Source organism: Apodemus sylvaticus, chromosome 10 (genome assembly GCF_947179515.1).
Source record: "Apodemus sylvaticus chromosome 10, mApoSyl1.1, whole genome shotgun sequence".
NCBI classification, from domain to species: Eukaryota; Metazoa; Chordata; class Mammalia; order Rodentia; family Muridae; genus Apodemus; species Apodemus sylvaticus.
In genome coordinates, this window is record NC_067481.1 from 108,332,828 (window position 1) to 108,439,940 (window position 107,113).

A 107,113-nucleotide genomic window follows, 5' to 3' on the forward strand; every position below is an offset into this window, starting at 1 on the left:
GAAAATAAAGCTCTAGCCTTGGGAAGGAACCAAAACAATGAAGGAAGGAGACATCTGTGGGTCCTGAAGCAGGACTCCATGCAGAGGAAGATAGTGGGAGTCCCTCCATCCCTCTGGAACATCAAACACCCAGCTCAATTTTATTAATAAATAACTTATGAATTATTTATAAGTATAATTATTTTCATATAATTATGATATATAAATTTGTTGGTTGTAAATATGTTAGTTATAAATATTAAATATTTATTAATAAGTAATAAAGCTCATGACCTAATTTCTTTTTTTTTTGGTGTGTCCCCCCCCCCCCAGACAGGGTTTCTCTGTGTAGCCCTGGTTGTCCTGGAGCTCACTCTGTGGACCAGGCTGGTCTTGAACTCAGAAATCCGCCTGCCTCTGCCTCCCATCCCAGAGTACTGGGATTACAGGCGTGCGTCACCACCGCCCGGCTCATGACCTAATTTCTATCTACTTATCCATAGTCTATCTATCATAACATTATGAAATAGAGATAACAATGTCATTAATTTAAAAACCTAAAAATGAAGGTGTGAGAGGTGAGATTATATTTACCCAAAGCCTAAATCTTTTTGTTTGTTTGTTTGTTTGCAGGGGAGGGTTTGGGGTTTTGTTTGTTTTTAAGATATAGTCCAGACTGCCCTAAAACTCCCTGCGTCGTCAAATCTACTTTTGCCTCCTTCCCAAGGCTGAAACAGGCATGTGCCATGTGTGGTGCTGGGAACGGAACCCAGGGCACTGTTCACACTGGCTGAGCACTCTAGTAACTGGGAACAGAACCCAGGGCACTGTTCACACCGGCTAAGCACTCTAGTAACTGGCCCATAGCTCCAAGAGCTAAATCTAAGAAGAAAACTCTGCATTTCCACTCCATCCCAACAACAATTCACAAAAGGAAAATGCAGGCCCACTACTAACCTGGCAAACAAATTTGACATCTGGCGAGGACCTACTGAAAGGCTTGGGGAAGATGTAGAAGTTAAAGGACTTCGTTACGTGCCTGGGAGGGAAAAGAAAAAAGGCTTAGGGATGACGTCAGGACACAACTTAGGCATTCCCACGACCCATTAATTTAACCTACTTGGAATCTGTGTGGTCATACTTAAAAAGCACAAAGGCCAAACTGAAACAGCAAAAAGTCCATGGAATGCTGGAAAAGGGAAATAAAACATCAGACACAGAAGAACCAGGTTCCTCATGTGAACACACTGTTCTTAATCCGGTGGTTTTCTGGACCACTAAGCGTAACTACAGCAGAACACTCTGACGGGAAACACTGGGCAGGCTATATACCACAGTCCTACTCATGTGCGCACAGTTCTTAATTTCATTTCCAATTAAGACCAGCTTTCATCACCAGAGCATATCATTAGGCATATTTCCAAATTATTAAATTTACTGAAGGGACTAGTCAACTCCAGATGGTAAACTGGCTCTGGCAGGCCTTGCCTTTCTCTAGTCCCTCTGCCTCACTAAAAACCATTAGTTTATTCCTAAAGCTAGCCACCAAGGCCTATTCCCTTATTTGGCCACTTCATCCTCCTGAGGTTGATTACCAAGGTCCAACTGTCAGTTTGGAAGTCCAGCAACCAAAAGCCCCTTTGGCTCACCTAATTAACATGCTCAATTAAAATTAACCACCTCACCCTAACACACGGTTTCCTCTTTTACCTTTAAAAACCCTCATTCACCTATGGTCTAAGTCTGTCTCCTTTCTATCTAGAGGCAGCCCTTTATCCCTCCATGACAAATAATCCTACCCCATCTCCCTGCCCCCTTCCCTCTCCCTTGTCCTCTGGCTCCTATGTTTATATCTTATTCCTTACCTTCTGTTCCTCTGGGGCAAACACATCTCCCTTGTGTGGAGAAATTGGTCTGGGGGTCCTGAGCAGATACTGAGTCTTTCAACTACATCACACTTATTTCCTACATATTGAATTAATATTTAAAAAAAAAAAAAGGCCCTTCCCCAGAATGTCTTTCAGAGACCAATAATTTTTTTTAACATCACTAAAATGTTAATTTCTGACTGGATTTGAAAAGATGCACCTCACTTAGAAAACACGCAAATGTAAATTTAATGATTCTACTTTTCTGTAATTCAATAGCAGATCTATGTGAGAAAGAAAAAGACTTTTGAGAATATCCAATTAACTGGGCAGTGATGACACACACCTTTAATCCCAGCACTTGGGAGGTAGAGGCAGTTGGATTTCTGAATTCAAGGCCAGCCTGGTCTACAGAGTGAGTTCCAGGACAGCCAGGGCTATACACACACGAAAAAAGAGAATATCCACTTGCCTTTTTAAGCTTCTGATATCTCTCTTCTGGAGTGTCAAAACCACTTGTTAATGCTGTTACTGAGGGTCCATCGCTAATTCCTAGATCATAAAAATAGAGATTGGGCCGGTTAAAAAATGCTAGTGCAAAACTGTCAAATGCTAGTCTGTCAGTCTCCATTCAGTGCCTATTCGTATTCCCATTAGTTAAAATAAATTCAAAGTGTCTATATCACACTTTTAAAAAATTAACATTAATTTGTGCTGTGGGTGTAGTTCACTGGTAGAAGTGTTTGCTTGCCTTGCACAAGAGAGGGCCTAGGTTGGATTCCTACACTCACAGAGGAATAACACAGGATAGAGAGATGTCTCAGTCAGCAAACCGCTTGCTGTGTAACATGAGAACCTGAGCTGGAATCCCCAGAACCTATGCAAATAGCTCGGTGCAACACTGCGGAGACAGGTGGACCCTGGAGCACACTGGCCAACCAGCCGATCTACTTGAAGCAGCGAATTCCAGGTTCAGTGAGACACTGTCTCAAAAAAATAGAGTGTGATTGAGGAAAAACATTCAGTGTTAAACTCTAGCATCTATTTTTGCACATGTGTGTACATATACTTAGACACCACACACACAAGCACATATACAGTACATTTGTATCTCCTGAGCTAACCAATGAAGATTTGAACTACAGCAGTAAGTAATATCCTTATTTGCCATCTAAGTACAGCCCTGGCTAGTGCCAAAACACTATAAGCTTCCACTTACATGATGTGTCTAGAGTGGTCACAATCAAAGACAAATGATGGCTGACAGTGGCTAAAGGGGGTAATAGAATAATTCCATGAGTAGTATCTGTTTAAGATTTTTTTTAAAATTCCCAGAAATGGAAGGTACCGGCTACACAGCAACATGAGTGTTAATTGTTGCTACCAAATTCCAAAAACACTTAAGAACAACAGAAATAGGGCTGGGGAAATGTCTCAAAGGGTGAAGTGTTTGCCATGCCACCAAGAGGACCGACCTGAGTTTGGACCTTCACCGTATGAAAACTGAGCACCACAGCTGTAATCCTGGCACCTGTAACCCCAGCATAGATCTTATGAGAGAGACAGATCTGGGGGCCTGCTGGCCAGCCATCTAAGTTAAATAGCCAGCTCTAGATTCAACAAGAGAAATGTGTTGGAAACTTATTTTAAACATAAGCAAGAGGAAGATACCCCAAAACAACCTCTAGGCTCCACTCACACATGACAACATAGACAAACCACCCATATACATATTTGTGTGTGTGTGTAGTGAGTGCATTTCTAAATGATGAACTTGGATAGGTCTATTTTGTCACAGGAAAAAAAAACGTAATCTAAACCCCTGCTTTTTAACCATATACACCTAAATTAGCTTAAACAGTACCAGAACCATAATCTCTACTCAAAAATTTCACACCCTGACCAACCACAAACCCACATCTCCCCCAGGCTTTTGCCATGACCAGTGAAGGAGGCAAGGAGCCTTAGCTATGCAAGGTGTAAGCCCGGAGCTTTCAAGGGAGTGATACCTGAAAACTCCCCATCGATGGCGAAGAAGTCAGCCTCCTCTATGGCCTGGTACACTTTGTGAAGATTAGTCTTAAAATCTGCAGAGAAACCAAGAGAGGCTCAGAACAGGTGGCCTGCCTTCGTGCCCACCAACTAAAGGGAGATGGGGGAAAGGTCCGGAGGAGCTCCCAGGGCAGCGAATAATACAGTCAAGTGTGCAAGGACCATAAGGGACACCTCCTCCAGGGGTGACTAGATAGAGAAGTCAAGCCTCGAAATATGCACGCCTGGAAAGGGATAGGCCTGAGTAGGTGAGCAGAGAAGAGAAAGGCATGGATGCCAAGGGTGCACGCTTTGTAGAGCGCCAAGTCCCACCAGCAGCACCAGTTTTCAGAGGATGTAATACCCCACGGGACTGACTTGTCCCGGGCCCCGCCAAGCACACGAGGTCTCGGCCTAGCATGCTGGGTAAGTTTGGGGACAGGGATGGGGGGTTGTGCAGCGGACACGCACTGCTCCGGGTAATCTCCATCCTGCGGCGCAGACGGAACCTCGGCCCCGCCCAGGCCGACGCCGGTCCACGCGCAGAGTTCCGCAGCAAAAGCAGCGCGGGGATGTCGGAGGCCGCCACGAAACAGACACTGGACACTTCCGGAAACAGCGCGCGCCGCTGCGCCTGCGTCAGAGCTGTGTCACGTCAGGGGCGGAGCCGGGGCCCCTCCGGGTTGCCTAGGAAGTTGAAAAAGGGTGTTGCCACCAAAGTCTCTAGGACTGGCTCATGTGTTGGAGAAGTTCATGTCCTGAACCTGGTTGATCAAGAGATTTATGGACTAGTCTCCCCTGGGTCTATAATTCTGGGTCTGAGAAGGATGAGGCAGGGGAATTGCAAAATCGAAGCCAGCTTAGGGAACATAAGGAGAGTCTTGTCTAAAATTGTTTAAATTAATTTGTTTGTGTGGGTTTTCGAGACAGGGCTTCTCTGTGTAGCCCTGGCTGTCCTGGAACTCACTCTGTAGACCAGGCTGGCCTCGAACTCAGAAATCCACTTGCCTCTGCCTCCCAAGTGCTGGGATTAAAGGCATGCGCCACCACTGCCCGGCTAAAATTAATTTTATATATCCAAATATATAATATTTGCTTAATTTGTGGGGTAGTGTTGGAGAAGTATATTGCGCATGTGTGTGGTGGTCGGTGATCACTAGCAGTGCACAAAGGAGGACCTCCAGTGTCTGTTCTAGTTCTCCACCTTCTTTGAGACAAGGCCTCTCACTGAACTTGTGTCAGCTGGAGTGGCTGGACAGAGAGCTCCTACGCCAGTCTCTGACTACCTATACTGGGTTGACAAGATCACAGGGTTGTGTCTAGCTTTTTTCATGGGTGCTGGGGATTTGAACAGGAGTCTAGTTGATTCCCCAGCAAGTGCTCTCACCCAGGGAACCATCTCTATGCCCGCTATTTACTGAGTTCTGGTTCTATGGCACTTTGATAGAATGGAGATGTCGTGATGAGAAAGCATGGTGATTGTCCCATTGCAGCGTAAAACTTGGATAAGAAGAAAAAAAAGCCAGGCAGAAATCAGACGTGCTATTTGAACACATGATAGCTGGTAAAAAAAAAAAAAAAAAAAAGAGCAAAATGCTGCAGCAGGGAGTGATGGGGCATGCAGGGTTTCTTAGGTAATCAGAAAAGGCAAAGCCATATTTGAGAGCCTACTTTGTGACCTAACACTCTACAAAAGTAGCAAATATTCTTAAACTCTGAGCCATTTCTCCAGTCCCACATTCTGCTCATCTCAAGAGTTTCAGGATGGGGCTGGAGAGATGACTCAGCAGTTAAGAGCACTGACTGCCCTTCCAAAGGTCCTGAGTTCAAATCCCAGCAACTACATGGTAGCTCACAACCATCTGTAATGAAATCTGACACGTTCTTCTGGTGCATCTGAAGACAGCTACAGTGTACTTAGATATAATAATAAATAAATCTTTGGAGCTGTGGAGATGGCTCAGCGGTTAAGGGCACCGGCTGCTCTTCCAGAGGTCATGAGTTCAAATCCCAGCAACCACATGGTGGCTCACAGCCATCTGTAATGGGGATCTGATGGCTCTCTTCCGGTGTGTCTGAAGACAGCTACAGTGTACCCACATACATGAGATAAATAAATAAACCTTTAAAAAAATAAATAAATAAATAAATCTTTGAAAAGAAAGTTTCGGGCTGAAGATTTGGCTCAGTGGTTAAGAGCACTGACTGCTCTTCCAGAGGTCCTGAGTTCAAATCCCAGCAACCACATGGTGGCTCACAACCATCCATAATGAGATCTGACCCCCTCTTCTGGAGTGTCTGAAGACAGTTATGGTGTACTTACATATAATAAATAAACAAATCTTTAAAAAAAAGAAAGAAAGAAAGTTCCAGGGTTTTGTTGACCAGCCCCTGCTGGCCTATGGGAGAGATAAAGTGTTCCCAGGGGCTAAAGAGTTGGCTGATACCAACTGCAATTTTTTTCAATATTTATCCTCTGAAGAGTAATGAAACCCCTTGTGATGGCTGCTATTGGATGTCAACTTGACTGTATCTGTAATGAACTATAATTCAGAAATGGAGGGCACAACTGTGAGAGATTTTCTGTTTGAGTTGAAGTGAGTGAATCCACTTCTAGTCCAGACCTTTGAGGTAGGAAGACATACATTTTTGATCCAGATCTTGAGGCAAGAAGACACACACCTTTATTGTAGATCTTGAGGCAGGAAGATACGATTCTAATTTGGGCCAACCTTCTGCTGGCAGCCTGTATGAGGACATGGAGGAAGGAAGCTCTTACTCTTGCCTTCTCGCCCTTGGCTTGGTAGCAAGTCCATTCCTTTACTGGCATTGAGGCCCTACTTCCAAAAGACCAACTGAGACATCCAGCCTTGTGAAACTGAGCAACTACTAAAATCTTAGACGTTCTGGTCCCAGCTAGTTATTGTTAGAATAGATCCTCTCATATTTGAATATATACAGTTTACTTCTTTATTTTGACAGAGTGCATTAGTGAGAGTTATCTAGAATCATAGAACTTAGGAAATTATTCTGTCTCTATCTCTGTGTATGTATGTGTCTGTCTCTCTCTCTGCTCTGAACATCTGGAATGATGACACCTTTACCTGCCCTGCAGCTTGAAAGTCTCCTCCTGGGCCAGGCGGTGGTGGCACACGCCTGTAATCCCAGCACTCTGGGAGGCAGAGGCAGGCGGATTTCTGAGTTCAAGAACAGCCTGGTCTACAGAGTGAGTTCCAGGACAGCCAGGGCTATATACAGAGAAACCCTGTCTCAAAAACAAACAAACAAAAAGTCTCCTCCAGGATGCTGACCCTCAGAGACTTCTGTTAGAGACTAGACCAGACAGATCTTCAGCTAAGATATCTTATCACATAGGCAAGCAGCCCTAGGAAGACAGGCTTAGGCCGCAGTCAGGAAGTCAGAGTGGGAGTCTTGTATGATGAACCTCAGCATAACAAAGTATAACATTCATTATACTAAACACTATGCATACATACCTTCTTGCTTGAGACACAGAGGTAGGTTGATCTACAGATTGAGTTCCAGGACAGTCAGGGCTACACAGAGAAGCCCTGTGTACAAACAAACAAGGGGAGTATGGTGGGACAAACATGCAATCCAACCATCTGGGGAGTTCATTTGAATTCAGAACTAACCTTGTCTACAAAGGCTGTGTCTTTAAACATATATATATACATATACATATATATATACACATATACATATACATATATAAAAACATATACATATATATATATAAACATATAGAGTTCTCTCTGCTGCATGTACATCTGCCTGCCTGAAGAGGGCGCGAGATCCCCCCATAGATGGTTGTGAGCCATCATGTGGTTGCTCAAGCCAGCGTTCTTAACTGCTGAGCTATCTCACCAGCTCAAGGTTGGGTCTTTTTGTTTGTTTGCTTGTTTTTTGATTTTTCAAGGCAGGGTTTCTCTGTGCCCTGGCTGTCCTGGAACTCACTCTGTAGACCAGGCTGTCCTCAGAAATCTACCTGCTTCTGCCTCCCAAGTGCTGGGTTTAAAGGCGTGTACCACCACTACCTGGCAGGCTACGTCTTAATAAAGAAATAAAAACTGAAATGGTAAATTCTGTTATGTATATCCTATCACAATGAAGATAAAAGGTTTATACCTTTACTAGAATACTCTCTAGAAATTAAATTCTGCTAGCACAGATCATTTTTACTCCTTACCCATTTAAAAGGAACACTCTTATTTATTCATTTAGAGATGATTGATCCCAAACTCCCTCCATACCTAAGAGATAGTCTTGAACTCTTTTTTTTTCCTTTTTTCAAGACAGAGCTTCTCTGTACAACAGAGCTCTTTCAATCTTGGACTCACTTTGTAGGCCAGGCTGACTTCAAATTGACGGAGATCCTGCCTCTGCCTCCCAAATACTGGGGTTAAAGTGCTACCATGTCTGTCAGCCTTCAACTTCTAATCCTCTTGCCTACCCCCTGCCTCATTCTGGGATTACAGTTGTGCTACCAAACCCAGTTGATTTATATGCTACTAGGATCAAACTCAGCACACCTAGTATGTTAGTTCATTCCCAGCCCATCTCTAACAACGTAGAGATGTTAAATTTTTGAGAAGATCAAATCTGTGATAGTCCAATTAAAGCAAGCTGTATTTGGGGGGTACACCTAGGCCAACTGGCTATCTCATCCTAAATCAGGTTTTGAGAGTAGCCTTTGCTGGCTTATGGAAGAGATAAAGTATTTACAGAGTTGGCTGTTAACGTATTTTTATAAAGATACACTTAAAGGGAAGGAACGTACGTACACCACGTAAATGGGGCTGCAAACAGTTTACATCAGATCTGAGAAACAGGAACTTTTTTCCCTCGTATTTTTAAGTTTCACTATGTAGCTCTGTCTGTCTTGGAATTCACTCTGTAGACGATACTGGCCTCGAAATCACAGAGATCCGCCTGCCTAGCCTGGTCTCACAATGCCATAGATTGAAAACACAGCACCATTGAGCTCTCAACAGATCCAGATCAAGGTGGGTAGCTGCGGAGTAAATATGATAGCGCCATTTTATCCCAAATCCCAACCCTATAAATAAAACTTGCATTGCTTCTGTGGCTTTCTTTATAAATATGAAGTTAAGATTTATTAAGGTGCATACGAGCACTGTGAGAGACTTTGATATCCGAATAAAGCTAGCTAAACAGAGGAAGGCAATCCAGCTGGAACCTCCATACCCCGAGGGGTGACTTCTGTGCTTGGATCGGGCGAAAAAGAGGAAGGGGCGGGTCGCGTTGGTGCGCATGCGCCCGCCGGTCCCTAGAGCAGCCGCTCTAGGCAGCGGGGAGGTCGCTTGGGGTTGAGAGCATAAAGCGGTCTCTCCTCTATGGTTGCGGGAGCCGATCGTGGTCAGCCCGTAGGCCTAGGTTATTTCCGGAAGCGAAGCCTGCCGCTTGTCCTCTACTTCCGCGGGGTCCTGGCGGGTGGCCGTGACCGAGTGGGTCCCAGGACTAGTGGCGAGGTGAGCTTCGGCACGGTGTGGGGTGGTAACGGGCCTGCTGGGCGCTTGGCTTGAGAGTGCTTCGCGGGAGACGGAACTGAACTCGCTCCCGGAGCTGCGCTGGCAGGGTGGGCCCAGCTCGCGGGCCTCCTCACCCCGGCCTGGGGGCGTCCCGGCCGGGCGGCGCGGCGGACAGCAGCTTGGCAGTTCCCCTTCCCTTCCAAGGCAAAGGCCCACGCCACCGCGGGTCTCTCATCCTCGCCCGTGTCGAGGTCTGGGTCAGAGCCACTCGCCCCTGCGGTGGTGACAGAGAAGGGGTCTTGCTTCCATTCACTTGCGGGCTGTGGGTGCCCGCCCGCCATGTCGGCTAGAGCCGAGGCACCTTCCTGTCCCAAGGCAGAGGGTTCACAATGGGAAATGCGGATAACGGAACGTCAGGCTCCAAAGTGACACTGGGTCTGACCTACAGCTTAGCTCTTCTCATTCCCATACGACTCAAAAGTCGTGTGCTAAGGAGAGGTGTGTGTGTGTGTGTGTGTGTGTGTGTGTGTGTGTGTGTGTGTTTGTTTGTTTTAAGAGAGAGACGATGTGTCTAACTGGGGACTTCTACCTGGGCAAGAGGAGAACCCCTAACTTTGGTTGAGAAGAGAAAGTGGGAGCCTTTATCACATCTTCAACTTTGCCGTTGGGACCTCTCCACGGAAGCCCATTGGCCCGTCCTTGGAGTGGCCCCAACGTCACACCAGGAGAGGCCAATACGAAGGAGTTTTCCTCTCATCTTTAGATATGGACTGCACGTGCCGATGAAGTTTTGTTTATTTTTGTTACTGCTATTTTATAAACAGCCTGGATGTATCCCGACCCAAGTGCAGGGTATATCGTCCGTAAACCTGATGGGAAAACCTTACTCCAACCGGGCTTGTTCAGACACACACACACACACCCTTTTTCCCCCTTTCTGGCATTATAAATGCTAACCACACTGTAGCCAGCATTCAGTAAAATGACTGTTGGTAATGCTATTAATGTCAGTCAGCAAACTTTTTACCTATCTGTGGACACCGTTTGACATCTAATGCAACAATCCTTTAGCGATGATATTAGTGTGGACTGATGAATGGGGAATTACGAAGCTCAAGGAAAACAAAGGATCACCAGATTGGGAGCCCAGGTTAGCCTCACTCTGAAGACTTAACTTTGGTTTGGAGTTTTGTTTTTGGTTTTTTATTTGTTTATTTTGGGAGTTGAGACAGGATTTCTCTATGTAGTCTTGGCTGTCCAATAATTCAGACCAGGCAGGCTGAGAATGCATCTGCCTGTGAAAATTAAATGCCACCATGCCTTGCCTGTTGTATATGTTGAGAAAGGGTTTATGTAGTCCAGACTAGCTGAGAATAACTGTTGGACTTCTGATTTCCCTGGCTTTCTGAATTAACAGGAAATGGAGAAGTGAGAAAATGAAACCCTTGAACTGGGTCTAGAGTTTACCTTTTCTGACTCCCACCCATGATTCAGAAATCTGGACTTGTGCAAAAGAGAGATTTCCCTGAGTGATGTGTGACACCATGCTGATGATAGAACTAGTCAGCAAACACTCTACTACCACCTCGTCCAAATTAGGCAACACAGATAAACTTTACACAGTTAACTTGGGTTGGGAGTGGCTTAATCATCAAAGACAATTTGGATCTTATTAGTGGATACTTTTGACTCCAAAATCTTAACAGCTAGCCAGGCAATAGTGGTGCACGCCTGTAATCTCAGCACTCTGGGAGGCAGAGGCAGGCGGATTTTTGAGTTCCAGGTCAGCCTGGTCTACAGAGTGAGTTCCAGGACAGCCAGGGCTATACAGAGAAACCCTGTCTTAAAAACCAAATCCAAAACAAACAAACAAAAAAGACATCTTAACAGCTGGGAGTGCAGTGATACACATAAGAGAGTTATTGACAACCATGCTGATTAAGCCAATTAAAAATTTTAAGTCCTTTTTATTGATGGCAAGACCAAAGGTGGGCTTGTGCCTCTGAAAATATCTCCTGCTGCTTCGGCTCAGAGATAGAGTTTTTAAAGGCAAAAAACCTCAAAGACCTTAATTTACATCAAAGTTAGATGAGGATCAAAGTAAACTTTCATTCCTGGCAAGTCATAATCTTACATGTAACCTCAAATGGGTTACCAAGGCAGACAGTGGGTTGGGGAAAAGGGAAAGACAAAAATACATTCAACACAGGATGTCATTTCAGGACAAGTATATGGGAAAACACTCAAGGAGCAGAAATGTATAGGTGGTCTATGAACAGAGTCTAATCTTAGTAATAGAACTATTCTGAGTTGTGATGTATGGTTATTATCCCCATTGTACAGGTAATTCAAAGAAAGGTAAATGACTTAACTGAGATCAAGCATCTAATGGTTTGTTGAGCTAAGATTTAATGTGATCATTCTGGCTCAAGAGTTTGTGCAATAAGTGAAAATCTTCTCTTGACAGCCAGACATGTTGGTGTCTGGGCATTTAACAGGCCAAAGCCCGATGGCACAGACCCTTAGTTACTTGGTAGACCAAGGCAGGAAGATCAATCACAAGTTCAAAGCCTTCGTCTTATGGATTGAGGCAGAAGGTACTGCCTCTGTAGTAGAGTGTGTTTAGAGTTAACAAAGGCCTGGCTTCAGTTCCCTGCACTGGAAAAGCTAGTTTACTGCTTCGTCATGCATATTCTTCATTGAATAAAGTTTTTATTTTGTTTTATTTTCTTTTTTTTTTTTTTTTTTTTTTTTTTTTTTTTTGTAGTAGGGAAGTATTGTTTTGAGATGGTTTCATGCTGGTAGATGGTGACCTTGAAATCTAGTCCTTCACCTCTCAGCTTCTGGGATTATAGGCTTGTGTCATCCGATCCAGTTTAGTGGGGAAAGTTTTGAGCAATTTGATGGGAATTTTGCTCTAGGGAGATGATTCAAACATTGAAAAAGAGAGGACCTGGAGAGATCGCTTGGTGGTTAAGGACACTGGCTGCTCTTTAAGAGGACCCAGATTCAATTTCTTGGAAACAAGCAACTATTTATGCCCGGCAGTGGTGGCACATGCCTTTAATCCCAGCACTTAGGAGGCAGAGGCAGGCAGATTTCTGAGTTCAAGGCCAGCCTGGTCTACAGAGTTCCAGGACAGCCAGGGCTACACAGAGAAACCCTGTCTCAGGAAAAAAAAAAAAAAAAAAGTAAGGTCAGCAAGTGCATTTTGCTTTTCTAAGAGATAGATAGAACTTAAGAGGGCTGCTGTATTGGGGGAGATCATTCTGCTTTTGGCAGGGTTGAAGGTGAATGGCTTTGCATAAAGGAAAGTCTTGATTCTATGATAGTTTTACTTCCTTCTAGTGCAGTGATCCTTGGCCTGTGAGTTTCAAAAAATTTGGGGGTTGAATGATGCTTTTGCAGGGGATTGCCTGAGACCATCAGAAAACACAGGTATTTTCATAAACACCAAAATTACAATCATTAAGTAGCACTGGATATAATTTTATGGGTGGGAGTCAGCACATATGAGGAACTGTATTAAAGGGTTGGTTGTAGCATTGGAAGGGTGGAAAACCATTGTTCTAATAGCGTAACGGGCAAAAAGAATACAAAACTAGGTCACATCTATGACTCAAGATAGGGTAAGAAGTCAGTAATTTTGCTCATTTGTTTGTTTGATTGTTTTTGTTTTTTGAGACAGAATATGTAGCTTTGGCTGTCCTGAAACTTGCTATGTAGACCAGGCTGGCCTTGAACTCAGGAGATCCTCCTGCATCTTCTGAATGCTGGAATTAAAAGGTATGCACCACTACTCACAGCTGAATCTCATTGATATAAATAGCATAGCATTACTCTGGAGGATTGTGGGTGGGGAACAGGCCTCTTTCTGATAGGGATCTTAGTTAAATTGAGGAGACAAGGCCAACCTGGGGAGGGCTGGCTTTACAGAATGACTTGTCTTGAGAATTGGTATGGATAGATATTGATCCTCTTGGCCCCATTTTTTTAAAGTTTTATAAATCTGTAATAGGCGTGCACTAACCTTTCAGAGGTTCTAAGGTGCCCATCAATTGTTCCTACAGAAAATAATACAAGACAGTTTATACTTGACTTTTACTCACCAGCACATGTCAACCAGACCTCTGACTGCTCCTGTGGCAGCCCACGTACCAGCATCCTGGAACCTGGAGCCATCAATTTACACTGAAGCCCAAGTCTCCTAGAGCCCAGCCTATCTAGTGTGGAAGTGGATTTTGAGGCTAGTATCTCAGTGGCCATCAAGGACTACTAAGATTGTCTTGGTAAACTTGTGGCTAGCCCAACCTTCCATGCTTCATATCCCAGTCATCCTTGGTCACCGTCCAGGATCAGTGTACAGAAGAGACAAGATGTGGTCTAACAGATCATACGATGAAGTACCTCAGAGTGTCTCCAGTGATGAATCTGTCCTAAGGAAAACAAGAGATGATCTTTCTGCAAGCCGACAGCATGAGTGCGGGGATGAGAAAGATGACTTTAGAAGAAAATGTTCTTCTTCTTCCCATTATTCAAAACAACATTCTCCCCATAAAGGGGCTTCTTGTTTTTCCAGAAAATCAGGTGTGGATCGAAAGAACTCCCCACATAGCAAATCTGGATCCAATGGAAGACACTCTCCAAAACAAAGCAAACTGCATTCTTCCCATGGGTCAGAGCTTCAAAAGTCCAAGCATACTCATTCCTCCTACAAACGTCACAGTGAAGAAAAGCCAGAAGGAGGTAAAAAGAGGCCTGGCCAGTCTTTGAAAACATCAAGAGATACGCACCCAAAAAGTTCTTCAGCAGTTCCTTCATCAGAAATTTTAAACAAACTGAAAAGGTTTGATGAAAAGGGACTTCCTAAAGCTGCAAGCAGGCAAGCTGTAGAAAAGCCAAAGATGGCAGATGAAAGTGACTTACCTAAAATTTCTGAGTTTGAAGTTGGAGTCGCAGAACTTATGGATCAGTCACAAGAACCTGAGTCAAACAAAAAAGATCATACAGACTTCATTGATGACCAAGTAACCAATCGCCGTAAAGCAATAGTGTCAAAAACCAAGGAAATTGAACAAGCCTACTACCAAGACTGTGAGACCTTTGGAATGGTGGTGAAAATGCTGGTTGAAAAAGACCCTTCATTAGAAAGGTCCATTCAGTTTGCACTTAGGCAGAATTTACATGAAATAAGTGAGCGCTGTGTGAAAGAGCTCAGGCAGTTCATTGCAGAGTATGACGCTGCTGCTTCCTAAGAACTGGTACTCTAGCAGAAAGTGTTTCTTGATTGTCATTCCAGAATTGTATAAATACTTCATATATGGAATTTTTGTGATGAAATAACTTCAGTGTCTAGTAAACATTTGAAATGGTCAGCTTAAATGATCTTCAGAAATGTTTGTACTTATGGAACGTCATGACTCATACACTCAGCAGTGCTCACTTTGTGTCAGCCTGCTGGGGAGGGAGGGGAGGGGAGGGGAGACTCACTTATGTTCTGTAGTCTTCCAAGTAGGTGAATGTATGGCTCAGCATAGAGACTGAACTTCAAAGTAAATGGTAGCATGTAAAAATGTTAGGATTTGAGTTGTGATTTTTCTTGACTTTTGGCTTTTTTCCTTAGGCTCTGTTGCTTTTATTAAAATTATCCTACATTAACGTATGTTTTCTTAATAAACTGGTACTTTGGTACCTTAAGTGAGTGAAACTTGGGGATGAGCTGAATCTTCAAAGGACACATGAGTTTGTAATGAGTTGAAATTGATGTATCTGTGAGGTACTGGGGATCACACTCAGAATTTTGTTATTCTAGGCATCTGATCCACCACTGAGCTATAATCCCAGCATCAAAGTGAATATTTTAAACCAACTGTTATTGGGGCATGTGTTACTTGGTAACCCCTGTAAGCTTTTTGGTTGGGGGTATTGTGGTTTGGGGGGGGGGAGGGATTTGTTTTGTTTTTCTTGATAGCTTCCTGAGTTGTTGAATAACTATTGCATCTAGTGCAGAAGAGGCCCTAGAATGTCTGCCACAGGGTTAGCAGATAACAGGCTCAGCCTGATGCCCTTTTCAGCCTGCCCTTGTCTTGCCCAACACAGCTTAAGGCAATCTGTTCAGACAAGAATTCAGGGTCTAATGGAGCATTTTACCTTTATCCTAGTGACCTGGCCTTCTCCAGAGTCTTTTTGGAATTGGAAAAATACAGAGTTTTAGACAGACTGGAAATATTTTCTGTCTTATTAATGGAAGAGCCAGGTTTACTGTCTACAGGAATTCCACTAACATTCTATTCTGTTCGCTGACAGTTGGTTCTTGCTGCCATTCCTGACCTTTGCCTCACTTAGTGTGGGCATGTTGATTTTTGTATGGTAGTCACAAGAGATGGGTAAATACTTTTTGTATTCTGCCAGCATTTATAGTGTTATCCCAGACTAGGCCTGGCCTCCCAGTTTGATTGTGAGCTAACAGTTGGAGTTCATGTTCCAGATAGTGTTATCAAATCCTAGCTTATTTTTCTCATCTGTACCTTGGAAGCATGGTAGTGTATACTAGGTGATAAAGGAGTAAATTAGCCCTTCCGGCTCACACTTACTAAATAGTTTGTTAGGATAGTGTCTTTATGATGACGTTCTTTACATTTCTATTTTATGGGTATTAAGATTTTTATTTTATATATATAAGTATTTTGCCTGCATGGGTATCTGTGTACCACATGCATGCAGTGCCCGCAGAAGCCAGAGGATGACACCAGATTCCCTGAACTGGAGTTACAGATGGTTGTGCCCTGCCATGCTGGGATAGGCCTCTGGAAAAGCAGCCATTACTCTAACCACTGAGTCATCTCTTCAGCCCCAAAGTGGTTTTTTTTGCCTCACACTGAATATCTTTGCAAAGAGATGATTGGAAAAAAAGGTTTTAGGCTGAATCTGAAATAGACCTTAAAAACATTCCTCAAATTTTAGGGATAATTTCAATCCTAATAACTGAGTTTGGGTTGGTTTTCTTTGAATGTATATGGAAGCAGAGGTCAGGCGGGGCACATCCCCCTTCACTGAGTTCCGTCCATCTTCACTGGGCTTAACTCATTGATTAGGCTGTGGAACCTACTTGTTTCCACCTCTCAGCTTTGTAATTATAATAAGCTACACATACCTTTTTATTTGTGTTTTAATGTCCATTGATGTTCTGTCCCTATGAGGATATCAGATCCCCCAGAACTGGAGTTATAGACGGTTGTGAGCTGTGGCATGGGTGCTGGGTATTGAACCTGGGTCCTTTGGAAGAACATCCGATAATTCTTAACCACTAAACCATCTCTTTAGCCCACCTCATTTATTTCTTTATCTTTTAAAATATGAAGTCCAACTTAGGTCTTCAGGATAGCAAACACTTAGCAACTGAATGCTTTCCTTGACCCAAGTTTATTTTGTTGCTATTATACTGTTATTGGAGCTATTTGGGGGTGGGGTGTGATAGGATCTTACTATGTAATTCTGCCTATGTAGTTCTTACTATGTAGTTCTGGCCTAGAACCCTTTGGTTTTTTCGAGACAGGATTTCCTGGCTGTCCTGGAACTCACTCTGTAGACCAGGCTTAAAGGTGTGTGCCACCACCGCCCGACTGGCCTAGAGCTCTTTTTTTTTTTTTTTAAGATTTTATTTATCATTATATCTGTACACTGTAGCTATGTTCAGACACACCAGAAGAGGGTGTCAGATCTCATTACGGATGGTGTGAGCCACCATGTGGTTGCTGGGATTTGAACTCAGGATCTTTGGAAGAGCTTTCAGTGCTCTTAACCGCTGAGCCATCTCTCCAGCCCTGGCCTAGAACTCTTAATGTTGACCAGGTTAGCCTCAAACTCATTTGCCTCTGCCTTCTTGGTGAACTAAATACATCAATTGTAAGGCCTGGCAAAGACATTCTTAAACCTAGATTAAATGGTTTCTTACCTGATATGCTCAATAAAAATTATTGCATTAAGTTGGTCAAGGTGGCAAGGTCTGTAATCCACCACTTAGGAGGGTGAGATGAGATTGCCATCACTAAATGGTTAGCCTGGGCTATAGAGAGAGATCTTGTCTCAAAATAAAGAGCTTGCTCTCTCTATAACATAGAGGAAACTACTTTAATCTTCAACATGTCATTGCTATGATGTTCTCCCTCACTGTTCATGGTCCAGAAGCAAAGGAATCAAATGACCATAGATTGAACCTGCGCCACCTCCTCTGTCAGTTGCCCCATACCCTGAAGGCACAGCCAGGGACCGAAGTAAGCCTGTATGGCCACAGAACTGGCAGCCAGATGACAAATGGAGGTGCCTCTGAGACAACAAACAGTGGACAGAGCCTCCGATGCTTGAGAGAAGAGCTTACTAGTCATTGGCAAACACTGAAGTACTGAGAAAAGTTGCAGTGTGCGTTTTGGGAGGGTAGGGGCAGGCCTCAGTGATGTCAGTCTATAAGCAGGGCTGGCCATGAAGAGCCGCAGCCCTCCCCGGACTAGCGGGACAGATGCAAAGTACCCTGCTTCAGTTTTCAGGAGCCTGCCAAACAGTTCAGTTGGTAAAGTTGTGTGCCAAAACAGGGTTTCTCTGTGTAGCTCTGGCTCTCATGGAACGTGCTCTGTAGACCAGGCTGGCCCCCGACTCGCAGAGATCCACCTACCTATGCCTCTTAAGTGCTGGGATTAAAGGTATTTTTTTACTACCACCCAGTTGATAATAATTGCTTTAAAGTACGTCCAGTTTTCAAAAAATGAAAAGGGTTTTATTGGGTGAAGCTAGGGGGAGAGATGAGCTCCTGCTCTGGAGATAAAGTGAAAGCTCTGCTAATGAATGAGCACAAATAAAGTAAGGGGAGTTGGATGGGTGGTTGGAGAGAGAGTGTTAATCCCATCAGGCAAGAAGAGGGCCACTTCTACAATTTTGAGCCCAATCAGAAGCAAGCTTTGATTTAATCCTGGCTAGGATTATAAACTCTGACCAAATCCATTCCAGTGTTCTGAGAAAATGGTGAGTCATTTTGCAGAGGCTTATAAAGGCAAATCCATAAGGCTGCACATTTCCACCAGGCCCATTCAAGGGCAAGTACACATACTTCCTGCCTGTGCACCTCCCACCTACCTGTGACCAAGCAAATCCAATACATTTAGGTCAGACAAACTCGGTTTAGGGGAGTAAAAACACATGGATTGTTGTCTTACATAAGCAATAGCTAAGCCAGATGGTGGTGGCGCACGCCTTTAATCCCAGCACTTGGGAGGCAGAGGCAGGTGGGTTTCTGAGTTCGAGGCCAACCTGGTCTACAGAATGAGTTCCAGGACAGCCAGGGCTACATATAACATTATCTCAAAAAAAGAGAAAAAAAAAAACAGACAATAGCCTCCAGCATTTCAAGAAGTATCTGTCCTTGGCCAAGTGGGTTTACAAAGGTTAGAAGCTTTTTTGTTCTATGGAACTCTTAGAGTAATTAAAACATAACTTTAAGCCGGGCGGTGGTGGCCACGCCTGTAATCCCAGCACTCTGGGAGGCAGAGGCAGGCAGATTTCTGAGTTCAAGGCCAGCCTGGTCTACAGAGTGAGTTCCAGGATAGCCAGGGCTACACAGCGAAACCCTGTCTCGAAAAAACCAAATCCAAAAAAACAAAAACCAAACAAAAAAAAACATAACTTTAGCTCGCACAGTATTTGCGACTAAGTAATTGACTCAGTGGTAGTGACTTTGCTATATGAGCAACTGACAAGTCCAACAGATAATAGTGCTACGGGTGGTAAGTAGCCCTTCAAATAAGTATGTCGGTGAGGATCAGACCAAACAACTTACAAGAGGAATAGACACATTTATCTCAGGTTCTTTGATAGCAAAGCATCATTGGTGACACTGTGCATCCTAGCATCCCTTTTTCTTTCACAGCTTTTCAGGTAACTATACTTCACCAGTTAACTATGGCTGGAAGAGTGGGGGATCATATTGAGATAGATAGGGTGCTGCATACCTCTAATAGCAGTACCAGAACTGGTAAATTCAATACTAGCTTGGGTTACAGTGTGAGACCTGTCACAAGATTTGTGTGTGTGTGTGTGTGTGTGTGTGTGTGTGTGTGTGTGTACACATATATATGGTTTACAGATATCTTGGAAGGGCCCAAGTTATCGGCTATACTTTTAAACCCTTTTGTGGTCCCTGTCCCTCAGATTATCCTGAGTGTTTCACACACGAGCAGGTTTTTGTAGCCTCCCACTCTAAAGCCAAATGGAAATTGTATCTAGAAAAAAATGTGTGAAAGACCTAAACTACCACTTTCTCAGCCTGATAGCAAACCAAGATGGAAAAATCTTACCAGAACTTCAAAAGTTGACTATTCCAAAGCTGGTTAGCCTAAAAACAACTTTGTACACAGTTTTAACTCTCAGGGCGTCCCATTAAGGGCAGAAGCTGAGAACTCCTAGGGACTGACAGCATTAAAGTGGAGGAGAGAGGGCTCAGCAGGTAAGAGCACTGACTGCTCTTCCAGAGGTCCTGAGTTCAATTCCCAGCAACCACATGGTGGCTCACAGCCATCTGCAATGGGATATACAGCCCTCTTCTGGTGTGTCAGAAGGCCGCGAGAGTATACTGACACGTATAAAATAAATATTTTTTTAAACCTGAAAGGAAGGTGTGAGAGGCTGAGAAGAAGGCCAGCCTGCTGCAGACCGGATGGTGCGTCAGCAGGTTGGTGAACACTCACAAAAGCGAAGGAGCAACAGGAAATGGTTGCTACTTGGCCATAATGCTTTTGTTAAAGTTCTTCTGGCCCATTCTAACCAGCTCCCAAAGTAGGAGAGTTTAATTCCTGAAGAGAAGTAGTATCCTCGTGGATACTGATCTTTAATCTTGTTTCAGTGGTGATCCTTCCTGAGAACCTAACAGAAACCACAGGCCGCCATGCAAGTGCCCATTCGATGCATATAAGTAGGGCAGACCCGGCTGGCCTCTTTAGGCTCCTAGACCCTGCTGTTCATTTGGAAGCTTTTTGGAATGGCCCAGTTCCTGTCTAGACTTGTGGAGCTTCGCTCCTCTCTTTACTCCTGGGGACCAGCCAGCTGTAACTTTCACACACTCAGATATATATATTTTCCCATTAGTTTTGAACTAGGTAATTAACGTGTAGTATCCTATGAGCAGGAGCACACTGGAAGTGTGAGAGGAAAGATTTCCCTAAGCCCAGCCTTGCCCATTTCCTCTCAAGTCTTCAGGGCCTCTGATGTGAAAGAAAGACAAGTGAGAAGATAGCCAACCTGATGGGCTTCATTGAGAAGCGGCTCTCGGCAGTGCCTGGCCCGCAGCTGGCCACACCTGACCTATCGCCATGTGCCACCACACCTGACCCATGAAGCTGCTTATTTGCTAGAAGGAGGGGTTTGTTGTTGCTTTGTTTTGTTTTTTAGAATTATTATTTTCTGTATGTGAGTACGCTGTAGCTGTCTTTTTTCTTAAAAGATTTATTTATTGTTATATATAAGTACACTGTAGCCGTCTTAAGACACACCAGAAGAAGGCGTCAGATCTCATTACGGATGGTTGTGAGCCACTATGTGGTTGCTGGGAATTGAACTCAGGACCTTCAAAAGGACCAGCATACAGTGGTCCTAACCGTCTCTCCAGCCCTAGAAGGAGTTTTTCAAGACAGTTACTGAGCCCAGCTTTATGTAATATGACTCATCAAATATATCTTTAATATCTTATGGGTTTGTTTTTCTCTCAGTTCAAGTTAGGCAAACCAGTTGTTTTGAGTTTTTGTTTTTGTTTTGTTAAGGCGAGGTTTCTCTGTGTGACCTTGGCTGTCCTAATACTTGCTCTGGTCTTGGACTCACAGAAATCCACGCGGCTCTGTCTCCTGAATGCTTAAAGGATTAAAAGCACCACCACCACCTTCTGATGGCCAGCCAGTTTTTAATTTGTGTTACATTTATTGTGTAAAGGAAAGGAGAGCCTGTGGCACACCTTGAGCCACTCGCTGCCATCTTCCTGGTACAGCTAACTAGTAGGCTGTTTTTTTAGAAATAAACTTTAATATATAATTAATATACATTAATTTCTCTGCAAATGGCTCTGAAGTCTATGCTTTTAGCCTCATTCTCATTGCCAGTTACAATTTCATGTCTCCAACTGCTCACTACGTATAGATCCTTTTGGGAGTCTTGTCAACACTTCAGAGGCAGCTTTTCTAAACTATATATGTATATTTTAAAACTAAACTGTGGGGATATATACATATATATATATGTATATGTATATATACATACATATACACACCCACACACAGACAGGGTTTCTCTGCGTAGCCAAAATTGAAGCAAGCTTTATTAAATACTGGCCAGGATGATGGACACTAGCCATGATTCCCGGGGAATGGCTGTGAACTACACATTAGTCCCAGTGTTTTTAAAGGCAATCCACAAAGCTACTTACTTTTCGCATTTGCCCAATGAAGGCAAACATGCATCCTGATGTACTTGTGCCTCTGCCTCCTGACTATGTGTGATCCAGCACCCTGTGCAGTTGGGGCGGCCACGCTTGTGTGCAAGAGTAAACACACTTGGCTTGTTGTCTTACCTAAAGGACAGTCCTCAGCATTCTAGGACGTTGTCTATCCTGGGCAAGTGGAGCTTACATGTTAAAGGTGTTTTACTTTATAGCTCTCTTAAGTAATTTAAACTTAAAAACATAACTTTAGCCCTATAGCTGGTCTCATGCTAGAGGTAGTTCGCTTGCCTCAGTATCCTTGATGCTGGAACTACAGGTGTAAGCTACCATAGTTAGCTTTTATTGTTTTGACATGATCTTCATATGCTCTTGGGCTAGTTTAAAATTTAAATCCTATGACCCTCCTCAACTCTTGAATAGTGTATACTGTCTGTTAACATGGTATCTTCAAACATCATGCCTAAGCTCTTGTCTTTGTGGCCAGTATGGGTAGCAAGAGCAAGACTGAGAAACTTACCATACCACCAAAAATATGTGCCCTTTGCCCCCTACCTTTTGTGGGTATGGGTGCTGTTTTTTATTTTATCGTTTTGAGATATAGCTCAGCTGATAGAGTTCTGTCTAGCATGTATGAAGCCCTGGGTTCACAGCTTCACAGAAACAATCTATGGTAGCACACACCTCTGCTCTTGGCTTCTAGAAGCTTGAAGCAGGAGGATCTAGAGTCTGAGGTCAGCGTGGACTATATATGACCCCCACCCGACCCCGCCCACCAGAACATGGTGCTTAGGCCTGGCAGGGTTGGGAGAGTTGGCGGCAGGAGCACGTGAGCGAGGTCCAGCACCGCCACAGAGAGTTTGCAGGTCAACCTTTTTTAACATTTCCCCGGATTAACAACCCACCCCTTAAAAAAAGAAAAAGCGAGAGAGAAGACTTGAATAGCATAACAGTAATCTTACACAACAACTGTTCATCCTGTTCTGTTGCTCTTCCCCATCTCCCACAGACTATAATGCATTTCAGCAGTATCCTGAGTCTAAACCTGTCTAAGTGTGTGGATCCCAGAATTTGCTGAGATGGAGGAGCCTCAGAAAACTGCCCTGAGCATGAGAGAGCGGGAGGAGGATCATCCTGTCAGAGGCAGCGGCCCTCAGATTTCCGTGAGTGAGTTCTCCTGCCACTGCTGCTACGACACCCTGGTTAACCCCACCACCTTGAACTGTGGCCACAGCTTCTGCCGGCACTGCCTGGCATTATGGTGGATGTCTTCAAAGAAGACAGAGTGTCCAGAATGCAGAGAAAAATGGGAAGGTTTTCCCAAAGTCAACATTCTCCTCAGGTAACACTGGGTCCTATTGATGGCAGGGATGTGCTGTGTGGCTTCTCTGTGGGAACTGCTGTCTATAAAGAAGCAGACTTGAGGCAGATCTTTCTAGGAGCTTGGAACCAAAAAACTAGATTCCTTTCTTACAAATGGTTGTCATCTGTCCTTCTGTTTTATTTATTTTTTAGGCAAGGTCTCACTACACTATGTCTGGCTGGCATGGACCTGCTGTGTAGATTAGGCTGGCCTTAAATTCTGCCTGCCTCCTGAGTTCCACTCCCATTACCTTTCCTATTGTCCCTGAACCCACCTTGTTTTTTAGTATTTTAAGACTGAGTATCACTCAACTCAGGTTGGCTTCAAGCTCACTGCCTCTTGCCACAGCCCCTCCTGAATGCTGGGATTACAGGCACAGGCCAGCACGCCTAGCTGATTGCTATGGTCCATGGGAAGAAACAAATACATTCTGGTTATAACCATTGCTTGTAATCCTCTATCCTAGAACACTTCTTTCTGATTTATACTTATGAATAAAATGATAAAACTATACAACTAGAAGTAACTGATGCTAGTTTTCATAATCTGTAAGTAAAACCCGGGCTGTCATCACCTGGCAGAGTTCCCTTCACGAGCAGCCACAAGCCCTTCCAGGTGGGCGGTTCTTCCGTACCTACATGCAGCAGGGCCTTTCCAGCTTTTGTTTGACTTGGTTTTGGTTTCTTTTTGTTTGTATGTATGATTTGTACCTGCATGTATGTATGTGTGTCTTATTTGTGCCTGCTGCCTGAGAAAGTTAGAAGAAGGTATTGGGTGCCCTGGAACTCAGTTCTGGTTGTGAGCCATCTTGTGGGTTCTAGGAATCCCACTCGGGTCCTCTGCAAGAGCAGCAGCACTCTTTAACACAGAATCTCTTCAGCGCCTCCTAGTTTTTGGTTGGTAGTGGTGGTGGTGGTGGTGGTGCTGTGTGTGTGTGTGTGTGTGTGTGTGTGTGTGTAGGGATTGGTTTGTTCCTTTGATTGTTCTTTTGTAGTATTAAATAATTATAAATTTGTACCATCCCGCCAGGCCTCTGCACCAAGTCCCAGCCGGTCTCAGGGCAGCTCTCACTGTCGCTGTTGAGCCAATCTCTTCTAGCTTGCTTTCACAGCATCATCCCAGCTCTGTTTCCTTTCCGCCTTAGACTCTGTAAACGGTGGGAGTCCCGTGCTCCCGCTCTGCACCCAAATACCTGGTAAAGCATGACTCTTAAACTTAGTTGACCAAATATTTTTATGTATATAAAACTCCCAGTTACACAATGCCAATTTGCAATGATAAAGTCTTATCCCAATATTTCTAATCTCTCCAAAACACCAGAAATACATCTGAAGCCATCTGGATATCTGTGTCTTTCCCTCTCTGCTCAAGGGGTCCACTGAGCCTCCCTGATCTCCTCTCTCTCCCCTTAGCTCCTCCTCCTCCTCTCCCCTCCAATCACTGGCCTCTCACTGCCTCAGTGTGAATGGATAGGAAATATCTTGCAACATTCTTTGAAACAATGTCTCACTATATATCGGCCTGCCTCTGATGGGATTAAAGTCTTATGCTACCACACCCAGTGCCTTTGAGGCTCATATTTTTCATTGTTTCCTTAACAATGTGCATAAAACCTAGCTCAGATCACTAGAATACCCAAAAGGTCCATGAACCCATTAACCCATCATTGCTCATAATTATATGTTCTACTTTACCAAAAGACCCTTATGAGGCCAGCAAGATGGCTCTGTAGTTTAATACCGTGCCAGACCTGGCAACTGAAGTCTAATCTGCTCCTTCCACAGTTTGCAAAGTTGTCCTCCAACTTCCAGCATGTTCCATGGAAAAACAAAAGGACGATTTCCTCAAAGTCAACACATTCATAAACACTTACACACAAAAAAGTAATGTACTAGAAATATTTTTAGAGCTAGTCCCAGACTCCCCCATGCTTAGCTTGGTTCTCAGAGCTCGTAGACCAGACCAGCCTGATCTACAGAGTGACTTTCAGGACAGCCAGGGCTACACAGAGAAACCCTGTGGGGGGTGGGGGTGGGGACAAAAATAAAGAAAAAAAGAAATGAAAAAGGACGCTTCTTTTCATAGCAACAAGCCACTACAGGGGTTCAAAACTGGTGGACTTGTGCAGAGGGTAAGTTGTCCTGGGACTGTTGGCATCTGGCCTCAGTTGATTATAACATAAAACTGTACCTAAGGCTCAAGGTAAATCATGGAAAGATCATTAAGAGCCAGAGATGAAAGACCAGGATGCTTGATAATGAGGTATTTTTGAAACACAAGGAAGCTACAACCATGAAACCTGAATAATGTTTGTGTAAATAAGACCTGAATAAACACGCCACCTGTTGACAGTTGGCATGGCAACTTTCAAGCATTACCCTAAACCAAGAGCTGCAGGCCGGCAGCTGAGGGGGCGGGGGTCAGTGCTCCCCAGGGGCAGGTTCATCCAGCTCCAAGTGCTCGGCCCAGGACACGTATATTTGAGCAAAACTACATGGGCTCAGTGGATTTTATATATAAAACTCTAATAAAGAAGAAGTCATCAACCTTCCAGGGAAGAATTGGAGGGGAGGGAAAAGTGGAAATGATATAAATTACCATTATAAAAGAAGGAAATAACACTTCTTTCAAAAATTAACTGTATAGAATACTCTTCCAACTGGACTTTATATTTTTCTATTTCTGTAAATGAATTTTTACAATAATAATGTAAGCCATGTACATATATACATCCATATACTTTTCGTTTTCATTGTGTTTTTTAAACAGGCTCTCATTCTTTAGCCCAGGCTAACTTCCAACCACCATATTCACCCTGTTTGGCTTCCTGAATGCTGGGGTACTGGCATTGACAGCCACATCTAGTTTATTGTTTATATTATTTTATTAAGAGTCAAAATTAGTAATCAAGCTATCTCTTCTCTCCCACCTTAGAATCTTTCCTTTTTCTCTAGAGTAATTTCAGTTAGGACTTAGTTGTGATTTCATTCAGATTTTTAAAACTTTTGAAGAAGTCTGGAGAGAGAACTCAGGAACTAAGCATAGACTACTCCTACAGAGGATCTGGGTTCAATTCCCAGCACTTACATGACAGCTCACAAATGCCTGTGAGTCTAGCTCCAGAGATATGCTCATACATACACTCAGGCACATGCCCACTCTGGAAATAAGTCACGCATGCCTGTAGTTAGCACACACCCACACATAAAGCAAGTGAATCTGTAGCATAAAGAATGCCTTTTGAAGAAGGTTCTGCTGATGCAGGAAGAGTAGTCAGGAGCTCAGAGCTCAGTCATCCTCAGCTATCTGAGGGACTCAGGGTTAGCCTGGGCTACATGAGACCCTCTTTCAAAAAATAAAAAGGAAATACTTTTCAATATATGTGCTCATAGAAAAGTGCTAATATTTTCTCACATCAGTGGTATATTATCAGTGTGCATTGGAAATCACTGTTGTCATCCAGTTATCTAACTTGACACTGACTGTGTCAGTCGGTCTGTTTATAAAAATATGTTGTATTCTACTGTAAGATTTCAATATTCTAGTTCAGCAGGTCATAGTACTTGTCACTCAAGCATGATGACCAGAGTTTGATAATAGGAGGGAGAACAGACTCCTGAAAGCTGTCATCTAACAGCTATACTCACACATTGCATACATATGTGAAATACTCATTGTAAGTACTTTTATTAAGTCAGTCTCACTGTGTCACCCAGACTACCTGGAACTGTCTATGTAGATCATGCTAGCCTGGAACTCACAGAGTTCTGCCCTTGGAGTGCTATGATTAAAGACATGCGTGCCACACCTGGCAATATCAAAGGGTGGGTGGTAAAACATTTTGCTGCCATTTATGCGGTCTTAGGTTTAGTCCCCAGTACTTTCTGGGAAAAAGACTATAAAGCAGAACTCTTGGTTACTCTTCTGGGCACCTCTGGATTATGAAATGTCTGAATTAGTGGGTGAACTCCCTGAATGTTCTACCTTGTCAAACACCTGCCCTGTGATTTCTCTCTTCTCCACAGGGATGCCATTGAAAAGTTATTTCCTGATGCCATTAGAATGCGAGTTGAAGACATTCAGCAGAATAATGATGCAGTCCAAAGTCTTGCAGCCTTTCAGAAATATGGGAATGATCAGAGTCCCTTAGGTCCCAGCACAGGGCGCGTGAACCAGCAGAGAGGAGGGGGATTCTTCTCCGGCGTACTCACCGCTTTGACTGGTGTGGCAGTAAGTGTGTCTGTTTAATCTGCACCCTACTTCAACCCCAGTTGCCTCTGAAGTCAGTTCTTCTGACATCACCTAAAACAGTTGATGGTGTGACCATATCTAACTCATTGTAGCCATTAGATTTGTGTTGTGTGGTGTAACAGAGACTATATAATAGTTGTTGGCTGGGTATAGCTTTGTTCTTATTAAACCCTCTTCCGGACCTGTCCAGTGGCCTCATGATGACCCCATTTTAGGGTTCAGGAAAGGGGCAGAACAAGACAGAAACCATGTCTGCACTGTTGCCAGACTCTTAAGAGGACACAAGTCACCGCCAGTACAAAGACTGCTTCAGTCCAGTCTTCTGAAGATCTTAATGTTTTCCCCTAGAAAAGGCAAATGAGTTGGTGAGGTCAGGGACACAATCGCTCCTAGACTGTTTGCCATGTGCCCTTTCCAGACCTTTGCAAGCCATGAGCAGAAGTGAGCCTGGAGACATGTCCTCACTTCTCTGTGACACAGGCTGCCTTCTTTCTTGAATAGACTTAGTGTCACTTCTCAGACTCAGCCTCTTCCTTGCCCTGCCCTGTCCTCACATCCTCCAAAACTAACCTTTCCATTCTGACCTCCCGTCTCCTTCCAGGTCATCCTGCTTGTGTATCATTGGCGTAGCAGAGAATCTGAGCACGGACTCCTGGTGCACAAGGCTGTAGACAAATGGACGACGGAAGAAGTTGTCCTCTGGTTAGAACAGCTAGGCCCTTGGGCCTCCCTGTACAGAGACAGGTTCTTATCTGAAAGAGTAAATGGAAGGTGAGGGAAAAAATCTGGCATACCAGGGTAGGCGTGGTGGTGCAGGCTCTTCATCTTAGAGGCCAACTTGGCAAGTTCCAGGCCGCAGGTGGACTTAAAGAAATTCTGTCCACACCAGACGTATTTGTAGATGGCTTCATTGAGATACATTCTACCTGCCACAAATGCTTTCTTATAAAACTGAATAAACATGGGTTTATAAATGTCTTCACAGATATGTACAACCATTTTTAGTCATTTCCTGACTCTCAAAAGAAAACTTTTCCTTCCTAACCCACCCTCACTCCTTCTCCTTCAGCAGATTTTATTATCTTTATCCAAAAATGGGTTTGCCTGTGGTTCTTGCATATTATGTAATCATACACCATGGAACCCTTGTATGCAGCTCTCATTCAGTCTGACTCAAGGCTCACACATGTTGGAGCATCATTTGTGCTTTATTTTGTCTCTGAAAAACTCCCTATATAGGTAGATCAAATTGTCAGTTCTTGGCCGGCATTGAGTTGATTTCATTTGTAGCTTTTGAAGAGTGCTGCTAAAATCATTCCTGCACAGGGTTTTGTGTAGATGTGTATTGTGTATCCCTGCACAGGGGTTTGTGTAGATGTGTATTGTGTATCCCTGCACAGGGTTTTGTGTAGATGTGTATTGTGTATCCCTGCACAGGGTTTTGTGTAGATGTATATTGTGTATTCCTGCACAGGGTTTTGTGTAGATGTGTATTGTGTATCCCTGCACAGGGTTTTGTGTAGATGTGTATTGTGTATTCCTGCACAGGGTTTTGTGTAGATGTGTATTGTGTATCCCTGCACAGGGTTTTGTGTAGATGTGTATTGTGTATTCCTGCACAGGGTTTTGTGTAGATGTGTATTGTGTATTCCTGCACAGGGTTTTGTGTAGATGTGTATTATGTATTCCTGCACAGGGTTTTGTGTAGATGTGTATTGTGTATTCCTGCACAGGGTTTTGTGTAGATGTGTATTGTGTATTCCTGCACAGGGTTTTGTGTAGATGTGTATTGTGTATCCCTGCACAGGGTTTTGTGTAGATGTGTATTGTGTATCCCTGCACAGGGGTTTGTGTAGATGTGTATTGTGTATCCCTGCACAGGGTTTTGTGTAGATGTGTATTGTGTATCCCTGCACAGGGTTTTGTGTAGATGTGTATTGTGTATCCATGCACAGGGTTTTGTGTAGATGTGTATTGTGTATTCCTGCACAGGGTTTTGTGTAGATGTGTATTGTGTATCCCTGCACAGGGGTTTGTGTAGATGTGTATTGTGTATTCCTGCACAGGGTTTTGTGTAGATGTGTATTGTGTATTCCTGCACAGGGTTGTGTGTAGATGTGTATTGTGTATCCCTGCACAGGGTTTTGTGTAGATGTGTATTGTGTATCCCTGCACAGGGTTTTGTGTAGATGTGTATTGTGTATTCCTGCACAGGGTTGTGTGTAGATGTGTATTGTGTATCCCTGCACAGGGTTTTGTGTAGATGTGTATTGTGGGAACTCTCTTCGGGAGGAATGGCCACATCCCAGGGTCTGTCTGTGTTTACTTTTCAAAAATGTTGTTAATAGTTTAATTTCTATCTTATTCCTCATTGTGAAAGTAACATTCAGGGCTGGAGAGAAGGCTCAGAGGTTAAGAGCACTGACTGCTCATCTAGAGGTCCTGAGTTCACTTCCCAGCAACCACATGGTGGCTCACAACCATCTGTAATGGGATCCAATGCCATCTTCTGGCTACATAATGTGCTCATATACATAAAATAAATAAAGTCTTTTTTAATTTTTTTAAAGTCTTTTTTAAAAAAGAAAGTAACATTTATTATTTTAAAGACCAGCTGGGCAGCAGTAGTGCACACCTTTAATCCCAGCATTCAAAAGGCAGAAGCAGGCAGATCTGAGTTCAAGGCCAGCTGGTCTACACTGAGATCCAGGACAACACAGTGAAACCGGTCTCAAAAAACAAAACAAAAAGCCTGTCATAGTAGGAATGAGATAGGACAGTGTCTTTATGCTGCTACTCTTCACAAATTATTGCTGTTTATATCATAATAGACACAACCGAACTTGGTGGTACCCAGTTACTCCAGCACTTAGAAGATGGAGGTAGGAGGGTCAGAGTTCAAGGTCAACCTGAGTTATACAGGACACCCTCTCTCTCTCTCTCTCTCTCTCTCTCTCTCTCTCTCTCTCTCAAAAAAAATGTTATTACACATCTTCCCAAATCCGAAGCTGTTGTCTTGGTGTGCCGGGGATTACACCGGCTCTGAGCATGCCAGCTGCTCCGCCACCATTGACATCCTCCCCAGCTAGTGTTTGTTTAGTTTATACAGGTGTGTAAATATGTTGTTGGGAGCTTAGGGCTTTTTATTTTGTTTTATTGGTTTATTTGAGACAGATTTAACAGTGTATCCCAGTCTGATCTTGAGTGTTCAATTCTCCCATGTGCTATAATTATAGGAATGAACTTAGCTTTTTTAATTCTCTACCACTGAACTATGTCTCCTACCATACATGGACATTTTTAACAGTGAGTTGTTATGGAAATAGATTGTTGGGTGTTTGTTTTGTTTTCATTCCATTTTGTTTTCTGTTTTCTTTCTTTTATAGATAACAATTTTTTAAAAAGTTTTTTTTATGTGTGTGTGTTCTTTGCCTCCATTTTTTGTCTCTACAACATGATTATGCCTGGCACATATGGAGCTGACAAGAAAGCCTTCAGGTTTCCTGGACTTGAAGTTACAGACCAATGTAGCCACCATAGCAGTTTGGGAATTGAACCCAGGTCTGCTAAAAGAGTGACCTCTTAATTGCTGAGCCATCTCCAGCCCCTAAAATAAATAAGGGGTTTATAATTCTTATTAAATTGAATCAGTATATCAGTACAACCACACTTTTTGGCTTTTTTGAAATTGAGATCTTGATGTGTTGGCCAAGCTGGCCTTTGTCTGAGCAGTCTTCTGTCTCAGCCTTTCAGGGAACTAGTATTGCAGATGCGCAGTAGTGAACCCAGCTGAAGCCGCCACGTTTAATGTCATAATAGTGTTCAGCTGGAGCCCCTTCTAGATTTCTCCTCCATACACCCTTTTAGAAATAAAGCAGTATGACAGTAGGAATCTGTAATGGATTGGAGGCTTAAGAACAAATAGCCTGAGGTACCTAAAGCAAGTCATTTTATTTCTGAAGCCAGGTTTTGATCCACAAAATGGACATGAAGTCACTCTGTGCAGAGTTAAATAATGATGGTTTGTGAAAATATTTCCAACCGGAAATGGGCTAGTCGTAAGCAAACTGCTCTTGGCAGTTATCAGCACGGCTGTCTGCATTTAATATTCAGCTGTACCAAACAAGCCTTCATACCTGTGCAGTAAGGCAAAACTCAGGGTGTAAGAACTCATTGTCTGCTTCTTCCTGTGTGTAATCTCAAGTCATTTCCATCCCTCGTCCCTTCAGGTTGCTTTTAACTTTGACAGAAGAAGAATTTTCCAGGACACCTTACACCATAGAAAACAGTAGCCACAGAAGAGTCATCCTCACGGAGCTAGAGCGTGTGAGAGCCCTGGGTGTGAAGCCACCACAGAATCTCTGGGAATACAAGGTAAACTCGTGGGGGGGGGGGGGGTTGATGGAGGAGAGGGGGTGGTAGGAAACAACTATCGAGCACCCCCCTTCTCACTGTGTAACTTAAGAAAACATTGCAGACATTGAAACTACAGGCACCAAGTTCCCACAGTGGCTGCTTCCCAAGCCTCTCAGGTCTCTGTCCATAATCTATGGGAGGAATCTACTAGATACTTTGTTTCCCTGGCAAGAGGCCAGAACCTAGTCTCCTGCAAATGGATGATTTTCCCTGGGGCTCTAGTTTATTCTTTATCTCTTTGATGAATCCTTCACTGGGCTTGTGTGACAGTTTATGGATTTTTCTGTTGATAGTCACTTTTCTGTTGATAGTTGCAACTTTTCTGTTCTGTTACTGTTAGCCGGGCGGTGGTGGCACACACCTGTAATCCCAGCACTCTGGGAGGCAGAGGCAGGCAGATTTCTGAGTTCGAGGCCAGTCTGGTCTACAGAGTAAGTTCCAGGACAGCCAGGGCTATACAGAGAAACCCTGTCTTGGAAAAAAACAAAATACAAAAAAACAACAAAATAAAACTGTTACTGTTACAGGATATTAGATTGTTGTACATAGAGAACCTAATTATTAACAAAATATAAGGGGGCTGGAGAGATGGCTCATCGGTTAAGAGCACTGACTGCTCTTCGGAAGGTTCTGAGTTCAAATCCCAGCAACCACGTGGTGGCTCACAACCATCCATAATGAGATCTAATGCCCTCTTCTGGTGTGTCTGAAGACAGCTATAGAGTACAGAGTACTCATCATATAATATTAAAATAAATAAAATCTTTAAAAAAAATATAAAAGCTTACATAGATGCTGTGTTTGTCAGATGTTAGTTAGGTGTGTCCTGAAGAGATGGAGTTTTGGTGTGCCTTTAAAAGCCTCCATAGATAAGAATGCTAAAGAATGAAAAGTTCCTGCCTATTGTAAGGCAAGCTGCTTAAGAGAGGTCTTTGCTCTGTGACCCAAGGCAAAGTCAGCTGGGTGACCTGGAGCTGCCTCTGTAAAGGTGAAATGGTTCAGCCCTACTGACTTGACTTAGAAGCAGTTGGACCTTTGATAGAGCTTGCCTTCTCCTTTTTGGCTTGGATAGGGATTTTCTCTTTGAGCTTGAAGGAACAATAGAAACAACTGTCAGGACTGAAACAGTATTCTAGGAAAGAGAGCCAAGGAACCCTCTTAGGTGTGGGGAAGCCCAAGAGAAAGGCAGATTAGCTAGGGAGAATGGCACAGATAGAAAGAGGTTTCTAAAGAACTGGCAGTTTAGTTGTAGGATCAGAAATATCATTCAGAAAATAAAGTTACCTTGTTGAGTGAACTAACAGGCTTTTAACTCAGCTTTCTTTCTTTCTTTCTTTCTTTCTTTCTTTCTTTCTTTCTTTCTTTCTTTCTTTCTTTCTTTCTTTCTTTTCGAGACAGGGTTTCTCTGTGTGGCCCTGGCTGTCCTGGAACTCACTCTGTAGACCAGGCTGGCCTTGAACTCAGAAATCCGCCTGCCTCTGCCTCCCAAGTGCTGGGATTACAGGCGTGCGCCGCCGCCACCACCACCTGGCTTCAGCTCTCATCTCTTTATTGGTGTAAATACCATATAATTTTAATGGTTACAACAAATGATGCTACTTTAGATATTCTCCTCATTCTTCAGCTTATTTACAATATATTTATAATATATGAAGAGGCATGGAATTATCAAGCCACAAATAATACACAACTTCATCTTACTGTATTTGATAACTCGATCTTCATTGTAAAGGTATCAGTTAATTCTCCTTCACAGACAGAATGTGATGAATAGAGCAAGTTTCTGGAATATACAGACATGCATGCATGTTGAAAGAGGCATTGTAAAGAAAGATGAACTATATAATTCTTAAATATGTGGTAGAGAATGTTTGTAGTTCAAGCAAATGGAACGGTCAGGTGGCTTTCATCCATTCTTGATAGAACATAAAGGACAACAGTTTGTTAATAATATTCCAGTGGAAACTGCACTGGCCTCGGGAGGGGAGTGCTTTGTTTTCTAGACATAAGTTGTCTTTGTAGTCCAACTCAAAAGAACTTACTGTCCTCCTACCTCAGCCTCCTGCGTGCTGGGATTGTAGCCAAACTCCATCATATCTGGATGGGGAAAAAATTTACTGAATGTAGCACATTGAATGTAGCCATGGTAACACATTGAAAATGACCCAAAGGACTGGGGTTAATATATATCTTTAGTTCACATGCAGGTGGATCTCTGAACTGAGACCAGCCTGGTCTGCAGAACTGTAGGGATACACAGAGAAAATCTGTCTTTAAAGGAAGGAAGGAAGGCAGGAAGGAAGGAAGGCAGGAAGGAAGGAAGGCAGGCAGGAAGGAAGGCAGGCAGGAAGGAAGGAAGGCAGGCAGGAAGGAAGGAAGGCAGGAAGGAAGGAAGGCAGGCAGGAAGGAAGGAAGGAAGGCAGGAAGGAAGGCAGGCAGGAAGGAAGGAAGGAAGGAAGGAAGGAAGGCAGGAAAGAAGGAAGGCAGCCTACTAAGGGTCTGGGGACAAGGCTCAGTGAGTAAGGTGCTTGCTGTGTAAGCACAAGGACATGAGTTCAGATCCACAACTTCCACCTGTGGAAAAGCAGAGCATGAGTGTCCGTGTGACCCCAGCTGTAATGCGTCAGAAACAGGGACCCCAAAAGCTTGTTGGCCAGCCAGCCTTGCGAGAGACTCTGTCACAGAAAATAAGATAGCAAGTAATACAAGAGGCCACCATTGTTGACTTTTTATCTGTACACCCACAAGGGAGAGAGCACCTTCACAAATGTAAGCACATAAACCACAGAGAAAGAGGAGAGGGAGGGGGGGAGGGAGGAAGAGAAAGAGGAGGGGGGAGGGAGGAAGAAAGAGAGAGGGGGAGGGAGGGAGAGAAGGAGGAGGAGGGAAAGAGGGAGGGAGAGAAGGAGAGGGGGGGCCATCATTACCAACTGGTTAAATAACTGACACAGATACACAAACACCCACTGAAAATGTGAAAGTGACTGTGTTGTTAATAAGAAAATGTCATTGGGATAGCTTGATGATAGAGATTAGCATGCATGTTAGCACAATGGATAGATGGTTGAGGGGTAAGTTGGCTGATGAATCAACACATAGACAAATAGAAATCTTTTCTTGAGGCAAAATCTCACTGTTGTGTAGGCATGTCTGGAACTGCTTGACTCTTTTCTGTTCCTTCCTTTCTTTTGAGACAGAGCCTTACCATGTAGCCCTGGCTGTCCTAGAACTCACTATGTAGATCAGACTGGCTTCTTTGAATTCACAGAGATTCACCTGCCTCTGCCTCCCAAATGCTGGGAGTAAAGGCATCAATCATGCTTGATTCCTAAAATACACCTTTTTCAAAATTTACCCTAATTTTTGAAGAATGGGTCTGGAATTCCTCAGTTGAAAATGTGTACAGTTTCAATGGTGGTGGTGGTAGTGGTGGTTTGGTGGTTGGTTTGTTTGTGATGATACCAGGATAGTCAATATCAATGAAACTGATGCTAGTCTTGAACAATCCTACCTCCACTCCACAAGTGCCAGCATGATAAATGTTTAACACCATGCCCAGCTCGTAGTGTGTCTTATAATACTGTTTATTTTTATTATGCATATTTATTCTTGGATCTATGTGCACACATGCAGCTGCCAGGCACACATGTGGGAAGTCTTACAGTCTGCAGATACTGGAAGGAAATCTTTCCTTCTACCATATGGGCCCTAGGGATCAAACTCAGGTTGTCAGGTTTGGCAGCAGGTGCCTTTATTCACTAAGTAATCTTGCCTAGCTTAATACATTTTTTGTAATGTGTTTGGGTATATGGGCTACTTGTATGTCTGTGTACCACATGTGTGTCAAATGCCCTCAGAGGCCAGAAGAAGGATTAAATCTTCTGAAACTGGGATCAAGGGAGGCGTGCATCATCACGTCCACACAGCTTCTTGGGTTTTGAGATGCTCTTTTGCTGTGTCGCTTACCTTTGAACTTGTTCTGATACAAAGGCTGGCCTCAGACTCCCACATATTAAAGATGTCTGCAACCATTCCCAGCAAGACTGGAGTGTTTTACAGTATACCTCAACAAATGAGCTCTACACCACACAAAAGACTAGTTGCAAAAGTCATGGGACATTGAAGGAGTGCAAGTGGGAAGCTGGCCATGGTATATATAACGTTATATATACTCCCATGTCTTTCTGTCCTCTGCAGGCTGTCAACCCAGGCAGGTCCCTGTTCTTGCTCTATGCTCTCAAGAGCTCACCAAGACTTGGCTTGTTATACCTGTACCTGTTTGACTACACAGACTCCTTCCTACCCTTCATCCATACCATCTGCCCTCTGCAGGAAGAGAGCTCTGGCGAGGACATCTTTACCAAGCTCCTGGTAGGAAAAACTAATTCTACTGTATCTCAGTGTTGTACAAAACAAGAAAGTAGACCAGCCTTTGAACTAGTTTGCAGGGAAAGTCCTCTGCAGAAGAAAAGAAATTCTGTCTTTCTCCTGGAAGCCGGCTTCATTTTCTGTACTGCTCAGCCAGAGTGATAACCCTTTTGTTTATTTGTTTGTTTATATGTTTATCTATATTATTATTATTGTTTTGTTTTTTTGAGACAGGGTTTCTCTGTGTAGCCCTGGCTGTCGTAGAACTCACTCACGTAGACCAGGCTGGCCTCGAACTCAGAAATCCGCCTGCCTCTGCCTCCCAAGTGCTGGGATTAAAGGCATGTGCCACCACCATCTGGCAGATAACCCTTTTAATCTTGAAATATTTTTTGTAAAAAGCATTGATTTTGTTATTAAAAAAAAAAGTCATTGTGGGTTCAGAACACTTTTTTGTTGTTGTTTTTGGTTTTTTTTGTTTTTTTTTTTTTTTTTCCGAGATAGGGTTTCTCTGTGTAGCCCTGGCTGTTCTGGAACTCACTCTGTAGACCAGGCTGGCCTCGAACTCAGAAATCCGCCTGCCTCTGCCTCCTGAGTGCTGGGATTACAGGTGTGCGCCACCACCACCCGGCTGGTTCAGAACACTTAAGAGATTAGATACGTGGGCCTTGAGATTTGGCAGGACCCCTACAGTGTAGTAGTTAGCCTCCTATAACAGGATTTGGATCTGCCCTTAAGGCCTCACAATAGTAAGCTGTGGCCCAGGATATGACTACTGGCATTGGGCAGTTATTTCTCCATGTCGTGTGTCATTCTTCAACCCATGTGGAACTCTTTTTGCTGGAATGACTTCTCTGAATCTAGTTGGTCATTTGAGAGTAATAGCCTTTGTTTGCTACTGTTAGACTATCTGTGTACTATACTGTACACACTATCAAGAAATTACTTCTTCAGCCCCAAAGGTCCTCACATCCCCAGCGCTCAGAGATGGGGTTATGGGGGTGTCAAGAACCATGCCTGGTTTTTATGAAGCACAGAAGATCCAAACTCCAGACTCATGCTTGGATAGCATGCATCCGTAAGCACTAAGCCATTTTTCTAGGCCCAGCTTTATTTTAAGATGAACTGTTACAAGGGGATTAATAAATTATTATTCTATTTTAAGCCATGCACATGCTTTTAATTGGGGAGCTCTGGACTGACGCAGAAAAAAAATGTGACTTTGAGGCCAGTTAGATATAACAAGATGCTGATTGAAAAAAGATTTAGATTGTTAGAAGTAGGAGTGTGCGTGTCCAAATGTAAAAGTCACCGATCAACATTACTTACATAAGTCAATCCTATGATGATGGGCCTCTGTTGTGTGTTCTTCTTCAAGGACCTGAGGGAGCCCACATGGAAGCAGTGGAGAGAATTCCTTGTCAAATACTCCTTTCTCCCATACCAGCTGATTGCGGAGTTTGCCTGGGACTGGCTGGAGGTCCACTACTGGACGTCACGCTTCCTTATTGTCAATGCCATGCTGCTGTCTGTTCTGGAGCTATTCTCTTTTTGGAGGATCTGGTCGAGAAGCGAGCTGAAGTAAGTGCCTTTCAGTGGGAGATGGTTGGAGTGATAAAGAAATATCAATGAGGATGGCCCCCTTTAAACTGTTTTCAGACCTGGCATGGGGAGGGGGTTTCCTAGTACCCCATCAAGCAGTCTACAATGGCCTATTCCAACCCCAGGGAATCTGGCATCCTTTTCTGGCCTCTGAGGGCACTGCAGTCATATGCAGAAACCTATACACATATACATATATAACTAAAATAAGAGAATAAAAATAGTCTTTAAAAAAAATTCTACCTTGATGCCTCAGGTTCTGATTTGAGAAATATAAGAAATAAGAAAGATATTTGTGCCCGGCGGTGGTGGCGCACGCCTGTAATCCTAGCACTCTGGGAGGCAGAGGCAGGCGGATTTCTGAGTTCAAGGCCAGCCTGGTCTACAGAGTGAGTTCCAGGACAGCCAGGGCTACACGGAGAAACCTTGTCTGGGGGGGGGGGGGGACCCAAAAATCAAAAAAAAAAAAGAAGTTTTTTTTTTATTCGATATATTTTTTATTTACATTTCAAATGATTTCCCCTTTTCTAGCCCCCACTCCCCGAAAGTCCCATAAGCCCCCTTCTCTCCCCCTGTCCTCCCACCCACCCCTAGAAGTTTTTTTTTAAAAAAAAAAAAAAAGAAAGATATTTGTGGCCGGGCGGTGGGGGCGCACGCCTTTAGTCCCAGCACTCGGGAGGCAGAAGCAGGCAGATTTCTGAGTTCGAGGCCAGCCTGATTTACAGAGTGAGTTCCAGGACAGCCAGGGCTACACAGAGAAACCCTGTCTCCAAAAAAGAAAAAAAAAAAAAAGAAAGAAAGATATTTGTGTCAGGAGACAGTCTTCATTGCATATAGTGGTTTGGTTTGGTTTGGTTATTTTGTTATTTTTTAGTTTTTGGTTTTTTGTTTTTTTTTTTTTTTGGATTTGGTTTTTTTCGAGACAGGATTTCTCTGTATTGCCCTGGCTGTCCTGTAACTCACTCTGTAGACCCGGCTGGCCTCAAACTCAGAAATCCGCCTGCCTCTGCCTCCCAGAGTACTGGGATTACAGGCGTGTACCACCACCGCCCTGCTATGGTTTGGTTTTGTTCTTGATTTTCTTTGGTTTTTTTGTTTTATTTTGTTAGAGATGGGGTCTATCTTAGGTTTCTGATGCCATGATAAAACACTCTGATCAAAGTCAATTTAGGAAAGCTAGTGTGGTGGTATACTTTTAAAATCTCAGCCTAGGGATCTCAGCACTGGGAGGCAGAGACAGGCAGTTAGTTCTCTGTGAGTTCAAGGCCAGCCTGGTCTACAAATCAAGTTTCAGGACAATTAGGGCTGTTAGACACAGAAACTCTTTTTTGGGGAAAAAATAAATCAGTTTGTGGAAGAAAGGATTTATTTCAGCTTACTGTTTATAGTTCGTCCAGGGCAGTCAGGCAGGAACAGAGGTCATGGAGGGTGCCGCTTCCTGGCTTGCTCACCATGGCTTGCTCAGTTTGCTTTCTTATCCCACCCAGACCTTTGCAGAAATGACATGCCCTGCAGTGTGCCAGATTACCTCCTGCCGTAGGCTGCTGAGCTGTAAGCATGTGCTATTCTGCCTGGCTCTGTGTGTTTGGTTTTGTTTAGTTTTTAGGTTTTCATTTTGTATCTATGTATTTATTTACTTTGTGTATGTATATTAAATTATTTTGTGTATGTATATGTTTATTTTGTCCTATTTGTAGCTCTGTCTAGCTACTCACTAGTAGACCAAGGTCACAAATGCTAGAACTAAAAAAATGTGCCACTGTGCCTGACTCATTGTTCTAATTGTGTGTGGGGGGGGGGTAGGGAGAATGTGGCCCATGGGTCTCAAACTTAACAAACCTGCCTCTACCGCCAAATGCTGAAATTACAGGCATATACAATCATACCTGGCTTCCATATCGTACCCTTATTTAAAAGTAAGCCAGATAACTTCTGGGGTAGGAGGTATTTGAAAGATTTTATTAAAGGAAAAACAAGTATAGAAAAGTACAATATAGTACAGAGAGACATCATGGGAATTTTATAGTGTTCTAATTCTGTTTTGCCAGCACTTGAGAGAATGACTTTTCCAGATTAATGTAGGATGAGAACACTGGGCTACCTAGTCTGTAAGTAGATCTCTTGGTGGCAAGTGACAAGAGTCTACCTCGTTGGCTTACTACGAAGGATTTAAATGTTCACCCAGAGTAGAACGCGTTTGGACCCTGCCTTAGTAAGGGCCTTATTGCTGTGAAGAGACATTGTGGTCAGGGCCACTCTTGGAAAGGACGACATTGAAGTGGGACTGGCTTGGTGTTTCAGAGGTTCAGTCCATTACTGTCATGGCAGGAAGCGTGGGAGCATGCAGGCAGGCCTGGGCTGGAGAGGAGCTGAGAGCTCTACAGCGTGGGCTGCAGGCATTAGGAGGAGACTGTATGTCACACTGGGCATGAACATATAAGACCTCAAAGCCTGCCCCCACAGTGACACACTTCCTCCAACAAGGCCACACCTCCTAATAGTGCTGCTCCCTATGGGCCAAGTACTCGAACACATGACTCTGTGGTGGACATACCTATTCAACCAGCACAGACCCAGAGTTCCGAACACTCTCCTCAGGGCTGCTCATCCAGGACCTCCTCACTCACAGGCTGTCCTCCCTGTGCTGCGCAGCTCCTCTCAGCTCTTGTTGCATCATGGCCTGTGGTTGCCCCAGAGCTCGGCCTAGCAGTGCCAGTAACAAGCAAGCACTTCTTTCCCATCACACTTGAAACAAGCCTTACTCTGACTGGTCCCCCTTGAATCATGTGCTCACACAGACATATTACACTCCAGCACTGTGCTGGGCTCTCCATGGCCAAGCTCAAGGTATGAAGCATATCTCCAATTCAGACCACACAGGAAAAATAGAGGAGGGAGGTCCTGGCTCTCACCGCCCCAGGGAGACAAGGCAGACTCCTCTAGAGCAATTCTGACTGTTTCAGAAAACAGCTCCAGGCAAACAGGCTACCACATTGTTTCATGTTGATGCCCTGTCTCTCACACAATTCCTGGCTAATAAACTCGTTTATTCATTTCGAGAATGTGAATATTCATGCGTAGGCTTTGTTCCTCTGCATTTCATCCCAGCACATCAGCAAGATATGGTGGCCCATGTCTGAAATCCCAACCTTCAAGAGGCAAAGGCAGAAAGATGAGAAGTTTAAGATCATCGTTAGTTACATAGCAAATTTAGGCCAAGCTTGAGCTATATGAAAGTTTGTCTTGGGGGAAAAAAGTGCCATTGCCAGGTGGATTTCCTCTGTCAGTTTGAGTCTAGCCTGGTCTAGAATTCCAGGACAGCCACGGCTACATAGAGAAAACCTGTCTTGAAAAATCAAAAAGAAAGAAAAAGAAAAGGGGCAACAAAGGTAGAACAGAGGCTGTGCCAGTGTGCAGAGCTTAGAGGACACGAGCTAGGAGCTGGAGACTGGTGAGGTAGAAGTGTTTCCTCGGTTGTGGGACAGGTGACAGGGCAGACCCCTCAGTACCCAGCTTGTCCAAGCCCACCCTCCACTACTCTTCTTTCTTTTCAGGACAGTGCCCCAGAGAATGTGGAGCCACTTTTGGAAAGTATCGACGCAGGGACTTTTCATGGCCATGTTCTGGCCGCTTATTCCTCAGTTTGTCTGCAACTGTTTATTTTATTGGGCTCTGTACTTCAACCCAATTATTAACATTGATCTGGTGGTCAAGGAAGTCCGACGGCTGGAAACCCAAGTGCTATGATTGGCAGCAAGGCCCCAAGAGAGCCCATGAATCTACCTGAAGCTGTGACATTCAGAGAGACAAGGGACTCGTTTCTACCCCTGGTAATGCAAGGTGCTGCTCCTGTGTGTCAGGCTTCAATCAGGCCCCTTCCTCTGATCCTGGGGTCATGCCAGCTGGCTGCTACCCACGTCAGACTGGACTCTACGGTTAACACCCAGCCAGTCTTTTTACGGGGACTTAAAGAGGCTCAGGCTACTATGGCTAACAGAAGTGAAAGCCTTGCACATAATTTGGGGTGACATGCTGTCAAAAGGCCAATATAGGCTGGGTGTGATAGTGTACACCTTGAATCTGAGCACTAGGAAAACAGAGACAGGTGGATTTTTGAGTTCAAGGCCAGAGTGGTCTACAGAGTGAGTTCTAAGATAGCCAGGGCTACATAGAGAAACCCTGTCTCGAAAGGAAGGAAGGAAGGAAGGAAGGAAGGAAGGAAGGAAGGAAGGAATAGGGAGGGAGGGAGGGAGGGAAAAGAAAAAAGAAATCAAAACAAAACAAAAAGAAAAGATAAAAAGGAAGGCAGGCCATTGTGGTCTTAACCTCACTGACTGACAGGCTCCCAAACCAGGCTTGTGGGAGTCAGTTCTGTCCCATCTGTCAAGTTTAGGAAAACAAGGGTAGGTTTTTGTCAGAAGCATAGATAGTTGGGCATACAAAATAAAGACCTAGAATCCAGTCATAGTTTCTTACTCAATAGTTGGTAGGTTTCAGAATCAACCCAGAGAAAACTTCAGACTGAGAAGACAATGATGGAAGGCTGTGTTGTTCCCTGTTGTGATCTCCCTTTTGTGAGCGGGGAGTTGGATGGACGCCCGCCCATCAGGCTGAGTCTTCTTAGGTTTCTGATCCCTGCTTGGTGTTTTGTTCTGAATAATCTGTACAATAAATGCTGTATAGACTGTTCAAGGCACATTTTGTAAGCTGCCCTCATACTGTATAATGGATAATCTTTATTGTCCTGTTCTTTAGTATAAAAGAAAGTATAATTATGCCAAGTGCTGCCATCATAAATAATGAGTAAGCTGAAGGGTGACCTTTATGCCAGTGTAGATAACAGTGTCACAGCAGATGTAGAGTGTGAGCTCATCCTCCTTGGCTGAAACAGGCTTGCATCCAAAAGAGCGAGAGAGAGAGAGAGAGAGAGAGAGAGAGAGAGAGAGAGAGAGTGAGAAGATCGAGACAGAAGGAGAGAGACAGAGAAACGTGGTAATTCATTAAATCTTTGTATCTCAGAGTGAAGATTTCACTTAAACTTTACATTGAAAGTTTGGGAAATTACTTGAAATAAAAATTAAAGGTTTTTATACAAATACAACCTCTATAGAGAAATCTGATTTCTCTAAGGAAATACAAGAGAAAACGTACATTGCTTGATGTGTTATAACCTAGTTATGTTGAGTTTCCAGCTCTGTGGGATGTTGAACCAGGATGCTTGCTTAGAGATTTCTACAGGGAAGGAAGAGTCTTTCCCAGTTTTCTCACAGAACCCCAAGGACCACCTAACTTGTCTGCATAAGACAGCAGCTCTGTGGCTCAGACACACTGTAGTATCTGCACCCCTAGAGAGTCCTGTTCTTCCTTCCCATGAGGAGGTAGGGGCTGGCTAACAAATGTCTTGCACTGGTAGTGGCAGTCATAGGTTCAGAAGTACCCAGGCTAGACCATATATAGCCAGCCTCCCAATATCCTACCCCTACCTGAGGCCTTCCACACTGATGCCATGTTCACTGACACCACACCTCAAAGATGAGTAATGTCCAGGAAAAAAAGGAGATTGGGCATAAACAGATGGGCTGGCACTCCAGATCCCATTAGAGTAGGCATGCTCAGATCCAGGAGCACTGGCTTGTGCTAATGCTTGAATCTACCTACCCTCCCAGGAGGCCTTGGGGTATCCATGTGAAATGTTCAGACCCTGAAAAGTGGCACCTCTCCAGATCTGAGCCTCATATAGCCCAGGATGCACTCTTAACTGGTTACGTCGCCCAGGCTGTGGATCCTTTAACCTTTAGATCCTCAGATCTTTGGAATTCTGGAATTACAGTTGCATGTAGCCACACCCAGTTTTATATGGTGCTAGGAATCGACCTCTAGGCTTTATACTAACATTCTACCAGCTTAGAGACATTCCCTAGCCCAAAGTGGGATTTCTTTACACAGATCCTAAGAAAGTTGTTTTTGTTTTATTTTGTTTTGTTTTTTGGTCTTTCAAGACAGGGTTTCTCTGTGTAGCCCTGGCAGTCCTGGAACTCACTCTGTAGACCAGGCTGCCTAAGAAAGTTTTACATAAATAGGAAATGACAGAGCTGGAACTTTTAGTATCCAAAAGTTGGCAGTGCTAGATATGCAACCCAGGGTTCATTCGTGGTGGGCAAGTGTCCGGCCACTGAGCCACATGCCCAACCTAAACTGCTCTCCAAGACGCAGTTTTCCAAGGTTTTACATTAGTGATAGAAAAGACTGAAAATAGTAGGGCATAGTCTCAACTGCATCTTCTAAAACTAGGAATGGACACAAATGCTTACAGTATTTTGGATTATACAAATTTGAATTAGATTTTTTAGGTATTTTTAATATTTATCTTCTGTGCATGAATACTTAGCCTGTGTGTATGTGTGTGCACCGTGTGTGCACCATGTGTGCCTCCTATGCAGAGGCCAGAAGATGACACTGGGTCCCCGGAGCTGGAGTTGCCTGTGGTTTCCATTTGCTTTGTGGTATTAAAGCTGATCTGGGGTCCTCTAAAAGAGCAGCAAATATCTTTTAAGTGCTAAACCATGTCTTCATCCTAGTTCTTTATCATTATTATGTTGCAGTAAGTCTCCAACCCAAATAAGTCTGGCAAAAGAAAACATAACTCAATAAATATGAATACAAGCTGCAGCCTAGATTGGGCAGATCTACCACTACCCTACTCTAGTCCCATCTGTGAGACCCCTTGTAACTTGTGGTTTCTCCAGGCCACAGACTTCTCCTCCAGTCGCCTTTCACTCTCTCCCCTCCCCTCTCTCTCCCCCAAGCTTTTCAGCTCCACCTCCCTTCCACTGCCCAATCCCCAGCTCTAGCCTTTATTTTACAAATTAAGGTGAGGTTCACCAGAAGTCACCTGTATCAGAGATTCACTCCTCTTCCGAGGCCCCTCCCAGGAAAGCTGAATTAGCATCAAAATAAGACCGGAGCTATCCCCCACATTGTTATTAAATGGTTTAGGGTTTGTTGATTGTTTGTTTGTTTTTAGTCTGTAATAGTCAAGGTTCTCTAGAGTAATACAACTTGAATCTCTCTATAGAAAGAGGATTTACTAAAATGATTTACAGGCTGCAGTGCAGCTAATCCAACAATGGCTGGCTGTGAATAGAAATACAGTAGTTATTAAGTCTAGCAGGATGAGCTGGATGTCTCAGTGTACCCTGGAATCCTGGAAAAAGTAGTCTCTAAAGCCAGTGAAGGAGTGGACTTGCTGCCAAAGGGAGGACAAACAGGCAAAGAGCAAAAGCTTCCATCTTTCATGTCCGTATATAGCTTTCCAGCAGAAAGCATAGCTCAGATTAAAGGTGTCTTCCCATCTCATGATCCCACTTCAAGATCCCAATTAAAGGTATGTGTCTTCCTACCTCAAAGATCTCAATTGGAAGTGGATCCACCTGCTTCAAATTAAGCAAAATTCTCCCAGGTGTATGTCTTTGAATTTTGGGTTTTAGGTAAGTCCAGGAAATAATCAAGAATAGCCATGTCTTGTCAACCTAACACACAATTATCTCTCATGCCGTGCTTAATTTCCAAATGAAATATATAGCATAATATCTAAACATAATTATTCCACTACAATTACAAATGCATTATATATTTAACCAGGTCATAATTACACCTAACATAACCATCACTCAGACAACTACAAACATAAATTTAAAAAAGGTGGCAATATCCCTTGAGGGAGTTTTTCAAGTATCTCAAATTTAATTATTATAACCATTGATATTCTCTCTCTCTCTCTCTCTCTCTCTCTCTTTTTTTTTTTTTTTTTTTTTTTTTTTTTGGTTTTTTCGAGACAGGGTTTCTCTGTGTAGCCCTGGCTGTCCTGGAATTCACTCTGTAGACCAGGCTGGCCTCGAACTCAGAAATCCCGCCTGCCTCTGCCTCCCAGAGTGCTGGGATTATAGGCGTGCGCCACCACAGCCCAGCATTTTTGTGTGTGTGTGAGATATTATCTTAATTGATGTTCTATTACATGATAAATTGAGGAAAGAAAACACAGATATATGTATAAACATTGTTAACAAAATAAGATAGAAACACTCATGCCAACCATAATATTTTTTTCTGTCACTGGTCACATGGTATTAGCTAGTATTTTTTTATTTTGTTTTTCTAGACAGGGTTTTTCTGTGTAGCCCTGGCTGTCCTAGAACTAGCTCTGTAGACCAAACTGGCCGCCAGCTCACAGAGATCCACCTGCCTCTGCCTCCTGCGTGCAGGGGTTCAAGGTGTAGGCTATCACACCAGGCTCTTAGCTGGTGTTTATAACTGCCTTCCTTTACTATCTGTTTGGAATTTCCTCCACCCTCCACAAGAATTTCAGCAGGTCTTGGTTCTTTTCCTGGAGGAGTAACCCATACTTTCATTTCTGGGGTGCCTCTGCCCTTTGTCATCTTGCCTGAATTAGGCTGTTGTAATTGCCCATTGACTTCAATCACAGGACTTGGTACCACCAAGAGACCCCTAAGAGATCTCCTCAACTCCAGACTGTCTCAGGATTTTCCCTGTCCAATTACATTAGTGCAAAGACTCAAGCACAGCAAAGGTTAAACAAAGAACCACTGGCAGTGCTGAGGTCCCCTGCTGTGAGAGCTGAGAGCGCAGGCGGCTCTGAGAGTGAAAGGAAGGCGGCTGCTCTAGTCAGAGCAGACCACAGAGGGGATGGAGAGCTTCCCTTGCCCCACAGGAAGCTCATACCGTCTAACATGGTCTGCACAGGAATCTTGACTGACTTTTCCTTCTTGGCAAGCTAGGAAAGGCCTAGTATAGGCAAATACAGTATCTTAGTTTATTTCATTTGTTTTAGATTGTTTTGATTTTCAAAATGGGTGTGACTTTGAGTTTTGTGGTTATACTATTCCTCTGGGAGAGAAGTCTAAATAAAAGGTTTTCTGATTACTCTTTCAAGGGTATACTGATTTGGGGAAAGGGTTTTGTCTGTGGTTTTGGGAAAGGTGATTAAGGTATTTACACCTTAAGGATCAGATATGAAGGGAACCCTCCCAGGACTAGATTCCAGAGAATCAAACAAAATATATATCTCGATGATACTAAAATTTTGTTTTGAGATTTATATCTTACAGAATATACAGCCTTGGTGATTTTCCTCGTCAGACATACTGAACTGACCTGCTTGAACTCCTAATGTCCTGGACTTCAGTCAGATCCAGTCAAGACACAGACATCAGAGACTAATCAATCCTATTTTCCCTATCCTTACCTCCCCCTCAATATCTCAACGTCCATATTCAACTTGAAGAAGTTATGAAGAGTCGTCAACCCAGTTCCCTGGGCTTTGGGGCTGGAGAGGGTTAATAGGTTTATAGGGAATTCCCTTTATAGGGAATGTAGAAATGATCATATTTCGAACAGGGAGGAAATTGATTGTATAGCCATAATCTCATTTGGTAGAAATATTTATAACTGTTATGAAGTTGAAGTTATAAGTTCTTATTTTGGTTCAGAATTTATTTTGATGCAAAATCAAGGTTTTTATTGGTATAAATTTCTTCTATTGATACTAAAAGGTTGTAAGTGCAGGGCTTAGCCCCAGTCCATCTATTGCTGTTATTATAACAGGTCTGAGATGTTTAACCCTGTGAGCTTAGGGCCAAACAGCAAATTCATGGCTCTAAGTTTATTGTTAGGGTGTTTTCAAGATTTTAATTAGAAATAGCTGAGAGTAGTTGATGTACAACAGTCCAGATTATTTTACATAGATTGTTGATTTTCAAAAATATCAGAAATCTACAGAATGTGACTGTTATTTATTTACTTGTTGAGACTAGTCTGTTCCTGACAGCTTTCCCTCTCTTGGATTCAAAGAAGAAATTGAGCATCTGTGTTACTCCAGTTGTGGCGAGACAGCCATTAGACAAGAATTGCCTCTTTTCATCTACAGACTTAATACTGTCCAAAGAAAGGACACAATTACAGGTTTAGGCCAGCTTGATTCTGCCGAGACAGAGTAGGCTGGTCCTTAATATTCCTGTTTCTCTAAGTCTGTCAGATGACCCTGGCCAGAGGGCTGAAGAACAATGCTCCAACCAACTTTTGATGTGAGGGACTGTCCAGATGTTCATGTCTGTATGAATTGGCTAAGTTTTGGAAGCTGTGTTAAGCTTCCTATATATTTTCAATTAATATCAGTTGAACTAGGATTTCTGATGGGATTGAAAACCTACATAGTCTCCTGGCCAACCTAGGCTTTTTACTTTGAGAGGAACAGATTTAAGAGGTTTTTAGACGGCATTCAATCTAAAGCCAAGACATAGCCAGATGCAGAACTAGAGTCTTTTAAGCTGGGATAGAGTACAGTTTTCAATTTTATTGGCAAAAATGTTGGGTTGGGTGTTAGACCTATCTTATACCATATAATTTACAAAATGGTAATAGTTGTGCACAAGTTTTACTTTGAGAGAAAGGTTTCTTTTTTAATTTAATCAAACAGAAAAGGTGATATGTCGCAGGATTTTCCCTGTCCAATTACATTAGTGCAAAGAAAGTATGTAATTGGACAGGGAAAGGGGGCAGAGCTAAAGTGGAGAGAGGGAGTGGGGTGTGTGTGTGAAGAAGAGCAGTGGCCACAGGTGTGAATCCGCATGGCATTTATCAGCCACAAGTAGCAAACTTTTCACAAGGTTAGAAACATTGGGATAAAGCTTTTGTCATTATTGATTGGCTCTAAAATTATTGTATTGGCATCTTGTAAATTGTGCTACTTATATATAAATCTGATTGGTTAATTAAGCCTTAAGAGTCTCTGGTTAATTAAGCCTTAAGTGTCTTTATTCTACCGGGTAATTAGGTGTTGAGATGGCAGATCATGGGGTGTGTGAGGCATTGTGTAGAAGCGAGAGATATTCAGAACCCCCACTGCAGAGATGGCCTGGCAGGGGCAGGAGAGTTGGCAGGTTGATTTTTTAATATTTCCCACCATATATAATCTTACACCAGACATAATCTTACCTCCATGGTAAAGACACAATCCAATTTCCCCTTTTGATCTGTGTCTTTCACCCCTCCTAACACTGTTATTGGTTTAAGGGCATTAGAAGCCTAGAGCGGCAGGGGAAAATGAGCTTCCAGTTGAATGAAATGTTTGTTGTGGCTCCTGGAAGGAGTGGTCCCTACTCTGGGACCAAAACTTCTAGGCCAACAAAACTTACAAGGCCTAGAGAACTGGAACCACATTTTTCCTAGTGGATCATTAGTCATGATAATGAGTAGAACTATTCCCTTTTCCATTTCTTGATTCCTGGACCTGTGGATCCTGGCTATGGGAGAAATCACAATGTATTTTGGACACTGACTCAAAGAATATCCTGCCTCTTGCCACAGCCTTCCAGGCTGCTGCCACCTAATTGGTATAATTTTGTCTTCCAAAGGCCATTCCGTCTTCCTATCAGGCCAGCTGCTTTCAGGATGGTGGGGAACATGGCAAGATTCCATGATGTGGGCCCACTGTCATACTTCTCTGGCTATGAAATGAGTTCCTTGGTCAGAAGCAATACTGTGTGGAATACCATGACTGGATAAGGCATTTTGTAAGTTTTGGAAGAAGCATTATGTTTAGGAAAGTCAAATCTATAACCAGAATAGGAATCTACTTCTGTAAGAACAAAGCATTGTCTGCTTTCCATGGAGGGAAGTGGTCCATTATTGTCAGCTGCCACCAGGTCACCTCGGGGGAATGGTGCATGTCTGGGATCTGGCTTTTAGCAGCTTGTGTAGCCAGGTCAGCATTGGTGAGTGGAAGTCGATGTTGCTGAGCCCGTGCATAACTTTTTCATGAACATTTACATGGGACACAAGTATCTTCACATCCTTTGCCCATTTGGAGAGCTCTAGCCACATACTTCTTCCCCAGATGTCTGTCTGTCTATCTGTCTCTCTCTCTCTTGGTTTTTTGAGACAGGGTTTCTCTGTGTAGCCCTGGCTGTCCTAGAACTCACTCTGTAGACCAGGCTGGCCTCAAACTTGGAAAACAGCCTGCCTCTGCCTCCCAAGTGCTGGGATTAAAGGCGTGTGCCACCGCCCCGCTCTCATGTATTTTCTAATCATGCTCTTTCCAAGTCCCTGACCATCTAGCCAATCCATGAGTCTGAACAACCACACATCTGGCAATTTTCCCTTCCAAGCAAAATGTGTACAGCCCACTGAAGCTTTTCCTTCATTGAAGTCTTTCAGGGTTGTCCCAGAAAGGGATTGTAATGCTGCAGCTGTCCATTTCTGGGTGGTGGCTTCATAATATGCAGAACTATCATTAAACCATGCCTTAGGCATCTTTTTTTCTCAGTTGATCAACCATAAGGCACAGCCCACAAGGCTATAGGTGCACACTTGGCGACAGATGGCATTGTAACAGTAGAAACCACTTACATGGACAACTTCTTCATGCAACTTGCTTGTGCCTTCAGGACCTGCTCTGGCATGATCACGTATATACCACTCCCGTTTGATAATAGATGGCTGCTGTACACGTCCTGCATCATGACTTGTTCAGTCAGAAACATCCAGTTCATGATGGGCAGCTCAGGTCTAATGGTAACTTGGTGGCCCACTGACCAAAGTTCAGTTTCCATAAAGGCCCAATAGCAAGCCAGAAGCTGTCTTTGAAAGGGAGGATAGTTGAATGCACATGGTGTAGAGCCTTGCTGCAAAATCCCGAAGGTCTCTTCTGTGGTTCACCAACAGAGGCCTGCAAAGGCTCCAAACAGCATCCCTTTTTGCCGCTGCCACTCATCTAAGGGGTCATATGTTCCGAGTGGTAGAGCAGCCTGCACAGCAGCTTGGACCTGCTGAAGAGCCGTCTCCTGTTCCAAGCCCCACACAAAGCTAGCAGCTTCTGAGTCACTTGGCATCTGGGCAGGAGTAACACCACTAAGTAAAGAATGTGCTGTCTCCAGGATCCAAATAAGCCCACTAAAGTCTGTTCTTCTTTCTCAGTGGAAGGAGGGGCCAGATGCAGTAACTTACCCGTCACCTTAGTAGGAATATCTCTGCATGCCCCATGCAACTGGACTCCTAAGAAATTCACTGAGGTAGAAGGCCCTTGAATTTTGGTTGGATTTATTTCCCATTCTCTGATATGCATATTGTTACCAATCAGTACAAAGTGGTTGCTCCCTCTTGCTTGCTTGACCCAATCAGCATAATGCTGCCAATATAGTGCACCAAAGTGATATTTTATGGAAAAGACAATCAAGATTCCTTCTAACTTAGACACAGGGCTGGAGAGTTAATATATACTTGGGGTAAAACTGTATACTGTATACTTGGAGTAAAACAGTAAAGGTATAATGCTGGTATTGCCAACTAAAAGCAAATTGCTTATGATGGGCCTTATGGGCAGACACCCAGAAAAGGGCATTTGCTATATTAATAGTTGCATACCATATTGTGAAAGAGATGTATTAATCTGCTCAAGTAAGACACTGCATCTGATACAGCAACTGCAATCTGAGTCACTACCTGATTGAATTTTCAGTAATCAGCTGTCATGCTCCATGACCCATCTGTTCTGTACTTTAGCCAGGAGGAGACTGGTGGCAGCCATCGTGCCAGCAGCTTTTTTTGTTTTTTGTTTTTTGCTTTTTGGATTTTGGTTTTGTCAAGACAGGGTTTCTCTGTGTAGCCCTGGCTATCCTGGAACTCACTCTGTAGGCCAGGCTGGCCTTGAACTCAGAAATCCGCCTGCCTCTGCCTCCCAGAGTGCTGGGGATTACAGGTGTGCGCCACCACACCCGGGCGCCAGCATCTTTCAAGTCCTTGATAGTGGCACTAGTTTTGTAATTCTTTTAGAGATTTGACACTGTCTTTGATTCACTATTTTCCCTAGTAGAGGCAACCTCAATGGCTTCCATTTTACCCTTTCCAACTTTATTTATTTATTTATTTATTTATTTATTTATTTATTTTTTTAGCTAAGCATGGCAACACATGCATGTAATGAAACACTCCCAAGGCAGAAGCAGCAGGATTGCTATGAGTTTGAGGCCAGGCTGGTTCTACAAAGACACTACTTACAAAATAAAATAAAAAAATAAAAGAAAACAAAGGGGTGGGGGAGTCAACTGTGCTCACAAAACAGCTCAATCTACACAAAACAGACATGGCAGTATATACTGCAACCTAGCATTCAGAAGGGAGGGAAAGAAAAAAAAAATTTGTTTTTTTGGATTTGTTTTTTTCGAGACAGGGTTTCTCTGTATAGCTCTGGCTGTCCTGGAACTCATGCTGTAGACCAGGCTGGCCTTGAACTCAGAAATCTGCCAGCCTCTGCCTCCCAGAGTGCTGGGATTACAGGAGTGCGCCCATTGTCCAGCTTACCCTTTCCAACTTAATAGCCCCTCATTCCAAAAGTCAAGGAACTAATGTACAACATCTGCCAAGTTCTAAGTATATCCATCCCAATTATACATCCGGGGACTGGGGACGAGTCCAGGAATCCACTGAACTGTGTGTCAGACTTCAGCTATTTCCCTTAACCTCTTGATGTCCATGAGTTCCTGCTTTAATTGGAGGGCCACAATGTTTCTTGAGGTTTCCTTTAATCAGTGTTGGTTCAGAACCAGCATCCAGTGGTCGAACCATCTCATTGTTTCTTTTCCTCCATTGTCCAGTTTCCCCTGTAAAAGACCAAAGGTCCCTCTGGGGAAGGTCTGGAGAAAGACTAACAGTAAAATGTTTATGTATTTTATCAAAGTCTTTCCTTAGGGGAAATTGGCTGTCCTTTCACTCAAGGGGTTCTGGGTCTGCCAGCTGGCTCAAGTCTGGAAATTGATTCATGGGCCAAGATTCTGCTGTGATCCAGTGTGGCCTTTCTTTCATTTGTTTGAGAACTTATACAGATCAAACAAACATTCAGTGACTTATCTATTTCATGCCTGGAAACACTGTGAGTGAGTAATTAGGTAAAGGTCCTTTCAAGTCAGCCACCAGTAAATTCACTTTGCCTGTGCTGGCCATTATGGGTCAGGACATTATAGACATGGCTTTGTCTATGCTGCCCATTATGAATACCTTAATAGTTATACTGTACCTATAAATCGCCTTCCTTTTGGTGACTCAGTGCTGTCACCTGGCCCCTGCTACTTACTGGGGCCCAATTAAACCCCATCCAGTCCATCTAATTGAGCAGCAGCATCTTCAACCTTAAGATCTGACACAAAGAAAAGAGCAACAATAAATCTCTTCAAATGTGCTGGCGCCCCTCTATTTTGCATCTTATAGGTCGCATAAAGGGCATGTCTTCTGAGCCTTCTCATGGTGGAGGATTAGATTTTACAGAGTATCCACTGTGAAATTGCAATTTCCCTGAACCTTACAATCCCTTCAACACTAACCCGAGGGATATCAGGCATTTCCAACTCCAAAAGTAGGCCATCGTTTGCCAAATACTTCAACCATTTAAACAAACTTTTGACACTTTTTTTTTTAACTATGCAAGCTTCCATATTAAACCTAGAATCTCCGCTGAGAGGGCCCATATGAATAATAATCTCGGCCAGATATAGTTTTATGTTCCTTCTACCATTATCCCACACCCTTAAAATCCATTCCTACATAAATTCCGCAGACTTCTGCTTAAAATAACAAACTCATTAGGCTCTTTAATAGTATAGCACACCTCCTCATGGAATACACTGCTTTGCCTTAAGTTTGGTTACAGTCTAGAGCAACTATCGGTGGGCCCTGAAGGACATTAGTATTGTATTGTCTTGGGTGGCATCTCCTTTAGAGAAAGTCACGGCTGGTTTAGCAGATGATGAAGAATTTATCTCCTCAAAGTCAGAAAAGACAATATTTCAGGGGTAGACAAGTTCATCTTCTGCTAAGGGTGGAAAGACATTTTTTTAAGACAAGGTTTCTCTGTGTAGACCAGGCACCAGGCTAACCTCAAAATTAAAGAGGTCTGCCTGTCTCTGCCTCATGAGTGCTGGGGTTAAAGGCATGCACCACCACACCCCATAGCACCGCCACACCCGGTAGACAGACTATTTTCTCAAGTGAGATAAACCCTTCTGAATCTGAAGGTTCAAAGTTCTCAGCTTCAATAGGCTCCTTCCATACATCCCCATCCCAGGTTGAAGGACTCCCCTTAAGCACTGACTCCCTACAAAGCTGGGACTTGAGTTTTCCTTGTAATTCAGTCAACCTTATATAATGAGGGCTTCGGTGTGACTGTCTGCAACTTATGCTTCATGGCTGCTGGAAGGAGGAGTCTCTCCCAGGGCACAGTTGAGCTTTTAGAGTGTTGACCTGCATCTGGAGCCAGTCAGTTTTATCAGTGCCCTTCGCTGCTAGACAGTGGTTAATTCGATCAAAGAGCTCATGTCTATCCGTTTTCAGTTTTTCCAGAGATGCTGAGCAACCAGTGTCGTCATTTTCCTTACTTTTACACAAGCTCTCGAAGGTTCCATATACCAGGACATCAAATGCGTTGCCACTCACCATTGTAAATCAAGATAATCAAATGCCTTTATCTTAAGTTTATAATATAGTTCACTCCATGGGCTTCAGTAAATGCAATGGCTTCAGTAGCTGTACGTGTTGGTGAATTGAAGTCTATTCCAGATATTTAAAAAAGATTCATCCTTATACTTCTGTTGTTCTAGAACCACTTCTGGTAACAAAATCTAATCCAAAATTAGTGAGGGTTTTCTTGAATAACAGAATAGTCTATGTCTATTTATATATAAATATCTATAGATAGATTAGTCAGGGTTTTCTTGAGTAACAGAATACTCTATATCTATTTATTTATAGGTAAATATCTATAGATAGATAGATAGATAGATAGATAGATAGAGATTATATATATCGATATGGGATTTTAGTAGAATGACTTACAGAATGTGGTCCAGCTAATCAGACAATCGAATGGCTGCCTATGAATGGAAGGTCCAAGAATTCAATAGCTGCTCAGTCCATGATGTCTCAGCTAATCTTCAGTACACACTGGAATTCCCGAAGATGTAGGTTCTAATGCCAGTGACAGAATGGACTTGCCATCTTGAGGGCAAGCAAGCCAAAAGCAAAAGCTTCCTTCTTCCATTCTAAAGCTTTGGAATGATTTTTCTTTAAAAATACTTTATTGTTAATTGTGGTGTATGTGTGTGTGTGTGTGTGTGTGTGTGTGTGTGTGCAAGTGAGCATGTGTACGCAGGTACTTGCAGAAGCCAGATGTGTCAGATTCTTTGGAACCAGAGTAAAAGCAGCTGAGCTAAACAATATGCAGGCCAGAAACACTCAGGTCCCCTGGAAAGAGCAGGAAGCACTGTTAACCACTGAGCCATTTTTCTGACCCATGATTTCACTTTTTAGTGTTTAGTGTTCTACATTTTCTTTCTTTTTCTTTCTTTTTTTTTTTTTAATTTTTTTTCTTGAAATGTTGGGGATCAAACTCAGGACCTTAAACATGCTTCACAAATGTTTTGACAAACAGCGGTACCACCAGCCCAGGAAAAAATTTGCTTTTTCTTTTAGAAAGCATCTTCTCTCCTGCCCGTGCTGGTGCCAGACTCCTGGGCTCAGCCGACCTTCCAACTCCTCAGCCACTCCAGCAGTGCACCCCAGGTATGTGGCACCATGCCCAGCTTCCCAGGAAATAAAATTTACCTCTGACTGATGGTGACAGGTAGGGAACATTTTTTTATTACAGTAACAATTCTTAGATGTATCATGTGGCGAGCCTAGGCAGGTGTCCATCCACATTGGCCACCAACCCTCTGCAGCAGGTAAAGGTTGAACTTCAAAAAGTATACCAAGTCCAACCCAGTGGCATTTGTGTAAAACAGGCCCAAGACTTTCCACCTTCATCAAACTGGCAGCCCCACAGGCTCAAATCGAATGCTGCTGCTCTTTACTGACAGCAAACTTCATTTCCATGTGCACAGGGACATTTGAGCCTATCGGTCAGTCGCACTTGGGTGAGTCTTTCTCACATAAAATGGAGGGGAAGAAGAGGTATTTCAGGTGGTACTCGGTCCCTGCCAGGCAGTATGCCAGCTCCTGATCACACCTGCACACGAGTTCTTGGCATTTGTTCTCTGCTGGTCCTGGAAGAAGTAGGGAAACTGAGGTTAGAGTAGAGACTCAGAGGCACATGAGAATAAACGCCAGGGGGTGTAAGCTGGAGGCAGGACAGGTTATAGTTTGCATTTATGTGACACTTGATAACTCTCCATTAGCCACCATGGACAAGACCACCGGAGGCGGCAGCAACGACAGCCAGCTTCTACAAGAAAGGAACTTGACATGCCAAGTGGTAAGTTCAAATTCCATACACGCTTTTGTCTTCTCTTCTTTGTCAATATTACACCATTTTACTTAGGAATCCATTCAGGTAAGACTGGGTGCCTGGCAACCATCAGACCCCCGTCGCAGTTCTTGCTCTAATTAGGCTTTGTGACCTTCTCCATCCTTTACGTTAAACAGAAACAACTGAGGGTATAGCTCAATGGTCGAGTGCTTGCCTACCTTGCGTGAAGCCCTGGGTTCCATTCCTGCCACCACCAGAACAAAGTAAGAAGTAGGTGAAAAGAACAAGATCATTCTCCACTTCATATGTAACTACACACCCTGGGTGAGAGGTGCTGTACACAGTACCCATCCCAGAGTTTGGGATGCCCCAGTTGGTAGAGTGACTGCTTAGCATGCACAAAAAACCGTCAGCTCTATCTCTAGCACCAAATAAACTGCCATCATGTCACATTCATGTAACCCCAGCAAGTGGGAAGTACAGGCAGAAGGATCTGACATTCAAGGTGAAACCTGACTAGCTTGAAACCAGCTTGAGCTGCAAGAGACCCTGACTCAAAAAATGGGACCTCGCTGGAGGCGGCAGTCACCAGGAGCATGCCTCTGAAGACCGAGCTGAGTCCCGCCTCTTTCCTTATCTGTCTCCCAGGAAGTGACCAGTCTCCACCCTGGCACTCCCACTGCCGTATCCTGGGTGGAGGGCTCGGAGCCAACCACACAACTAAACCTCTGAACTGTCAAGAGCTGGCGAGCACGGGGTGGGTGGCAAGCTGCAGCCAGCCATGGCCAGATATCCAGATGATCTCAAAAAGAAAAAAAAAAAAAAAGAGGGAGGTAGACTGTTAATTTGAGGGCTGAGGTTGTAGCTCTGTGTATTCACCTAACACACACGGGGCAGGCTCTAGGTTCAACCCCCAGCACTGCAGAAGAGTTATTTCTCAATGGCTCATTTTATATCAACTTAATACAAGAGTCCTCTGAGAGGAAGGCACCTCACTTGAGGAAATGCCTCCATAAGAGCGGGCTGTTGGCAAGCCTGGGTCTTTCTCCTAACTAGTGATTGATGGGGGAGCACTCAGCCCATTTTGCCATCACTGAGTAGATGGTCCTGGGTTCTATAAGAAATCAGACTGAGCAAGCCAGTAAGCAGCACCCTCCATGGCCTCTGCATCAGCTCCAGCCTCCAGGTTCCTGCTGTTTGAGCTCTTGTCTTGACTTCCTTCAGTGAGGAACTGTGATATGGAAGTGGAAGCCAAATAAATCCTTTCCTCGCCAAGTTGTTTTGGTCATGGAGTTTCATTGCAGCAACAGTCACTTTAAGACAGCTTATTGACTAAATATTAAGTAAATAATTAAACAAATTTGTTTTGTTTAAGTACATTAACAATGTTAGTATTCATTTAATTCTTCATTTCTATTACCACAAAGACACTGTATACACCTTAAACAGCCACTCCTCATGTTCCCACTGCTGATCCTGAGTGTCTTTTGTGTCTGCAGAGATTGAAGATCTCATATGAAATGGAGTCATGTGACCTGTTGAATCTGGTTACTGTCACCCTGCATCATGTTCTTAAAGTTTACTATGTCCATGTCACAGCAGATGTGGTACTTGTGCTTTTTGGTGGGGAAGGAGATGCTGGAGAGGTGACTCAGAGGTTAAGAGAACTTGTTCTTACAAAGGACCTGGGTTTGATTGGCAGCACCCACTGACTCAGAACAGTCTCTAACTCTGATTCTGTGTGATGCCTCTTCTGTCTGTGGATACCAGTCACTTGCAGCCAAGCCTGGAACCTTGATCCCAGAACTCACATGGTGAAAGAACTGGTTTCTGCAAATTTTTCTCTGACTATCATATATGCATGTGCATGCATACACAAAAGGAAAGACAGACAGAGGAGGTGGGTAGGAGAAAAAGGAAGAAAAGGAGGGAGGGGGGCAATGTGGAGAGAGTAAGCCAGGTCCTTATATTATTTACAGTGCTCATATAAACCTAGCAACTTTTTTCCCCAAAGTTTTCATTTTTAAAATTGTTTTTTTTTTCATTTATCTTTTCTGTTTGTTCATGTGTGTCATAGAGTGATTATGGAGGTCAGAGGACAACTCAAAGAATCAGTTCTCTTCCTGTGACCATGTGAGTTCTAGGAATTAAACTCAGTCTTTAAGCACTAAAAGCATCTTGCTGGCCCACAACTATGTTTTGCTATTCCTATCTTATAAAGTGAAGCTGAAAGGGATGACTCAGCCAAGGTCACAGAGTCCGGTAGGAGTCGTCAGGATTGCAGCCTAGAGGCAGTCCTCCCCAAGGCAAGAAAGACTTTCAGAAGTGAGACAGGTTCACTCCTCCGTGGCCTGAGGGGCAAGGAAGCTGAGTGTCCAGGAAGAATGAAAATTCAGGCGGAGTGAGCCCTGCTGGTGCACACTTGAAATCCCAGCAATCAATGATGAGACTGAGACAGAAGTTTGAAAAGTTCAGGCCAGTCAGCCTGGCTATGGTGTGAGACTATTATCTCAAAAATAAATAAATAACATAGAAAGGAAAAGGAAAAATAGCTTCCATGGGTTATACTTAAAATTAAAGTCTGCTAGTAAATATTATTACAGGCTGAAATTTTTAAATATATTTGTCAGGCTCATAAATGGAAAATAGGCCAAACCTGTAATTAAATAAACAACTATGCTCAGAATATCTCTAAGCAGACTAACAGAATATTTTTGTTGAAAATGCTTAACAGAGACCTTGGATCTTTCCTTGGGGAAAGACCTCTAAAAACAAACAGGCTCCACCAGCAAACACAGCAGTGAACATTCCGTGAATGCCATTTCCATATGCGTGTTTTTGAGAGCATGCACACTGAAGGGGAGGGTAGGAAAACTGTAAGATTTATTTCCCCACAAAGCTTCTTTGCCCACACTAGCAGTTCATGGACAAGTCACTTCTTACCCCAAGGCCTCCCTTCCCAACACAAAATGAAAGGGGAACAGTTCAGTTGGAGTAGAACTCCAACTGCCTTGCTTGCCTTGCGTGTACAAAGCCACGAGTTCCGTTACCAGCACCACCTGTCAAGAAACAGAGGCAGGAGGATCACAAGTTCAGTGTCATCCTTGATTACACAGTGTGTTTGAGGTCAGCTTTGTACATGAGGCTTTATCTCAAAGAAAGATGGTTAAATAAGATGGGGTCTGGTGCACAGTCATAGTCACACGCCATGGAGAGCATGGTAATGCGTGGATGCAGAGAGCTCTGGGAGTTAAAGGCCAGCTTGGTATATAGAAAACTCCAAGACAGCAGGACAACATAGACTCTGTCTCAAACAAAACAAAACAAACGTTAAAAAAGGGGGTGGAGGTTGTAATGTCTCCACAGTGATTCAGCTTCACTCTTTAAAACCATTTTTTCCTACTTATTTACTTTGGTTTTGAAGGGTTCTGTTTCTTTGATAGGGAAAGGCAGGGTTACACACACATACCACAGCACATTTTGGTTTATCATTTCACTATGTGGGTCTCATGGACCAAACTCAGGTCACCAGGCTTGACAGCACACCTTTCTCCACTGGGCCGTTTGGCCCACCCCAACTTTCTATTACCTTCCTTCTAGGGAACGGGCCAAGAGCAGTGCATACTGAGGCTGGTCTCCCAAGGTGCTCTTTCTGCCTCCAGAGCAGACAGTCTCTAGAAGCTGAGGTTTAGTGGACAGTCAGAGGGTGGGAGAGGAAGAGAGAAACAACACACACACACACACACACACCACCTCAATCTGTTTAACACATTCTGAACTCTTTTTCTTTTCACCTCTACAACACCAACTTCCAGTTAAGAAAACTGAAGCCCAAACGGGCTGTTATCACTTCAGTGTAATACAGACACCACCCATCTACGGTCAAGTGAGCTTCAACAAAGGTGCTAATGCTATCCAAGACAGAATGGACTTTGTAACAGTGTTGAGACAGCTGTATAACAATATGGCAAAAAATGAAGTCAGACCTACCCCACTGTTTGTTGAAAAGTTAACTCAAAGTGGGCCATTGCCATAGATCTCAAACTATTAGAAGGAAGAGAAGAAGAAAGACAGGTAAACCTCCGCAGTGCTGTTTTTCCAATGGATTCTTTGCTTGTTTGCTTTTTGTTCTTTTGCGTCAGGGTTTCTCCTTGAAGCCCTTTCTGTCTTGGAACTCCCTCTGTAGACCAGGATGGCCTCAAATTTAGAGCCTGCCTCTGCCTCTCAAGTGCTGGAATTAAAGGTATGTAGTCAGTACCACCTGGCTCTCAATGCTTAATGCATCAAAATAACTGACTAGGATGTCAGTAAAATGAAAAAGTTCTGTGTTTCGAGGATTTTATTCTGAAGGGAGGACAGAAGGGAGGACTGCAGGGAGGACAGAAGGGAGGGCAGCCCACAGAAAGGAAAGCAGCCACAAGAAGGGGTGAAAATTCAAAACATAAATAATTCTCACTACAGCAAAAAGACAATCTTATTGAAAGTTGTATGTGACAGGGCTCAGTAAAGAGCCTCACAATGGCCACTCCGTTGGGGGAAGGGTTTTGTTGTAGATAAGAAAGAAAATAAGCAGAGGCATGTATAAGAGTCCAGAGCAGAGAATAAAAACAACAACAAACAAAACAAAACCCCTAACCTGGATGTCACCAGGGCAAGGCAGAGAGAATGGAAACAGCAAACAAGAGAAGAGAGAGACAGAGAGGGAAGAGCAGAAAATAAAAGGATGAGTGGCTTCTGGGAGGCAAGTGCGTTCTGGGTAGAAGAGCAGGTGACAGGGGCCAGGATAGGGGCCAGGATACTAGGTAACAGGTACTTGTGAATAGGGATGGCAGAAGCCCGGAAGCCAGAATGGGCTTGGATATACACCTTTGATATACGCAGCTTATATCTGGGAAAAATATCTGCCACAGGTATATGTCTTTTTTTTTTTTTTTTTTTTTTTTTTGAGACAGGGTTTCTCTGTGTAGCCCTGGCTGTCCTGGAACTCACACTGTAGACCAGGCTGGCATCGAACTCAGAAATCCACCTGCCTCTGCCTCCCAAGTGCTGGGATTAAAGGCGTGCGCCACCACTGCCCAGCTTGTCCCAGTATTTTTAATTGGTACGGGCATAGAACTAAGTACTGGCTGAATGTTTGGTATTGTCTCTCAATGGCCCATTTCTAGCTTTTTATATGTAAATGTTTGTCCTCGACCCCAGACCAAAAGATGATTTTTTGAGATTACCATGTTAAAAAGCAAGCTGACAGGAAGGTGGTTAGATAGTCCTCATCCGGGCAACAGGGCAACCCAAAGAAATGGAACCACGCGGTCCTGCTGCCTGCTGCCGATTGGTTCAGACTGGAGTGTGGCTTTTTAGCGAATAAAGAGCAGGCTGGAGCTGGTGCGAATGAGAGGTAGGAAGGAGAGGTGTGAAGGTGAGAAGAGAGAGCAGGCGAGAGGAGACAGAAGCACCTTAGGGAGGAAGCAGGGAGGTAAGGGGATAGACCAACTCGGTGGGGATGCAATGGCAGGAAGTCAAGGAAGATCGAAAGGCCAACAGCCTAATACGGTATAAATGTCTCCATATTTTTATCAGTAAACCTCAAGTGGCCTCTGCCAAAGCCCCGAAAGAGCAATGAAAAAAAATTCAAAAGAAGAAAGACAGCAGCCGGGCGGTGGTGTCGCACGCCTTTAATCCCAGCACTTGAGAGGTTGAGGCAGGCGGATGGATTTCTGAGTTCGAGGCCAGCCTGGTCTACTGAGTGAGCTCCAGGACAGCCAGGGCTACACAGAGAAACCCTGTCTCGAAAAAAACAACCCCCCCAAAACAAACAAACAAACAAACAAACAAAAAACAAAAAAAAGAAGAAGAAAGAGAGCAAGAGCGAGAACTGAAATCACGAGCACTGGCAGAGCTGAACAAAAGCTCCACCCAGTGATACTTCTTTGCGACATAGGAGGTCAGGGCAGCTCGCTAGAGTCAGTTCGCTCCTTCCACCCTGTGGGTCCTGGATCAAAGTCAGCCGAGCCGGTTGCGCCTGGCGGCAAGTGCTTTTGCATGTTAAGCCATGCCAGGTTGCCTATACACTTTAAAAGGAAGAGAGAGAGAGAGAGAGAGAGAGAGAGAGAGAGAGAGAGAGAGAGAGAGAGAGAGAGAGAGAGAGAGAGAGAGGCAGAGACAAAGAGACAGAGAGAGAGGGAGGCAGAGACAGAGAGACCGTGATGCCTGGGGGAGGGGTGGTGCCTGAGAGGGTTTGGAGGGAGGAAAGGGTAGGATGGCACAATGCAATTACAAGTTCTAAAACTAAAAATAATTTAAAAAATGTTTAAATGTTAATTTTTTTTTCAGTGTGGTGATGGGTCCCCGGCTGTCAACACTCAGCAAGTGCTCTACCGATGGGCCACCTGAATTCCCAGCCCAGTTAAAGCAAACGTGGGCTGGAGAGGATGGCTCACTGGTTCAGATTACCTCCTGGTCTTCCAAAGGATCCGAGTTTGGTTCCCAGACCCACACCGGAGTGGCTTTAAGCCACAGGGGAATCCGATGCAAATGCTGAAGTCAGGTCCACCCATAATTGAAATAATAATAGCGAATGTATAATTTAATATATTCATAATTACAGTTTAATATATTTATATAGTAATATTAGAAAGCAATGAATTTTGCATTGTGTTTATTCTCATTTAAAAGGAAAAAGGAGAGCGCTAGGGCTGTGTGGCTCAGAGGAGAGCACTTGTTTAGCATGTTTGAGGCCCAGGTCTAACCCCTAGTACTGTCAAAAGGAATAAAGGAAAAAGGTGGGTGTGGGGAAAGCCAGGCACCTACTCTGTTTGCAGCTCCTCAGAGTCCTGAGTCTCCGCCCCACTGTATTCCTACCACAGTCCATGTGCGTGATCACTCACTCTGAGTATTTAAAAAGTCGATTTTGCATTTAAAGTTATTTTTATTTGTAAGAAAACTATAAATGGAAGGGCACCATTAAGCTGTAGTATTGGCACCCAGGTCTCCCACAACTGCACAAGCACTCTACCCCTAGCTACATCCCTGACTGCCCAGAAGCCTTACTTCCAGGCTAGGTGGAAGATACTTGTAATCCTAGCCCTTGGCAGGCTGGAGCAGGAGAAATGAAAAGCATGGAGCTTGGGGCTTTAGATGAGTAGTAGACTCTAGGGAAGGAAGCCCTGGTCTTCACCCCCAGATTCAGGGAGATGAGGGACAAAATTACACAGTGTCACCAGATCTACATTTAGCATTTTTTAATTGAATTTTCTTTTTGTTTGTTTGTTTAGTTGGTTGATTTTGTTGTTATTTTGTCTGAACCAGGCCCTCAAATGGTTCTACCTCATCCTTTGTCCAGATCAGAGCATATTCTACAGTTTGGGTGCACCATGAACACATCCACACACTGAAGATATACATGCACATGTGTGTTTCAAGGGTTCGATGAAACTATCACGTGGTCTGTGGAGAGCTACAAGCACTGGTACCTTACCACAGGGTACAGAAGTCATTTGGATCTTGCAGGATGTCCAGGGGACACTTGGGGAAGTCACATGGTGTGGGGCACTCACCACACAGGATGCGATGATGCATGCACTTCCACGGGTAGCGGTCTAACTTGGGGCTGCAGCCGGCATCCTGAGCCCGAGAATAGCAGCAGTCATGGTGGTGGCAGCACCTGGATGTGAGAGTGGGCAGACCAGAGCTGTGTGAAAGAGGGAATTCTGCTGGCCTTGCCATTGACAAAGATTCTCAAGGAGCTAGTGTCCCCTGATGGACATGCTGTCCCTCACATCCTGGAGAAAGATTGTAGCAGCTGGACATGTCTGCCCAGCCTCACTCCCTGACCTTGTCTGTCTACCCCTGCCTACCTCCTTGTAACTCTGAGCCCCAGCTACCCTGGCAATCTTCCCTTCCTTCCTGGGTCAGGTTGTGCCTTCTGCCTGGACAACCCAATGACGTCCTTGGCCATTAGGTGTCAGGAGCCATCTAGGTTATGCTGAAGGCATGCAAGTGACCTCTCTGGAGATAACCATCATCACTACAGTGGGTGAGCTCTAAAAGGCCTGGCTCAAAAAGACTGCATCTCAGGATTGCTTCTTGCAGCTGACATGTCTTTCCTGTTATTATTAAAATAGTATAGTTCCTGGGCATTAGCCTACCCTATTAGATTTTCTGCAGATCGACAAAGATATACTATCTTGTAACAATACTATGTAGACATACTGATTTCATAATTCCTAATAATGATTCTATATAATTCCTAAATTTATACAAGTAATTTTGAGCTCTCTATAGTATGATGGTTGCAGTTAGGGCTCTGTAATTCCTCATGTGTCACAGCTAATTGTACTAGGCTAGAAAGGAGGCTTGGAACAGATTTGTGATCAGAGAAGGCATTCCTTCTGTGCTGGCTGTGAAACCATTGTCTGATAACTGGGAGTGGACACTTTATTGTGCGTGCAAGGACAGAAGATGAAATGATGACGGGATTGATCTGCACAAACCTTCCATACTAGTGATACTCAAGGCAGATGCTTTTTACAAAACCATCCTAACTTAAGACATAAGAATTATTGTTTTAAACTCTTCATGAATGTGTGGAACTAGTAACAGATAATAAATGTTTAGATAACTCATCTTAATGGAAACTTTTTATCTGACTTATGAATTTCTGGAATGTAAAGGTGCTTGGGAAACCATGAGATTTATTCTCCTCAGAAAGCATAAGTACTAAGAACGGCAATAAGTGGCAGCACTTCTTTCATTCAGCAAGGAAAAGGTAGAAGCTTTCTCCTTCTCTGAGCAATAAAGGCTGGAGCTTCATTTTCATGCAGAATGAGTGAGTATGTGAGTATGCATGAATACTTGTGGACTTGTGGAGTGGATGAGACCCAACAAGAATGTGTGTATGGGGCTGGAGAGATGGCTCAGCGGTTAAGAACACCGACTGCTCTTCCAAAGGTCGTGAGTTCAAATCCCAGCAACCACAGGGTGGGTCACAACCATCCGTAAAGAGATCTGATGCCCTCTTCTGGGGTGTCTGAAGACACCTATAGTAAATAAGTGAGCAGGGCAGGAGCAAGAAGAGAAAGTGTCTGAAGACAGCTACAATGTCAATGTCCTTACATATAATAAATAAGTGTTTAAAAAAAGAATGTGTGTATATGAATGTGTGTGTACATATTTGCAAGTGTGACTGTCTTTTTCTGATTCACAAAGAGTTAATAGCTCCAAGCCTCCCTCTCACCGATGCCTAAACTCTGTCTGTGCTGGACCAGATAGCACCTTAATGGCTCTGAAGTAAGGCTTCCTTGTCAATGAAATGGCAATGTTAAGGCTCCTCAGGCTGGACAGTGCCTTTATGTTATTCCTCAGTGAAGGCATCAGCCCACAGCCAGGGTAAAGGTTAGCTGGCCCCAAGATATCTCCTCACTGACCCCAGAGCCCTCTGTACTCAAAGTAATGCGAGGTTCTGGGATCTTCCTGAGTCAAAGCTGGGCTTTTTTCATAGCCCTTGGCTGTCCTAGGACTTGGGAGACCTTTTCTACTCTGGGCCCAGCGTACACTCACCAGTCAATGGCGTCACGTGGCTCTCCATGGCCACCAAGGCCACAATAACAGCCATAGTTCATGTAAGCCATCGGTGATCGAGGACCAACACAATCCAAGGTCCCTGCCAGTTCCAGGAGTCCACGCTTGTACACATGTGACCTCCCGTTTGCTAAAGGGTAAACAAAGGTCATAGGTTCAAGGTCAGAGCTTCCCTATCCCTAGTGAGAGGCTCTGGCTCAAGATGGACCTAGACGTAGCTACTTGACTGGGTTTGATCCCACTTCTAGATATGTGACCTTTTACAAATTACATTATCTCTGTGCTCTGCTTTCCTCATTTGCTTAGTGCAGGATAAGGTGGCATCAAGTCACAGAATAAAGTGCCTTGTGCAATACAAACTCCATTGCAATCCAGATCCTTTCTTTCTTCTTCTTCTTCTTCTTTTTTTTTATTTTATTTTATTTTATTTTATTTTATTTTATTTTATTTTGGTTTTTCGAGACAGGGTTTCTCTGTATAGCAGTGGCTGACCTGAAACTCACTCTGTAGACCAGGCTGGCATCGAACTCAGAAATCTACCTGCCTCTGCCTCCCAAGTGCTGGGATTAAAGGCGTGCACTGCCTGGCTCTTTTTTTTTTTTTTTTTTTTTTTACTTTTTCAAGACACGGTTTTCTCTGCGTACCCCTGGCTGTCTTAGAATGTGTTCTGTAGATCAGGTGGCCTCAAACTCACAGAGATCCTCCTGCCTCAGCCTCCTGAGTGCTGGGACTAAAGGTGTGTGCATTTGAAAGATAAAAAGAGGGGAAAAAAAGCAGCCTTCACAATCCCACAGTCCACAGTAAAGGAGCTAAGGCTCCAGCCCACACACTGGTGCTTCTCTGTCTTTGTGTAAGGAAGGGGGACTGCAGTAGAGCAGGAAAAACTCCCGATATGTGTCCCCACACTACCCTCAACCCCACTCCAGGATGGAGGACACTGGAGGTGGAGCCTTGCCCTGGGCAGCCGCGGTGACGCCCATCTGTCACATAGAGCGTGTTTCCATCACAGTAACTTATATGAGGGCTCTACACTAAACTTAAATGGAATCATGTTTTCTCTCAATGGAAAACGTTCCATTCTAGAGGTTGGGAGGAGGTTTCTAGAGGTGGTTCAGGTCAGAAGATCAGAAGAAAACTCTGATCTGTTTGGAGAATCCCGGCCTCTAACCCAGATGGAAGCACGCACAGCCGACATGCACTGGGCTCTATCCCCACATCACACGACTAGGTAGCCCATGCCTGTAATCCCAGCACTTGGGAGACTGTTGCAGGAAGATCACAAGTGGCGCTTCTCCGTGGCTCGATAGTACGTTTGAGGCCAGCCTGGGCTACGCTTTCCTTTCTGGATGATAAGTCTACCCACTTCTAACAGTCCACACACTTGCCTTGAGCCTTCCATGGTTCCCATTTCGGGTACAGCTCCCAGCTCCACTGTACCCCAAACCCCCAGTGAAGACCCCAAGCTGGATCCTCAAGCTTCCTAACTCCCCAGGACCCAGCTTTCCCTCCAGTCAGGCTATCACACTACTGCCCCTGCCATCTCTTCAGCCTGCTCCCTGCTGCCTTACTCTACCAGTGGCCCATGCTGCTGCCTGTTTGTGGGGGTACCCTGTTTATGGGGTCCCCCTCTAGCTTGGGTACTCTTCCAGAACAGATCTTGGACTCAAGTAGCTCTGGCACACAGAAAGGCTTCTAGGAAAGGTCTCTTGACCTCAGGAGCCACCAAGTCCAGGTGAGACACACCTAGCCTAACCACACCCAACACCATACCCAGAAACAATCTGCAGAACTCCCTCTTCCCCAGCACTCTCCGCTCTCAGAGGCTAAAACAGCCCATGGAGGGCCCAGGTGGATACAGCAGTACTAAGTTTGGAACCAAAGAAAACACTCCCTTTATGCCAACATAGGTGGGGCAGGTCAGGCTGGGGTCTGTTTGCTCTGTCTACCTGTGGGCAACCTCCAATGGCAGTGCCAGGATCCACAGGGCATTGTAAAAGCCCGAGGCAGACGCCCGTTGTGGGTCGTCCTAGGCATCCCTGAGCCGTCCTACCCGGCTGAGTGCTGCTTGCAGCAACTGTGGCATCTGAGATGTTGGTCTGGGTGAGTCTGAAGAACACAAACTTCACACCTGCACCTCCAAACCCAGGTAAAGTCAGGGCTGGCTCTGTGTCTGGATGTCTTACTGTACTCTAGGATTAGAGAATCACCAAGAGGGGCCTTTCTAAAGGGGGTTTCCTCACCCACACCTACTACTCTGGAGTTTAATTTCTGTCCCTATTCCTCCCATCCACAGGGTCCTGCCTAGAAGTCTTACCTCAGACCCCACAAGCAAGAGAAGTGATAGCCAGTTCACAGGACTCAGGATCAGGGGCTAGGAGCTTCAGGCTGCTGGAGAGGACTGCAGTAACTATGGGGTTCATGAAGGGAGAATTCTGATAACCACCCCTCTCCCCCTTCTGAGTTTCTGGGTGAAATGCCTGAGTGGAGGGTCCTGGAAGGAATCAAAAGCATGACTCCTGAGTGTCTGGGAAGGTGGATGTCTGGGCATCTGAAGAAGGGACTGAGGATTTTAAGGCTTCCGGGTGCTGGAAGGGGCTGTTGAGTTGGGGCAGTGAGAAAAAATAGGGAAGTATGGAGTCTGACCCAGGCTGGACGACGCCAGTCCTCACTTACCTTGGCTGAATCGGGGTCCAGGTCCCAGCAACAGCAGCAGCAGCAGCAGCGGCGGCGGCGGCATTATTGCCCGTCACAGAGGTGGCCCACACATAGGAGCGTGACAGGTGTGGTACTGACCAGAAGGGCCAGTATACTCACCAATCCTGCCGACCCCCACCACCAGCCCCGCCCCCTACCTCACCTTCTTTCCGTGAGGCGGAGTCAAGCAGGAGTGGTCACCTGGAGCCTTGGGGAGTGTCTGTCCCTGACCTCTGCAGATTAGTTCCAAAAATTTATCCAGACACCAAACAGAATGCTGAGGCCAAAAGGGGATCGGGTCCAGGGATGCCTCCAGAGAGTGTAAAGATGCTGCCGTCGTCGTCGTCGTCGCTGTTAAAATGCAGGGGGGCAGGGAGGGCGGTATGCTAATTTACGCCGGGGCTATTCTAATTTACTTTAACATTTTACAAGGCGGGTAACTGTGCTCCTGTGGGGCAGTCAAAATTAACACTCTACAGTCTCCTCACTAATACCACCACCAAGCGAGAAACTGAGGTGGTCAAGGGTTGCCCCAAGCCAGGCAGCCATTTCTAGTAAAAGAGCTGGAGCCTTGGTGGTGGTGGGCTAGAAAGCTGGGTCAGAAGGACTTGAGTTCTGAACCAGCCTGGACTATACCATGAGATAGACCTCGGCGAGGTGGGGGAGGGGCGCTGACGACACAGGGCCTGGAATGGAGCCAGAAGAGCGGACGAGGCCACACCAGCATCGAGCTGAAGTTACGTAGGTCCTCCTCAGGCTTCCCATTTGTTGATGGCCCTGGTTCTTCTGGAGAATGTGTGTAAGCTAGGAGGCATACTCAACAGATGCTACATACCGAAAAGGCGTGATAATCAGACGCATTATTGCTCTTTGCCCCTGAGGCTAACATTATTCAATTAGGCACCAACTTGTGTTTGGATTTCATATCTGATCTGAGTGGAACCTTGGGGAACCCCCATCCGCCCATCTCATGGGCAAATTCTAGTAAGGGTAAGAATGATCTCCAGCAGAAAGGAAGGAAGAAAGAAAGAAAGAAAGAGAGAGAGAGAGAGAGAGAGAGAGAGAGAGAGAGAGAGAGAGAGAGAAAGAAAGAAAGAAAGAAAGAAAGAAAGAAAGAAAGAAAGAAAGAAAGAAGAAAGAAAGAGAAAAAGAAAATGACAAGGTGAGATTGGGTTTCCCTGGCTTGAAGGTTCACAACACAGGGAGTGAGCCTAAGTCCCCAGCCCACTCACTGTCAAAGACACTGAGGCTCTGAGAACTCAGAAGCCAAAGGGCTAGTGAGATGACTCAGAGGGAACCACACAAACCTAGAGATCCTAAAACCCATGTAAAGAGGGAAGGAAAGAACTGATTCTACAGTTGTCCTTTGACCTCTGAGCTTGTACTGTCCCCTCCCATGCATCATGTTCATATATACACACTAAAATAATAAATTTTTAAATGTATTGAAAGTAGAGGAACCTATCAGGTGGTGGTGCATGCCTTTAATCCCAACACTCAAGAGGCAGAGGCAGGTGGATCTCTTAAGTTTGAGGCCGCCTGTTGGTGGTGGGTCACACCTGTAATCCCAGCACTCTGGGAGGCAGAGATAGGCGGATTTCTGAGTTCGAGGCTAGCATGGTCTACAGAGTGAGTTCCAGGACAGCCAGGGCTACACAGAGAAACCCTGTCTCGAAAAAACCAAAACCAAATCCAAAAAACCAAAAACCAAAAAAAAAAAAAAAAAAAAAAAAGTTTGAGGACAACCAGGGCTACATAGAGAGACTCTGTCACACACACACACAAAAATAATAATAAATAAATAAATAAATAAAATAAAATTAAAAAAAATAGGAAGGAGGAGGAAGAAGAGAAGAAAACGAAAAGAAAGAGGAAAGAAAGGAGAGAGCGAGAGAGTGAGAGAGAAAGAGGGGGGCATGACTAGAACTCATTCCACTTGGTACCCAGCCTGTGATGGCCCCACTATGATAATTCACAGGGACAAGTCTTCATTCCTTTCCTGCTACCCAGTGGGTACTGACCTCTCCATTGGCGTGTGTGTGCCTTCCACAGTCTTATGTCATGCTCCTTGCGTGGCTATCACTAATCTGTCTGCCTGGCCTTGATCACCACTCCGTCAAAGCTTTTTGATATAGAACAGATGAGATTTCAAATGCTCCAAATTTTTAGATCATAGAAAATGTAAATTGACAACTTGAGTATTCAGCACCCTAAGAAAGGGCAAGGCCTCCTGTGACCCCAACACTCATAGCCACTTGTTTCAGGAAAGTCTCTGCAGATGGCCATAGGGTATTGTTTTGAAATTGAAGTTCTGGAAGATACTAGGGTGCTCAGCTGACAGATAAAAAACAAGTTGAAAGCAGGGACAGGTCTGCTCACGGTAAGCTGAAGCTCCTCAGGACCCATCATGCAAAGCGCTCCTCTTGGAGCGTCTCCTGTGGGAGTTCTTTCTCACCTTTCTTTCATTTTGCTCTATGGAAAGACATTGAGCTCTTGGGAGGCTGAGGTAGAAAGATTGTTGTGAGTTTGAGGCCAGACTAGACTATATAGCGAGTTCTAAGCCAGCTTGAGTTACTTAGTACAAGATTGTCTGAGAAAGGGAAGAGCCAAGATGACTCAGGGGATAAGGCACTTGCTGCAGTGCCTCAGGACCTGAATCTGATCCCAGGAGGTGTATACTGGACATAGAGAACCACCTCCCCCACCTCTATTAGCTAAATAAAAGTTAGAAGAATCAACTCAGGTTGGGCTACAGGCCCAGCAGCTGCTTGGGAGGCTGAGGCAGGAGGATGACAAGTTCAAGGACAGTCCAAGGGAGGTCAAGCTCAAAGCTACAGAGTGATCTCAAGGTCAGCATGAGCAACTGACATCCTTTCTTAAGCCAGGGGTAAGGGGGTTAAAGAAAAAGGAGAGCTGGAGACACTGTTCAGTGGGTGTGCTTGCTGCTGAGTATGTTTGAGGCTGGGCGTCCAACACCCATTATTGAGGAAAGAAAAAAAACCCGATTCGGTCCCTCTGTTATTCATTCACTGTGTCCTTAGCATGGACTGACCACCATGTCCTCAAGGGCAGGTCCTGTTGTGGGGCACAACAGAGGAGGACCAGGTACAGTTTTTTTCCCCAGAAGTCTTTGCAGACTGTAGGGACAGGATGAAGACATAAGGGATGTGAAGATGTGAGCAGGGCAATGACAGGATAGCAAAGGATTTTAGTTCCAGGGTGTGAACCTCCAGGTCTCAGACTAGATGATCTGTCTTTTCCCAAAAGCAGAGCCTGGGCCCAGCGTGCTGTAAAGTATATTCAGGGGGCAGAGGATGGAGCACAGAGAAGGGCAGAATTGCAAGAACAAGTTTCTGTGTCTGAGTGAGCACAGCTCGCACAAATCCCTTCTAGGGATTCCTCTGGAAGCCGTATCCTAAGTGCCATTCAGAGAACAAGTGGGAAAAGCTCTAGGCTGCTCCTATTGGTGAAAGGTGGCCCAGTGGGGAATGCTGCAGAGAGTGAAGCTGATGAATCCAGTGAGAGCTTGGTGGTTAGCGCCAGGACTGAAATCTGCTGTGACAGAACATGAGGTCGGGGATAGAAATCTTGTAATTCCTCTCCTCAGAACTTAAAGAAAACTCTCCAAGCCAGGTAAGAGATGAACTTTCCTGATTGGCGGGAATGTGGTGAGACCACGGAGCAAAGACACCAAAGGAAGAGAGACAGACTCAACTAGGCAAAGGTCCTGCTGCCAGTAGGAATTCCTGGAGCAGTGATGCAGGCCTAAAGCTTCCTACCAAGAAGTATTTGATTTAGGTATGGGCAAATGGAAGACACTTATTTTCTGACTATAAAGATTGCAGAGCTGGAGATATATTTTTGTAGAGAGCTATAGTATTGGAAAAAGAAGTATGAATGTGTGCACACATACATGAGCAAATGAGAGAGAGAGAGAGAGAGAATATTAATGGAGAACACAAACAAAGCAGCTTAAACCGGATGATGTCTACCTATAATCCCAGCACTCTGCAGGCTGAGGCTGAAGGAACACAAGTTCAGGTCTTGGTTACATATTGAGTTAAGAGGCTAGCCTGGGATACATGAGTATACACACACACACACACACACACACACACACACACACTGACCCCTCAGTGTTTGGGTAGCTTATATGTCTTATCATTGATAATATTGATTACTTCACCTAGCAGGCTGGAAGTTGGGTCATTTGACCAATGAAATGTGGTAAAAGTGACCTAGGTCACTCTCTAGCAGAAGCTTTAAGAGGTAGCAAGGGTCTGTGTGTAGCATTGCTTCTGCCTCAGAACTGCTGGTCCCAATGAACACTAAGCACTTAGTCTGTTGTAGTTATAAGGTATTGGAAAGAAATCTTTTCTGTTTGCTTGTTTGTTTTTCAACACAGTGTTTCTCTGTGTAGTCCTGGAACTCACTCTATAGACTAAGATAGCTGCCGTTGAATTCACAGAAATTCTGCCTCCTGAATGTTGGGATTAAAGGCGCGCACGCACGCACGCATGTACGCACGCGCGCGCGCACACACACACACACACACACACACCACCACCACCACCACCATCACCCAAAAAATCTTTTTAAAGTTAAAAAAAAAATAATTGTGGGTTGGAGAGCTGGCTCAGCGGTTAAGAGCACTGATTGTTCTTCCAGAGGTCCTGAGTTCAATTCCCAGCAACCACATGATGGCTCACAACCATCTGTAATGGGATCTGATGCCCTCTTCTGGTCTGTAGACCCTACAGCTGCATATGCATGTAGCATACAGCTACAGTATATATAAGATAAATAATTCTTTGAAAAAATTAATTATATGTTTGTATGTATGTCTCTATATAGGATGTAACTTTGTGAGTACAGGTGCCTATGGAGGCTGGAAGGACTGCTGGATCCCTGGAATGTCAGATGTTCCAGATGATTATGAACCTCCTGACCTTGGTTCTAGGAACCAAATTCTGGTGTTCCACAGGATCAGCAACCTCTCTTACCTGTCGAGCCATCTCTCCAGCCTAAAAAATGAATATTTGTTGTTGTAAGGCTTTGGGAATTGGGATTGCTTGTTTCTGCACCAAAGCTCCATTTATCCTGAAGAACTAATGCTGTTAGAAGAACAATGTTTAAAGTTTACTTACTACAGACTTTCTGAAATCTTCAGAAAAGACTCAGGATAAAGTCTTTCCCTAAGATAATCTTAATTTATATTCCAAGTATAATCTGGGAGACCTTGGGTAATTCATTCCCTTCCATGTGACTTGGTCACTACAAGTGTCAACTAAATTACTGAGTTACGCTATAACTTCTGTAAAAATTTTGCTCTGGAGCTGAGGATAAAATCCAGTGGTAGAGCACTACCATAAATTTTCCCCCAGGATCAAAAACAAACAAAAACAACAACAACAACAAACAAAAAACAAAAAACAAAAAACAAAACCCAAAACCAACCAAAAAAGGAATTTCTGGTGCAGGTACAATGTATAGCCCAGAGCAGGTGCTTAAGGCCTTTGAGTCAGTCAGTGTCCCAGCTTCCCTGGTTCTGTGGGTCTGTAGTTATTAGTCAGACCTGTGAGAAGCCACCTAGAAAGTAAAGAGACAAAGGTTATTTTGACTCACAGTTTCTAAGAGTTCTTAACTCTGTAGATTCTTGGTCTGTGCCAGTCATGAAGGCAGTTGGGAGGATGTAGACGTGGAAACAGATGTTCATTTCATAGCACCAGGACACAGAGAGGGGAGACTGCAACCCAGAGATGGAGGGGTGGATTCAAAAGCACACCCTCTGGGACATACTTCCTCAACTAGGTCCCAGCACCTAATGTTTCCAGAATATTCCAAAATAGTCTAGGGGGCAAAGTTTCATACTCAAGCCAAGGTAGTCGTTAATGTTACACTGGGTTGTTTTTTGTTTTGGTTTTTGGGGTTTTTTTTGTGGGTTTTTTTGTTTGTTTGTTTGTTTTTGAGACAGGGTTTCTCTGTGTAGCCCTGGCTGTCCTGGAACTCACTCTGTAGACCAGACTGGCCTGGAACTCAGAAATATTCCATGCTTCTGCCTCCCAGTTGCTGGGAATAAAGGCGTGTGCCACCACTGCCCGGCTAATGTAACACTGTTGATAGTACACAGGCAGACTAGGGGAGTTGGGTCCTGATCCCCTGATTGGACTGTCTTAGGTCTGCCAGTTTCTGGCATGGGGGCCCTGGAGGAAGCATAGGGACTGGTGTCTGATTTCAAAATACAGTGACTACTTTGGGGCAGAAGAGGTGTCTTAGCAGTTAAGAGCACTGGCTGTTCTTCCAGAGGTTCTAGACACACACACACACACACACACACACTTACACAGATGCACACACACACACACAGATGCACACACTCACAGGCACACACACACACACACACACACACACACACACGGAGACTCTTCTTTCCTGGACCCATCTTCTTCCTATAAACAACACTTTTTGGAGGATCCGGTTCTCAGTGCCTTCAGTTCGGTTCCACAGCAGTCAAGCATCATAGCCTCCCTGTGTCCTGGCTGGACTGGGGCACAGAGTAGACGGGCATCTAGTTCCCAGAGGCTGCTCCTGGGCCCTTGCTGCTCACTGCAGCCCATTCTGTGGACATGCAGAGCTCTATATCAGATCTTTTGAGCTGGCTGCCTCTACTGCCTGGCAGAAGAGGCTGCTGGGGCAGGATGTGTTGGGGTGAACCAGGGGGACTGGATGAACCGCTTTACTTCTGGGGGGACATCTTCCTCACAGACTTTAGCCCTACTTGTCCCTCAGTTAAGAAGACTTACTGGAGGCTGGAGAGATGGCCCACTGACTGCTCTTCCAGAGGGTCTTGAGATCAATTCCTAGCAACCACATGGTGGCTCACAATGCCCTCTTTCTGGTGTGTCTGAAGACAGACACAGTGCTGTAAGCCCAGGACAGCTTAGAGCTTCACAGAGAAACCCTGCCTTGAATTCAAAACAAACAAGCAAAAAATTCTTTCTCCCTTTTCTTGTGTGTGTGTGTGTGTCTGTCTGTCTGTCTGTCTGTCTGCCTGCCTGCATGTATGCCTCTCTCCCTCATGTACCCACTCGAAGATGACCTTCCCACCCTCTCCTTTCCCCTAATGAACCCCTTACACCAGAAAAAAAGAAAAAGGGGGCTGGAGAAATGGCTCAGTGGGTAAGAGCACCGACTGCTCTTCCAAAGGTCATGAGTTCAAATCCCAGCAACCACATGGTGGCTCACAACCACCTGAAAAGAGATCTGACGCCCTCTTCCCATGTCTGAAAACAGCTACAGTGTACTTACATATAATAAATAAATCTTTAAAAAAGAAAAAGACTATGACGTGGGATATGTGGAGAAAACTCTGTACCCAACTTCCCCCAGTTCCTCTCGGTTTGCTGGGACTTGGTGCTTCTGTAGAGTGAGTGACCAGCACAGCAAGGGGAAGTCACTGCAGGTCTCCTGTGGTCTCCTGTGCTCACTGGTCACTGTCTATCTACCGCTCACCACCAGGAATGGGCCATCTTTTCACCAGACATCCCTCTGCCTGGAAGGCCCAGGTGCTCAGTGTGTGTTTACAGACCATATGAACAGAGCCACCACCCAGGTCCAAATGCAGGATATATTCAACATCCTGCTGACTCTCAGGCCCCACAGTCAATATTTCTGTCTTAGTTACTGTTCTATTGCTATAAAGAGACATCATAACCAAGGAAGCTAAGTGCCTTGATTATGGGGGCTTGCTTACAGTTTTAGAGGTTAGTCCCTGATCATCATGGTAGGAAGCAGACAGATGGTGCTAGAGCAGTAGCTGAGAGCTTTGCATCCTTATTTGTAGGCAGAGAAAGACAAGTTGGATTTGGCATGGGGTTTTGAAACCTCAAAGCTCGCCCCAAATGACACACCTCCTCCAAGAAGACCGTAACTCCTTTTTTTTCTTTTTTATTATATATTTTTTATTTTCTATATACTTTGTTTACATTCCAAATGAATTCCCCTTTCCCAGTTCCCCCCTCCCCATATGTCCCATAAACCTTCTTCTCTCCACCCATTCTCCAATCACCTCTCTCCTTTTTCTCTGTCCTGATACTCCCTCCAATGCTAGATCAAGCCTTTCCAGGATCAGGACCCTCTCTTTACTTCTTCATGGGAATCATTTGTTATGCTAATTGTGCCTTGGGTATTCAGAGCTTCTGGGCTAATTAATATCCACTTATCAGAGATTGCATTCCATGTGTATTCTTTTGTGATTGGGTTACCTCACTTAGGATGATATTTTCCAGATCCAACCATTTGCCTAAAAATTTTGTGAATTCATTGTTTTTAATTGCTGAGTAGTATTCCATTCTGTAAATATACCACATTTTCTGTATCCCCCCATTGAGGGACATCTGGGGTCTTTCCAGCTTCTGGCTATTATAAATAAGGCTGCTATGAACATAATGAAGCATGTGTCTTTATTGCATGTGGACATGACACTTCCGGAGGACCCTGCTATACCTCTCCTGGGCAAAGGATATACCCAAAGGATTCCCCGGCAAGACCATAACTCCTAATCCTTCCCAAACAGTTCCACTAGCTGTGGACCAAGCACTCAAATATATGAGTCTAGGGAGCCATTCTCACAAACCACCACAGCTATCCACAGCCATCCCAAGGAAAACAAGCTTCTGGTACCATCCCCAGGAGTTCTGTGTGATTATGTTCTGTGTGCATCAAATCACACCATGTGCAATCCAAAGTCAGCTGATCTTCCAGGAAGCAGAGTCAAGATGACATGATGACAAGAAGTATGTGGGGACAGCACTGTGTTGGGCAAAAGGAACACGAGGCACCACTGGGCAGGGACAAATCTCACAACGTAATGTGGATACCACTTAGCACTTGGTACCTCTGAGGGTGCTCTTCACATGCAGAATCAATTGTTGCAGAAGGAAACTTTTTGGTTTATTTTGACCAGATTGTTTCCGTGGGCACATTTTGTTTTCTGAGACATTCTATATAATCCTTAATGAAAGTTCATGGGTATCGGTACCCCACCTCCCTTCTACAGAGTTACACATACTGAAACCAACTTCCCTTCAGATCCCAGGTCCAGATATTTGATTGTAATCATAACTATCCTTTCTGTATCTAGTAGAAGGTGACTTTTATTGTAGCTTTCCTTCCCCTCTGCCCAAGCAAGTTTCCTCTGTATAGCCCTGACTGTCCTGAAACTAGCTCTGTAGACCAGGCTGATCTCAAACTCATAGGCATCTGCCTGCCTCTTATTCCCAAGTGTTGGGATAAAAGATGTGCATTATTACTACCTGGCCAGCTTTTTTGTTTGTTTGTTGTTTTGTTTTGTTTTCGAGACAGGGTTCTCTGTGTAGTCCTGGATGTCTATAAGAGAGCAGGCTGAGCAAGCCAGGGGAAGCAAGCCAGTAAGAAGCATCCAGGATGTCCTCGAACTCACTCTGAAGACCAGGCTGGCCTTGAACTTAGAAATCTGCCTGCCTCTGCCTCCCAAATGCTGGGATTAAAGGTGTGCACCACCACTGCCCGGCCAGCTTTTTTTAAATTTTTTTTTTTTGTTGTGGCTTTTAATATACCAGCCTTTCAAAAGGGGAATCACAAATCTTTTCGCCAAAGCTATCTTTATATTCGAGGTGTAGCCTAGTCAGAGTAGGTATGGCCTTGTTGGAGGAAATGTATGTCTGGGAGTAGGCTTTGAGATTTCAGAAGCTCAAGACAGACCTAATGACTTATTGCTTGAAGATCCAGACATAGAGCTCTCTGCCACCTCTCCAGCTCCGTGCCGGCCTGCACGCTGCCGTGCTTCCTGCCAGGAGGGTAAGGGACTAAACCTCCCAGCTGTAAGCCAGTCCCAGTTAAACGTGATCCTTTACAAGAGTTTCCGTGGTCACCGTGTCTCTTCACAGCAATAGAACCCTGACTAAGACATATACAACCTTAGTTTGGTATACCTTAATGGATATCTGTTAATGGTCTTTGCTGTGGAAAGAGTGCAAGATACCTGCTAGGAGCCTGTACTGGCTGGTTTTGTGTGTCAACTTGACACAGGCTGGAGTTATCACAGAGAAAGGAGCTTCAGTTGGGGAAGTGCCTCCATGAGACCCAGCTGTGGGGCATTTTCTCAATTAGTGATCAAGGGGGGGTGGGCCCCTTGTAGGTGGTGCCATCCCTGGGCTGGTATTCTTTGGTTCTATAAGAGAGCAGGCTGAGCAAGCCAGGGGAAGCAAGCCAGTAAGAAACATCCCTCCGTGGCCTCTGCATCAGTTCCTGCTTCCAACCTTGTTTGAGTTCCAGTCCTGACTTCCTTTAGTGATGAACTGCAATGTGGAAGTGTAAGCTCAATAAACCCTTTCCTCCCCAACTTGCTTCTTGGTCATGATGTTTGTGCAGGAATAGAAACCCTGACTAAGACAGCCAAACTGACCTTACTTTATGTTTAGAGTCCATTTTAAAGATAAGCTTGGGTTTTGACTTCTCCTCAGCTACATTTGATGCTCAGTCTCATCAAATTTTAAGGCAAAGCTGAGGCCCTAAGGAGCCCCATAGACGTGACTTCTGGTCCTGAGGTGGCAGGGACCTAGAGGAGAACAGGGTGTGGTCTAATAAAATGTTCAGAGCCCAAGGAAACTAGAAAGCATGGAGGTGTGGGGAAGGTGTCTAGCAGGGCAGCTCATCAGCCTCTATCCTATCTTGTCTGCATCCCGGCAGCCACTCAGAGCTCTCTGTACCACAGTTCTCTGGGCTCTGTAAACTGACATAGATGAAGTACCTGGAGGGAACCACATGAAAGTTTCTCCTCCCTTTCGGGAGAAGCAGTCAATTCTGCCTCACACTATGAACTAAGAACTTTAGGGCAGTCATGAAACTCCTAGGAGAGCAGAGCCCTCTTCCACATGGTGCTACTGAGCCTTCGTGCAACTCCATGGGAGCCATATTGCCTTCCTCCTGCAGTCTACCCTTCAGGGAACAGCCTCTCCAGCTCTTCTAGGTGAGTGCTGTAAACCTCACCCAAGCCAGATCCTCAGAAACTACTTTCTCCAAGCTCTGATTCCCTCCTCCCCCAGACTCCTTTCTTTCTTTCTTTTTTTTAAAGGCATGCACTACCACCACCCGGCCCATATATATATATGATGTATGTGAGTATACTGTAGCTTCAAACACACCAGAAGAGGGAATCAGATCCCATTATTGATGGTTGTGAGCCATCATGTGGTTGCTGGGAATTGAAAGAGCAGTCAGTGCTCTTAACCTCTGAGCCATCTCTCCAGACCGCCCCCCCCCCCCAAGACTCCTTTCTATGCTGGGCACCTCTCTTCACCTTTTTCCAAGAAAGGGAATCACAGCTCTGTGCTATCTGGTGTGTTTGTCTCAAAACATCTAAAACCCAGACCTGGGAATGTAGTTCAGTGGTACAGCGGTTGCCTGGCACGTATGACGTCGCAGGTGAAATTCTAGGCCAAGTAAAGGCGGTGGGTGAGTGGTGCTATAGAGCGGCTTGGCGGTCCAGAGAACTCTGCTCTTGAAGAGAACCTAGCACCCATATGGTGACTTACAGCCACCCATAGCTCCAGTTGCAGGGGATCTGACTTGCTTTTCTGGGTCTCCTGGAATACCAGAAATTCACATAGTATACATACATACAGGCAAAAATTTATATGGATAAGATAAAAATATCCTTAAAACAAACAAACAAATGTCTAAAACCTAACAAAGTCAGAATGTGACTGATTCCTTTGCCATATTTGGCAGGGAATACAGCTAATGTCCCATGCATGACTGTTGTTATTTCTAACTTCTATTAATATCTCTTACCTCATCTTCGAGAGAGATCATGTAGGACATGGGGGCGAATAGGGTGTGGTCTAATATCCCTTGCCTTGCTCCTACAGTCTAGCCTTCAGGGAGAAGCTACTGTGTTGCCTCAGACACCTGAAAAAAATTCAATGCCCACCCCAGCCATCTCTTCCTTATGTTATAAATCCTGTAACATTTTTAGCTGACCTTTTAAGGGGGTGAACTAAGGATCTCCACCCCTACTACATTTCACATTCTAAAAGTCTGACCAGCTGATAAACACTTCGGACTGCCAGGCAGTGGTGGCGCATGGCTTTAATCCTAGCACTTGGGAGACAGAGGCAGGTGGATTTCCGAGTTTGAGGCCAGCCTGGTCTACAGAGTGAGTTCTAGGACAGCCAGGGCTATACAGAGAAACCCTGTCTCAAAAAACAAAACAAAACAAAACAAAACAAAACAAAACAAAACAAAAACCAAAAAACTTCAGACTGTGAGGTGCTGAAATGTTATTGGCTGAAACCCAAGATACTTTAGGCAATCTTAGTCCCTAAATGGACATTTATTCCTCCCTCTGCATGTGACTTAATATCCTTTTGATTATTGGGTACATCTTTTTGGAATGTCAGATCCCTATTTTCTCCAACCCAAGGAGTTAGAGGCCAATAGGGACTAATGGTAATTTCAAGTGCAGTCTGAGCTAAGTTATGAGACTGTCATAAGCAAGCAAGAAAAATATAAACACAAAAAAATATTGAACTGGGCATGGTGACACACATTTTTTTTTTTCCGAGACAGGGTTTCTCTGTGTAGCCCTGGCTGTCCTGGAACTCACTCTGTAGACCAGGCTGGCCTTGAACTCAGAAATCTGCCTGCCTCTGTCTCCCAAGTGCTGGGATAAAAGGCGTGCACCACCACTGCCCGGTGACACACATTTTTAACTCCAGCACTTGAGAGGCAGAGGCAGGTGTATCTCTGTGAGTCTGAGGCCAACAAGTTCCAGAATCAGCAGGTCAACATAATGTCACCCTGTCAAAAAGGATAAAAGGAAAGAAAGAAAAGGAAGGAAGGAAAAAAGAGGATGAAATAAGCTTAGCCAAGTAACACACAGATACAGTCTCAGCACTGGACGCTGAGACAGGAGGATGACATAAGCTAAGTAATGTACAGATACAGTCCCAGCACTGGACGCTGAGACAGGAGGATGACATAAGCCAAGTAACGCACAGATACAGTCCCAGCACTGGACGCTGAGACAGGAGGATGACATAAGCTAAGTAATGTACAGATACAGTCCCAGCACTGGACGCTGAGACAGGAGGATGACATAAGCCAAGTAACACACAGATACAGTCTCAGCACTGGACGCTGAGACAGGAGGATGACATAAGCCAAGTAACGCACAGATACAGTCCCAGCACTGGACGCTGAGACAGGAGGATCAAGAGTTTGATGCCATCCTGGGCTAGATAAACAACCTGTAACAAAATAAAAACAAACAATGAAAAAATGAGCCTGGAAAGAAGGTTCTATGGCAAATGTGAGGACCTGTGAATTCCTGAATATATGTAAAGGTAGGGACAGTAATGCATGTCTACAATTCTAGAGCCCTTAGAACAAGGAGGGAATCCGTAAACACTTGAGGGCCAGATAGCCTGGCATAAATACAGTGAACAGGAAAAGATTCTTTCTCAGACAGATAGAAGGAGAGGACAGGCACCAGAGCTTGTCTTTTTATTATAAAAATGCACTATCAGGGCTGAGGAGATGGCTCAGTGGTTAAGAGCACCGATTGCTCTTCCAGAGGTCCTGAGTTCAATTCCCTGAAACTCACAGCCATTTGTTATGGAGATCCGATGCCCTCTTCTTGTGTGTCTGAAGACAATACAGTATACTAACATACATGAAATAAATAAATCTTAAAAATAAAATGCACTATGACCCACACATGAGTGCACACACATATTTTTTTTTAAATTCAAAACGGGACTGGAGAGATGGCTCAGAGTTTAAGAGTATTGCATACTCCTCCAGCGGTTCTGGGTTTGATTCCCAATCCATGGTGGCTCACAACTATCTGTATCTCTGCATCAGAAGACATGACACCCTCTTCTTGTCTGTGTGGATACCAGGCATGCATCTGGTATACAGATATATATGCAAGTAAACACTTATACACATAAACTAAAAAAGTAAGTCTTTTTAAAATTAAAATTAAGGTGGAGAATGTTTGAGAAAGACACAAGACATCAACCTCTGGCCTCCAGGTACACATACACATATATATATACACACATGCACACACATATGCACACATTCACACATATATGTACACACACATATATATGCACACATGCAAATATATATTTAAGAAATAGTACTTTTGGAGGTAGAGAGATGATGGTTTAGAGGCTAAGAGCACTAGTTGTTCTTCCAGAAGACTCTGGTTCAATTCCCAGTATCCACTTGACAGCTCACAGCTATCTGTAACTCCAGTTCTTGGGAATCTGACACCATCTTCTAGTCTCTGAAGTCACAAGCACATATGTGGTTAATGTATATATATATAAACACTTATGCACATGAAATAATAGTAAAAACAATTAAATAGTACTTTCTCATTAAACTATACCAATTATTTAATTATTTAATTTATTTTCATAAATTATTATTATTTATTATGTGTACATACACACATCTATGTATGAGGAAATCAGGAGGTCAGAGGGGAGACAGATTCCCTGGTACTTGGCAACAGATCTCTTGGAACTGGAGTTACAGGCAATTGTGACCTTCCTGATGTGAGTTCTCAGAATGGAACTCCATTCTATGAAAGAACAGTAGTATGTGCTTTCAACCACTGATCCACTGCCCAGCCCAGTTTTATTTTTGGCTTTTTGAGCCAGGGTTTCTCTGTGTAGCCATCCTGGAACTCACTCTATATAGACCAGAGTGACCTCAAATAATTCAGATACCTACTTGCCTCTGCCTTCAAGTGGTATGTGCCACTACTCGAAGATGATTGTTTCTCTACACAAGATTACAAGCATAATTATACTGAATGCAAGGATGAAGTTTTAGGTTTCAGAAAAACATTATTATATTGCACTTCAAGACAGTGAAAATTCACAAGAATCGATCATCCTTGGTTTTAGGGATGAAAAGAGCAGTCCAGTCAGAAAAGAGAGATTTGCCCAGGATCCCTTGCTGGCTTCAGAGCCCCTGCTCAAATGACACACTCATTTTAAGTTCTGTACCCTCAGCCTGGACCCCTCCCCTCAGCTGACCCAAAGCTCCAAACCTTTAACTGTCTTCAGAGCAGGGCTTTCCAGGTCAGAGGACAGGACAAAGGGCTGGGTCACACTATACCTAGGAAAAGTCACCCCCATTGCTGACTGTTCCTATACTGAGGCCAAGTTGGGACTATAAAGGTATGGACTCTGAAGTGGACACTTAAGGGTTCTTTGGAGAGTCAATTGTGTTGTTGGTGTTTTGCTGGGACAAACACATGAGTGTTTTCCTGAAGTGGACACAGGCGAAAGATCAAGGCAGACTGGTGAAGGAACATTTTACTGAAGCAGACACAGGAGAGGATGTTCTGCTAAAGCAAACTCGTGAAGGGATACATGATAAAGGATTCTTTACATTTACATCTGCTTTACATTTCATAGTTGAGCTGCATTTGTCAGGACTCCATGGACTTGGGCTGATTGGATGCATGTGCTAAGGCAAGGCCTGTGGAGGACATGTGATGATTGGAGGGTGTAAATAAGACTTAATGGACAGAGATAGAGACAGAACTTGGCTTGCTGGCACAGATAGCTGTGCAACGTTTGTGGGTTTGTAGGACTTGGCTGATCTTCTTCCCTGAGAGTGGCACAGCCCAGAACTTCTGGTGCTCCTGCTGGTCCCTCCTGCTGACACTAGTTGAGGCTGAGGCCTGGCTCTCTTTGCTAGGTCCTGTCACTGCTATTGCTAACCTGACTCTACCAAACAGACTGCTGATGCATCTGTAAAGTGCTTACTAGTGGATGGAGCTGCTGCTGCTAACCTGTGAACTGAACTGCCAATTTCCAGATTAACACAGATGAGGAGTTGCTCCAAAGAACCATTTCTAAACAGGTCCACTTCCTCATATTTTTTCTTTTCCACTCCTCTGGTGGGTGGTGGGCTATAAGAGAGGTTAAAGCATTTAAAACCCATCATTAAAAATAAGATTTAAACCCAGAACTCTAGGAGGCAGAGGCAGGCAGATTTCTGAGTTCGAGGCCAGCCTGGTCTACAGAGTAGTTCAAGGACAGTCAGAGCTATACAGATAAACCCTGTCTTGGGGGGGAAAAAAATCCAAAAAAAAAAAAGTTACAGGAATCCTCTTGGCATCCCAGTTTCTTCCCATGACACAGCCACACCTGTGCTGATGACTCTAAGACACAGATTGACTGATCACACTCCTTGATTATGGAAGGAAGGAATGTTGCAGATCCAGAGCCAAAATTATCTTGGGTTATTTTTAGTTCCCTTAATAGTATTTACCACCAACCTTCTATATCTGAAGATTTTGTTTTTTTCAACTACCAGGGAAACTTTAAAAAATATTTATGTACCATGTTACCAGAATTTTTAGAGTCGACTCTGAGAGTCCCAACAAGGTCAGCTTGGCCTTTGTCTCAAATATGTCAGTTAAAAAGACAACACTGGCGCACGCCTGTAATCCCAGCACTCTGGGAGGCAGAGGCAGGCAGATTTCTGAGTTCGAGGCCAGCCTGGTCTACAGAGTGAGTTCCAGGACAGCCAGGGCTACACAGAGAAATCCTGAATCAAAAAAACCAAAAGAAAAAAAATAAAAAGGAATGTATGTATTGAGGAGTGTGGTGTACACTTTTAATCCTAACAGTTGGGAGGCAGAGGGAGGTGGATGAATCTCTGTGAGTTTGAGGCCAGCCTGGTCTACAAAGTGAGTTCCATGACAGCCAGGGCTATAGAGAGAGACCTTGTCTTGAAGAAGAACAAGAAGGAGGAGGAAGAGAAGGAGGGGGAACAAGAGGAGGAGGAAAAGAAAGAGAAGAAAGAAAGGAACAAAGAACCAAAGAACCTAAGTAGTGTCAATCAAGGTATAATTTCCATTATTCTACCTGTGGAATTGAACTAAGAGAAATCTTCCTGAGACGCAATTCCTTCTCTAGCTGACGTCAGACTTTGGCTTTTGTCTTCCCCAGGGTGGATTCCTGGAGAATTTTTAATTCTTTGGGGCTTTTTGTTTCAGTAATCCAAGTCAATCAGTTTGACAGCAGGGCTGTATATCAGAGTATCTCCTTTCTGCTGGGACAGTAAAGCTTTCACAGCCGGCTTTCCACCTTTCCTAAAGCTAAGAAGTTATCAGATAGCATCTGAGACTTGTAGCAGATCCCTCCCAGCCTCCCAGCCCTGCCTCCTGACCCCACCAATGTGTGTTAGTAAGTGCTTGATTTAACTTTGTCTCACATTGGGATGCTATTGGGGGCAACATGGATCTGTGTGTCCAGGCTATAGTCAATCATTTTCTCTTAACATTTTACTGTAAAGATTTTCAAGCACAAAGACAAATTGAATTACTCAGAAAACATCTATACTAGATCCATTTTGCCTTATCACTACCCCTTTATAGAGCCATACACTTTCCTTTTTTTTATTTTTATTTTTTTTTTGGTCTAGGCAAGACGTGCACACATGCATACTTACACACACACACACACACACACACATGTGTATGCACAATTTACATATGCATGTCACAGCGGGAGTGTGGAGCTCAGAGAATGACTTTGTGAGGTCAATTCTCTCCTTCCCCCTGAAGTGGGGGTTCCAGGGATTGAACTCAGGTTTTCAGGTTGCACTGCCTGCTGAGAAAAAAGTTTCTTTTGGATATGCATGCCACTGCTACTTCAGATGGAGCGATCTGTAGAGTCTAGCTGCAAAGCTGTTTGGCAAACATGGTGATGATCACACTTGTGGGGGTCAGGTGAGCAGATCCACAAGCAGGCACGGGCAGGGCGCTCTCCTGGACAGCTTTTTATGCCAGTATTCACAAGGGGAAACCTTTCGTGGAAGATTTCCCCATAATATTCCCTTTCCTAAGAAATAATTCTATCAGGTCCACCATGTCCTGTACTCCCTCCACCCCCGCCATAACTGACTTAGCTGTAAGTTGACCTCTGCTTCCTGGTCTCCTTTCTCTTCCTTCTCCTCCTACCACCTCCTTTTTCTTCTCCACATCATCTTTTTTTTGGGAGGAGAGGGTTCGAGACAGGGTTTCTCTGTATAGCCCTGGCTGTCCTGGAACTCACTCTGTAGACCAGGCTGGCCTCGAATTCAGAAATCCTCTGCCTCCCAAGTGCTGGGATTGCAGGCGTGCACCACTTGGCTTCTCCACATCATCTTGCTTTGCCACACCAACCCCAGTAGATTCTGTGTGACAAAAAAGTTCCACAGACTGAGGCGCTTGACTGCAAAGGGGAGGAAGTCTCCTGGGAAGGCTGTGGAACTCCCCAGTTGGAGGACAATTCTGAGCCGCAGTTCTCAAAAGAGCCGGGGCCAATAATCCGTTCTTTGAAGTGGACTCACTGACCCAAACTCTATTTTAAGAATTGCAATGCTTTGCCTCATAGTCATTTACATAATTACAACCTTCCAACAACATGCAGGTTTATATGGCTATGTGTATGTAGATGAGGGTGGCTCTGACACTGTGGTACTGAAAGCATTAAGTCAAGAAGCTTTTACAAGGTAAAATGTTAGATACGAATTTCTCACGGAAACTCATTAAGACCCAGGGGGTATAAGAAACTTCAAACTCTTTTTAAAGGTTTGCTGTTAACTACAAGTCACTCTAGTACAAGTGTACAAATATATTCTAATCAGAAAGATTGATGACATCTGTAAATTGATCCTCTAAATCTTTTACATGGGAAACATTATACCTGATTGATTTTGCATGTCCTTGTGCCAAATGGTTATGATAATTGTGCCTGCCTCACTGGCTACATCTTTTGAAATGGTAATACCAACTCTTCCTGTGTAAAAATACTTTAGCGCTCCTAAATACATTCAGATTCAAGCTGCCTCTGTGGTTGTTTCTGTCTGTCATCTCACGGAACCTGTTTCTCTCCTGAAATCCAAATCTTCCCTTGGATCTAAATCCTTCTGGCTGGGACCATCAGCGGCATTGCTTGAAGATTGAACCCAGGATCATGTGCATAGTAGGTAAGTACTGTAACAACTAAGGTCTACTGTCTACTCCTACCCCATTTTTTCTTTTGAGACAGGGTTTCTCTTCAGCCCTTTTGTCTGGAACTTACTATGTCGACCAGGCTGGCTTGAAACTCACAGAGGGCTGCCTTTCCCCCCTGAGTGCTGGGATGAAAAGTATGACTCCAATCCCTCAACACCCATTTTCTCAAGTCAACGACTTTTCAAAAAATCAGTTACAAGCTTCAAAAAAAAAAGGGTATGGGTCAGGTTTGGTTTTCTGTTTGTTTGGTTTGGTTTAGATTTATTTATTTTATGTACATGAGTACACTGTAATTGTCTTCAGACACACCAGAAGAGGATATTGGATTCCATTACGGATGGTTGTGAGCCACCACATGGTTGCTGGGAATTGAACTCAGAACCTTTGGAAGAGCAGTCAGTGCTCTTAACTGCTGATCCATCTCTCCAGGCCCATCTCTCACTTTTTTTTTTTTAAGAGAAGTAAATGTTCATTTATTTCTATCTTTCTCAAATTAAGCTGGCTGACTTGGTTGTTTTGGGGACTCTTCCTTAGCTTCAGCCTTGGCTGGGGCTGCAGCAGCAGCAGTGGTGGCGGCAGCTACAGGGGCAGCAGCCACAAATGCAGATGGATCAGCCAGGAAGGCCTTGATCTTTTCAGCAAGTGGGAATGTGTATGTATTCAGTCTCTGGAGACAAAGCCAGGACCCGCTTGTATGCATTGATGACAGAGTGCAGCACTGAGGCAACAGTCAGGTACCCAATCTGCAGACACATTGTGGACACCTCTAGGAAGCGAGAGTGCAGGGTCTGCTCTGTGATGTCCAACACTTCCGGGTTATAAATGCGGCGTGATCAGTGCAAAGGAGAAGGCAGAGACACTCAGCATGTTCAGCAGTGTGGCTTCACCGGCTCCTACCTTGTCTCCAGGTTTTATCAACTGCTCTTCACTCAGAATTGCAGTGGTGCCTCTGGAGATTTTAGCGGTGATGCCTAAAGCCTGGAAGAAAGGGGTCATCTCTGGCCCCGGACCGGTGTTCTGAGTGTCCCAGTGACCTCACACGGAGTGACGGACGGCACCAGCTCAAGAAGCAGCAGCTGGCACCTTATTAGCCAGCAGCACCCTAATTTCAGTGAGGTCCTCCTTGGTGAACACGAAGCCCATGTTCCCCGCATGTGAGAGCGGTTTCTCCAGGGCTGGATTGCTTTCTACATGCTCCCTGATGGCGTTCTTACCCATCATCACCACAGAGTTCCCTCAAAGGGACATGTCGATCTGCTGATCTGCTTGGAGCCCACATAGTCCACTCTCACAATGAAACATTTTGGGTAATCATCTAAAAGTTGGATGATCATAAGAAAGTAGTTGGAGTTCATGGTTGCCCTGTCTTTCCTGGGCATCATGGGATTCCTGGCCATCAGGGATTGCCAAGCAGGGTTTAAAGAAGTTGTCACTCTAGTGAGGACCCTGTGGAGAGCCCTTGTTTTGTTTTTGTTTTGGTCCAGGTTTGCACACAGCACTACAATGGTTACAGGAATGCCCAGGTCCAGCAGTGACAATTGTTGAAAGCTCTTTTCAGCCGGGCAGTGGTGGCGCATGCCTTTAGACCCAGCACTTGGGAGGCAGAGGCAGAGGCAGAGGCAGGCGGATTTCTGAGTTCGAGGCCAGCCTGGTCTACAGAGTGATTTCCAGGACAGCCAAGGCTACACAGAGAAACCCTGTCTCCAAAAAACCAAAAAAAAAAAAAAAAAAAAAAAAAAAAAAAAAAAGTTCTTTTCAGATGCAGATCTGCCAGGAGCCAAACAGACTTTACTTTTTGCTTAGAGTTCATTTTAACGATAGGCTTCAGTTTTGACTTCTCCTCAGCTACAGACAGACCTTGGAGAAATCGAGTGATCACTGTGCCCTCCCAGAAGAAGAAAACATCTTGCAGCTGCCAGAGATTCACCTTGGCTGAACGCCCGGACTATGTGAAGAATCCCACTTGCTCACTTCTTCCCCTGCCTGTATAAGTTCCCTGAGAAAATACAGTTTAGGAGGTCTTGAGCAGTTGTGTCTCCTGTCTGTTTCTCTGCCCTTCTCTTCTAGGGTCGCCTGTTGAAAACCCCCGTGGGTCGGGGCACAGATCTGCGAACTCCCACAGTCCATGCAACAGCATTAAGTAACAGCACTTTTTTTTTTTTTTTTTTTTTTTTTGAGTCAGGGTTTCTCTGTGTAGCCCTGGCTGTCCTGGAACTCACTCTGTAGACCAGGCTGGCCTCAAACTCAGAAATCTGCCTCTGCCTCCCAAGTGCTCGGATTACAGGTGTGCACCACCACACCCGGCCGTAGCAGCACTTCTTGCAGGAAGTATTCTACATCTTTTGTACTTGCTGGAGCAGGATCCATTGGTGGTGACACAGGAAGAATGAGAGTCCAGCTGGAGTCAGAAGGCAGATTGCATGTAGATAGGATAGAAAGAGATATGGCAGCTCCCCCTTGTTTGTGTGTCCATTTGTGTGTGTGTGTGTGTATAGAGGCCAGAGGATAATTTGTTCTGGCTTTTTTTTTTTTTTTTTTTTTTTTTGAGATGGGTCTTTCAGGGCCAAAAGCTTATCCAGTTGGCAAGGCTGGTTGGCTAGCAAGTCCCACAGTAGTGTGCTTACAAGTGTGTGCTAGCACAATGGCCTTTTACACTGGTGCTGGGGATTGAACTCAGGTCCTCAGTCTTGCACAGCAAACATTGTATCCACTGAGCTATCCCCCAAGTGGTTGGTGTAAGATTTAGTTTTATTTCATTTATATGATGTGTCAGTGTATGTCACATGCGAAACTGCTCTTGGCAGCCACAAGAGAATGTCTGAACTCCTGAGCTATTTCCCAGCTTGTGTTTATTGTTTTTAAAGACTGGGTCTCATGTAGCTTTATTTTGCAAATCCTTTTTTTTAAACTTGGACCCTGTGCCTTGACCTCCAGACCACAATTATGTCTAAACTGTAGAGCACAACCCCATCCAGGCTAATATAACTGAATGTGGGGGTCAAAGAAGGAAGCAGTAGTTGTAGGACCTCCTTTTGGGGAGACCCACACTCCATTCTCGGGATAGCACACATCCAAGGAAACACGAGAGACCGACTTGATGCAAATGCATGAGGTAGTTTATTATCAGAGCTCTGGATCGACACGTATCTCACACAGGAGACAGAGGAGTCGATCCTGAGGCCCAAAAGTTAGGGGTTTATATAGGAAAAGTCAGGGGGTTTTGGCGCGGTTACACATGATTTGCTGATTTAAACATTGGCGGGGGATTCTGGCGCGCAGGGTGGGTTTTTTTGGCATACGTGCAGATCGGGCCATCAGCAATGTAGGAGGGCGGTTTATTTTTGTTAGCAGGAAGGTTACTTTGACATTAGTAAACTGCATCCAAGGACAGGAGACTCCAGTCCAGATAGTGTATGAGCCATAGGAGTTTTCCCAGGCATGCCCCTTATCTTTTATGGCCAGTCTGTTTGTGGAATGGCTCAACCACAACCTTGCTTCAAGCTTGTCCAGCGTGCCCTGGCTCTAGTCTGCTTGCTGCCTCAACTATGGATTCTGAAAAGTCCCAACTCCCTTCATAGTAAAAGGCTTCTAAACACATTACTTCAAAATCAAGATGATAAGGAATACAAGGTATCTCTGGAAGTGTCACTCGTGGTGAACCACACTTTGCTGCAACTTTTCATTCTGAGCTCAGGAGAAGCGCACTGTGCTTGCTATTACAGCCGTCCCAGGCTGCCTACAACACCTGAGCTCAGATTGACGTCATTGTATGTTAAGAAGTGTAGTGTCGGGCTGGAGAGATGGCTCAGTGGTTAAGAGCACTGACTGCTCTTCCAGGGGTCCTAAGTTCAAATCCCAGCAACCACATGGTGGCTCACAGCCATCTGTAATGAGATCTGACTCCCTCTTCTGGAGTGTCTGAAGACAGCTACAGTGTACTTACATATAATAAATAAATCTTTAAAAAAAAAAGAAAAAAAAAAAAAAAAAAAAAAAGAAGTGTAGTGTCAGGGCTGGAGAGATAGCTCAGCGGTTAAGAGCACTGACTGCTCTTCCAAAGGTCCTGAGTTCAAATCCCAGCAACCACATAGTGGCTCACAACCATCTGTAATGAGATCTGATGCCTTCTTCTGGTGTGTCTGAAGGCAGTAACAATGTACTTACATATAATAAATAAATCTTTAAAAAAAAAAAAAAACGGGCGTTGGTGGCGCACGCCTTTAATCCCAGCACTCTGGGAGGCAGAGGCAGGCAGATTTCTGAGTTCGAGGCCAGCCTGGTCTACAGAGTGAGATCCAGGACAGCCAGGGCTACACAGAGAAACCCTGTCTTGAAAAAACAAAATCCAAAAATAAATAAATAAATAAATAAATAAATAAAAAGAAGTGTAGTGTCTCTATTGTATGCAGTTTTCTGCTCTTATAGAAACATAATGGTTTAATCACTGTGAACAAAGACTTTTATCAGTTTCCTACTGTCCTTCCTCAACATGAAAGTACCAAATCAGTAAGTCTTTGTTACAATGTCTAATTTTTTTCATTACTCAGGGACTCACTGTGTCTCCCTTGGCTTTCCTGGATCTTTGTTGTTAAGGCTGGCCTCAGACTCAGAAATCTGTATGCTTCTGCCTTTCTAGTGCTGAGATTAAATACCACACGTGGTTAGAAGGTTTGCTTGTTTTATTTATTTTGGCTTTGCAGGACAGGGTTTTTCTGTGTATCCCTGGCTGTCCTGAAACTCGATCTGTAGCCCACCAGGCTGGTCTCAAAGCCAGGGATCTGCCTGCCTCTGCCTCCTGAGTCTTGGGATTAAAGGCTTGTGTGGCCAGGTTTGATTGCTTAAGTTTTAAAACTGCTCTAATGGCCTGTGGGATGACTCAGCAGCTGTTTGCTGTTAAGTCTGACAGCCATGTGATCCCAGGACTCACATGGAAGAAGTATAAATTGTTCTCTGACGTCCAGTCCGTAGTTGAGCCCTTATACTCCCCCTCCCAAACAAACAATTGTGCAAATGTGAAGATTCTCTATGCCCTACAGTATCAAATATTTAGCCAAGACTCAATTCTTTTGATTTTTTTTTTTTTTTTTTTTTTTGGGGGGGGGGTTGGATTTGTTTTTTTTTTTTTTCGAGACAGGGTTTCTCTGTATAGCCCTGGCTGTCCTGGAACTCACTTTGTAGAGCAGGCTGGCCTAGAATTCAGAAATCCGCCTGCCTCTGTCTCCCAGAATGCTGGGATTACAGGCATGTGCCACCACTGCACGGGCAAGACTCAATTCTTTATATAAAAGGATGTGTATCCATCTGATGAACATGCCGATTTGCTTTTGTCTAATGAATGGTAAAATTATATGTATACTAAAGCATTGTTTAAATCGCATGGCATGATGGCTATGTCCATAATTCGAACACTTCAGAAGTGTTCAGGAGGATCAGGTCATCCTCAGTCACAAGTGATTTCAAGGCCAGACTGTGCTACAATGAAACCATCTCAAAATAAAACATTAATAATAAAACCCTTGTTTTAAAATAAATTTATTTATGAGTATAAGTTTGACTCGTATACTTGTTTTATATATCGATATCTATTTATGTGCCTGTGTACCTACAGTCACATAACAATTTCTCACACACAAAGTGGTCCTAAATGGAAATGGCCTGAGAGACTCTGGTAGAGAGCAATAGTTTGCACTTCTTCATATAGCATCATTTGATGGCCATGTCACAGTCTCCTCAGAGGGAGCTGTAGTGGTACCTGCTCTCTCGTTTACTGGAGGGGAGAGCAAAGCTAAGGGAGATTAAAGATTTCAACTCAGGTCAGGAACTCCAACGTAAGCCTTCCTAGTTCCAGGAGTATAGGGATTCGGCTCAGGCTGAATTCAAAGATCTGAGAGAGGATTCCTCCGCCTTATCACCTTGTGGCCGGTGTATGGTATGGTCCTGCACCCTCTATCCTCGGGCAGTTTATTATTGTTGCCAACCTTGAACACTCTTGTAGCCAAGGGGAGAGATGTATCTATCTTCCTCTGAAGGTCAGACAGCAGTGTGCACAAGCCAGTTCTTTCTTGCCCTCAGGAGGCTCCTAGAGACTGGACTCGGGCTGTCAGTCTAATGTCAAGTCTACTGAGCCATCATCCCCACCTGCTACTAATATTTCTAAATTTATAACTTAAATTTTAAATTACAAAATAAAATCCTGCAATGATTTTGAAAAATGTCAAGCCCAAAGAACACAGGAAAGAACTGAACAATGAGCACCTATTCTTACTTCATCTATATTCTATCATCAACACTTGCCACATTGCTTTTGATAATTATCTTTAATTAACTTTTTATTCTTTGACAATTTTATACATGTATTTCTTGATTATACCCATTTCCAACTTTTTGGACCCACCTTCAGGTGTTTTTATTTTTATTCATTCATTCTGACACAGGGTCTCACAGAATATTCCTGGTTGGCCTGGAATTCTCAAGTTAGGCCAGGCTGGCTTCCAACTCATAGAGATCTGCTTGCTTCTGCCTGCTGAGTGCTGGGATTAAAGTCCCGCACTATCCAGTCTGACCCTTTTAAATATATTTTAATAACCCTGAGTCCAATTAGTATTGCTTGTATGCTCAGGAACACATAGGGACAACCTATCAGTTCTTATACCTTTCTAATTTTCTATCTATACTTTTTTTTTTTTTTTTTTTTTTTTTGGTTTTTTTGGATTTGGTTTTTATCGAGACAGGGTTTCTCTGTATTGCCCTGGCTGTCCTGGAACTCACTCTGTAGACCAGGCTGGCCTCGAACTCAGAAATCTGCCTGCCTCTGCCTCCCAAGTGCTGTGATTAAAGGCGTGCGCCACCACTGCCTGGCTCCATCTATACTTTTGAAAATATTTAAGAGTAGTTTTCTCCAAGTGTGGTGGCGTGTGCCTATAGGCCTAAGTAAATGTGGCCTGACCTACAGTCCTAAATCTATTTAAAAATGTACCACATATTTTAAAATCCATCTTAGCGAATGTGCAAACACACAAAGGTCAGCTCTCAGAACGCCTTTTTCTCCTTTCAGCCTACCCTCTCCCTCCCAGCCTCTACACTACGTGGGGAAAACTGGAGTGATGGCGTCTATTAGGTCCTTGGGCAAGTTTATCAAGTCATCTGAGAAGATGGGAGTTCAGACCTAACAGCACTAGATGCTAACTGCACCCGAGGCCAAGCTTCATTCAGGCGGTTGCGGAAAGTTACACTTAAGATCTCACCCTCCCCGGAGAAGGTTCTCGCTCCAGGTACCGCTAGTTTCGTGGTCGTAAATTTTCCTTCACGTTACACCTGAGGATCCCAAACAGAAAAGTCGCTCGCGAGGGCGAACACTGCGCAAGCAAGCGTAGAAGGGGCAGCAGGTCGCGTTGCGCACGCGCAGTTCCCTTGGCCCCTCCGCTGTTTCCTGGTGTGGAGCCGAACGCGGCTTCCCGCCCCGCCCCTTGCGTTGCCATGGAGAGTGGCTAAAGCCCGCCTGAGGCAGCGCCCTGGGCCTGGTGTCCTCTGGCGGGGTTCGCGTGGACGATGTTGAGCCTCACGGAGCTTCCTCAAAAGACCGCAGACTTTGCGGAGATGCGGTCCGGGCCCCTGGGTCGCTGCAGTCACTTTTTTTGGCTGGGCGTCGCCTTCGACACGGTGGGTGTGGCAGTGTTGTTCACTGGCGTCTTCGCCAACTTGCTGTTCTACGACATGCTGCTCTATTTGGGTTCCATCATCGTCTTCGTCAGTCTCCTGTGGTGGATCTCCTGGTACACCGGCAACATCGAGGCGCTCCCGGAAGACCCCTTGAGGGAGACTTCGCACCGCGACGGCGGGGTGCACCGCAGCGGCAGCCATCGCTTCTCGCTGACCCTCAGGAGCGTCTCCAACACTTTTCAGCGCATCCGCCGGCGGCGGCGGCGCCGACTCCACCCGCGGGTCGTCCAGAGGACCAGTAGCATCAGCTCCACCGACCCGGGCCGGCTGGAAAGGAGCCGCGACGCCAGAACCGCGGGCGGCAGAGCGTTGTTACGGCCAGGGAAGCTCGAGTCTGTTCTGAACCAGTTTAGCGGAGTCCAGGCCTCTAAGAGCCTGCCTCTGGTCCTTGCCCATACCCCTCTTTCCATCTGTACTTCTAGGAGCCAACCTGTCTTTTCGGTGACCTCACAGAGCTACCCTCTGGCGTCTGACAGCAATTCTCAGATGGCTTTGTCCTCTGACAGCCATGTGCCTGTGGATTCTCTTCATCCTCAGCAGCGCTCTAGGATCAGCGTGGCCTCTCGGAGCTACCCTCTGCAACGGGCAGAAAGTCAGAGCCACCTCCTGGTGCCCATGTCCTCTGGAAGTTTCTCTATGATCTCTCAGAGACACCTCCAGTCCTCAGACAGCTATGTGTCTGTCCCTGTGGACCCTTACTTTCAGGAGCGCTCTGAGATCAGCGCGGCCTCTCGAAGCTACCCCCTGGAACGGGTAGAAAGTCAGAGCCATCTCCTGGTGCTCTCTGACAGTTTATCTATGGTACCCATGACCTCTCAGAGCGAAATCCAGCCCTCTGTATCCTCTGAAAGCTTTGTATCTGTGGACCCTTACTTTCAGGGGCACTCTAAAATCAGTATGGCCTCTCGGATCTACCCTCTGGAACGGGCAGAAAGTCAGAGCCACCTCATAGTGCCCGTGCCCTCTGACACTTTGTCTATGATACCTGTGACCTCTCAGAGCCAAATCCGGCCCTCTATATCTTCTGAAAGCTGTGTGCCTGTGGACACTCAGTCTCAAGAGCGCTCTAAAATCAGCGTGGCCTCTCAGATCTACCCTCTGGAACGGGTAGAAAGCCAGAGCCACCTCCTAGTACCCAGGCCCTCTGACAGTTTCCCTATGGTACCCATGACCTCTCAGAGCCAAATCCAGGGATCTCTAGCCCAACAAAGCCATCTCCAGAATCTTCCTCCTACTTCTCAAATTCCTGAAACTGATAAAACTTCTAAGACCCATACTTTGGCCAAGGGGGTTCCTGTGGTGCCACCTGGGTCTGCCCAGGCCTCTTTAACCCAGACTTCTCAAAGACCTTCATCTGCCCAGAAGGTTCCTAAGAACTAAAATGCTGAAGCTTTGGAGACTCTCCCAGCACCCAGCTTGAAACTAACTCAGGAGCATCCTGACCCTTCATCACCTGTCAGTAAGGCCATAGATTCAGACACTCAATAGTGTGACAGTTCTGGAAACCCTTCAGCCTTGGGGACAGTGAGGAAAAGTCACTCTAATAGGAATCAGACATGAGCCATTTGAATGTCTACTAAAGCCTTTGCCAAGTAAGTGGCTTGGAGAAAAAGTTACCAACATTATTACCCTTTTTATTGTTAGTGTTCTAGTGGCTTTCTCAATTCCTGTAGTGGGAACAAAGTGGCCTGGACTTCAGGGATTAGCCATTTTGATGTTTTTGAGACCAGTTCTTTGAGTAGTTGAGACTAAGGCTTTGCCTACTGTATTGAATAATGAAATCTTTTTCCTTTTGTTTAAGGTTAGAGGATGGAGCCAGAGGAATGCTATTCTTTTAGGAAGCCATAAGGTCTGGAGATGTGTGGAGGATTTGGATTGTGTAAGGGTTCTCTTGGAAGAAGACAGCTTTAATTTGTACATGGACATAACGCCAAGTGACACTGAATCTTAGTGAGGAAGTAATTTCAATGTATTTGACTTTTGTCAGAGAGGTTGCCTTTTATTGGAGGCAGTGCCCTTCCAAATGCCTTTTAAAGCTCAAGGCAAATCCTATCCATTAATCTTCATATTCATACACTTTTCAGTGAGTCACTTCTACTTAATGCCAAGTGATATTAATTTCCTGTTTACAGCAGTGATTGTTGCTGTTTAAATAAATCATCGAAATAAAACATTTGTACAATGTAAAGGTAAGCTTTGAATGCATAAGAAAAGTTGGATGGCTCTAAAGTGAACGTGTTGCACCTGAGCTAGCTAGTTCACTTTCTCTCCTCCTCTTTCTCTCTCCTCTCCCCTCTCCTCTGCCTCCCAAATCCTGGCATTAAAGGTATGCCCTTTCTATTAACAGAGACCTCATGTAGACCAGGCTGGGCTCAGACCCTGATCCTTCTACTTCCGTAGTGGCAGGATTACAAGTATGCACTGTCACCCTCATCTGAGCTTTCTTTTTCTTTACCTTTTTTTTTGGGATGGGGTGTGTGTGTGGGGGGGTCTGATGCCCATGGACAGAAGAGGGCATATGATCTTCTGGAAATGGAGTTAGACAGCTGTGAGCCTCCATGTGGGTGCTGGGAATCAAACCTGGGTCCTCTGGAAGAGCAGCCTGTGCTCTTAACTGGGCACCAATCTCTCTAGCCCCATATACATATATAAATATATATACACATATATACATATATACATGTATATATTACATTTAGTTCAATAATGGAAAGAACTGAATATTAGGCAGCAGTTATTATTTTCTTACAACTTTCTTCAAAATTCCTTTAAGAAATGTATGTTTCTCTTCTCTAGAAATATATATTCTGTGAATCTTTTATTATTTGAGATGAGTCTCTATTTAGCCTTGGGTATCCTAGAACTCACTATGCAGACCAGACTGGGCTTGAACTCACAGAGTTTTATAAATCTTTACAGGCATTTTGGCCTCTTGAATTTTATACAGTTTGAACAACTGAATTATATAAATAACATTTAATTTATAAATAAATATATTTATAAATATATAAAATATGTCCAATTACTTATGTTTCTATCGAAAGAGAGAGAAGCTGGGCATGGTAACATATGCTTATAATCCTAACATTTGGGTTGCAGAGGCGGGATGAGTGTTGAAAGTTCAAGGTCAATCAAGGCAACCTGTCTCAAGAAACAAAAATTAAAAAGTTAGGGGGTTGGGCTCTAGTGGAGTGGCTCAGTGACAGTGCTTGCTTGTCTGATACAATAGTGTGTGTGTGAGTGTGTGTGTGTGTGTGTGTGTGTGTGTAAAACTATGAGCAAAACTAATTTTAAAAGGGAAAGGCTGGGTTGAATGTGTTGGTGCACACCTATAATCTCAGCATTCATGAGGTAGAGGAAGACATCATCTCTAAAATTTGGATGCCAGCCTGGTCCACAAAAGCAGGTTCTAGGCCATCAGGGCTTCATAGCGAGACTCTCTCAAAAACAGAAGAAAACCAGGACTTTAGCATGTTGTAGGATTTTCCCTGTCCAATTACACTAGGGCATCAGGAGGCGGAGCTAAGAGTTGCAGAGACAGAGTCTCAGAGGAGAAGGGAGAAGGGAGAAGGTCAAGATGGGAGGCAGAAGTGAAGCAGCGTGGCTTTACCCAGCCATAGGTAGTTATGATATAAGTTCAGAATAATTGGGATAAAGCTCTTATCATTATCAGTTGGTTCTGAAATTACTGTATTGGGATCTTGTAAATTGAGAATGTATTGATACATAAATCTGATTATTATAAGCTTCAAGAGTTTTGTTTTTACCGTGTAGCTGGGTGTTGTGGTGGCTGGCCGTGGGGTGGACGGTTGTTGTGTGGCAGTGAGAGGAACTTGGAACTCAGGCCCTGCCAGAGCGTTGCTGGGTAGAGACAGAGCTGGTGGGACTGAGACAGGTGGAGAGTTGCTGGCCCATGTGCAGGAACAAACGTGCTGGCCCTTTTTTGATATTTCCTGCAACATTAGTGTTACTTCAAATGGCTACTTCCCGCCTCCTTTCTTTGATGCAGCTAGTTCCTATTATCTAAGTGAGTCTTAGACGTTAGACGCTAAATACCAGGGACAAGATAAACATGAGAATAAAAAGATGCAGATCTTGCCAACAGAAATGTTGTAGTTTTTGTTTTCTGAATCCAAACGATAATTATGAGGATGCCTGAAGTCAGCCTTTTGACAGGAGGAGCCTCTCATGCCCTCTAAATAATTAGCTCACCCGCCAAACGCTGGTGTTCTTTGTAGCTGGTGCCAGGCATTGCCGTGGGTTCTGAGTCAGTGTGTTTGACAAGTTCCTTACTTGTCAGGGACTTCCAACCAACAGGAGGCACAGACACTGAAATAACTCCTACAGTGTAATACAGTGTACACTATCCAGTATGTAATGCAATGTAACACAGTCAATACTGTAAACAGGATGCAAGACAGTGTAATACAGTATAACACCAGTGAGGGCTGTGTGAGGGGTGTTTGAAATGGATCCAAAAGTCGATGTTCACTTGGGGAAGACCATGGATGAGACCATGGAAAAAGGAAAGAAGCTCTTTAAAAAATAGTAGAGAGGAGGGCCTGGAGAGCTCAGCAGAGAACGTGACGCCCACTTCTGGCCCTGGTGGGTACAAACACACACAGGACATAGAACAGGTACAAATACACATGCACATAAATACTTTTTTTTAAATTGTGGTTTTTTTGGAGGCCAGGCAGCAGTGGGCTTACATCTTTATTCCATGCACAGGGTAGGCAGAGTTAGAGGGGTTGTTTTGTTTTGTTTTGGTTTGGTTTTGGTTTTGGTTTTCAAGACAGGGTTTCTCTGTGTAGCCCTGGCTGTCCTGGAACTCACTCTGTAGACAAGGCTGGCCTTGAACTCAGAAATCCTCTTGCCTCTGCCTCCCAAGTGCTGGGATTAAAGGCGTGTGCCACCACCGCCTGGCTAGAGTTTTAACAAAAGAAAGCAAAAATAGGAAAGAAATGGGGGAAAAAATCTGTTCCTTATCCAGTAGACCATGAGAATCTTTGTGTTTCATTTGTTTGATAGCCTCAGTTTGTATCATCTTTGAAAAAACACACATGTATTTATTAATAATAATAGCTATTGAATGTTTATAATGCACAAGAGGTGACTCAGGCATTTATCACAGTTGGACACTGTTATCTCCACTTAAATGATGGTTTGACATTAAGAGATTAAATAAAATTTTCAAAGTCATAAGTAGAGGAGTTGGAATTGATGCATAATTTGTTATATGGGATATATGACTCACTTTCCTTTCATATTAACATTACTAGTTAGGTGTGGTGGTTCATACCTATAATCTCAGCACTCTGGAGAATCAGTTTAAGGTAATTTTCAACCACATGGGGAGTTTGAGGCCAGCCAGAGCCACATGAGACCCTGCCAATATTATTAAGGAGCCTTTTTTGCTATGCATCCTAAGTGTACTAAGTTGTAATACTGCAGGTCAGTTGGTGACAACTTCTCTACTTAAACTTTTGGTGGTGGCTAGAATGGAAAGGCCATCCCTTGCCTTTGTTGTCTGGTTTTATTCTAGATTATCATGTTTGTAACTACCATCTCAAGTACAATTGCCCTTTTTGTTCCAGAACTTAACAATGTTTCTACATACTTAACTGCTAACTTGATACAAAAGACAAGTTCTTATATTGTTGTAGAAACTTCTCTCTGGAGTCCTGACCTGTTCCAGGCAGACACTGCTTACGCCAAGTGTTGTGTGATACTGCCTGTACTTGCTTCAGCACTGGAGGCAGTTTCCCAGCTGCCAGTAATAGTGCTGTTTATTACCAGGGTTATAAACCATATGCACTTTCTTATTCTAATGACTTTTTATTTAAAATAAAGTGTAAAAATATAGACTTGTGCAAACAATCCAGAAACCTGAGTGAAAAATAATGTCCTATATAACATGTATACAAATAAAATTCACATGCAAATATCATTAAAAATATAAAATGAAAACACCACTTTGCAGTTTGGCATATTAGCACGTCTTTGACTTCAGCACTTAGGATGCAGAAGTGGATTTCTGTGAGGTTGAGGCCAGTATTGTCTACATATTGAGTTCCAGGACAGCTAGAACAAAAACTCACCAGAAAAAGACTAGGATTGCAATCTCATTATAAAAGATGTCACAAAGGATTAACATGTTTAGTGTGTTATGTAACACATTAGGTATGTAATTTTACAACTTTAGAGTTTCCCATTTCTACTAATCACTTAAAATTAGTCTTGAAGGTGAAGAGGAACTGAGTAGGTCAATAGGATCTGAAGTCCTCGACAGAGTGGATCTTCCCAACCTCATCATCCAGGGCAGACCTCCCTGTCTGTCATCATCCAGGGCAGACCTCGCTGGCCTCATCAGTCTCCCCCCACCCCCAGACAGGGTTTCTCTGTGTAGCCCTGGCTGTCCTGGAACTCACTCTGTAGACCAGGCTGGCCTGGAACTCAGAAATCTGCCTGTCTCTGCCTCCCAAGTGCTGGGATTACACACATGCACCACCACCGCCTGGCTTCTCATTAGCCTTTCATTGTTTTTTTTTTTTTTTTAATTTTTGTGTTGAGACAAGTCTCACATAGCTGAAGTTAGTTTTGAACTAATTGCCCTGTTTCTGCCTCCTGAGTGGTAAGATTACAGACATGTGCCACCAGTCTCATCTTTGATTGTATATTTAATTTCTTTAGTACTTGGCGTCCAAACCAGGGCCTTGTCCATGCCAGGCAAGTGCTCCCATGAGCATGTAGGCCTATTTTGTACGTGTGTCTCTTTGTTACCCAGGTTGGCTCTTGCTATGTCCTGCAGAACAGCTGGGATTATAGGAAATATGATACCTGACTAAAAGTGAGCTTTTAAACTAGTATAGCAAGCTGAGTTGTGGTGGTATGCACCTTTAATTGAACACTCAAGGAGTCAAAGGCAGGATCTCTATGTGTTCTAGGCCAGCTGTTCTCATAGACTAGCCAGAGCTACACAATGAGATCCTGTCTCAAACAATGATATAATAAAGCAGTCAATATGGCTCAGCAGGAAAAATACTGACTGTGTAAGCCTGACAAAAACACACAAAGGTGCATGCATCTGCACTCACACTCACACAGTAAAAGATAAAATTGTATAATGCTTTAAGAGGAAACCTCCGGGCTGGAGAGATGGCTCAGCTGGTAAGAGCACCAACTGCTCTTCCAAAAGTCATGAGTTCAAATCCCAGCATCCACATGGTGGCTCACAACCATCCATAAAGAGATCTGACACCCTCTTCTGGCTGTCTGAAGACAGCTACAGTGTACTTACATATAATAAATAAATACATAAAAAAAAAAAAAACTACAAGAGGAAACCTCCAAAAATTGTAGGTTTTTTTTTTTTTTTTTTTTTTTTTTAAAGATATGTTCTTGGCCGGTGGCGCACGCCTGTAATCCCAGCACTCTGGGAGGCAGAGGCAGTTGGATTTCTGAGTTCAAGGCCAGCCTGGTCTACAGAGTGAGTTCCAGGATAGCCAGGGCTATACAGAGAAACCCTGTCTCGAAAAAAACCAAATCCAAAAAAAAAAAAAAAAAAAAAAAAAGACATGTTCTTAGGCCTTTGTTCTTTGAACTGTGAAACTAAGGATGAGCCTGAAATTCTGAGCCTCCTCACTCGACTTTTTTTTTTTAAAGACTTATTTCTTTATGTATATGAGTACAATTGTAGCTGTCTTCAGACACACCAGAAGAGGGCAGCAGGTCTCTATTACAGAGGGTTGTGAGCCACCATGTGGTTGTTGGGACTTGAACCTAGGACCTCTGGAAGAGCAGTCAGTGCTCTTAACCACTGAGCCATCTCTCCAGCCCCTTCCCTGTACTTTTTTTGGTTTTTTTGATTTTTGGTTTTTTCAAGACAGGGTTTCTCAGTGTAGCCCTGGCTGTCCTGGAAGTCACTCTGTAGACCAAGCTGGCCTCGAACTCAGAAATCTGCCTGTCTCTGCCTCCCAGAGTGCTGGGATTACAGGAGTGCGCCACCACTGCCTGGCTTCCCTGTACTTCTTAAGTGCTAGAGTTAAAGGTATTTGTGACCAATCATATTTTATATGGTGCTGGGTATTGAATCCAGGGTTTTCTGAATATCAGGTCAGTACTCTACCAACTGAGTTACATTCTCAGTCAAAATTGATTTATAAAGTGCCAATTTGTTTAGAAGATTATGATGCAGTCTCTAAGAAGCCATTTTCACCCTTCATTTTTACCTTGCATAGCAAGAACATTAAGGAGTAAACAGTGCTGAGGATAGGATGTAGGATAGGAAAGGATATAGGATAGGAAAAAGAATTGGTTGCAGCTTTAAAAATAAGTTAAAAGTATAGGAAATTAGATGTGATGATGCATTTCTGTAATCTGAGCACGTGGGAGAATCCAGGCAGTAGGATCAAAAGTCAAGACCATCCTAAGTTAGGTCACAGTTGAAGATTGCCAGCCTGGGCTACTTGAGATGGTATTTTTAAAAGCCAAAAGTAGGCAGTGGTTAAAAGCCTGTTATTGAAAAAAAAAAAAAGGAAAGAGAAAAAAAGGCCGGGGTGTGGTGGGGCACGCCTTTAATCCCAGCACTTGGGAGGCAGAGGCAGGCGGATTTCTGAGTTCGAGGCCAGCCTGGTCTACAGTGTGAGTTCTAGGACAGCCAGGGCTACACAGAGAAACCCTGTCTCAAAAAACAAAACAAAACAAAACAAAATCCAAAAACATAAAAGCAATTCTTTGCTGGCGCGTATCTCAGTGGCAGAGGATGTGCTTGCACAAGGCCCTTGACTTGAATGTCAGGACCAAACAAAACAAAGCAAAAGAACAAAAACAAGGGGGCTGCAGAGCTGGCTCAGAAGTTAAGTGCACTGACTGCTCTTCCAGAGGTTCTGAGTTCAATTTCCAGCACCACATGGTGGTTCACAACCATCTGTAATGGGATCTCTCTTCTGGAGTGTCTGAAGACAGCTACAGTGTACTCACAAAAAATAAATAAATAAATCTTAAAAAAAAAAACCCAACTAAGCAAACCAGCCAACAAACCTAACAGTAACTCTGGTGGGGTGTAGCAGTGCACACCTGGAATTCCAGCCCTTGGAGGGAAGGAGGAAGCAGAGGGATCAAGGGTTCAGACCCAGCGTAGTCTACAGAAGCAGCTTGAAGCCAGACTTGCCTTTGTCTCAAAGAAACAAACATACAAACAAAACAATAAAAACCACACTAAAAGTCCAACAAAATCAACAGGCAGAGGCACTCTAAGCACTTAGGAGGACTAAGGATTTGAGGCGATACAGGGACACTATGTAAGTTAGTATAAAGTATGCTTACCCGGCTAGCTTCAAATGAATGAGATTCAAATTATGATTTACTTATTAGGCTCGGTGCAATTACTAGGGGATTATCCCTAATCTAATTTTCTAATGCTAGTCTGGCTAATACCCCAACTGAGTTCCCTAAATACTTAAACTTTTTGGGTTATTTCTGCTCCAGCAGTATGGCATCCCAGGGAGGCATTTCACTCTGGCCTGTGCTGCTGGTCCATCCTGAGTAGTGGAGACCTCCTGTTCTCTTTTTCTATTCTTCCCCTATTTTCTGTTCTTCCTCCCTCCCTCTCTTTATCTCTCTCCCCCCTCTCATGATCCCTACCTATGATCCCAAGCTTGATAACTCAAACTCCACCTCTCTCTAATTCCTCCAGCAATTGACTTGCTAGTTTTATTTACTAATAGTTTTAAATTGGGGAACAAAGTTTACATTGCATCACTTGGTATACATGAGGATCTGGGGGTAATCAGATCTTAGGAACCAGTATTTAGCATTTGAATACAGAGCAGCACCGGGCCAAGCCCCAATGTTTCCCCCTTTTTGTATAAATACAATGGTTCTTTCTCTTACAATAATAATAATAATAATAATAATAATAATAAAAATTCAGGGCTGGAGAGATGGTTCAATAGTTAAGAGCACTGGCTGCTCTTTCAGAGGTTCTGAGTTCAATTCCCAAAACCACATGGTGGCTCACAACCTACTGTAGTGGGATCTGATGCCCTCTTCTGGCAAGTAGGTATATGTGTAAATAGAGCACTAATGTACAAGAAACAGCATACAATAGGGACTTATATAAAGCAATTATAAAAATTATTAGGTAGTATTTACATTCATAATGTCCAGTCCACTTAATCTCACAACTTTAGAAAAGTATTATATCATCTATTCTGTCATGATGAGTTCAGAGTTTTATATCTAAATCATTTTTATCATAACATATTACTAACCTAAAAATATTTTCTTAGAAAAAAAATATCTTCTAGACCCCAAAACATCATCTTAAGTCCTAAATAACTTAAGCTTAATTGCAACCATAACTATCTAGTCTTCAATTTCATCAGAGACTTGTGAAGGAATAAATATCATCTAAGTATGTAATAAGTGTAGAGCAAGCAGCTTCTAAATTATGGAAATGACAGACATAGTTGGCTGCCTGAACAGTCCTCCAGAATTGCCTCTATAATGTTGGAGCATCTATTTTCACCTTTTGGCCCAGTATATCTGACACACCTTTGGAGAAGCAGGAATTAAAAAAGGGCTGCTTATCCTGTCTTGGTAGAGTTTAGCAGTCAACTAACCTACATTATGCCTATTTTGGACAGTATTTTTGTTGTTGTTGTTGTTTTTTTTAAAGACAGGGTTTCTCTGTGTAGCCCTGGCTGTCCTGGAACTCACTCTGTAGACCAGGCTGGCCTCGAACTCAGGAATCTGCCTGCCTCTGCCTCCCAAGTGCTGGGATCAAAGGCCATCACTGCCCGGCTGGGACAGCATTTTGTCTGTAGTCAGAGCAATGGCAGTCTTTGCCCAGTGGCAGCTTACTGTTGGGGTCCAGAAATCTCACAAACCACACAAATACTGATCTCAGTCAGATAGGGATAGTTAATTGAGCACACACCCCAGAACTGGTCGACCAGGGATTTAAATCCCAAATCCACAAACATCTGTGCCAAGTTATTTCATCAATCAAGATTTAGGGATAGGGGATTTCCTTAGGAACATGTCTTTGTTGTACATTTATCTTGCCCCCATTGGTTGGGGTATTCAACTGTGGAAGGGGATTTGCCTTGCTAATATTCATGTAATTTGCCAACCAGGATGCCAGTTATCCATGTGCATGTCTCTTTCTGCCAAGCAGGATGTCAGTTTCCAGGGAGGTCTTGGGAACTTAAACTTTACTGGACCACTACTCAAAATGGAAGTCTTATTCCAAATAGTTTCTTTTTTTAAAAAAATTACTTTTATTTTATGCACATTGGTATAATTTTGCCTACATGTATATCTATGTGAGCGTGTCAGATCTTGGAGTCACAGACAGTTCTGAGCTGCCCGTGTGGGTGATGGGAATTGAACTAGGGTTCTCTGGAAGAGCAGTCAGTACTCTTAACCTTCTAGCTCTCTCTCCAGCCCCCCAAACAAATAGTTTCTTATATTGGTGCAGGTGTCTCTCTTATATTGATGTCTATCCCAAGGGCAGATTAATACCATAAAGGCTTATACACAGGTGCAGAGAGTGCCGCTCAGTGGTTAGTTTAGGTCCAAGCTTATTTTGGGGTAACTACACAAAACAGTTTTATTGACTTTTTTTTTTTTTTTTGGATTTGGGTTTTTTCGAGACAGGGTTTCTCTGTATAGCCTTGGGTATCCTGGAACTCACTCTGTAGACCAGGCTGGCCTCGAACTCAGAAATTCTCCTGCCTCTGCCTCCCAGAGTGCTGGGATTACAGGCATGCACCACCACTGCCTGGCTATGCAGGTTAACAAGATGCTGAAGATAGTTTTATTTTGTAATTTCTACACAGCTTCCAAAAGTTTCATTTTTCTTTCTTACTGAC

The 107,113-nt window shown here is 44.1% G+C and overlaps 5 protein-coding genes and 1 pseudogene across 6 annotated transcripts in view; 3 read left to right on the top strand and 3 right to left on the bottom strand.

The window, feature by feature from the left end:
- Parn (poly(A)-specific ribonuclease) overlaps window positions 1-4,504 on the bottom strand; it is a 132,911-nt gene extending 128,407 nt beyond the window's left edge. Inside the window, 6 exon segments of the mRNA XM_052194715.1 lie at window positions 937-1,018; window positions 1,100-1,125; window positions 1,127-1,168; window positions 2,320-2,399; window positions 3,857-3,934; window positions 4,350-4,504. Coding sequence (XP_052050675.1) covers window positions 937-1,018; window positions 1,100-1,125; window positions 1,127-1,168; window positions 2,320-2,399; window positions 3,857-3,934; window positions 4,350-4,368 — 327 coding nt within the window. The 5' untranslated portion in view covers window positions 4,369-4,504.
- A 4,795-nt stretch (window positions 4,505-9,299) lies between these two features.
- On the top strand, window positions 9,300-15,049 carry LOC127695596 (periphilin-1-like). 2 transcript variants are annotated; one of them, XM_052197900.1, is made up of 4 exons: window positions 9,302-9,391; window positions 12,740-12,829; window positions 13,080-13,177; window positions 13,952-15,049. In XM_052197900.1, exons 3-4 carry the CDS (start codon window positions 13,162-13,164, stop codon window positions 14,644-14,646), a joined length of 711 nt encoding a protein of 236 aa, XP_052053860.1. In that variant the 5' UTR covers window positions 9,302-9,391; window positions 12,740-12,829; window positions 13,080-13,161; the 3' UTR covers window positions 14,647-15,049. The 2 variants fall into 2 exon arrangements, with proteins under 2 accessions (XP_052053858.1, XP_052053860.1); XM_052197898.1 differs by lacking the exon at window positions 12,740-12,829 and having other exon boundaries at window positions 9,300-9,391.
- Bfar (bifunctional apoptosis regulator) lies at window positions 9,300-48,651 on the top strand. The gene is made up of 8 exons (XM_052197897.1): window positions 9,300-9,391; window positions 22,870-23,202; window positions 27,249-27,453; window positions 28,076-28,245; window positions 31,704-31,848; window positions 36,088-36,261; window positions 37,637-37,839; window positions 41,415-48,651. Exons 2-8 carry the CDS (start codon window positions 22,940-22,942, stop codon window positions 41,605-41,607), a joined length of 1,353 nt encoding a protein of 450 aa, XP_052053857.1. The 5' UTR covers window positions 9,300-9,391; window positions 22,870-22,939; the 3' UTR covers window positions 41,608-48,651.
- Window positions 48,652-55,821: 7,170 nt separating this feature from the next.
- Window positions 55,822-68,480, bottom strand: LOC127694514 (group 10 secretory phospholipase A2). The gene is made up of 4 exons (XM_052196008.1): window positions 68,417-68,480; window positions 65,723-65,873; window positions 63,721-63,827; window positions 55,822-55,964 (listed from the first exon to the last, which is right to left on the bottom strand). Exons 1-4 carry the CDS (start codon window positions 68,478-68,480, stop codon window positions 55,822-55,824), a joined length of 465 nt encoding a protein of 154 aa, XP_052051968.1.
- A 19,528-nt stretch (window positions 68,481-88,008) lies between these two features.
- On the bottom strand, window positions 88,009-88,894 carry LOC127694515 (60S acidic ribosomal protein P0-like; annotated as a pseudogene).
- A 6,047-nt stretch (window positions 88,895-94,941) lies between these two features.
- On the top strand, window positions 94,942-100,420 carry LOC127693928 (uncharacterized). Its single transcript, XM_052195211.1, has 2 exons — window positions 94,942-96,826; window positions 97,036-100,420. The coding sequence occupies exon 1, from the start codon at window positions 95,064-95,066 to the stop codon at window positions 96,612-96,614; it is 1,551 nt and encodes a 516-aa protein (XP_052051171.1). The 5' UTR covers window positions 94,942-95,063; the 3' UTR covers window positions 96,615-96,826; window positions 97,036-100,420.
- Window positions 100,421-107,113: the final 6,693 nt, after the last annotated feature.

Excerpts from the sequence above, each read along its gene's own strand:
- Bfar (XM_052197897.1), top strand. The coding sequence starts at position 22,940 with ATGGAGGAGCCTCAGAAAACTGCCCTGAGCATGAGAGAGCGGGAGGAG. Across the intron at positions 23,203-27,248 it reads AAAGTCAACATTCTCCTCAG|GGATGCCATTGAAAAGTTAT; the intron begins GTAACACTGGGT and ends TCTTCTCCACAG. Across the intron at positions 27,454-28,075 it reads CCGCTTTGACTGGTGTGGCA|GTCATCCTGCTTGTGTATCA; the intron begins GTAAGTGTGTCT and ends GTCTCCTTCCAG.
- LOC127694514 (XM_052196008.1), bottom strand. The coding sequence starts at position 68,480 with ATGCCGCCGCCGCCGCTGCTGCTGCTGCTGCTGTTGCTGGGACCTGGA. Across the intron at positions 65,874-68,416 it reads TGGACCCCGATTCAGCCAAG|CAAACGGGAGGTCACATGTG; the intron begins GTAAGTGAGGAC and ends TTTACCCTTTAG. Across the intron at positions 55,965-63,720 it reads GCATCATCGCATCCTGTGTG|GACCAGCAGAGAACAAATGC; the intron begins GTGAGTGCCCCA and ends TACTTCTTCCAG.
- LOC127693928 (XM_052195211.1), top strand. The coding sequence starts at position 95,064 with ATGTTGAGCCTCACGGAGCTTCCTCAAAAGACCGCAGACTTTGCGGAG.